Source organism: Anolis sagrei, chromosome 1, assembly GCF_037176765.1.
Source record: "Anolis sagrei isolate rAnoSag1 chromosome 1, rAnoSag1.mat, whole genome shotgun sequence".
Lineage (NCBI taxonomy): Eukaryota > Metazoa > Chordata > Lepidosauria > Squamata > Dactyloidae > Anolis > Anolis sagrei.
The window spans coordinates 129,343,259-129,487,437 of record NC_090021.1 but is presented as its reverse complement, the minus strand read 5'-3'; the positions used below and the strand labels follow the sequence as shown (position 1 = coordinate 129,487,437).

The window sequence follows — 144,179 nt, the reverse complement described above, 5'->3', positions numbered from 1 at the left end:
AGAGTAAGACTGTCAAAGCGCAAGCACAACAGAATAAAGCTGCCTGTAGTTGGGGCTTACCACAGGGTGTTGTGGTTGCCCATAGCCACATTGTGCTTGATTTGTGATGGGATCTTTTCTTTTTATTGATGGGGAGAAAAAAAGCAATTAATCCAATATTGCTGTTGTTCAATTAATTTTCCTTTTGCTGCAGTCCCAGTATTGTGAACAGGAGGGTGGTCTCATAAGAACACTGAAACTATGCAATTGCACAGTTGTAGGAAAATGGGGAGAAATAAAAGAAAAATTAAAAAAACATAGTGCACATGCACTGCATAGGGCAAGCACAAGTAGGAAGCAAGGTGCTGCAGAAGATCAATCATATCAATAAAGCACCAGCATCACACAAATATGCCAAGATTTGAAAGTGATTGCTCCAAAAATGGAATGTTCCCATTTGTTTTAGGCATCATGATTGTGATGAAAACACAATCATGTTTTCATGTGCTGTTGCATGATTTCAGTTAGACTAAAATTGTGGGTTCAGGGATCTTGGGGTGTCTAGCTAATCCAGAAAGCCAAATTAGACACAGATGGGTAAGACAGAAGCCGAAACCAGAGGTTTATTTTCAATGGCCAGAGAGGATGTCAGCAGAGAAAGCACTCTGAAGTACTAACATACCCCAGTTATGAACACATGGGTTTATTTATAGGACATTTGTCAGAAATAAGAAGCAGTACAGAACAACTCAAAAATGCCATGCTGGTTTCCCAATGGTTCTGGAGGGTGTCAGCTAGGATCCACAGCCTCATTGAAGGAGGCATAAGTCTGTTTTTTGCAACAATCAAAAGCAAGGCAGGAAATTCAGTAAACTGTCATTCATAGATTTGAAGTCTTGTGCCTGTTGTGAGTAGAGATGGGAAGGCCTGGGGGGGGGGGGCAGAAAAATTGGGGAAAGCCGGTTTTGTCCCCATTTTTCTGGGTTTTCCCAATTTTTCCATGTTTTTCCATTTCCCCCCAATTTTTCAGTTTTTTTCCAGGACTTCCCATCTCTAGCTGTGAGTCATTCCTAGAAACTGGGTGCGTCTGTGAGGGTTATGGTTTGATGGGTGGTTGATGAGTCCTGATAGTCCAATTCCAGCTAGTCAATGGAGATGCCGCCCACAGAGGGGTCTGGATAGGTGCTATAGATGAGGCAATGCTCCCAAGACTAGTCTAGATCATATCATGCCAGATAAAGGAAATTGGATTATGGTGATTTTCTCTCTGTGAGAGTGAGGTAAGGGCAAGAGGAACTCACATTCTGGGGAATTTCCAAGTAATTTCATAGAAAGGTTACTTTTTTAAGAGATTAGAAATTACCATGTGGCCAGTTATATTTTCTAATGGAACCACTTCTTATAATTTATATATTTTATATTTTATATAATTCAGATGACTGTGGGTCTGATTTCTCAATAAAAGTGTGACAAAGCCCATACACTGTATAGATTCTACACTTCCAAACAATTTGTAATGGATTGCAACACGAGGGCAGTATTTTTAGGACATGGGATTCCTGATTCCCATTTTGGCCTTAGAGGCTAAAAGTATAATTAGTTCTAGAAGTAAGGATCAAAGATGTACCCGTCGTAGAAGTAAGGATTAGACACAGACCTCTTCTGTCAGGAGAAAGGCTTTTCTTGCAGCAGAGCTACTGTTTTCTGTAGGCTGATAGTAGAGATCTCTCAACAGAGGAATCTGCCATTAAAACTATTCGACTTGCTAAACTTTACTAGGATAAGAGCCAAGGAAGAGCAAAGAAGAAAAACCAAAGTCAAGTTAGACCAGGCCCAAATGTCTTCAATGTCAATAAAAATTCACACCAGAGCCAGGGGAGTCCTAAGACATTTTCAGCATCCCTTGGTTGGGAGTCATTTAGATTCAATACAGGATCAGCCTTTTTTGCTTGTTAGGATTGTGCTCTAGGGCTTCATGCTGTGCTTGTGAGAGTGTCACAAAGACTGGTCCCTGTTCCTCTCTTTGGCCTATTTCTGCCTGATCTAGCATGACTGGACATGCCTGGCTCCACCTGAAAGGCAGCCGCTGTTGAATGTGCCAAGATGGGGGTTGATAAAGTTTTGCTGAATTTTGAATGAGATGTGTTATTTTGGTATTTGCATTTCTGCATCTTCTTTCCCTTTTCTTTTCCCCTTTTCCCCTTCACCTGGTATTTTATTGTTAGTAAACCTTAGTATGTATTATTATTAGTAGTAGTACATAGTTTAATCTTGATCTTTTACTATATTTAGAAAGATGTTTAACCAATCAGTATGATTTCAAAACATGAGCTATGGCAGGTGTGTATTTATTTTGGCAATCTTGCTAGATTTGATTATGTAAATTTTCTGATATTTCTACTAGCAGTTTTAAACATGGTTGTTATATTGTGGAAAGTGGTAGACGAAGAGCGCGAAGGAAATGATGAGGGTTTTTTTTTATTTTGAAGGAAAATATGAAGAAATACCAACTTTACTCATCCAACATATCATTTCCTCCAACTATCCCGATTTGGCAGATGGGGATTAATTCTCTGACGTCCCACTTTCCAGCTGCTTTAAAAATGTTCCAGTTTCTCTGTCCTCCACTCACGGCATCCTTTTGTACTCTGCTTACTTCAATTGCTGTTCAAAATGGAAAAGTGGTTTGCTTTCAATTAACTTAGCAAAAGGAAGAGGTTTGTAACTTTGAATAAGTTTAAATGGTTTTTAACAGTGATCTTTAAATACTGTTTATATTTAATTCTGTTTTAATGTTTGCATATTTGTATATTTTAAATTGTATGCTAATGATTTTATATGAAGCTGCATTGAGTCTCCTTCGGGAGAGATAAAGTAAATAGAAGGAGGAGGAGGTGGTGGTGGTGGTGGAGGAGGAGGAGGAAAAGGAGGAGGAGGGAAATTTTGTCTTTACCAGTTGGATCAATCAAATGTAAACTGCTGTACTCTCCTAATACATATGTGTGTTCTTCCTTGTTATTAACTTTTGCCATGTTACCACATTCTGATGTCGCTTGGCTACGGGTATCCCAGTTTTATCTGTGAAATGTTGGAGTGTGCGAGATATTTATAGGTGATTAAAAGTAGAATACATTATGTATTAACTTTATCCCAAAGATTTGCAAAGATATTTTTTTGACGATACGGCAACCAATGCTGAAATTCTTTGATGAATGATGGAAACAACCTGCTTCTTCATCACAACAAATATGTTACTTATAACATGGCACTATTTACAATAACTGCAAAAACTCTGTCAATGTTCTTTTGACTAGAGAGGATTTGAGTCCAGATATGGTAATTTGTTCAAATCATTACACTATATAACATGATTTTTGTTCCTGGATTATAAATGCCATTTCCTAATTGGGTCTGTCAGAAAAACACGGGAAAAATTTATTAAACTACAAAAACTTTGTTTTTCCTCACATCCTGCAGCACATTTTACGACAGTCCCCCCCCCTTTCCCCCCCCTCTTTGTTGTACTCTTCCATTTCTGTGTGTAAAGTAGTCTGGCTGCTGTGGTAATATATTGCCATAGTCTATCCTGGTTATTTTTATCAGTCAGCCCAAGTAGAAAAGTCTCTGGTTTTAGCTGAATGCTTCTCAAATTCAACACAGTTTGTGGCAGCCACAAAAATGAAGTTTCTGGAATACAACTACTTTCAAAGTAAGTACCACACAATTAAACAGGAATAACACTTTCAAACCAGGAACAAACAAATTTTGTTACATAGTGTTATTGTTGTGTACCTAAGGTGGTCTTGCTTTGAGATTGAGAGAATGCGAGTTCACCAAGATCACTCAAAGGGTTTCCATGGCTTAGCAGGAATTCGAACCCTGAGTCGTATGTCCAGTTCTCAAACAACTAATCCAAACTAGCTTTCCTAGGTCATTACAGTCAGCCTTCCAAATTTATGGTAATAAGATTAGTGGCACAGGATCCCTGTGTAAGTGAAGAATTACATATAAAGAAATTTCTATCTCTCTAGTAATTTTTAGGTATTTCAGGTATAGTTGTTTTCCACTAGAAGTCTCTCAAAATTCAGGGTCAATATTCCCTGGAAGCTGACCACAGAATTACACTGTAAGTCCTAGAGATTCTTATAGAGGTGTTGTCCCTAGAAATCTCTAGGTCCTTTAGCATGTCCAGAGGACACTGACTGTAGAGTCATGATGGAGTGCTTGAAGATTCCTTTAGAGAACATTGTAATCAAATCCATGAATAATCAAATAAGCAAGAGTCAAAACAGTAAATATGGAAGTTCAACTATAGTTCTAAAATTTTACTGTCTGGGTAGTTCCTTATCTTTTAAAATGATGACACTTTTGTGACGAACTAGATATTATATGCAATAAATGTTGCACAGTTTCAGTGTTCTCAAGAGACCTTTCTCCTCTGCAATAGGAGAACTGCAGCAGAAAGGAAGAATAATGGAAGAACAGCGATATCAGATTCATTGATTTTTTTCTGTCAATGAAAATAAAGGGTTCCATCATGAAAAATGCAATTACAGATACAATTACCTGGGAGAAAGTTCCATCAAAGTCAATAGGATTTACTTCTGAGTAGACATGTAAAATATACTGAAAGAGCCATGAGGACCTAAATATCCTAAAGGCATCAGATCCTTATTTTGGAAGTAAGCAAGTTAGTTCAGGTGCATAGGATGGATATATTTCAGAGGAAGAAACTGGCAAAACCATTTCTGAAGGTTCCTTACCTCAGAAAATCCAGTATATTGGGTGGCCATAAGTCAACAGATGGCTTGAAGGCACACACAGATACAAGAGAGTCACCATCATTTGGAATAAACAAGTTTAGAGGTAGAGATGGTGAGAGGTTAAAAAAGAGTTCTTCAATGGATACTGAAAGAACTTTGTATTAAAACTAAAGAAGCCAGACACTTTCTTATTTTATATCCTTGCACTAATTTCTCCTCTAAGAATAAGAAAAGGTGAAAGAATGAGCTGCCCTTGCTTTCAATGCCGGCCCACTGAATATAGCATTCGTCATGCATACTCTCAAACTGTCTTGATTTGACAAGGACTATCCTGATCAATCAAGAAGTTAGAATATTTTCAGTGACAGCTGTCATAACATAGAAACCACTCTGAGTTGCAAATTTGGAAGTCCCTGCCTTGAAACTTGCCTCTGCATACACTAGCTGTCGCAAATCACTCCCTTATCCTCATTTGCAAATCTTATGTCTACATTATGGAGAGCAATTCTGACTCATCTTACAGAGTTGTCATAAGAATTACTACAGCTAGACAATTCACATGGAGCAGTCTGAACCTTTGAAAGTGCCATATATGAATGTTAAGTAATGTAATTACAGGTTGAGCAGCGATAATCCAAAATGCTCAACAATCTGGAACTTTTTGCCACCAGTCACCTACTTATGCCTTTTAAGTTGGCAGCTGCAGCACTCTTATTTGTTCACAAGGCAGAAGCAGGTGGTGGTAGGCTTCCCAGAGATCTTCTATACAGTATTGTTTTCCTCCTGCAAATATCAAGTCCCTTACATCCTCAGTCTCACATACCCTTAAGTCTCTGCCCAGCCTCATCTCTCATATACAAGTTGTTTTTGAAAAACACACTTGGCTGGAGTGACACTAGAGGCTGAAGAGAGATGTGATGATGACATGATGGCCATGTATAAATATGTGAGGGGAAGTCATAGGGAGGAGGGAGCAAGCTTATTTTCTGCTGCCCTGGAGACTAGTAGTTGCATCATCACACTAGAGAAAAAAAAATCTACTTTATATCCAGTTGCTGCCTCCTGCAGAATTCTGGGGTTTGTCATTTAGGGAAAAGCCTTTAACACCCTCACTAAACTACAAACCCCAGAATTCTGCAGGAGGCAGAAACCAAATTTTAAGTGGAGGTTTTTTCCTACAGTGTGATGAAGTGGTAGGATATGAAACAATGGCTTCAAACTATTGGAAAGTTGATTCCACCTGAACTTGAGGAATAACTTCCCAACTGTGAGAGCTGTTCAGCAGTGGAACTCTCTGCCGCGGACTGTGGTGGAGGCTCCTTCTTTGGAGGCTTTTAAACAGAGGCTGGATGGCCATCTGTCGGGGGTGCCTTGAATGCGATTTTCCTGCTTCTTGGCAGGGGGTTGGACTGTATGGCCCACAAATTTTCTTCCAACTCTAGGATTCTGTGATTCCATTCTGTGAACCCTGTAAAATGGTAAGATGCATTGATTTGTTTCAAACACTAAACATGGATTCCCATTTCACAAATATTCCAAAATCCCCCCCCCCCCAAAAAAAATCTGATATTAACAACACTCCTGGTTCCAAGCCTTTTGGACAAGAGATATTCAATCTATATTATGACTCCCCATTTTGCATTAATAAGTATTAAGGCGAAGAGGAGTAGAAGAGTGAAGTAATAATAATAATAATAATAATAACAACAACAACAACAACAACAATCTTTATTTATACCCCACCACCATCTCCCCGAGGGGGACTCAAAGCGGCTAACATGAGGCCAAGCCCAAAGATACAATACAGCCAAATAAAATACAAAATACAAGCAACAAAAAGCAACAAAAATTACATCACAATAAAATACATACAGTAGCAGAATAGAGTAAACAAAGTAAAATAACATAATATAAAATCGAACACAATGGGCAGGCCACATGGTCAAGGTAAAGTGATAAACCCCTGGATGAAGTAGGAGTAGAAAAAGTGCATTTGAGAGGAGCCCAAAAGGATGAACAGTGGGTTTAAGCTTTCAGTTTAGACAGAAGAAAGTGCATCATAGGGGCAACACTGTAGGTGGAAGTAATGGTTATCCTTCAGAGTTACCATATCCCAGTATCATTTATACAGCCAGGAAAATAAACAGGGACTAGATAAACATAACTTGCTTAGTTTGCTGAATCAGAATAATTTCTTCTGATTTCCAGCGCCTGTAGGTTGGTCAAAAGGCTTGCATTTTTTCAAAGGAATCCCATAGCCTTCATTAAAAAGAAACATTTGAAGGATGAAATGTATCTCTCAGTGGTGAGAGGTGAATAATATGCTGAAAACGTATGTGAGATACATCTAGCTTTTGAATTCAACAGAAGGAGCTTCCATCTAGGCATTTGCCCAGTGGGATGAAAACCCATGATTACTCTGTAGATTAGAGCAGGGTGCAGATGTTTGCACTGGAGTGCCCTTTCCACTAGAAGAGCTTTATGTCAATACAGACATAATTAGGACTGAATTATTCACTCAGTTTTCTGAAACAGTCATCGTTCTCAGTGTTCCTGAGGATATACTCTGAAGTGCAAATAATTGTATTTCCATGAAACATGGGTAAAATACATTTAGGAGCAAACTCTGAGGGTGAATTGATGGTGTAAGGGATATGTTTTATGTTTTGTCCTAGCCTACACATTCCTTCACACACTCACCCATTCATTAACAAATAACAGGTAGGGTCAGATTACATCATACTCTTTCTGTTGTTGTTTATTCGTTCAGCCACTTCTGACTCTTCAAGACCTCATGGACCATGCAGATGAGCTCCCTCTATCAGCTCCAGCTCTCTATGTGGGGACATGAAAGAAGCCTCCCACAAGGATGGTAAAACAACAAAAACTTTGAGGTGTCCCCTAGACAATGTCCTTGCAGACGGCCAATTCTCAATGTCCTTGCAGACAGCAATTTCTTAAGTCGCTCCTGACACGAAAATAAAACGTTCACGTATTGTCGAAGGCTTTCCTGGCTGGAATCACTGGGTTGTTGTAGGTTTTTTCGGGCTATATGGCCATGTTCTAGAGGCATTCTCTCCTGACATTTCGCCTTCATTTATGTCAAGCATCCTCAGAGGTTGCCCACGCTTTGTGACCTCATGGATCAGCTTCCTGTCTGCCGTGGCCATCCCCAGCTCCCTCAAGGTCAAGCCAGGATAACATCTATCCATCTTGCCCTTGGTCGGCCCCTCTTCCTTTTTCCTTTCATTTCCCCCAGAATCATTGACTTCTCCAAGCTCTCCTGTCTTCTCATTATGTGGCCAAAGTACTTCATCTTTGCCTTTAATGTCCTTCCCTCCAGTGAGCAGTCAGGCTTTATTTCCTGAAGGATGGACTGGTTTGATCTTCTCGCAGTCCAAACAGACAAAAACATTTCTAACCATCTTTCTTGATTCAATAGGAAGCAATATTTTTCCACATACTCACCCATTAAGTGCAAGTATCCAAGATGACTTGCTGCTTAAACACTCACACAGACTTTGGCAGTCATTACGTTATATAGAGAGATGCCATTGCTTTCTCATTACTCCTAAATATAAATATTACATATAACTGTCATTAATGTTGAGAGCCAGCTTGGTATGAAAACAAGGCCAAGGAGCAACCACAAAGAACATGACACTATAACTCTGGAGACCAGCGTTTGAATCCAAGCTCAGCCATGGAAACCCACTTGGTGACCCTGCATGAGTCACACTTTCTCAGTCTCAGAAAAAGACAAAGGCAATCCCCCTTTGAACAAAATTTAACAAGAAAATTCAGTGATTGATTCACTTTAGGATCACCGCAAGTTGGAAATGACTGAAGGCATCCAACAAGATGTATTGCTTTTTGGATAGCGTGATTTTAATAAGTGTTTTTAAATTGTGTTGTTATTGGTGGGTTTTAATATAAACGTTATTGTATTGTCATTGTTTAATTTTTTTATGCTTAATGTCCAAATGTTATTTTATGTTTATGTTTTAATTTGGTTGGGTTAATTCATAGTTATATAGTTGCTTTGCTATATAGTTATATGGTTATATAGTTGCTTTGCTGTTATGTTTTGGTTTTCACATGTATGTATGGCATTGAATTTTGCCTTTATAATGTTGGAAACTGCTTTGAGTTCCCTTAGGGTGAGAAAAGCAGTATATAAATGTAGTTAATTAATTAATTAATTGATTAATAGGAAGTGTTTGTTTAAACTCCTGATAAGTGTTAATGCATACTTTACATGAAATATTTTTGTGAAGTGTGTTTTTGATCTTTTATTATATTTCAATTGGTTTTTTTCTAATTAACTCTTGTTTGCCAAATTGAATTTTATTTTTGACAGTAAGATGAAATGAACTCTGTTTTCAGGAATAAATGATGTAAACACAGCTTTTTAGTTTAGTTTGCAAGATTTATTAACTCAACATGTTTTAGTGCCTTCCCTCCTAGAATTGTTCTATGTCTTTTCTATCAATTTCATGTATATGTGTCCTAACAATGTTATCATATCTTATAATAGAGAACTATTATTCCCACAATTCCCAAACTGTTTTCTGTTGAACATGCACCTGAAAAGTCCAACTAGTAAAAAAGCACTTCTACAATACACAGTTGCAAGATGGGTTTTGAAATAATGTAGTGCACAGCGTTGAAGGAAATGGTATTTGATTACACTGAGCAAACCATAGAGTTAAGTCATGATTAACATAAGTTCATTGTTTACATGACTGCACTTTTAAGATTGAGGACTGTTTACATCTAACTCCATCTAAACAAATGTATACACAATATTACCACAGCCATTAACATTATAAGCAATATTAGCTCATCTCTTCTATATGATATGCAATTGCACTTTGTACCCTAATACCTTTGATGCTGCACTTCTCTATAGTAATCAAAATTACTTACTGTGAACTTTATTGAATTGCCTGGTAACAAAACCCTCGGGAGCACAAAGACTACCATAAAATATTTATCTCAGCTTCTGGGTGATACAGAATGTGTTTAGACAAGCGCTAGGATGCGTGTCCACCACTTCCAATGCCTCTGTTCCCCCGCAACTTCAGCCCATGATTTACAAGTCGTTAACTCATCAAAATATCTTTATCCAGTGCGTGGTGTCATGTTGAATGAAATTTTGGAAATAAGCTTGGCATTTGGCAAACATAATTACATCCATTCCCTGGCAATAGCTATGTTCCATGTACTTGATGTCATTTGTGGTGTCCAACAGAATTGGATTTAAACATAAAAAGAAGCTTGAAATTTAGGCTATGTATAGTTCTACCATACAAGATAAGAACAGGACATGTCTATAAACTATTGAGGTTTAATCCAGGGCATTTGTGAAGTCTTGGCTTTGCTCTTTTCTCCTCTGTTTCAGTTCCCTTTGTTTATATGCCTCCCCAATAGTGTAGTTGCCTTCCTCTGTATTAGTTTCTGGGTGGAGCTTAAAACACCCCTCAGAGGCCAGTCTCAGTTCATCTATTTCTTATCCCTGCACAGAGCTCTTTGCTGGACTCCTTCTTTCTGTAGTAGAGCCTTAGAGGCCTGGATATTATCTGGAATCTTAGGCCTAGCAGTCCAAACAGGCCTAGCAGTCCAAACAAATACTCCTGCTGCAGTATTTTATACCACTAGTCCAAAGGACAACAGAAGCTTTTGGCCAGCCAAGCTTCACAGGAAAGAATATGAAGGCAGTTTATAACAATCACTTTGGCGCCAGGGACAAAAGAAACTTTCAAAGAACCCAGAAAGATGCCTGCAACCAGCAAGTTCTCCTTTTGTAATGTATTGTTTTAAGTTATCCTATGATAGTCCTGGTTAGAGTTAACCTTTTATTCATCTTGTTGCAGTAAACCCATTTCGTTATCTTTTCACCTTGCCTCAAAGTGCCTCTGTCTGCTAAGGGTCCAAATCTTAACAGAAGGTATCAAATAGCCCCCGAGTAAAGCCAGACAATATAGTCTTCCCAAAGGCTCGGGCATACCGTCACAACATTGATCCTTGATATTTTGTGGCTTGAGGCACAGAAGAAAAGAACAACCCAGTTATTTTGGCACCAAAGGCAAGCCAAACTTCAAACCCATCTAAAACTAAACTAATAGTAGGGTTTCCTGGCTTATAGAGGGAGGCCATTGCTGGAAACAATGCCATTCTTGTTGGTCCAACAGACCCTCCCCTTTCCAGAAGCTCACTCCATTTTTGCAGAGAAGGTGGGAGGTCAGATGAAATTTATTGTATAGAAGGGTCTGGAAACCAAGGGTCTGGAAGCCCACCCACAGCAACTTGACAGCTGTGTCCCCGCCTCCTTTTCCTTTGTCATGATATAGTTTGGTAAGTGTAACCTTAAACCTGATTCTGTAAAGCTGACATTTTTTCCAGGAGTGATTTTATCAGAAGAACTGGATCCATTTGTGAAAGAGATGGGCTCTAGATGTCTCACAGGATCCATAAGAGGGATGTTTGTAGTGCAGGCTACAGGGTCGTACCCAGTGTGGTGGTGATGAGTGACTTTGCCCTTCTCACAAGTGGCAAGTGAACCACACAATGGCTTCTATGGGTACAGCTACATTATAGAATTAATGCAGTTTGACACTATTTTAACCACCATGGCTCAGTGGGATGAAATCATAGGAATTGTAGTTTCACAAAAAATTTAGCCTCCCCTGTATAAGATTGCTGGTGTTTGACTAAATTACAGTGCCCAGGGTTCCATAGCAATGGACCATGGCAGTTAAAGTGGTGTCAAACAGCATTAATTCAATAGCATAGATGCAGCTAAACTGTCATTCTGGCAGATACTCAGAAGGCAGCTTGGTAGAAATGGTGTCTGGCGGTCAGTGGGCAGGTCAACTGATGCCCGGATTTTAGATCCATGATGGGACCAAGCATTTTACAGTTGTGACCGATAAAGTTGGGGCCTGTTTCATTGGTAAGTTAAGCTACATTGCTCCAGAACTTACAACTATATCCCTGGCTTCAGCACTAAAACTACAACATTAAACTAGTGTAATGAGTTTTCATTTCATTTTCGTTGTGTCAGAAGCAACTTGAGATAACTGCAAGTCACTTCTGGTGTGAGAGAATTGGCCATCTGCAGAGACGTTGCCTAGGGAAGCCTGGATGTGTTACCATCCTGTGGGAGGCTTCTCTCATGTCTCTGCATGGGAAGCTAAGACTGACAGATGGGAGCTCACCCTGTCTCGCGGATTCAAACTGCTGAACTTCAGGTCAGCAATTCAGCCAGCACAAGGGTTTAACCCATTGTGCCACTGCGACTCCTTTTCATTTTATTTAAAACCTACTGTGTTGTAGCAAGCACACCTTGCCTAGCAGTAAGGCCAAGGGTGAATGTAATACTAATAAGCAGGCTGTGCTAGTGTGACACACACCATGAAAATCTTCTTCCTTTATACATGACATTAGAGCTCATATTACTGAATTAATTAGGGAGTGCATGCAAACTGACCTCAGAAATTTTAAAAGCTGAAATTGAATAGATAACTTGACCCAAGAGATGGGAAGAAAAGTCAGAGTACAGGCTGATGATATTTGCAGAGCTAAGAAAAACCAGTGAATTTCAAAAAAGGCCAATGCTCTTCAGAATCATCCTTATTAATTGCTCTTTTAAAACTTGTCCCTTTACATGGCTTATTTTTCTTACTTTGTCTTGCACCATCACAGACCTTATCATCATATTCCAGCAATACTTATATTAAGTAACTGATTAGCAAAATGTAGAAATTAATACATAGAGCAGAATGGGAGGTGTTGTAAATATACTGATTCTTAACTAATAGGGTGAGTCTTAGTCTCTAGTGTCTGTTCAATCTATATTTTTAACTAGAGTAACAAAACAACATTCTTGTGTGTGTGTGTAAACTAAGATTTTTAGTGGCCAATGTTAACGGTTAGTAGAGGCAATTATAATATTATGACTTATATGCTGTAAGGAAGTAATTGTGTCTGAATTTCCAATTATCTCACTGTCATGCCACCAATATCCCCTGGTTATTTTTGGTGAATCACACATTAACATTTTTACTTCTGGCACTGGAATAAATGCAATAAATGTAGTGGAAACAAGGTCTTTCCTCTATCAGTGTGGCAATTGACTAAGCCGTATAATGCAGAATTGCTGCTTTGTGTTTTTTGGTTTTGTTAACATTCTCTGTTCTGGTCTCACCTTCTTCACAGTACAATTCCCTTCCTTTGTCTAAAGTTAATGTGGGTTGCACTATTGCTAGCAAAAATGCAATGTATGAATGTCTTTCTCCTATTGTACTGCTTTCCAGCTATGCTGGTTACAGTTTCTTCCTCTTCTGCTTGAATTTGTTTCTCTCTCTTTCTTGTCTTCGTTCTTCAAAATTCCTAGCTAAGCAGTTTCTCCCCACTTTCATTCCTTGTCCCACGCTCATCTTTCCCCTCATTCCCCAGTTTCTCTATTTTTTGTGCCTTTTCCCTTTCCCCACACTTCCCATCAAAATGTGAAATAGAGGAGGAAGAGAGAGAAACACAACACAGAAATACTCATAATGTTGTATTTCCATATTAAAGATATATATTAGCTGTTAAAAATGTTTATGTATGGAATATCATCTTAACTGAAAAGTTTATATATATATAAATGTCAGGGGAAAACCTTTACCATATATATATATATATATATATATATATATATATATATATATAGGTTTTCCCCTGACATTTATATATATATAAACTTTTCATATATATATAAACTTTACCATATATATATGGTAAAGGTTTTCCCCTGACATTAAGTCCAGTTGTGTCCGACTCTGGGGATTGGTGCTCATCTCCATTTCTAAGCTGAAGAGCTGGCGTTGTCTGTAGACCATGGCCAGCATGACTGCATGGAGCACCGTTACCTTCCCGCCGGAGCGGTACCTATTATCTACTCACATTTGCAAGTTTTCGAACTGCTAGGTTGGCAGAAGCTGGGGCTGACAGCGGGAGCTCATGCCACTCCCCGGATTCAAACCTGCAATCTTTTAACCTACTGCACCACCAGGGGCTCCATATATATATATATATATATATATATATATATATATTCCACCCTATCTCCCCAAGGGGACTCAGGGCGGATTGCAGTACACATATACAGTAAACATTCAATGCCGTTGTACAACTAACTAAGATAGACAGTACATAAACAGAGGTAAAGGCTTCCCATCTTTTTCCATCTCCTGCATACGGAGGCTGTTCTCTACTCCGGCTATGGCTGTGTGTGTTGTTGCTCCATCTTCCATGCCAAGGGCCTCTTGCTGCTGGTGTCACAGGGTCTAAGTGGCGGCAAGAGGCCCAGGCGGTGACAAGGTGCCTCTCTCTCACTCATTCACACATTCACTCACTCTCACTCACACACTCAATTGGAGGGAAGGGAGGCGCCGAAGAGGAGGAAGGTAAAGAGGGCGAGGAGGCTGAGCCTACGCCACCACTGCCACCACCAGATCTGCATCCAGAGCGCATTGGCGGGCCTTTCTGCTCAGTGTTCCCCAACTACTTGTACTTGTATATTTTTCAATTCATTTTTTTTAAAATTGCGAAACAGCGAGTCCACGGAAAATGAACTGTGAAGTAATGAGGGAACACTGTATAAAGACCAATGATCACAGAAATTGGTGGATTTATACCATTAGAAGCATCTAAAGAAGTCTTGATGAATTCTCCAGATAGGGAATGTATATGGGTTCCTGAAGTAAAGCTTTATGTAAATACTGATCTTACTAATCATTCTTTTCTTCCACTGGGTGGAAGCATTTCCACAAGTACTCCCAAAAAATGGGAGTAGGGATGTGATCACATTAATAGAAGCATGTTCAATTTAGACAATGGCATCTAATTAAAAGAAAGGCAAGATTAAGCTGTGGTCAAGCTCATATCCCCCTTGACCCCAATATAAGTGTTTATCAGGTTTCTAGAGGAAACTGGGGTGAGGAGAGTATTATTCATCTTAGCAGAGTAAACACTTGTGTTATGGAACACCAGTCTTGTACAGAATTTAATTTCATAGCAATGTTGGTTGGCAATGTCCAATAATTCAGCCCTGACTCATCCTGGGTGTCCTCAGATGTGCTGCACTGAAACTCTCAACAATTTCAGCCATCATGCACAATAGTCAGGGACAGTGGATATTATAGTCCCCAAAACTATAATATCTATTGAAGGAGAGCACCATCTTGGAAAACACTGCAACACTGCATCAGGAGAGTAGCTAGACTTATCCAAAACCTCATAATATACACTGATGGAAGAGGAAATGTACTAAACATATGGTGCATTGTTCATTCTGACTTTATTGCCATGGAACCTATTAATTGGACTCAATAGTTCAGAAACTGTCCTATCATTGAATTTCTATCCTATTTGCATTATGCAGAGTTGTGTCGGCAGAAACTGAGAGACCTTTATTTTGTTTATTTTGCAAGTCCTTGAAATTTCATCTTTAGTTTTCTTTGATTGTTTAGGCTGCACTGAAATGAAAAGGACTTGTGCCAGTTTGTGGTTTTGATGTATAGAAGCAGAAGCTAGGAAAATGTCAGGTTTTTGGAAAATGATGAACCACCCCTCACCTCCAGAGCCAGATCAACAGGGGCAAATTTCTGTTTCAGGCCAAAATAATAATATTCCCAAGTTCTGAAAATGGCTACTGCATCAACATGATTCTGGCCAATGTTTTCGTTTGATGGATTCTAAATTGGTACCCAACCATCGTTCTCTGTATTTGCTATACAAAAAGGCTTTTGAACGTTTGCCTGCCAGGGAGTTGTTAAAAGCATTGAAGCTCTGCAAGGCAGCCCTATCACGTACCCATTTTTAAAAGTAGAATTGTGTGTTATGTTTACAGACTTACTGTTATGGAGTGAAATTGCCATGGCTTTTGTGAAGCTCTCTCCTCATGAAAAGAGTATTGTTGCCAAAGGGAAAGACAATTGTTTCCCATCCCACTTGACTTCTGGTACTCTACAGGCAGCAAAGAGATGATAAGATGTTGCTGAGACACTTTTTGACAAAGAATAGAATTACACAGTTTCTATTTGTGTGTGTGTATGTGTCAGGAACAACTTAAGAAACTAAAAGGAATTCTGGTGTGAGAGAATTGACCGTCTGCAAGGACGTTGCCCAGGGGATGCTCAGATGTTTTGATGTTTTACCATCTTTGTAGGAGGCTTCTCTCATGTCTCTGCATGGGGATCTGGAGCTGTCAGAGGGAGCTCATCCATGCTTTCCCCAGTTTCGAACCTCCGACCTCTCAGTCTTCAGTCCTGCTGGCACAAGGGGTTAACCCACTGCGCCACCGGGGGCTCCTACAGTTTCTATACTAGTATCCCTTATCCAAAATGTTTTGAATTTTGATTTATTTTATTTTATTTTGGGATTTGAATGTGCATATATGTAGATAAGGAGATGTCGGACCCAACATGACATTTACTTATGTTTCCTATAAGCCTTTTTACACAGAGCCTGAAGGTAATTTTATACTATATGCTAATAATTTTGTGCATGAAACTATGTTTGGTTACACTGAACCATTAGAAAGCAAAGGTGTCATTATCTCAGCCACTTATGTGGGCTATTTTGGAGCGCTCACATTGATGTCTGTTCCGAAGAACACTTAACAAGCTTTTTATTTTTATTTTCATTTTGAATGTGAACCAATCCTTGAGGAGTTTACCATACCTATGCTTGACACCAAAGACAGAACAACCACAGCGTAGTGGGTGGGTGGGTGAGTTTTTCTCGGCAGCCTCAGCATCTCTGTTGTCATGGTAATTGAAGGTAGAAGGAGGGATTCTCTCCCCTCAAACCTTCATTTTCCCATAGTATAACTCTCCTTCCAAGTGCTGTTAGTCCTGAGGGGAAATAATAGAACATGGTAATTCTCTTTTGCATGTATTGTATGGGAAACATTTCGATTTGCTATAAAAAATAAGAGAAAATGTGATATAGAAGTGAGAGCAAGGATGTGGGTGCCTTTGGAGGTTCAAGGATTCACATTTTGCCATTGTTGGAGGCTATATAACCTCTTTCCCATGAAACTGGTGAGACTACTGCATCAATCTATTGAAAATATAGGCCCGAGGGCCAGATATGCTTTTTTCATGCTTTTTTCAAATTATAATCTGGCCCTCCAACAGTTCAAGGGACTGTGACCTGGTCCTCTGTTTAAAAAGTTTGAGGACCCCTGATATAGGGAGCCGGGTAGGTGATTCTCTCATTTTGCTCCCAAAAGAAAGGATTTAGGGCCACAAAAATGAATATATTGTAGATGGCTGCAGATCTTGATCTTGTAAGGTTCCAGCATGGTGTAGTACCGGGGTTCCCAAACTTTGGTCCTCCAGGTGATTTGGACTTCAGCTCCCACAATCCCTAACAGCTGATAAGTTGGCTGCAATTTTAGGGAGTTGAAGTCCAAAACACTTGGAGGTCTAAAGGCTGGGAACTACCTGTGTAGGGTATTGGGCTGGATTCCTTAGTGAAGCCATGAAACACATTGGAAAAGCACTTCCAGTTACTCACTCTCTCAACCCAGTCTACCTCAAAAAGTTGTCATAAAAGTAAAGTTGGGGGGCATAGAACCTGTGTGTGATTCCTTTAGCTCACTGGAGTCAGAGTGGATATAAATAACAAGAAAAAAGAAAAGATAATAGCAAATTCTGCCTCTTAAAAGAATCAACCTCATCAGATGGGTAAAATTACCATTTGTATGCTGGTTCCATGTTTGCCACAGAGCCCACTGGCTCCCATCTCATGATGGACCTCTACTTCCGGTGGCGTTGGGTGGTACAAGTGAAGAGAAAATGGCATACATCACTGTGGCAGCAACACAGGAAACTTCCTGTCTTGCATTGCTGACAATGGGGGGAAGCTGGGCAACGGACGCTTCACCCTGCAGGATGGGCTAAGAGGGAAGCCAGGTCATGCGAGGTGTGGACCCTGACAGATTTGCCATGATCCGTGGTGAATCATTTACTTAATGTGATAAGGTTCACATAGAGCTTGAGGAAATCCTAGAAATAAAAAAAAAAAAACTACTTGCCGGTCTCATTCACTGGACTGGCGTTTCAATGCAATCACACATTTCATCACTCGAAGAAACAGTAACATCAATGGCCCAGCGATAACTGGAACACATAAGTCTCCCAACGTGTACAAACAAAGCCCTTCCCTTTCTTGGATTCACAAACACATCTGAGGTGGGAGAGGTCAGTACAACTATTCCACCCTGCCTTGAGTCTTTGGAGCATTCTCATTATCCTTTGTAACTAAAATGCTTAACAATATTTTTAGACCACACCTAATAGATTCACTTTATATATTTTTGATACCACTGGGCACAGTTCCTAAACCAACACCATAAAAATGAGTAAGCAAATGGAGTAATATATCACCAGGTGAAAGGGCCTCCCTCCCTGATCACTGGTTTTGTAAATACTTAAGCAGTATGCGTCAATCACCAGGAAAATCTCTAGGTGTTGTCAGACTGGGTGGGGTCCACCTAATACAAAATCTGTCTCTTTCCTTTCCTTGTGTTACCATGCCTCTATCATAGCAGTGGTTATAAATGTGGTTATAGTGGCCCCAGTTTAGTCACTGAAACTATGGCAACTGCCTGTGAGTAAAGGTAAAGGTTTTCCCCTGACATTAAGTCCAGTCATGTCCGACCCTGGGGGTTGGTGCTCGTTTCCATTTCTAAGCCGAAAAATCGGCGTTGCCTGTAGACACCTCCAAAGTCGTGTGACCAGTATGAGGCTATGGTGCAGCAAAACCGTGATACTTTTATTGTGCCAATTAAAAAAAGGAGAAATGCATCATGCATTCAAATTCCCACTTCTTCATCAGGCAATGCTATTAAAAATCATACAGGAGGGGGGAAATTACATGTACTGTGGCTTGACATAGTAAGAGTGAATCCATTCAGGGAAAAATATAGTTTATTCTTCTGTTGTTTTCTGCAGTATCTAGTGAAATCCACTACTTGAGGTGACAGCCAGTCTGTGACACCCTCTTTTCTCCCATCACATTTACTCATTAGCAGGAGCACAAAAATATGATGTGAATGTCATGTCAGAAATTGGCATCCTTGCTGCGAAAGCTAAAGGCAATTTGTTCCTCATTAGTAGCATGTTAAATGTTTCAAATATTTGAAAAAGCTCATTTCAATTTACAAAAAATATATTTCATACCCCATGGTTCATTATATATAGATATATACACACACACATGCATTTATATTCTGCCCTTCTCACCTAAAGGGGACTCGGGGCACAGCACAACATATATACAGCAAACATTCAATACCGGAACATACAATAAACTATAAACATACATACATTAAAACAGATCATTTCCATAATTATTTAAGCCATCTCGAATCAGCAGAGTAAAATTCTTATTGCTACCTTATTTCACTGTCCCAAAGGCTTGATCCCACAGCCAAGTTTTTACCATCTTTCTGATGGACAGGAGGGAGGGGGATGATCTAATCTTGCCATGGAGGGAGTTTCATAGCCAAGGGGCAGTCACTGAGAAGGCCCTGTCTCTTGTCCCCACCAATTGTGTCTGTGACGAGTGTGGGACTGAGAGCAGGGCCTCCCCGGAAGATTATTTATATAACACACACACACACACCCCATAAATATCTACGTAAATAACCATTACATTATTTCCACAGTACCATCTTTGTCCCCATTCCATCAAAAGCAAGGCATTACAAATAACATTACTTGTGACACACAACATCTGAGTTCAAACATCACAAATACAATCCATCTTAGCGACTTTTGATATTTTAGCCTTTTAGGGCAGTGTCTTACTGATCTTATGGTGCCTATCTCCATATGACCGCGCTACTTACTGGGCGTATAAGATGACCCTAACCTTTCCAGTTAGAATATAGAGTTTGGGATATACTCATTGTATAAGGCTACCCCTCTTCCATTTTTTTAAAAAACATCAGATTTGATTTCAATATGGTAATTTTCCTATTATCATACCTCCTTCTCTGCCTCTCAGATCTTGCACATGCGTGTCTGTGCCGCTTCGTTGCAGACCTTAAGAGCGAGATCTGAGAGGCAGAGAAGGAGGTGGGATAATAGGATACAAGGGCAGGCCAGACGGGTGAAAGATGCATCTTTTTCTGGGCACAGCACCACTTTATCTCTTTTTTCCATACCCTGGACAGCTTGCTCCACCCTTCACTTACACCTTCCAAGTGAGGTGCCCCCTCACCTCGTCATCGGAACCACATTAAGTCACTTCTTTCCATGAATTCTGATAAGTGGATTTTCTTCTACCATACTTGTACAGCGCCGCCCTTGCTGCTTTCATACGGTCACCGCATACCACGAGGATGTGGTCACAGCCATTTTTGAGTGGCCCCATCCCCGCCATATGCGGCCACCGTATGCAGTGACCATAGATTCTCCAGACCGGCACCCACCCTATAAGACAACATCTGCCGTATAAGACGACCCCTGACTTTTGAGAAGATTTCCCTGGGTTAAAAAGTAGTTTTATACTCCAGAAAATACAGTATATTTGTACATCAAGATAGCACTTCATTGCTGTGACAAAGTGGGTGATGGTCTGCGAAAGTAAATTTCGTAGTCTTTTGGCTGCCCAAACATCCTTTATTTGTGCCATGGCTACTTTTTATAAACGAAGCATCCTACAGATTGTGTTTGGCTGGTGACATATTGAGACAGCCTCATAACTGTCTTGGCAGCCGTGAAGTCCTGAGTGAGTCTTCCTAGAATGGCCTTGATATGGATTTGAAATCTTCTAGAACAAGTATGCAGGAGGAATTTTAACACATTATGCTAGAAAGAGAAACCACCTCAGCCAGGGAGACTTGTGGACAGAAGGATGGATGTTATAGTAACATAAATCCCAACCAATCTCTGTGACACTGAAATCTTGCACTTATGCGGACTAGTCTCTTGGTGTGGTTACTCAGATTTGACACGTAAATTGCATTTATACCAGTAGAGGCTCTTAATGGACTTTTCAAAATCACTTCTAAGAATTGAAGCTATATTTTCTTAATGGCGATGCACTGACTGATTGACATTGGTAGCATAAGAGTCTAAATAGGTGAATGATCACAAACATCTGAAAGTTTCAAAGAGATGAGGAAATATTCCCAGCTTTGAAAGTATCTGACTTTTTTTCATTTAGGAGAAAATCAGCATTGTAGCATCCTGATTTTTATTATCCTTATAAACAAGCCCTTGCTGTAAATCTGGTAAGAAAAGCTGTAGAACAAAACAAAAACAAAACCCATTATCATGTCTGTTGGCAACCATTCTTTTTAGGAGGCACGACTGTTTTGTTGCCCAGAGTGGTCAGCTGGTGAGAACTCTGCTGACAATTTGACAGAAGAACGCCCTGCTGAGAACTTGGCAAGTTCCCTTCTCCCATTTAATCTGACAGAAAGGAGACGAAATATAGTCCAATGTGGATCAACCAGATCTGCTATTCACAACAAAAGCAAACAGGGAGAGGCATGAGCTGTCTGAAGATGCCCGAGGGATGTGGGGCATCTCTCTGAGAAGAACAGGTTTAGGGCAACACATTTGCAGACTTGTAGGACTGCTCCTTTGCCTCTGTATATACTCCTGTTTGTATATTTGTAAATAACAAAAGCATATTTGTAAAAAACAAAAGCATCATAATTCTCCACTGTACTCTCTTATCCAAAATGAATACTATTATAGATCCTATAGGAAGTGAAATAGTTTTCTTGGAGTTCAGGACGTGAGAGAAGTACCCTGAAATGAAATATGAACAAAATACTGTCTCTATAGACTTCATATCATGGGATAATTAAAATGTTTGAGACTGTTGGTTTTCCCTTAATCTTCACAAGGTCTGGTTTGGAAATAAAACTGATTATTTTCCTGTCACCATCACACCTCCTCGTTTCCTCCACTTTCCATAACAACAACAACAACAACAACAACAACAACAACAAGTATGGTGTTCGGCCTAGACAAATGTGCCCCAGTGGCATTAAAGAAAGGGAAAATTACTCACAGCAAGGGCATAGAGATGTCAAACAGGCAAACCATAAAATGCAATCAGCCTGAAGCCTATACATATCTGGACATACTACAGTTGGGCAATATCAAGCATGGGCATGTGAAAAATGCGGTCAGCAAAGAATATATCCAAAGGGTCAGAAAGGTTTTGAATATGATCAAGGCTATCAACACCTGGGCCATCCCCGTCATCAGATACACTGCTGGAATTGTGAACTGGACATAAGCAGAGCTGGATGATCTGAACAGAAAAACAATAAATTGATGACTAGTCATTACAACTGCGTAGGGATGTCGACAGACTTTACCTGCCCAGAAAATCAAGAGGCAGAGGGCTTCTGCAAGTGTAACAAACATGGAAGAAGAGGAACATGCCCTGGCAGATTCTATAAAAGGCAGTCACGAACCAACATTGAGGGAAGTCAATAGTAGAAAACTGCTTCAAGTGCAAAATACAAAGAGGAAATACAATGCAGAGCAGAAGAGAAAACTGGCAAAAGAAGGCTCTCCATGAACAGTTCCTGGGAAAAATTGAGAGCCAAATTGACAAAGAAAAAACACAAATGGCTCACAAATGGAACTTTGAAGAAAGAGACGAAGAGCCTGATTCTGGCAGCCCAAGAACAAGCTACAAATACAATCTGCTTGAGACAAAGAACTGGTGGGATCACAAGCCTGAAAAAGTTACAGCAAATGAACACGTCAAACTACTTTGGGACTTCCAAATTCAGACTGACAAGAATTTTGGAGCACAATACTCCTGACTTCACAATCGTGTTAAAAAATCAAGTATAGATTGTCAATGTTGCAATCCCAGGCGACAATAGGATTGAAGCGAAACAACTGGAAAAACTGACACAATACGAGGATTTAAAGATTGAACTGCAAAGACTCTGGCACAAGCCAGTAAAGGTGGTCCCAGTGGTGATCAGCACACTGGGTGCACTGCGTAGAGACCTTGGCCTGCACTTAAACATAATCAGCACTGACAAAATTACCATCTGTCACCTGCAAAAGGCCACACTACTAGGATCTGCATGAATTATTCGCTGATACATCACACAGTCTTAGACACTTGGGAAGTGTCCAATATGTGATCCAATACAACAGCCAGCAGAGTGATCTTGTTTGCTGTGGACTCATCTTGTTGTGTTTCAAATAATAATAATAATAATAATAATAATAATAATAATAATAATGACGACGACGACGACAATATCATAGAGCTGGAAGAGGCCTCGTAAGCCATCCAGCCCTATCTTTTGCCAAGAAGCAGTAAAACTGCATTCAAGGCACCCCCGACAGATGGCCATCCAGCCTTTGTTTGAAAACCTCCAAAGAATTAGCCTCCACCACACTCCAGGGTAGAGAGTTCCACGGTTGAATAGCGCTCGCAGTTAGGAAGTTCTTCCTCATGTTCAAGTGGAATCTCTTTTCCTATAGTTTGAAGCCATTGTTCTGCATCCTAGTTTCCAGGGCAGCAGAAAACAAGCTTGCTCCCTCCTCCCTATGGCTTCCCCTCACATGCCCATCATGTCTCCTCTCATCCTTCTCCTCTGCAGGCTAACATGCCCAGCTCTTTAAGCCACTCCTCATAGGGCTTGTTCTCCAGACCATTGATCATTTTAGTTGCCCTCCTCTGGACACATTCCAGCTTGTCAACATCTCCTTTCAATTGCAGTGCCCAGAATTGGACACAGTGTGATTCCAGGTATGGTCTGACTAATAATAATAATAATAATAACTTTATTCTTGTATCCGGCCACCATCTCCCCAAAGGGACTCAGGGCGGCTTACACATGGCACAAGCGCCTAAAAACAAAACATGAAATAAAGCACAAGCATAAAATACAATTGAACAAAACATACAGGCATATAAAACAACAATTTAAAACTCAATTAAAACAGCACTCATAAAACAAATGGTGGTAAGCTACTGTAAGACATAGTCAGGCTGTAAGATTTATTCAGTTGCCATTTGCTCTCCCATAGAAAACAATGATAACCATAGCTAAGAAATGACAGCTGATTCGGTCTTTTCAATGTAATTTTCTGAATCAGTGCCTCAAACAACTACAGAAACTGACCTAAAAACCAAGAAGGTGTCTTCAAGAATTTCTTTTCATTGGACTATGAAATACGTAGTCTTTTTAGATTTCCAGTTGCTTTCTTTGCCTATCCTGGATTGCCAATTTTTTGGAAAGATGTTCTTGATGATAGTCTGATGCTTTGTTTGCTATTGAGGGCAACCAAGGGTTCAGGAGAGTTTCTGACATACCTTTTAATGACTGCAATGACAGATGAGGTCAAAGGTTGGACCGTAAGCCAGGTAACAATGGGAAGGAACAGGCAATTGGACAAACATGCTTTTCCTGGCTGTCTCTCTTCTTTAAAATCATTGTATCGCTTATACAACAACATGGTTTTTAGTTTTGCATATGTTTTTTATAGATTTTTACAGATTTTTTAAAATACTAATGATTGGGTTGTAGGTTTTTTCGGGCTATATGGCCATGGTCTAGAGGCATTGCTTATCAAAACAAAACTGGGTTGAGCTGCTGCTCTTAACTCAAAATGCTCTTAAGTTGAGGTGCTCTTAAATCAAGGTTCCACTGTATGTAGATTTTAAATTGTATTGCAATGATTTTAATGTAAACCGCTTTACATCTCCTTGTGGAGAGAGAAAGCAGGGTACAAATAAACATAATAAACATAAACATAATAATAATAATAATAATAATAATTGTTAGAAACAACGTCAGGTCCATTACACATACATACACACCTGTCTGTCTATCTGTCTGAATAATTGCTTGAGTGCCAACCCATTTGGTTAGGTTCAATTACGTCTTGTCATGAAATTACAAATTGCTTCCCACTCAAACTAATTTAAAATGTTTTCTTCAGATAATAAGCCGAAGGGTTTTATTGTTAGCTTCAAGCTATTGTGTCTGAGTGGTTTTCAAGCTGGAGGGAAAGTAAGCTTTTTCCTGGAGATTATTTTTGTGTGGGCTTGTGTTAAAGTGCTCTTTAACTTTGAATAAAATACGTGTAACATGTGGCCAGACACCCAATTCAATGGCTGGTCCCAGCTGGAGTAGATTTGTTGAATCAGATGCTGAATGGTGAGTCAGACCCCTTCCACACAGCTGAATAAAATCCCAATTACCTGTTTTGAACTAGTATATATGGCTGGGTGGACTCAGATAACCCAGTTCAAAATAGATATTGTGGATTATTCTGCCTTGATATTCTGAGTTATATGGTTGTGTGGAAGGGCCCTCTATCTCATTGATTCAGATAGTCTACCAAAATTGGGATTAGCAGTTAGATTTAGGTCACATTTATACAACATATTAAAAATCACATTTTACAGATTTAATAAATACTAAAATGATGTTTAAATTGGCTTTTCAGCTGTGGAACATGTTACCCAAGTGTGTATTATTAATATCCTACTTCTCCCTCTGCCTCTTTCTCTCCTCCCTCACCTTGCTTGCTTTTTCAGAAGGAGAAATTAAGTATTATAACACCACCCAGCTTGGAGCAACATTTAGTAACCAAACTTTAAATGGAATCCAGCAGAAAGTGTGCTTAGTTTTAATTAGGTCCCAGCTTGTTACTTTTCATTTTTAAATAATAGGCCCCAGAATTCATCCAGATGACTTTGATATTAGCCATATTGACTGGAGATTTTGAGAGCTATACCCCAAATCACTATTTTTTAAACTGTGGATCCTGACTCAAAATGCGGTTTACTTAGCAAAATGTTGGGGTCCTGAAAAATGCAGCAACAGTTAGTTTTGTGAATGCCACCTAGTGGCTGTTTTAGGATTTAGACATAAGCCCACATTTCTGCACACTTTATAAACAGTTTACAGACAGAGTCCCACAGAGCCAATCATACGACACAAAACTATTGCCAGTTGCCTGTGGGACTCCAGCTGTAAGCTATTTCAAAAATGTTTAGAAACTGGGGATTATGGAGTCTGGGTGCAATCATCCCAAGAGCTCCCAATTCATGCTGAAATGACTGAAAGCACTTAATTTAACATGAGATGGGATCCGTCAGATCGCTTTAGCGATGTTGAAGAGTGGGCGTTCCTGTGGGTAGTCTCCAAATATGCATCAGTGCTCCTTTTCTTGCCAGTAATCCTCTTGCATGATTCTTTTATGGTATTTTTTAATTAAGTTATTCATCAGGAATTTTGCGATTTTTTTTTAATAGCACCATTTTGCTGTTGCTACATTTCCCCCCTTTTAAGACCTAGATTTGGGAATTATGCAGTTCTGATATTTTCCTCTTGTTTAATTAAAAAAGAAAAAAAAGAAAGTGGTATGGGTGGGGATGGAAACTATCCTCTCCCATGTGATCATAGAATCATAGAGTTGGAAGAGACCTCGTGGGCCATCCAGTCCAACACCCTGTCAAGGAGCATGAAAATTGCATTCAAAGCACCCCGACAGATGGCCATCCAGACTCTGCTTAAAAGCCTCCAAAGAAGGAGCCTCCAGCACAGTCCAGGGCAGAGAGTTCCACTGATGAACAGCTCTCATAGTCAGGAAGCCCTTCAGGTGGATTCTTCTTCTTCTTCTTCTTTTTTTTTTTTTTGTAGTTTGAAGCCATTGTTTAGCGTCCTAGTCTCCAGGACAGCAGAAAACAAGCTTGCTCCCTATGACTTCCCCTCACATATTTATACATGGCTCTCATCATGTCTCCTCTCAGCCTTCTCTTCTGATAGCTCAGAATATATTAGGTGTGTTGGGGGTGAATATATTATATGTTTTCCTTATAAATGGAATAGAATGGAATTAAACTTTACAGGAAGAAGATGATTCCTCCCACTCTCTCCCCTCATGTGATGAGGTCATTAGACATTTACACAAATCTGTTATGCACTGTTTACAGTGGACTCTGCAGAAGATGCTCCGGCTATACTTCATAAAAAGGAAAATTAGCCTGCTGAGCAAGCCTTGTAAATGCCAATTTGTTATCCATAAATGTTTGATTTAAATACCTATTTTATATACCTACATACCCCGGGGTCATGTAAGAATTTCTCAGGCCAAAAGGGGCCTTGAGTGGAAAAGTTCAAGAAGCCCTGCCCAAAAGCAGCTTTACCAAGCCATGCTGAAAATATTAAGACCATTTCAAAGAAGAATGGCTGTTTTTTAAAAGCTCAAGTGGGAACACAACAGGATTTTATTTTCATTTAACACCCCCTTCAGAATGCATAACATGTTGGATTAACAGGTCATGAACAATTCGATCATTATGTTGACATTTTTCACCTCTAATGCACACGATGCACAATTTAATGCTATTGGCTCAGCTGGCTCTTTCTGAATATTTCATTCTGTCCAGCTCATTATTACTGGGGATGAGGAAGGCAGGAGAAGAAATAAAAATTAGACTCTTTTACAGCGAGCCCACAAATAGGACTGTTGTTGTTTTTATGACATAATTCTGATAATTGTGCATTTTTATCTAGAGGGCATAATATATTTAACACTTGATCTCTAGCAAAAATGGATTAGGCAGTGAAGTTGAAAGAAATACAAATAACATTAATTTAAAAACTGCCTTGCATATTATGCCAATTTTTCAAAAACACAAGATATATTTTATTTATGACATTTTAAAAAGTGTAGATGGATTTGTTGTGTTTTCTCATGGAAGAAAACTAGTCTTTTGAGAAGTATATGGTAAGAAAATATATATATTGCAGATTTCACCGACCTGGTGTCTAAATCCAGGACTACAAGTCCAGATAGATTACATCTCTCATCAGTCTTAGTTCTCAAAATGAATGGACTGCGATGATGGGAGATGTAGGTGAAAATGTTTGAAAGCCATCAAATTGTCCAAGAATTATAATAAAAGGTAAAAGTTTTCCCTTGACCTTAAGTCTAGTCAAGTCCAATTCTGGGGTTTGATGCTCATCTTCATTTCTAAGCTGAAGAGTCGGAGTTGTCCATAGACACGTTTAAGGTCACGTGGCTGGCATGACTGCATGGAGCACTGTTATCATCCCGCTGGAGCAGTACCTATTGATCTACTCACATTTGCATGTTTTTGAACTGCTAGGTTGGCAGAAGCTGGGGCTATCAGTGGGAGCTCACCCCGCTCCCTGGATTCGAACCTCTGACCTCAGTCAGCAAGTTCATCAGCTCAGTGGTATAACCTGCTGCGTCACCAGGGGCTAAGACTGATATTAAATACATTTTGCCTCAATTTTCTTTTTTAACTACTATACCTAATTTGAAATAAGGGAGATGGTTTCATTGATACAGTTGTTGAACAATTGGGAGTCAGAAACCCTTCTCAATGTACTTCAAATCATGAATAAAACATGCTTAGGCCCCTCGGGGAGATAGGTATGAGATATAAATAAAGTTTTATTGTTATACATTATGTGTGGACCATGCTTTCGAAGAGAGAAATGTGTCTGTTTCAGTACACAAAGTGGGATAATGAAAGCTCATACTCAAATAGTCTTCACTAGAAGGTTTCACTAGGTTCCTCCTCCTCTTCCCTTTTTAGACTGTATTATCTTCTGTGTACCCTTGTTATAATACAGATGAGATTTCCCAATCTCCAACCACATCAGATATTGTGGTTCCTAGGAGTGGCATAAAGGAATTCCTGCCCGAAAACCGCAGACATGCTTGGCTCTTGCTCACCTTTCAACATTTCACAAAGGAAAATCATGACACATAAGGCCAGGCAATTTCAGAATGACAATCAGAATGGCAAAAGTTATTAATTATGAAGACCTCTCAGATGATAAGAAGACACAGAAGTTTGCTTTGTCTTGCGCTTACTCTTCTCTGCACCTTGCAGTAAGCTCAGTGCAATTTTTTTTGCACGTTGAACTTGGTTTACAGCAATAGAAGTACGTTGCAGACAACATGGGAAGCAGAAGAGAAAAAGTAGCTGAGACAACAGGGCATCTAACTGGGACTGTCATTCCAACAGTTGGGAGTATGTTCTAGACCAGGCATAGGCAACTCCGGAAGTCAGTGCTCCCTTTTTCCCACCATCATGGACCTCATAGCATAACTGGAAGTGATGTTACATTCTTTCTGCTCTTGAGATTGAAAAACCTGTTTTCATTTGTTTGCTTTTTGTAGTGCATCAGAGGATGAGATGACCCAAGGATTACATGCCATTTATAATCTCCAGGTCACCTCATTCTCAGGCTGCATTTTCCTCATATTGCTCAAGAAGGCCCCTGGTCCTCCTTTATTCACTGATATATGTTCAGTTTATGCTGTTCGTTATAGCAGACATGGAAGAGAAAGGGAAGACTACTGCAATGCGCTCTACATGGGATTGCCTTTGAGGACTGTTCAGAAGCTTCAAATGGTCCCGCAAGCGGCAACCAAGCTGCTAACTGGAGCAGCGCTCAGGGAGCATTCAACTCTTCCATTGCACCAACTCCACTGGCTGCCAGTTTGCTACTAAGCACAATTCAAAGTGCTGCTTTTAGCCTATAAAGTCCTAAATGGTTCTGACCTAGCTTACTTGTCTCCCTATGGACCATCTAGGAATTTAAGATCGCCTGGGGAGCCCCTGCTCTCGATTCTGCCTTCTTCGCAGGCGCGTCTGGTAGGGACGAGAGACAGGACCTTCCCCTTGGCTGTGGAACTCCCTCCCTAGGGATATTAGATCAGCCCCCTCCCTCCTGACCTTCTGAAAAAAGGAAAAACCTGGCTCTTTGAACAAGCCTTTAGAAATGCAGTGCAAAAGACAAACACAGAATTATATGAGCTGAAACATGGAATGGCTTAGATGATGCTACTGGAAAATGAGATTAAGAGGAAGACATTGGTTATTATATGATTTTAATGGTTTTTGTATTGATTTTATAATGTTGTTTATAAACGTTTTAATTGTATATAATGGATTATGGCATCAAATGGCTGCCAATTTGTAAGCCGCCTTGAGCCACCTTCTGGCTTGAGAAAGGTGGGATAGAAATATTGCAAATAAATAAATAAATAAATAAATAAGACCTATGCAAACTAGTTGTCGTTTAGAGATCTGGCAGTCCTAGAAGGTTAAGGAACACCCAGTTCTGTCTACTTCTCCCCTGTGAGAACATTTCTACTTTTCTCATAGGTCTTCCTTTGCCCTGCTACAAACACCATACATGCTTCAGAGGTGGCCATTCTAACACGAACTGCTTCTGCTCTCCACCTGTTATACTGGACAATGAGAATCATGCAACAAAACTTTTAGCGTGAAATCAAGATGCAGTAGGTATTTAATGTGCACAGTGTTGGAAGGCAAAGATGAAAACAACATCCAAAGTTCAACGTAAGATTGGGAATACTGCTGCAGGACTTTTAAAAGGTATCAAGAGGCCAGGAACATAATGTTCATTGGAAGCTCTTTTTCTAGGACAGTGTGGTCCATTCCTCAGAGAGCTGGCCTGAGACTCAGGAAACCAAGCTTCCTGTCCATGTTTGGCCAGGAAGTTCACTAAGGCTCCATTACATGGCCATATAAGGCAGTTTGAAACTTCATTATAAGATAAATGCAAATTGATATAATACAGTTTAACTGCATTAAACTACATTATATGAGTCTAAGGTAAAGGTAAAGGTTTCACCTTGACATTAAGTTTAGTCGTGTTTGACCCTGGGGGGTGGTGCTCACCTCCATTTCCAAGCCAAAGAGTCGCCGTTGCCTGTAGACACCTCAAAAGTCATGTGACAGGCATAAGGACCAGGCTGTGGTGCAGCTAGTTAGTAGCCAGCTGTATTAAATCATTATTGACTGAGAGGTCATGAGTTTGAAGCCAGCCCGGTTCGTAGTGAGCTCCTGACCATTAATAGTCTAGCTATGCAGCCCAAAAGACAGTTGCATCTGTCAAGCAAGAAATTTAGGTAACGCTTTATGTGGGGAAGCTAATTTAATTAATTTACGACACCATAAAACCTTCCAGCAGTTTGCATAAGAATGAAGAAGTAGTCCATCAAGGACTCGGTGTCACAAGTGGACAGTGAAGTGGCAGTTCCCTCTGTGGCCGGAATCGAGCATACCCTCATGAAGCCAGAAAGCTGGAATATTAAAATGCCTCTGTGTCTGTCTATATATGTTGTATGTCTAATGGCATTGAATGTTTGCCATGTATATGTGCATTGTAATCCGCCCTGAGTCCCCTGTGGGGTGAGAAGGATGGAATATAAATACTACAATCTCGCAGTTTCCCTGGCATCCCTGGCAACAAGCGGCGATGCGGAAGGGCAAGGTGTGCGTGGCTACGCCCAGTTCTTCCTGATGGCCACGCCCCATCTCGCCCTTCCGCATCGCCAGGGAGGCCAGGGAAACTGCGAGATTGTAAAGTTTGCACCAGACATACGAAAATAATTCCGAAAAATGGGTAAATTGTTTCAATTCGTAATTACTCCTCACACTATTTCAGCATGGCTCAAAATTGTTTCTAAAATCATTTAAATACAAATTCATTCCGATTTTAGAAATTTCCGAACCAATAAATACTGTAAAATAAAATAAATAAATGATTGCATGGAGCACTGTTACCTTTTCCACTGGAGTAGTACCTATTGATCTACTCACATTTGCATATTTTCGAACTGCTAGGTTGGCAGAAATATGAGTATACACTGACCATATAATGCAGTTTCAGACTGCATTATATGGCAGTGTGGATGTGGCCGAAGTAACTTGGGCCATGTACTGATTCTCAACCTAACTTTCCCATAGTTCTTTAATTATGGAGAGGAAGAGAAATAACACATGGTGTAGTTGTTTCCTGGAGAGAACAAGTGTTGTATAATGCAGTGCATTCGAGCACTGGACTTGGGAGATCAGAGTTTGAATCCCTGTTCAGGCATGGAAACTCATTAGGTAACCTTGGCCAAGTCTCACTCTCCCAGCCTTAGATGAAAGCAAATAAAAGCACACAACAGGGTTGCTTGAGGGCTGTCATAAATCAGAAACCGCCAGAGGTAACACAGCAATGATAAATCATAACCAGAAAATGTCTGAGTATGGTTTGGGCAGGGTTGGTGCTATTAGCACTGCCTCTGGCAGCAACCATTTTATTCATGCCGTCATATGAAATGACATTGCCATTTTGTTTGGTAATTTTTATCCCATACATTTAATGGACTTCAGGTTGTTCTCCATCTATTTTTCTGACAGTGAAGCAATGCCAGCATCCATGCAGTGTCTTCTACATGTGGTCCACCGTCACAAGTGAGGCCCAAGGAACTTGCTTAGAGGCTTACTGCTTCAAAGGCATCCTGTTTTGAAGTCTTTGTGTCTGAAACGTGTATGAGTTTCAAATGTTTTTTATTTATTTACAGTGAAGTCATAGTATGAAACCTCCATCCTTGACCATCTTTTAAAGATTCCAGTCAGCTGTTCATAAGAAGTTCACATCATGTTCCAGACCCCATTGCACTTGCTTACAGGAATACAAATACCCTCTGGCATGTGATTAAGTGATGCATGAGTGAATTAAAGATAAACACAGAAAAGGTTTATCAGGCCCAGATCCAATCAAGATCAAGGCAAGGCAAGGCAAGGAGAGCAAGGCAGGGTGGGTTGGGGCGAAAAGGGCAAAGCCAAATACCAGAAGAAAAAACAGAGTCTTCAATGGCACAGAACAAGGATGGGTCTTTATTGTGATTAAAACAACACACATCTTAAACAATCAACATAATAAAAGATGTTATAATTAAATAGCCATTCTATTGAATATAGCACGGGTTTGAAACATGTTAAAAACAATGTAATAATAGGAATAGAGTATATATAGCCAATTAAAGGATTCTTCCAATGGAAAACATTCAATAGCTGGAAGTGTGTTCAAATAAAACAAGATCATTGGGTTTAGAGAGAGAATCAGCTTAACGTTTTGTGGAAGATAATTCTACAGGTTGGGAGCAACTCCCAAGAGGACCTTATTTACAGTTCTCGTTCTGTCCCCAAATGGGCATGTGATAGCAATAGGAAAGCCCTTCACAAAAGGCCCTTCCACACAGCCATGTACCCAGAATATCAAGGCAGAAAATCCCACAATATCTGCTTTGAACTGAGTTATATGAGTCCACACTGCTACATATTCCAGTTCAAAGCAGATAATATCGGATTTTATTCCACTATGTGGAAAGGCCTGAGTGTCTCAAAATTCAGGTAGGCTCATGATCTGGAAAATCTAATAGATATAAAGAAGTATCCCATTGTGAGTTTCATGCAGTTACTGTTAAGAGGCCATTCCACTTGATCTTTTCTACTCTAGGGCTCTTTCATCTTGCCAGCAGCATTGCTGGTTTGCTATTTGCTAGAACCATTATTACCATGGTTTAATTAGGCATCTAAGCCTCCTAGTCTTTCATCTCTCTTCATCACTTCAAGTGAACATGTCAGGTGCTCTGTTGTCATTTTGCAGGTCAAAAGCATCGCCACCATTTTGGTGTTGTTGAACTTATCTTTGGGTGGATCTACATCAGTGGTTCCCAACCTGTGGTCCATGGACCACCGTGGTCCGCGGCTTCACCATTACTACACCGTTGCAATGAGGTGATTAGTCTCGTGAAACCCTCTTATAGTGCCGAGGATTATTAAATATGGTTTTCTGTGGGTGAGCAGATGGCAACTACTGGATGGCATATTTTCTTTATCAGAAACTAGAGCTGATGTAGTCTATCCAATACAATTTTCCAAATCAGCACCCCAAATAACCAAACTGAATCTTGACTAAGTTGACTAAAAACCGATTTGTAACCCTTTTGTTATTAATATTGGAGAGTGGCCCCTGTTCAAAGTGGTCCCTGGTCAAGTGGTTCCTGGTCAAGTGGTCCATGGTCAAAAAGCAGTTGACAACCACTGATCTACACAGACCAATAATCCGGGGCCGATCCAGTTTGACATATACCAGGTCAGCCCTAGATATGGGTCAAACAGGGACTCCCCCAGCTGCTGAGGAGGTGGGATGATGGAGTCCCAACTGGTCAGTGGAGAGTAAGAGTGGTCACAGTGGACAGTGAGAGTGGTCATTGCAGTGGTTTCCTGCCGTGACATGGATCCTACCTGTCTGCTGTCTGTTTAAGGGTGGATAGACTTGACTATGCCAAAAAGAAACAATTGGTTTGTGAAAACATATGAATTATCTAAAATCCACACACTGACACTGCCAATTAAGGAGAAATCCTTGGTTAATTTTGAGAAGGACTGGGATATGTTTATTATTTTGATGAAAATAAGATAGGCGGTCTTGATATCCCTCCCTCTAATGTTTAGTGTTGCTTCATGTATAGTGTTACGTGTAATGTGTAGAGTAGGAGCCCCTGGTGGCCCAATGGGTTTACCCCTTATGCCGGCAGGACTGAAGACCAACAGGTCAGAGGTTCGAATCTGGGGAGAGTGCGGATGAGCTCACTCTATCAGCTCCAGCTCCCCATGCAGGGATGAGAGAAGCCTCCCACAAGGATGGTAAAACATCAAACATCTGGGCATCCTCTGGGCAAATCCTTGCAGACAGCCAATTCTCTCACACCAGAAGCGACTTGCAGTTTCTCAAGTTGCTACTGACACAAACAAAGTGTAGGGTTTATGTGTGTAGCTTTCTCTTAATGTTGTTTCATATTAATGTTGTTTTTGAGTTAATATTATTTTTAAAAATTAAGAAAGGCCAAAACAAACAAACAAAAAAGGGAGAAAGGCCAATATGCAATGAACAGTCATATTTTCTCAAAATATAATTTCCCCATCACTTTCCAAGTAAATATGACAATTTTAATTTTGCAATCTATTTTGTTAAACTAAGTAGTGCCTATTTGCTGATATTTTTGTAAAGGGAAAATCTCACTGTGTATCTTGTTCGGTTTTAATTATACTTTTTATGTAGCCGAATGTGGAATGAATCAAACATTCTTGTATCAAGGCCAAGCTCTCTAGCCTGTTATTATTTGGAGAACTTCTTTTAAGGCGGGATGTCTAATCTTTTTAAGCTGAGGGCCAGTTCATGGTCCCTCAGCCTGTTGGGTGGCCAGAATATAGTTTGAAAAAACATAAACCAATTCCTATGCACACTGTAGTGAAAAAATAAATAAATGAAAGAATAATATAATATATAAAATGAAGAACAATTTTAACCAATGTAAAACATTCAATGAGAAATGTAGGTCTGCTTTTGTCTGATGAGAGAGTCAAGTTAATTAGAATGGTATTTGTTGTGTGCCTTCAAGTTGTTTCAGACAGTGGCATATGCTGCCTTAGGGCACTTCTAGACTTTACATAAATGTGCGCCAAAGCAGGTTTTAAAAATCTGCTTTGGCATGCATTTCTGTTGTCATACTCCAGAGCAGAATCACCTCTGCCTTTAAACACCACACCAGCTGGGTAAAATCAGTAAGCAGTTTATTTAGGAATATATGTAGCCAAAGCAGTAAAATTTGATTATTTTTTTACTGTATATACCTAATACAGTAAAAAGTAATCCAATTGATGTAAAAGAAGTCAGGAACAAAGAGTCCAAGGAAATCCATGAAACTAGGCACTTGAATCCATGAACAATACAGAAGCATATTCCATATGCTAAACATGAACTAGGCAGATCTTGGTGCTGGGAACTTGGCATTAATCCGACGTTGCTTCAGCTAAATTAATTGTCCCTAACAAGTCATTTATAAACTCTTCCCTGACTCCAAAACTGCTAGGAACGGATTCTTTCTCAGTTTTGGTTTGCTATCTAACTTCAGTTGAAGTCTAGCTGAGCATCTTGATTGCTGCATGGACTGTCTCTATTTACTGAAACTTTACTATTCATGGTCTCACTCCCCTGGTACCTCAGAATCAATTTCATTCTTAGACCAGGAAACTGTGGCAAAAAGCCTTTCCCAAGCCTGGGGCCTTGAGAATCTTCTTGCAGCAGCTGAGGCCTCTCTGGTCTCTCTTTCAAACTCCATTCAGACCCTTGCAGGAACTCAGGCCTCTCTAGCCTCTCATCCCCAGACCCTGGCCCAAAAGCCAAATCAACATCCCCAATTCCCATCATGAATACCAGTATGAACATCAGACACAATCACAAGCTGAACAGGCTTACATACAACATCTGTCCTCACTCCTCCACCTAAAACCCAGGCTTTCCCAGGTGGCTGTCCCCATGCCATCATGATAAGTACTACGATGGTATGGGGCTACCCCTAAATGCCATTGAAATACAAGAAAACTCATGGGACCACCATGATGTCCATCCGGAGGTCTCCTGGCTCGTAGAAATTATTTGCCAGGAGGTGGATATTGGGAGGGGGGGGGGGGGTGAACGATTTGGCCACCTTGCCTCCTGGAATGTCTTTTCTATACACCAGGAGACCTCCGGAGAGATGTTGTGGCAGCAAGATAAGTGCTCGGACTTAGTAGCAGAGGCAAAAGCGAGTGCCTAGGGCAAGCAGGGCAATTGGGGATCCTTCCTTTGCAAAGAAATTAAGAAAAAGTTGCGGGGGGGGGGGGAGAGAAAGAGAAGGGGCCACTTGGTTGGGATGCCCGAGGCCAGAGCCACCCGGCCTCTGGGGCAAAGTGATGCACCACTGGGGCAAAGTGATGCAAGAGGTTGTCATCTCTTTCTCTTCTCCCAAGGAGTCCACCTTTTCCGGAGCCCTGATCCCCAAGAAGGAAGGAACTAACTAACTAATGAAGAGAGGAAGGAAGTCAAGAAAGGTAGGTAGGAAGGAAGGAAGTCAAGGGAGGAAGGAAAGAAGCAAGGGAGGGAGGCCTGGAGAGAGAGGGCCGGTGGAAATTTGAACAGGTGCCGCAATTGGCCCCTGGACCAGACTTTACACACGCCTGTTTTAAGATATAAAAAACAACAGGGATGGCTGAAATGCATTCAGATTACTTTTTGCTAAGCTGAAAATCCTGATCTGCTATGAAATGAGATCATTCAGGATCCTTACTGTTCATATTTAAAAATCATTTGCAAGAGGAATTATAGGAAATGCATACCAATAGCCAGATTTTAACATTGTCCTAATATATGTATGTGGGTGTATTGCTGGTATGAAAGCAATAACTCATCACATCACTAGGAACATTGTTCAGTGAATGCATATATTCCAAAATAGACTCTGAAGTCATGTTTTTTTGGCTACCTGTTGAAAGAGGCATTCATTTTCTACAGTAATACATTACCACCACTTTGAGGTCTAAGCGCACAGACGTAGATCGCTTTCTCCCCCTTTCACATTTAAACAAACAATGAAGCCACTTGTTAGTGAATGGGCAAAGGAAACATTTAATCTGTGTATAATGTATGAATGTTGTTAGATAGCCGCAGTTCCCCTAGCCAAAAGAATCAGTTTAGGCACATGACAGTTTGAGCCTGGAACAGATTGTGCGATGCATGTGAGATTTTTTTTTCTTACTGGTGGCATCAGTTCCTCTTGAAAGATTTACACTAGATAGCAGCATAGAAATGTCCTTATCCAAAAACTGTAGTCTAGCCAACTGCTTGGACAGTATGATGGTAGAGATTTATTGTCAATGATTACTTTTCTCTTCAATCCAGATCTAAAATAATAAATAAAAAAGAATATTCTATGGATTTACTTTCACAAAACCCAGAGAAGGCAAAATCTTACATCATCTTGTGTAAGGGCTATATCTGGAAAATGTGGGGAAAACGATATGGAATTTGGACAGTGAGAAAATCTCTTTTAAAACTGTGCTACAAACAGCCACATTATGAAAAGTTTCTTTGTAAAATGGTAGGATTGGATAGGGAAAGAATGAAGAAAGAAAGTACCAAATCTCACCACATGCAGAGAAGAATAAAGGTAAAGGTTTCCCATTGACATTACGTCTAGTTGTATCTAACTAGAGCGGGTGTTGTTCATAGACGCCTCCAAGGTCATGTGGTTGGCATGACTGCATGGGGTGCCGTTACCGTCCTACAGAAGTGGTACCTATTGATCTATTCACGTTTGCATGTTTTTGAACTGCTAGGTTGGCAGGAGCTGGAGCTAACAGCGGGAGCTTACCCTGCTCCCTGGATTTGAACCACCAACCTTTCAGTCAACAAGTTCAGCAGCTCAGTGGTTTAACCCGCTGTGCCACCGGGAGCTCCAAGAGAAAAATACATACTTAAATAATAATAATAATCTAACTTTATACTGTACTTGAGTTTTGGACCACACACAGAGCTCTTTGTGGAGTAGATGGTTTGAAAGAAAGCATATTTGGACACTTAGTTTGATGGCTCTAATAGATAAAATGCTGCACTTCCTTGAAATTGCATCTATTTATAGGAATGTGAGAACAGGGAAAACTGGCTCCTTAGTAGAAACAAACTATTGCTCAATGTGATGGCGAGAACGGAAATGGGCTTAACGTCCTTAGTGGACAATTAGAAATGTATTCCGATATTGTTTCTATCAATTTAATGATTCCTTAACTCAGAATTTTTTTAAGGATTATCCTCAGAAGTATACTGGAAATAAAAGATGGGATATCTGCTTTTTTGCAGAATTTCAGAAAGTCACAAAGGCTTTTGTGAAAACCGCCCGCCTGCTCAAAATATAGGGTTTGTCACACAATTTCAAATCACTCTGTTCTTATGTGTTTTTTTCAATGCTGTCTTTCTTCAAGAAGATAAGTCTAAAATCTGAAACACAAATTTGAAGAAACACTTATATCACCTTTTTGAAAAACTAACAAGAAGAAAAAACAGTGAATTTTTTTATCCTTGGTATAATTGGTTCTTAGGAATTCTGCAAAGTTAGAAGAATCCAACTTTTTGTTTCCATCCAGATGATTAGGAAGACTGGAAACAAGACAGAAGGTAATCATGACACGGGAAGGAAGGTATGATGTGTGAGTTGGAAAGGAAAGTCAGGGAGTGATCCAGTCCTAGGCGAACCTAGATATTGCAGGTAATTGCATTTGGCAGCATTTAACTACCCCTTTAAAACAAGAAAAGCCACTTTAAGCTGTACGGTCAAGACTGAACAAGTGGCAGGATTCAAAGTGCATTAGCCCATGTGCATTTACTCTCTGCGCTGGGGTGTGGACTTGCTCGGGGCGCTTTAATTTGAAGTGAGAAAATATTGAAGAAGAGGACTGCCTTGTTAAGTTGGCCGTTCTACTGCTCAACTGCCCTTCTGAAGCACAGTTTCAAAATGCATTTTCCTCCTTGTGGACTAGCGGCATTATTTTTTGTTTACTCCTGTGAACAACATTTAGTGAGCATGATGGTGATGTGTCTTTTCGTGGAAGCACTATTCCAAAACGTATATGCTGTTTTGAATAAAAGTGTAAAGACTTTGCTTTTGAAGACAACCTTTGTGTTGCTAATAATTTAGGATAATATTTGGTGATTGTTTTCATTGCTATGGGTACATCTACAGTTTAATGTAGTTTGACAGCATTTTACTGCTGTGGTTCAATGTTCTGGAAACATTTGAGTTGTAGTTTTTAAGGTATTTAGCTTTCTCTGCCTTACCAAACATCATTGAGCCATGGCAGCTATTTATTTATTTATTTATTTATTTATTTATTTATTTATTTATTGTATCAGGAGCAAACTAAGGATACAGTTGTAATCTATATAAATAAAAATGTAATGTTCGATTGTGGGATTAACAAAACTCAAAAACCACTGGACGAATTGACACCAAATTTGAACACAAGACACCTAACAACCCAATGTATATCCTTCACTCAAAAAAATTGATTTTGTCATTTGGGAGTTATAGTTGCTGGGATGTATAGTTCACCTACAATCAAACAGCATTCTGAACTCCACCAATGATGGAACTGAACCGAACTAGGCACACAGGACTCCCATGACCGACAGAAAACACTATAATAGTTTGGTGGGCATTGACCTTGAGTTTGGAAGTTGTAGTTCACCTACATCCAGAGAGCACTGTGGACTCAAACAAGGATGGATCTGGACCAAACTTGGCATGAATACTCCATATGCCCAAATGTGAACTCAGATGGAGTTTGGGTGAAATCGACCCTGACATTTGGGAGTTGTAGTTACTGGGATTTATAGTTCACCTACAATCAAAGAGCATTCTGAACCCCACCAATGACAGAATAGGGGCAAACTTCCCACACAGAACCCCCATACTTAAGGCCATCCAGTCCAACCCCCTTCACCAGGACAAGAAAACGTAACCAAAGCCTCCTGACAAAGAGCCATCAAGCCATAGATATAGATAGATTGATATGATTCACGCACACGGAGATATAGCATCATATATTTGAAAGGGACCCCTAAAGAAGGACAATTATATGTTGCAGAGTAGGCAAACCATACAATGTCCACATCAATATTGACAAAGAAACAGTAAGATGTGCTGTTTACCCACAAGCATAAAGAAATTGCATATATTAGAAACCCAACACTTTCTCATTACTTTATTTTCCAGATCACCAAATTGGGCCACAGCAATGCGTGGCAGGGCACGGCTAGTGTATTTTAAAAAACACAAAGTTAAAAACTTGGCATTATACTAAATGTCCTTTGACCAATAGCTGGCCACTTGGAATGCCTCTGGTGTTGCTATAAGAAGATCCTCCATTGTGCATGTGGCAGGGCTCAGGCTGCATTGTAGTAGGTGGCCTGTGGTTTGCTCTTTTCCACCCTCGCATGTCGCGGGTGTAGAAGGAGTGTGAAATGAACATGCAAAATACATCGATGTGGTGACAAGACAACAAATATCCTCTTAAAATGATCATGAGGAGCAATGAAAAGGACAGAGAAAGGAGGAAGGGGCTGAAACTCTCCCCCCCCCCTCCCCAAGACTTTTCAGGTCATTGTCTCCTGATCTGGCATGAGATCTCAACAAGGCCCTGAAATTAGCATCATTGTGAAAAGGTTCTTCACAGGTAACTCGTCCTGAATCATTGCTCCCTCTTTAAGCTAGTTCTTGTCAGCCACAAAGGACAATTGTTTCCACAACTGGCAGAAGTTTCTATCTGCTTTCTTCTGCTTTCCTTTATCATCAAGACGTTTTCCACTGTGAATTAGCAAGAAGTTTTCAGCCAAGCACAAGTTGTTCTGACAGTACTGGTTTTTTTGTGTCTGTCGAAAGCTTCTATTACATTTTCAAATGGTTTAGCAGCCAATGCACCAAGTTTCTGATGACCATAGAATCATAAAATCATAAGAGTTGGAAGAGACCTCATGGGCCATCCAGTCCAACCCCCTGCCAAGAAGAGGGAAAATTGTATTCAAAGCATCCCCGACAGATGGCCATCCAGCCTCTGTTTAAAAGCCTCCAAACAAGGAGGCTCCACCACAGTGCGGGGCAGAGAGTTCCACTGCTGAACAGCTCTCACAGTCAGAAAGTTCTTCCTCATGTTCAGATGGAATCTCCTTTTCTGTAGTTTGAAGCCATTGTTCTGCATCCTAGTCTCCAGAGCAGCAGAAAACAAGCTTGCTCCCTCCCCCCTATGACTTCCCTTCACATATTTCTACATGGCCATCATCATGTCTCCTCTCAGCCTTCTCTTCTTTAGGCTAAACATGCCCAGCTCTTTAAACTGCTCCTCATAAGGCTTGTTCTCCAGACCCTTGGTCATTTTAGTCGCCCTCCTCTGGACACATTCCAGCTTGTCAATATCTCTCTTCAATTGTGGTGCCCAGAATTGGACACAATATTCCAGGTGTGTTCTGACCAAGGCAGAATAGAGGGGTAGCATTACTTCCCTGGATCTAGACACTAGACTCCTATTGATGCAGGCCAAAATCCCACTGGCTTTTTTTGCTGCCACATCACATTGTTGGCTCATGTTTAACTTGTTGTCCACGAGGACCCCAAGATCTTTCTCACACATATTGCTCTCGAACCACGTGTCCCCCATTCTGTATCTCTGCACTTCATTTTTTCTGCCTAAGTGGAGTATCTTGCATTTGTCACTTTATGCTCAACTTCTCCTCCAAACGCCACATAGTCGTACTACTTACAGAGCACACCTTGTAGATGAAATGAGTAGGCTAGCCAGGGAAATCTGTTGAACCATTTAGGCTGAAATCTGATATGCCTCTTCTTCTCCGCAGGAAATACATATCCTGGCCACGGAGTCTGTGGATTTTGCACTGATTGAGCTTTCACTTCATCAGAAACAGCCTTGTTCTTATAAAGTCCAATGACATGGCTTCTTCTCTTTGCTCCTGTTTCACTGCTTCTTTGGCAGGGCTTGCCCCGTCGCACAGTGGTTCTCAACCTGTGGGTCCCCAGGTGTTTTGACCTACAACTCCCAGAGATCCCAGCCGGTTTACCAGCTGTTGGAAACTAGGCAAGTGGGGTTTATATATCTATGGAATAATGTCCAGGGAGGGAGAAAGAACTCTTGTCTGCTTGAGGCAGGTGTGAATGTTTCAACTGGCCACTTTGATTAGCATTGAATCATTTGTTGGGAGGTGTTACCTGGCCCTGATTTTTTCCTGTCTGGAATATATCGTGGAATAATGTCCAGGGTGGGAGAAAAAACTCTTGTGTGCTTGAGGCAAGTGTGAATGTTTCAACTGGCCACCTTGATTAGCATTGAATGGCCTTGCAGCTTCAAGGTCTTGCTACTTACTGCATGGGGGAATCCTTTGTTGGGAGGTGTAAGCTGTCTCTGATTGTTTCCTGTCTGGAAGATATGTGTGGAATAATGTCCAGGGTGGGACAAAGAACTCTATTCCGCTTGAGGCAGATGTGAATGGTTCAAATGGTCACCTTGATTAGTATTGAATAGCTTGCAGCTTCAAGACTTGGCTGCTTACTGCCCAGGGAATCCTTTGTTAGAAGGTGTTAGCTGGCCTTGATTGTTTCCTGTCTGGAATATATCTGTGGAATGATGTCCAGGGTGGGAGAAAGACCTCTTGCCTGTTTGAGGCAAGGGTGAATGTTTCAAATGGCCACCTTGATTAGCATTGAATGGCCTTGCAGCTTCAAGGTCTTGCTGCTTACTGCCTGGAGGATCCTTTGTTGGGAGGCATTAGATGGCCCTGGTTGTTTCCTGTCTGGAATATATCTGTGGCATAATGTCTAGGGTGGGAGAAAGAACTCTTTGTCTGCTTGAGGCAAGTGTGAATGTTTCAAATGGCCACCTTGATTAGCACTGAATGGCCTTGCAACTTCAAGGTCTGGCTGCTTACTGCCTGGGGGAGCCTTTGTTGGTAGGTGTTAGCTGACCCTGATTGTTTCCTGTCTGGAATATATCTGTGGCATAATGTCCAGGGTGGGAGAAAGAACTCTTGTCTGCTTGAGGCAGGTGGGAATGTTTCAAATGGCCGGCTTGATTAGCATTGAATGGCCTTGCAGCTTCAAGGTCTGGCTGCTTTCTGCCTGGAGATCCTTTGTTGGGAGGTGTTAGCTGGCCCTGATTGTTTCCTGCCTGGAATATATCTGTGGAATAATATCTAGGGTCGGGGAAAGAACTCTTGTCTGTTCGAGGCAGGTGTGAAGGTTGCAATGGCCTTGCTGCTTCCATGCTCGGCCGGTTGCTGCCTGGGGGGCACCCTTTTCGGGGGTGGCTTGACCCCCTAAATGGGTTTGGATGGATGAGAATGGATGGCAGCAAGCCAGGGAGGGAGGGAGGGGGTGGGCGTGGTGGCCCGCCACGCAAAGGCTGGCTCGGCCTGTGGTTTGTCCTGCCAGGAACCAATCCCGGCCCGATTCTTTGCAAGGGCTTTGGGGGCGCGCCCCACCTCCCTTTCCATTGTCCACGCGCCTTCCCTCCCTCCTTGCCACGAGCCTCCTCCTCCTCCCTCCTCCCGGGGGAGAACAGCAGGGCCCCATCTCCCTCATCACCATCATCAACGGGGGAGGGGGGGGCTCACTCCGTTAGCTCAAGAGGCGGGACGAGAGACCCTCAATCTCTGCACAGGCAAGCTATTGGGGGACGCCTCCGCCTCCCGCCTGTCACTCATCGCCGGGGTCGCCACGGGATTGCACGCCGCTTGGTCCCGCCCCCCCTTTTCTCGGCTGGGCAGAGCGCGTCGGCCCCGCCCCCTGTCTCTGCTGTCCCTCCAGCCCCGCTCCGGGATTGGGCCTCCCGGGTGTCACTTAGGCGCGAGTTGTGAGGGATTCTTCTCGCCGAGGAGCGATTGACTGGGACGTTTTCCCTCCGCGCTGAGGGGAGGATGCTCTGAGGGAGGAGAAGGGACGGCGGCGGCGGGCCCTCCTCCTTAGGCGCCGCATCCGCGACTGGGTGGGAGGGTGGGAGGGAGGGAGGGTCGGGGACGAAGAGGCTCCTCCGCCGCGCTGCTGCTGCTCCTCCGCTTTCCCCGCTTCGCCATGGCCACCACCGGCTCCACGCTACTGCAGCCCCTCAGCAGCGCCGTCCTGCTGCCCATAGACCAGGTGAGAGGCAGAGCCAGGCCTGGAGGAAGGAAAGGGAGGAAGCAAGGAGGGGAGGATGGGGAGGGCTGCAGAGACAGACAGGCAGGCTGAAGGAAGGATGCCATTCCCTCCGCACCCCATCCCCCTCTTCCCTTTCTCCCCTCAGCACTTCCCCAACAGCCCCACCTTCACGCAACAGAGAGTCACCCACATTATTACTATTATTATTATTACTGTTATTGTGTGTGGGGCTCTTCTGAAACATTTCTTTGCAGAGATGCTGCCTGGGATGGCCTAGAAATCCGTGCACAAGGCTCCCTTTTTGCAATCAAGAGATAAAAGCGGGATATAAATAATAATAATAATAATATCAGTAGGGGCAAAAGAGAAAAATATATTTGGATGGAAGATATAATAATAGTTTCAGTGAGGGCAAAAGAGAAGTATATTTGGATGGAATAAATAATAATAATAATAATAATTTCAGTGGAGGCAAAAGATAAGTATATTTGGATGGTAGGAAGATATAGTAATAATAGTTTCAAGTGAGGGCAAAAGAAGTATATTTGGGTGGAATAAATAATAATAATAATAATATCAGTGACAGCAAAAAGCAAATATATTTGGATGGAAGGAATAACTTATAATAATATCAGTGGGGGCAAAAGAGAAATATATTGGATGGAAGATATAATAATAGTTTCAGTGAGGGCAAAAGAGAAGAATATTTGGATGGAAGGAAGATATAATAATAATAATAATAATAATAATAATAATATCAGTGGGGGCAAAAGAGAAATATATTTGGATGGAAGGAACAACTAATAATAGTTACAGTGAGGGCAAAAGAGAAGTATATTTGGATGGAATAAATAATAATAATAATAATAATAATAATAATTTCAGTGGAAGCAAAAGAAGTATATTTGGATGGAAGGAAGATATAGTAATAATAGTTTCAAGTGAGGGCAAAAGAGAAGTATATTTGGGTGGAATAAATAATAATAATAATAGTTTCTTTGGAGGCAAAAGAGAAATATATTTGGATGGAAGGAATAACTAATAATAATATCAGTGGGGGCAAAAGAGAAATATATCTGGATGGAAGATATAATAATAATAATAATAATAATATAATAATAGTTCCAGTGAGGGCAAAAGAGAAATATATTTGGATGGAAGATATAATGATGATGATGATGATGATGATGATGATAGTTTCAGTGAGGGCAAAAGAGAAATATATTTGGATGGAAGGAAGATCTAATTGTCATCTTGCTATGCAAGAATGAAGAGAAGTATATTTGAATCAAAGGAATAACTAATAATAGTTTCAGTGAGGGCAAATATATTTGGATGGAAGGAAGATCTAATCACCATCTTGCTGTGCAAGAGTGAAGAGAAGGATATTTGGATGGAAGGAAGATCTAATAATAATAATAATAATAATAATAATTTCAGTGGGCAAAAGAGTAGCCTGGAAGGGTGTGTGTGGAAGAAAGAAAGAAAGATAAAAGCAGGATATAAATAAATGTCATATCATCATAATCTTTCTGGGCAAAAGAGAAGAGATGGAAGGAAGATATAATAATAATAACAATAACACAGTCCTAGACACCTGGGAAGTGTTCGACTTGCGATTTTGTGATACAAAATCCAGCATATATATCTCGTTTGCTGTGACATACTGTTTTTTGTGTCAGTAAAATTATAATTATAATAATTACAATAATAATAATATCATCAGTGGGTAAAAGAGAAGCCTCGAAGTGTGTGTGTGGATGGAAGGAAGATAAAAGCGGGATATAAATAAATATCATAATCATCTTTCTGGGCAAAAGAGATGGATATTTGAATGGAAGGAAGATATAATAATAATAATAATAATAATAATAATAATAATAATGGTCGTTTCAGTGGGCAAAAGAGAATCCTGGAAGGGTGTGTGTGAATGGAAGGAAAGATAAAAGCGGGATATAAATAAATATAATCTCCCCATCGTCGTCTTTCTGGGCAAAAGAGAAGGATATTTGGATGGAAGGAAGATATAATAATAGTAATAGTATTAATAATAGTAATAATAGTTTAAGTGGGCAAAAGAGAAACCTGGAAGGGTGCGTGTTAATGGAAGGAAGATAAAAGCGGGATATAAATAAATACCATCACCTCATCATCCTGGGCAAAAAGAGAAGGATATTTGGATGGAAGGAAGATCTAATAATAATAATAATAATAATAATAATAATAATAATAATCGTTTAAGTGGACAAAAGAGAAGCCTGGAAGGGTTTGTGTGGATGGAAGAAAGATAAAATCAGGATATAAGTAAATATCATTATCTTTCCGGGCAAAAGAGAAGGATATTTGGATGGAAGGAAGATCTAATAATAATAATACTAAAAATTACAGTAATAATAATAATAATAATAATTTAAGTGGGAGAAGAGAAGCCTTGGAAGGGTGTGTGTGGATGAAAGCAAGATAAAAGTAGGATATAAATAAATATATGTGGGCTGCGTGGGGGCAAAAGAGAAGGATCTTTGGATGGATGGAAGGAAGGGAAGCTACAATAATAATAGGCTGCACTGGGGGCAAAAGAAAAAGAGGCTGGCCGGAAGGAAGGGGAGATGTAATAACAATAATAGTCTGTAGGCTGCCCTGGGGAAAAATGAGAAGACTGTATGAATGAAAGGAAGGGAAAATCTAGTACTACTAATAATTGTTTCAGTGGGCTGTGTTGTGCCAAAAGAAAAGGATGGGTGGATGAAATGTAGGAAACAAAAATAATAATAATAGTTTTGGGTTGAGCTAAGGAAAAAGAGAAGGATGTGTGGATGGAAGGAAGGGGAGATATAATAGTAATAGTTTCAGTGGCATGTGCTGAGGGCAGGATGTGTGGATGGAAGGAGAGATAATGCCACAATAACAATAGTAGCAATAATGGTTTCACTGAGTTGTGCTGGAGGCAAAGGAGAAGGATGTGTGAATGAAAGGAAGAGGTGGCTTAATAATACTAATAATAATAGTGTCTGTGGGCTATGGTGGAAGCAAAAAAGACACTTGGAAGAAAGGGAAGGATGGGGAGATTTCTGGATTTGCACATCCATCCTATTGTATATTTACTATTGGTATGTATTGTGTTGTTATATTCCACATGTACACATCCTAAAGGATGGGCCATTCACCCTCCTTCTTTAAAACAAAAACCATTGGATAAGCAGATTCCCCGTACCAAAGGCAGTGCAATAAGAATAAATATTCCAGAGTGCCTCTCCTTACTATAATGTTTTTTTGCTTTTTGACTGTTTTTGGCTACAGGTGATGGAGGGAGAAAGGGTAAACAATTAAGTTGTATAACCTGCTCTTTTAAAACCACGACTGATGTATCATTGAGAAAGATTATTTTCTGAAAGCAACACAGAGAAATGTATAATTTGTGTACACAGCCTTAAATGAGAGACTTTAGAATAGTATACCTGGGAATCAGAAGTCCCCCTGAATAGTTTTATAGACGGAAAGGAACCTGTGGTGAAATTTCCTTTGACCTCCATGAGATCAGTGTGCTTGTTTGTTTATAATATCTTAGAATTTCATCTGTTCCAGCATGACCTTGATAGGGATATAACAATACTTCCTTTCTCTAGCTTGCCTTGAGGTAGGGATGGGGCTTGAACCATTTGTAATTCATGAGTGGAGTGTGTTGTACAAGTAGCAAGGATTTATTCTGCACCTCTAAGTAAATACAGTATGCCCCCCATAACCATATAATCAACATATGTGTGTTCATTTATCCACTGTTTACTTATGCACTTAGTGCCTCCTATGCAAGCTTCATCCTCTTCTTGATACCCCATAGCTCACCCCATTGAAAATAATAGGGTTTGCGATTATCTATACTTTCACATATCTACACAAAGTCTCTGAAGTTATCTCCTGAGGATATACTGTAAAACATATTATGGTATTTACACATTTGTCTCTTGTTGCGTCTTGCTAGAAAATACTACACGATTGTAAAGTTCATAGATGTTGCAAGCTACCTGTAGAGCAGAAAAGTGTTTGTTTCCAGTGGGGGAACTGAGGTATGCTCGGTACCTCAATTTAAAGAGCTTAAACGGAGAGCTTTGGTTTTTAATTTCAGTTTGTGGGCTACTAAGAATGCCTTCAATTATATTTATTGATTTTAAGGATTTTTTCAGGGTTATATATTTTGTCACACAGTGACAAGATGATGGATCTGCAAATAGTCCTTTAAAATCCTTTATGCACTCTGCAGATTTGAAAATATTGTTTGAAAATATTATTTCAGACAGGCTGGATGGACCTACTGTTGCTCAGGAGAACAAACTGGAAACTTAGCTCCATGCTGTGACTAAGCTAATAACAAGCTGCACCAGTATAAACAAAAGATCTCACTGTACACAAACCATCAGTAGTTCTTAGTGTAAAACAGTGTAACAGGTAATAGCTTAGGGATGCCAGACAGCTCTGTGTAACATCTTTAAAGCAAAGTTGAATAATTTCTGAATTCAGTGTCAAGGTATAGTCAGTGGGTCTGCAGGAAAAATGGACAAAAAGGGACATAATTGAAGTTGTCTGTATTTGTTTATATAGATACACATACAGCACTTCATTGTGTGATATTTTGTCAGGCATGGGTTTGGTGTATTCGAATATAGTACAATTTTGTTCTGTATGTAAAGCTGACTGAAGACATTCTGTTTCAGAGGAAAATAAAAAATGGATTCTTTTGTATGTACAAAAGTCTGTTGGAATGGCAGAATCTCTCTTGAAAACTGACAATAGAACAGTGACAATATACAAGCCAGCAGATTAGCTTCAGAACAAAGCTCAAACTGTGTGGCTCATAACAGTTTCCTCCAATAGCTTCCTTGGCATTTCCAGCATTGACTGACTGGGGTGACAGCCTCGTTCTGCCTAGTCTGTGCATAATTGGAATTTTGCTGCCCAGAGTGATAAACCAGTCAAAGTTATAGACTTCTAAATCCTATTGATTTCAGTGGAAAATGATCTTTTGAGGAAAATAACTTTTTTATTTTATTTTTTCCTGATATACTGTTCTGCTTAAATCAGTGGGAACAATGCCCTTAATTTTGACTAGGTATTTAAACATGTATTGGGGTACGTATACTACAACTTGAAGTCTTTGCATATCAGTTATACATACTTGATTATAATTGCCAAACCTGATGTGATAATAGGATCAAAACAAAATACTTTCATAATATTTTTGACATGATTCAGTGATTAACCCTGCACAAATATTTGAAAAATAGTTACGGTAGGCCTTCCCTCCACCAGACTGCCTCTGCTATGGCCCTAGAAAGAAAGCGGAAGAGGCAGTATCTGCTGGAAGTAAATTTTGCCCTCACTGATGTTTCCTTTTCTTTTGTGTCACGTCTTCACTAGATTAAAAGCCTGAGGGCAGGGAAATCTTTTGTTGTTCATTTACCAGTAAAGTGCTTATAATAATAATAATGGCTATGAAACAGGCTTGATTAAACTTGATATTCATATGTAGGTTGAAATTGTGAAAACTTTTGTGCAGGTTCTGGATTTAAAAAGCAAGCAAAAACTATCTTTTGATTGTTTTGCATGAAGTGTAGCACAAAACAAATTATAACGATTGTAGGTGTTGCCACATAGACTATTCAAATTATTTAGATCATAAGTAAATGTGGACAACAGCTAAAAAATTTCCCAATGTCGCCATGTTGACTATTCCTTATCTGAAATGCTTTGGACAAGAATTATTTCAGATTTTGGGATACATGTATTTGCATAATAATACATAACGAGATAACTTGGAAGTGGGATTTAAATCTAAACATGAAATTAATTTCATATACAGGCAGTCCTCGAGTTACAAACATCTGACTTATAAATTACTCATAGTTAAGAACGTGAGTGAGACAACAGGAAATGTGAGAAATCTGTTCCTCGGAAAGGAAATTCACTTTTGAAAGAGTGATCATGAGGAAAGGTGTCTTCATTGAAGCTTTCTCCCAATTCTTGTTTCTACAACAAGCCAAATTTTTCAAAATCCAATTCTCACAGGGACAGAAAGTGAGGTGAAATCTTTTGAACGGGGTCACAGAAAGCAAAACAAATGCCACAGGGATGTTAACACTTTCTTATGCTATCCAAAGCTAAAAAAGATGGGTTTTTGGCTGGAGTTACACCTTAAAATGTACCCGTTCCAACTTACATACAAATTCAACTTAAGAACAAACCTGCATAAAGTATCTGCACCAGGACTGTGGCATAGCTGGCTGAGAGTCAGCTGCCTAAAGGTCATGAGTTCGAAGCCAGCCTGGGTTGGAGTGAACTTCTGACCATTGTGTAGCTTGTTGTCGACTTTTGCAGCCCGAAATACAGTTGCATCTGTCAAGTAGGAAATTTAGATACCACTTATGTGGGAAGGCTAATTTAACTAATTTACGGTACCATAAAATCTCCAGCAAGCAAGTAAAAGAATAAGGAAGTACTCCATCAGTGTCACAAATGGACAGTGAAGCGACAGCTCCCCTGGTGGCCAGAATACCCTCATGAAAGCTGGAATGTTAAATAGCCTCTGTGTGTCTGTCTATATATGTTGTGTGTCTATAGCATTTAATGTTTGCCATGTATATGTACATTGTAATCCACCCTGAGTCCCTGCGAGGTAAGAATAGCAGAATATAAATACTGTAAATAAATAAATAAATAAATAATATCTTGTTCATAACTTGGGGACTGCTTTTATATCCCATACTCATAGCCTAAAGATAATTGTATGCACAATAGTTTTAATAATTTTGTACGTGAAAGGTTGTACATGAAACCCTGCTAGTATTTTAATGGAAGACTGTCAATGAATGCCCGGTATTATAGATTATATTTCAGAAGAAGGAAGTTTTATTTAACTAAAAAACCCCAGTGAAATCCATGGGATCACCTTCAAGACAACTTGAAGGCAAATACACACAGGCACTTAATATTCAGCTAGGTCAGTGGTTCTTAACCTATTAGCCGCAGACTACCAGTGGGCCAAGAGGATGAAAATCTGGTCTGCGAGCCTCCTTCCTTTATTTATTTAATTTCAGCTCCTTTTGAGCTGCCTGCCACTCCTTCGCTGTCACTGACCATGGCATATGTTCAGTATCAGAAACTAGAGCTGATGTGGTCTATCCCGTGTAATTTTCAGAATCAGCACTCCCAAACCGAGTCTAAAGTTGACCAGAAACTGATTTGTAACCCTTTTGCTACTAATTTTGGAGAGTAGTCCCTGGTCAAAGTGGTCCTTGGTCACTGGTCCCTGGTCAAAAAAAGGTTGGGAACCACTGAGCCAGGTGAATAAGCAATAGCATCCCATGCTTTGCTCTCCTGAAGGAAAAGGTGTTTCCAATGTTCTATGTGCAGCTGATTTATTTGTAGCAAAAAATATGTTTGAGCTATGATTTGAAGGGCAGGTTTTGATAGAAGATCAACATGTAACAAATTAAAAGCTTGTAATGTACAAGTAACATGTTTTATGTTATAGTTAGATAGAAATGCTCATTGATAATGTAACAACCCATTTTGTGATGAAAAACAAGAGATTAAGCTTTGTGTCTGCGATATAAAGGGAAGTATCTTTTCATTTTCTGATACATTTCAAATAAGGCAGACTCACTCCTTATTTTTCTTTTTTCCAAAAATTTCAATTTAATGCTAAGTTTAGTTCACTGTGACATCCAAAATGGAAAACCACGCCTGTGGCTTTTCCTTTAAAAAGGAGTCTGAAATCATTTTGTTTTCTTTTTCTGCTGGAGAGGACAAATGCTAATCTCATTTTTCCAGTTTGGTGGTGCCATGGCAAAATTTGCTTAGCATTAAGTACTGCATGAAACTGTGACTGCAGGAGAAATGAAAGAAGAAGGCAGCATACCTTTTCTGGGTTGTGTCAGAATTTCTGAAAGTAAAATCCAGCATGAAACTGAGGAGGAAGCGCATGGCCTGTGACTCATTTCTGAGTCAAGCTGTGTTTTGTGCAAAGTATTGAAACTAAACTCTGTCTATATGTGGTCTGACTGGGATTGTAGCTTGGGTGAAAGGTCATACTAATAGTTAGTTCTAAGATGCATATGCATTATACCATTTAAGATGTAAAACACTCCTGCTTTTCATTTTTCTAGATGGCGAATGTTCAAAAGACATTGAGATCACTCAGAAGCATTTAGCATTTATTTAAAAATAGTTATGATGGTTAATTTAACTCATTGAAGGTTTGTATTGAGTTATACTGCCTCCAAAGTGTACTCTTTGGTCCTCAACAGATTTTAGGGTTTACAATGCTGGAATGGGTGGAAACTGGAAAGCAGCAGAAATACTGGTAAGGCTATTTTATTGATAAGATGTATTCTGCTACTTTTTGAACTGAATTACAGGCAGTCCTCAAGTTACAAACAAGTTAGAAGAAGTTGCTACAGATCATAGCTTGAACTGCCCTGTACCCATAATTACCATTCAACATAGTTGCCATCAGTTTGTACACATTTCCGCCATTGTTTAACCCAGGCATCAAAACCATTTTGGAAAAATTCAGGGTTTTGCTTTGTGACCCATGATTTTAAAGCTGTTTTAATGTCATTCAGGTCATTCAATCTGAAACCACGTAGGTTTCAGAAGGAGCCAAATCATAAACATTCTTCAAGCAGTTACGGATTTCTTTAGGTGCACAACCTTCTTTTGCCAGAAATTCAATGACAACTCTTTCTTTTAGTTTCAGATTCAAGGTTCTAATCAGTCAATCAGAAAAAGAAAAGACTGTATCAGTGGAGTAAGGTTACCTCTGTCAAATCATGCATAGATAGTCCAGTAGCTGTGAAAGACAGAAAAGTTAGTGATGGCGCCATTATTTTTTGACCCACCCGTGTGTGTATTTATGCTTTGGATAGCATAGGGAAGGGTTAACACCCCAGCGGTGTTCGTTTTGCTTTCTCTGCCTCTGATCAGAAGATTTCACTTCACTTTCTGTCCCTGTAATAATTGGATTTTGGGGGGAAAATGAATTTCTCTTCTGAACAGTAGATTTTTCTCACTTCTTGTTGTCTCACCTCTGTTCTTAACTATGAGTCTTTTAAAGTCGTATGTTTGTAACTCGCCTGAACTGAATTGGGGTTGGACTGAGTCATTCATTATACTCCTCTTGTTTAGTGGACTTAAATAAATCTCATAAATGACAAAATAGTGTTCTTTTTCACTGAGATGCTTTCAGGAAGAATATAAAGATAAAAGGTATTTCATAATCTAAGAGTGTTATCAGAACGATTGATAATACAGTTAACTTTCTGGGCTTTTCCTATTGGTTATCAGTATGTTATTAGAAAGACAGTGTGAAACTGGTTATACAAAATACCTTTACTTTATTTTACTATGTTTGGATTTGGTTTGCTGAATTCGTTCCCCCTTAATTTTTATTGGTCAGTGTGAAAACAGGTCACATTGTGGAGCTGTTCTAGCAGATCATTTTACAAATGCCTTCAGTGGACTTATTTAGCATGTTAAAAAACAGAGAAACTTTCCACCTAGTCTTCAGGCACTGCCTTTTTCATTTGTTGTAATGCCTTTTTCCAGGGTAGATCACCCCAGCGTGCTCCAGGGGTCTGTAGGCCCCTTGTTTTGCTCTTGTTCGGTTTGACCCTGGTGACTGTAGAATACAGAAATCTCTGCTAGCATTGCTGCTTTTCTGTTGCCATAGAAATGGGCAGCTGTGATGGACAAAGTTGTAAAGCTTCTAGGCTGGTGGAGGGGAAAAGCTACTCTGGTAGATACAAAAGAGCAGGATAGAGTAGAGAACAAATTAAATTTTCTACTCTATCTTCTGGACAAATTGTTCTGGACAATGTGTGGGGTAAAAGTTCTATGCCAAAAGTTCCAGCAGTTGAGGAATTTGAGCATTTAAAAAAATCAGGTGTGGTTGAGGTGTTGGGTGTGCTACTCTTTGCGGGTAATTAATAGATTACATAGAAATGCAAAGCAGTAACTCCTTTTTAAAATAATAGATGTGGTTCCCCGCTCTCCCCCAGAACAAGTTTCATGCTGTAACTTCTGTGAGAGTGCCAGAACTCAACTTCTATGCAAAGTGAATGCTCGTATTGATTGCATTGAGCCCATCTGTACCTAATGATGATTTCATGTGCGCAAGTGAAAAATTTCAGAATGGAATGGTTGTATCCAGGCATGTAGCCGGGGGGGGGGGGGCGGCGGCTCGGGGGCCTTCAGCCCCCCCCCCCCCCAAATTCTCATGGTGGTTCGCGAAAAGGCCTTACTGGTGCATTATTTAAACTGTTATGTTTATTCATAAGGTTTGTTAGGCTAGGCCCTCTTTCACTCAGACTCACCCCCCCCCAAAATCTCAGCCCCTCCGAACCCCCCCTGAAAAAAATTCAGCCCCCCCCCCAAACGAAATTCTGGCTATGGCCTGGTTGTATCCAAATATTAAAATTATAGTACAGCTTAATTAGAGCATTACTATTAGCATATGCATTGTAGAAATAGGAACCAATGTTAAAAAAAGTTCTAACTGTGATGACTTTGCTATACTGGGGTTTTGTTCTGGGACCCTGCATGAATACCAAAATATGTGAATGCTCAATTCCCATTATATACAGTTGTATAATAAAATATATAGTGATTTACGTTAGAGTGTCCATAAGTCAGAAATGACCAGAAGGTCAGAAAAAGAATTTATACTTATAACATCTAGTATTGAATATTCCTAGTGTATATTTCTACAACAGCTCCTACTTTCTGTGGTCACTGTGGTCTAGTGTTTTGAGTGCTAGGCTAGTACTGCAGGAGTCCAGGGTTTGAATCCCGTTCAGCCTTGAAAACTCACTAAGTCTCACTTTGAGGAAGACAATGACAAACAAGAATAAACCTTGCCAAGAAAACTTTGTGATTGACTTGGTGAGTCTGCAGCACTCAATAGCTCAACAACAACCATTTTCTGGCTTCAATTATACTGTTAGAGTCCAAGGTCTGGAGTAATAGCATGCCTATTACCCCATGTATGTCCCCTGATCTGGTCTTTTTCATCTGGGCTTCATTCATACAGCTTGGGGTTTTAGTAAAAATCCTTCAAGGCTAGAATTTCTACTCTCCCTGTTTTATAGCATTGATACTTCAGGGTCAGTTGGTGATATCTTTGTTGACATTGTGGTAGCAATCTCAATTGCTTTCCTAAAGAACAATGGTGTAACTTTTATCTTTTTTCTGTAGTTTTTTTTAGTGTCGGGTACCGATTTCGTAGCAAATATGTCTAATGAGAAAAGTGTGTGTGCATGCATCTCCATATGTGCAATTGTTCCAGAACTGTAAAAACCTAGATATTTAAAATATGACATTCATAACATTGAGACTTTGGGGGTGTGGATCTCAAAGCTTCTGTGCTATATATGTGTGTGTCTGTGTGTGTGTGCTGTGATTTTTAAAACATTCATTAGTTGTTTTCAGTGTAAGTGTGCTTGTAGCCTGCAATTACTTAGTGACATATTGTAAGAGGACTTGCCCAGAGTAAGGGTGCCCTCCAGGAGTCATAAAGCTTTGTTCAAAGCCCTACTGTTGGATGGGGCTCTGAAGGATTGGATGGGTCTTATGGATGTGCCGCCTTCTGCAACAACATAGTCCTATCATTGTGTGCCTAAGTTGCTAAAAGGACCTGCCTCTTCCTGCCACCAAGCATGCATGTGTGTGTTTGTGTACAGAGAGATTGAGGGAGATAATGAGTATGAATGAATGTGATTTTCTGCCACCTTTAACATAGGGAGAGGCTGAATGAACAAAAGAGAGGGAAGGGAGAAAAAGAGTCAAAACCAGCAGGAAAGAAGAAATGCTGACACCTTGCTCAGTTGCCTGGATTTTACTCTGTATCCTAGAAAAGCCTAAACATTTGTCAAGGAGACGAGCTTATCACAGCCTCTTGTTTTCTCTTTTTTGGATGGGTGACTGCCTTGGTGTTTTAAAGCTGTATTTTGACTGCAGTTGGAGTGGAAATAGGGAGTTCAAAGAATATGTATGAGAGAAAGGAAGGATGGAGACAAGCACCCTTGGGTACCCTTCAGGAAAAAGGTGTAATATAAATTGAATGAATGAATGATGGATTGAATGAATGAATGAATGAATGAATGGATGTGTGTTTCTGGCCACAATTGATTGTATATCCAGTCAGTGGTATTTATAAAAAAAAAATTGACTTGTTAAAAAGGAATGGACTGTGTCATAGTGGTAATCCTTACATACTGATAACCATTTTATCCCACGTCCATTTTTGAAAGCAAAATGTTTATGCAAAGGATGAGACCTGTTTCTTAAAGTGGTGGCTGTCTCCCACATAGAACAGAAAGAATGCATACTTCTAGGAAGCATGTTGATGAGATGCTTTTTATTTCTCAAGTTATGAATTAACCAAGGCTATTCTAGTCCCTTTCAAGGTGTACTGCTATGAAAACCACATGCTTGTTGTCAGTAAATAAGCAACCTAGAGAAAATACTGTATCTTAACAGTTTTAGTCAGGGATTTTTTTTGAATCTTTACTTTTCTCTTGTAATGTGTCTCTGCAAAAGCCTTGTTATATCTCCTTCTATAAAGGCCAGAACATGGTTTTATGCAACTTCTTTCTTTAGGGTGATTTTGCAAGGAATGATAGACAAAAAAATCCTTTATCATGGAATAATTTAAATTTTTAAATGGTCCTTTAAAGTCTTTTAAAAATCATGGAAAGTGTGGGCACTTTTTCTGGACTAGGATAGTCAAGAGTCAGACATAAATAGAATAGGAACTTTGTGTGCACAGCACTGGAACCTGAAAGATTCAATCTTTTCTTTCCTTGTAGTAAAAAAAGGAGCTGCTTTTGAAAAGATCCTGGACTGGACTTTAATAGTTCCAGGGTTTTTTTAATGATCCCGTACTGTGTTGGGTAGATAGGAAAGAGTATGCGACTTTTGGTGTCTTTCAAAGGATATACTGTGGAATGATTGCAGCCACCACCATCTCCTTTACCTATTTTGCAGCTCCTTTTGACAGAGCTGTTTCTTGATGCTTTAGATCCCTTGATGCTACCTGCTACTGATTTGTTTCCATATCTGGCAGCACTTCTAGGTATTCTTTGACTGATCAAACACTGCAGATTATCCAGGTATCATAAACAGGCCACCTTACTTCTCATATGAGGCCTTGCCACAATTTTTGTATTGCATTATATTGGTTTTTATATTTGTATACATTGTTTTACAATTGTATTGTACTAGTGTTACATCTGTATTACTTTTTCTTTCTCATATTCCTTTACAAAAATAGATTGCAGACCTTGATTGGGTTTCTTCTTCTATTTTGTAAAATGTCACATGTAGTTAAATGGAACTATCTAAATAAGTGGTAGTAGTGATAAAGTTTATTATCATTGAAGACATGCCTCCATGTTGTATCAGTAGAATTGTGTGTTAGGGGTGTATATATAGGGGTATATTCTCATAGTATCTATGGTCACTGCATTGCTGTGCATTGCACCAGTAGAGGTCATTACTGAATTCTCAGATTTAAAATTTAATATGCATTTCTTGAGATGATAGTAAAGTTTCCCTTTATTAATATATTTTCAAGTAACAGCACTTAGCTTTTCTTTCTCCTACATGTATTTATATCAAGAGAGTCAGAGGTGGTTTATTGACAGGCCTTCTTGTATACAGCAGCTCAGCCACTGTGTGGACATAACATTGGGTAAGATATTTTGTTGTGATCCAACATGGGGTCTTCTTATATTCTTAAACCAAGTATTGTTGTAGTTGTAGTTGTATTCCTTGTTTCTGACTTAGGATCACCTGAGAGTCACCAGTGGGTTTCCATGACTGAGTAGGTATTTCAATCCACCACAGCTGGCTGGCTCTCAAACTCAATATTACCAGTGAGAAAAACAGGTTGAAATGTGCTGGCAAAGTCTTCATTTAGTGTGAAAAGGATATCAGTTTGGAAGACAGATTAGCCTACCTAGGACATTTAACATGCAAAGTGCAGTGACAAAGGCTCCTTTCTTTGATCATCTCTCATCTTACTCCCGAAAATGAAGGAAAAGAATCTCTAATGATGCAAGTATTCAGTCTGGTTTTTATGGTAGGTTTGAAGCCTTTCCGTGCATGAATGATTAGGCTGAGCAAGGATTTATTCCATTAGATGTATTTACTGTCTTTCTAAAAGTGATGTTGTTTAATTTTAAGTTCTTACTTCAGAATTAGTTCAAGCTCATAATTAGGGGCCAGGACCTGTTTGGATAAACTCCTTAAATACCACATTGTTGTGTGAGTAGCTTGACTTTCCTGATACTTGTGCGCACAGGTATCCAGTTCTTTACTGTGTTTCCAAATGGTGTTATCTGTTTCCACAATGTTGAATGCAGCAATCTAGTGGAGCTGCCCTTCTACTCTCCAGTTGGATCCTGGGCATTATGCTCTTCTATAGCAAAAATTGGTATGTCGTGGAAAGAGTACTTGATTGTACATTCTGCTTTTAATTTTTATTCCTCAAGACAAGAGCAATGTTTTGTCTTTTGTAGCCTGTAGACAAAAAAATCCTCTTGAGGAATAGAAAAGATTGTATTAAGGCGTACATTGTAAGTATGTATATAAATCCTACATTGAAATGGGGTGTTGCAGGAGAATCATACAGATTAAAAGGAATCTTCTTTGCTGGTTGCAGGATGAAGAAAAGGAATTGTGGTAACAATCATAAATCAGTTTCCTCCAGCATTGAAGGAGGTATTGTAGATCCATTTTACTCCCTTGGTCCTAGTTGGGTGAGAGATTCATTATTTCCCTTCTTTCAGTGGCATTTTCCCTGTGTGAGCCAATGAAGTCTAAGTAATTCAAGTGCAAGAGTCAGGTTAAACCCAGATTCCAATTCTCTTTCAGCCATTAAGATGACTCTACGGAGTTGCAGTACTGTAAATCCCACTATAATTGCTTTGGTTCGTTCCTAAGGAATCTTGGATTTGCAGTTTAGCAAGGGGAACTTATAGATTTTCAGCTGGAGAGCTCTCATACCTCACTAAACAACAAACGCCAGGATTCCATAGAATGGACAAATGAATGTTAGTTGAATCATTGCATTTTATTTGTGTAGTATGAATGGACTCAGCTTACCTAAACACCTTAAAAGTACCACATTCTGTTTGATCTTGGATGCTTATTGGGGGTCAGCTCTGGTTAATACTTGGACAGGACACCACCAACAATTACCAAGTGCTGTTGGCCATGTTTTATAGGAGGAAATTAGCAAAACTACCTCTGGATATTGCTTGCCTAAGAAAACACGATGAAATTGATGATGTTGAAAAGCAATATAAAGATGTGCAAGTACACACACAAACGGGTGAATTTGAGGCAGATAATGTCTCACATTGTTGTGAGGATTAAGGAAAGGTACATAAATTCTATTTTAAATATTTATCGTAGGCCTTAAACCAGCTATTTATGATTAAACTGGCTGATGCATCATATTGGTGAGTACTCAGTAGATAGTTTTATGTGAGCAGTGTTTTGGTCATAAATTTAAAGTGATTTATAGTTGACCAACAAGATGGAAGAAACTGGGATGAAACTTGAAACTGGGATGTATTCATGTGTTTTCCTCAGCATGGAGATGCTTGCTAGGACAAGTTTGCATATTTTGGGGAAAACAAAACTGCTCCAAAACTCAGAAATCTTGAATACTGTTTAAGTAATTTTATACACTTAAATGTCAATTAGAAAATTAAACATGAAATTAATAGGATGTAAGAGTGCTTTACCTGGCACCTGAATGAACTGTCTTCTTTCCCATGACTCTGCCTTCTCAGTGGCCTATCTCTGGTTCTCTGCCCTTAGACAAGTGGCAGGTAAGGAATGGGATTAGAGCCTGTTCTCTTCTTAAAGGCTTTCCTTGAGGTAGTACAGCTGGCTGAATGATTCTGGGGAGTATAGTCCAACACATCAGGAGTTCATGGGATGTATATGTGGGAAGGATACACTAGGGATTTTTCCATGGAAATAGACTTGAATTTTTTCTAGCCTGGGGTGCATTTTGTTTATCCAGGTTAACCTTTTTTCTGATATTCTGAGCATATTTCTTGTCTGGCTTTAGTATTTTGATCAGTTTTAGTATACAGATAGTCCCTGTATTACTAACACCCGACTTACAACTGACTCATAGTTAAGAATGGGAGTAAGAAACCAGGAAGTAAGAGAAATTTCGGAAAGGAAATTCACCCCTGAAAGAGTTATCATGGGGGAAAGCTTTCTCGCCAATTCATGTTTCCCACAACAAGCCAAATTTTTCAAAATCCAATTATCACAGGTATAGAAAGTGAGGTGGAATCACTTTGTGTACCTGTGAGGGGCACAGACAGCAAAACAAATGCCTGGAGGGTGGGGTGGATGGGGTGTTAATCCTTCCCTATGCTATCCAAAGCTATCTATCTATCTATCTATCTATCTATCTATCTATCTATCTATCTGTGGCTGAAGTTACATTTCAAAAGTACCTGTACATACACACTTAACTTAAGAACAAACTTACAGAACCTGTCTTGTTCATAATTTGATGACTGCATATAATAGCTATATTTGTATTTTGTGCCCTTTTGTAAGTTACCTCTGAAATTACATTAGGTGAAATTGGGATAGCAATAAAGCCACTATGAAAGCCACAAATTGCAAGATTCTATCAGGTATCAAATATTCTATTATGGTGACTGAAGTAATAAAATTGAATGAGAAAATAATATAATTCGGGCATTAGAACTGTCGAATAGCATGTATAGTGTGTGAGAGAGCAGCATATCTGGTTTCTAGTTCTACATTCATTCATTTTGTCTTGTTAGTTTTACATATATGTCTAATAGACTACATCCTGTTTCAGTTATTTGTTGAGTATTTCCTTTAGGTATGGTCTTGTTTAGCATGTGATGCTTTAGGCAATACCATGCTCTTTAGTACTATTGTATTAGCTTTAAGAATACATACATAAAATAACTACACAAAAATAAGAAAGATTAAAAAAAACAGTTTTGTCAGTTTTCATATCTGTTAGTTTAATCTGATTTAGTAATTTGTGAAATAGAGTAAAAAACCCTTTTCTATAGTAGAAAATCTTCTAAATATATATTTTTTACAATTGTGATATCACTCATGTCCTGTTGATACAAATGCTTACTACCTTGCTCATCAAGCAGAGAAGCTTTATTGATTTTTTTGTTACCTCAAGACTAGTTAGCATTCTGTTTCAATTATGCCTTTTATTATACTAGAAGGAGTTTGTTCTTCTGTTTTCTGGATAAGTTGGGGCTCTATAGCAGTGGTTCCAAACTTTTTTTTGACCAGGGACTACTTTGACCAGGGACCACTCTCCAACATTAATACCAAAAGGGTTACGAATCAGTTTTTGGTCAGCTTTAGATTCATTTTGGTTATTTGGAGTGATGATTCAGAAAACTGCATTGGGATAGGCCACATCAACTCTAGTTTCTGATGCAGAACATATGCCATGTATTAATCGCCATCTGCTCGTCCACAGAAAACCATATTTAATAATCTATATCTGATGTGGTAGTAGTAATCTTTTGTGGGTAGTCAGCCTCTCCCCTCCCAACATCCCTGTTGTCTTGGCACTACAAGAGGGTTTCGCAAGACCAGTCACTCTTCTTGCTGCATGGTTTCGAGGCAATGGTATAGTAATGGTGAGGCCACGGACCATATTTTCGTTCTTGCTGACCACTGGTGGTCCACGGACCACAGGTTGGGCAACCTACCATTTATACTCACGTATAACTCAACCTAAAGATAAGAGCACATTTTGAGATCAAAATTAGGGACTTTTTAGTTGACCTGTGGATAAGTCGGTCATTGTGTTGAGAGAGAAATACACCAAGAGCTGTCATTTTGGGTTGTTGTAGATTTTTTGGGCTGTATGGCCATGTTCTAGAAGCGTTTTCTCCTGATGTTTCACCTGCATCTGTGGCAAGCATCCTCAGAGGTTGGGAGGTTTGTTGGAAACTAGGAAAATGGGGTTTATATATCTGTGGAAGGTCCAGGGTGGAGGAAAGAACTCTCTTCTGTTGGAGTTAGGTGCCATTTTCCTTCCCAGGTGCTGAAAAAGGCCAGAGGTGTCACCATGGCAGAGAGAGTAAAGGGGGTTGTATATGGATAAACATTTAAAGGGGGTTAGCACTTCTTTTAGGTTCTCCCAGGATCAGCAAAGTTCTTTCTCATCACTCCTTTGTGATAAGAGTTAAGGTTCAGCTTTTGCATTCATCCATGGATAATGTGAGCTAGGTGTTTTGTTTTTGTTTGTTTGTTTGTTTTTGAGCTGGGGGTGGTTTGTGTAAAATGTCTAGACTTACATGTGAGGGCGTAGGGTACTGCTTACAACAATCTCCATTAACCCAAGATATGGTTATAATAATTGAAATGTTGTAGTCAAGCACATGGGGGGCTCCAGTAATAGTGTGGTCTGTGTCAGGTAGTTGTGAATCTCTATTGGTTTTAATCTGAATTTGAAAGGAGCTATACATGATGCTGAATCTATTGGGATGATAGGGTTTAGCACCTCGGATCCTACCATAAAATCCAACGCAGCTAAACCAGTGGATTCACTGCCTCACTAACATGAAAACAACCAGCCTTCACTAGGTACCAGAAACGAGTGCTCTGAAGTCGTAGATTCCAACATTATGTCCATTGATGCTGTTGGAGTATGTATCCCAGAATCCCTGAATATTGACTGTACTATATGGGTCTTCTGGGAGCTGAAGTCCAACAGCATCTGTTTATATAAGTTTCAAACCACTTTCCTAGAGTATCCTTAGGGAATGTATGCTCAGGAATTATATGGCATCTACAAATAAATTGCAAAGTTTGAGAACTGTTAACTTTCTTGTAGTAAATACGTTCACAAAGAAGAAAATGTTTGTTCTGAAAAAAAGTAATTTAAAATGCGAATTTAAGTTTATTACTCTCTTTCCCTTCTGTATATGGATAAACATTTATCAAAGCATGGTGCAGTGGTGATATTTTAAACAGCAGTATAATACAATGCACGCTTTCCTTTACAAATGGAGGATTTATGCTGAATGTTAAACACTGGAAGAATTTGGCTTGTTAATTTTAATACAGTGTTTATTTTAAGGATTTGCTAGGTCTTCGGCAAATTAACAGCGTCAAATAGTAGCTTATGTTCTGGATTCTAGTTGCAACAAGGCCAGCATCAAAAAGCTTTCAGACTTTGCCAGTACAGTTTTAATATATAGTAGCTCTCCAGGCTTGTAAAATTAGGCATTTGACTGTTTCCATGTGATAGCTGCTGAGTCAATTCAGTAGAAATGATTGGGTCTAAAATCACCTCTTAAGCAGTTTAGCTGCATCAAAATTCATATATATTATATATCCTTGATTGTTAAGCTATTGTGCTGGTTGATGATGCTATAAGGAATCAGTCCAATGAAATGGTATTGGTAAGCTAAATGTTTCTAGGCCAAATGAAATGAAAGCTTTGTGCTGGCTGATGATGCCATAAAGAATCAGCCAAATGAAATGACATTGGTAAGCTAAACGGGTTTTATCTGTTTCTAGGGCAAATGAGAGAAATGGTTTGTGTGGGGAGATTTCTTTTAGCAGAAGAATGTTACAATGCCTAACAAATACAGTGACCTTCTCCCTTGAGTCTCATGAGAAGTACAGTCTGTTTGATCTACTTAGTCTTTAACTGCTGAAAGCTGTTGAGAGGAAGGAAAAACCACAAATTACTTAGTATTTTCTTCTGAGATGGGCTTTTACCATTTGTCAGCAAGCACTGTCGTTATCTTGTGTAGGCTGGAATTGTATTGAATGTGTACCCACTCGTGCTTGGGGGGTTATTTGTTTATTTGCTATTATGTTGCGCCATGGCAAGGACACATTGTTGAGATGCTTGACCACAGAGGAATGTGCTCACATTAGCTACTTATTTGCCTCTCTCATTCTGAGCTCTTGAACAGTTGGCTTTTCTTGTTAATTTCCCTGAAGTCAGTTTGCTTCCCTACTAATAAGATGCATATAGATTTAGACAAAACACACATTTTGTATTAATCCACCTTTGTGGGTGTGTGTGTGCATGTGTGTACGGGCTACAAAAGTTTTCCATAACGTTTATTATATTTTTTTCTGGATAGAAATATGAGAGAAGATAACATTTGCTTTATAGAACTCCTTGAGGTGGATGAATACTTAATATCTTATCTTCATAATACATCCCCAGACCTATGTTTGCTGAGGTAACATAAAAGAGGGGATGTAGTGTGTTATTTTTTAGGGAAGAATCAATTAAAGGATTCTTCCTATCCTTGTATTGTCATTTCTTCCTGTGTTACCTTTCTCAGTGGGCAGTTTTTCTTCTTTGCTTGTTTTATTTCTAGATGTGAGACCTATTGAAGGGAAAAAATTGTGAGCAACAAAGGGGCATATGAAGTATTTGCTTCATAAATCCAGAATGTTTCTTTTTTGAGCTAACCATAGAGTTTGATGAGGGAAAGGTACATTAAGAAATACCTGTATTTACTCAAATATAGTGCACCATCAAATCTAATGCACACCTCAATTTTCAAATCCCTGAAACTAAAAAAAGTATTTGCTGGTGAATGCAATGTGCAGTGGCAAAAAGTGCACTCTTTGTAATTAATGTGTATATCACAGTTGCTGTGTGCTTAGAATTCTTTCTTCAAAAATGAAAAGTGTTAGATCACCAAACCTTCCAGCAATGGAAAGTAACACCAGAGAATCAGGTAACCCTTGATGACAAAATGGGAAGGGAAAGAAGACAAAGGTCAATTGGAAAGAGGGAAGATGGAAAGGGAAAAAAGTAGGATGAGAAGGAAGAAAGGAGAAGATGGATGGAGGATGGAAAGCGGAAGTAAGAAAAGGAAAGAGAGCAGAAGAGAAGGAGGAAGGAAGGAAAAGATGGGAAGGAAGAAAAGGAAGGAAGGAAGGAAAAGAAGAAGGAAGGAAGGAGGAAGAAAGAAAAGGATGAGAGGAAAAGAAAAAAAGGAGGTGACAGTGAAAGAAGATAGTAAGAGACAAAAGAAAAGGAAGGGAGAAGGAGGGATGGAACGAAGATATGAAAGAGATAGTTAAGAAAGAAAAAGGAAGAGAGAAATGGATGATAAGAGGTTAGAAGGGAGGAAGGGAAGAAAGAAAAGGAGGAGAGAGGGAAGGGTGGAAGGGAAAGAGAAAGAAGGAAAGAAAAAAAGAAAAGTAAGGAAAGGTGGAAAGAACAGGAAAGAAAGGGGAAAAAGGCAAGCGAGCACATGTGCACGCTCACAGGAGACTCATCAGGAGTGCGGTCCAGCCTCCCTGCTTGCCAGGAAGCAAAGAGATAAATTTCCTAACCCAAAGGGAGATGGATGGGGCAGAGCATTGGAGACTTCCACATTTCTCCTGCTTTAAATGTTTCTGGAAAGGGTTGGGGGACATGTGTTTTCAACTTGGTTGGAACAAGAGGACTGCCACTTCCCTCATGTCTCCCTTGCCTCCTGCCAACAAGACTGGTGCCCAGGGACTCAATGGTAGGGATGCTGCTCAAGATGGAACTTGGGATGCTAGCCCCTGGGTGGAGACAGGACCAGTGGCGCCATTGAAACCAGTGGCACCTAAGAAGGATGACTCCCTAATCAATGTCTGAAGGAAGGCCATTTTTAAAGAGAGTCAGTGAGGGACCCAAGGGTGCATTCTGGGGGGATTACATCGACTTTGTACCTGGACCAGAGACTCAGAAAGCCAGAGGCGAGAGAGAGGAGAGTCTATTGTCCATTTTGAAGCCCCCCACTGACTTTGTGGACAAAGGAGGCCTGGCAGGAGTTGCAGCAAAACATCTTTGACTTGGCCCAAGAAGCGGGGCTTGGGGAGGGGATGGCACAGCCTTGTGGCGCAGAGCTGATGGTATGGCCCTGACGAGTGGAGGAGAGGACCTCATCAGAGAAAAGGGGTGGCTGGGGCTGCATCCTTGGCTATGATGAGCAGAACATCAGAGAAGAGGAGCAAGAGGATAGGAAGAGGAAGCAGAAGAAGAGAAGAAGGAAAAAGAGGGGAGGAGGAGGAGAAGAAAAAGAGGAAGGAGAGAAGGAAGGGTGAGGGGGAGGGGAAGGGTTTCCTTCGTGGCTCCATTCTGCTGCCCCTGCTCCTGCTGTCCCCCATCCCCCTGCTGCCACTATTCCCCTCCCTCACCCTCCCTCCTGAAGAGCTCTGGCAGCAGCAGGCCTTCTCTCCTTACCAGCCAAGCCCCAAAAGTAGAGGAGGAGGCAACTTGAGACAGTCAGGTAGGCTGGATCGCCCGAAGTCCAAGCCTTCTACTAGCATTACAGTATTACGTGAATGTAATGTACATCACATTGTTGTCATGGTCATTTAGCCAAAAAAAGGTGTGCCTTAGATTTGCATAAATACGGTAAATAGTTCTGTTCTGAAACCTAACTGTAAGTATGATGCTCTTCAGTCATTTCCATAAGCTCTGTCATCTCCACGTTCTTGCCTCACCCTCTTGCAGTCAAACAGAATATATGACAAATAAAATGTCATACATGTTATTTTCAGACCTGCTTTCTGCAGTAAAGCACTATGATTGATTAAAGCAGCAGATCAAAGGAGAACATTGTCTCCCTTCATTGTTTCTTTTTAGAGTAAAAAGGAAATATTAAAAGGCTTTCTCCAATCACTTGGAGAACACAGATTCAATTCCAAAGACCAATTAACAGTGTCAAAAGTGTCATCTTGTGGTACTGCCCAATGAATTCAGAAATAAACTTTTTCAGTGTTTTTTTCAAGGGATTTCTGATCTTTAGACTTAGTAGGGCATACCTAAAGCTCTAATATGTCTGTTTCAGAGTTTCTAATGCATGATATCTGTCTTTAGATGGCAGGATATTACCAACAAAGATGTTCGTTATGCTCCATAAACTAATTTTTCAGCATTTTGTGATGTAATTTGATCTAAATATAAGGATTACATGTGATTTCTTACTGAGGGCTCACTGTAATGTGTACCTGGAATATATTGCCTTGAATTTAGTTTGGCAGAATTGAGCACAAAAAGATTGAGAGGGAGGAAGGCCTTAAGAAATCTATACTAATATAACAATATAAAAAGTTAAAGGCTTGTTCAGATTGAAAATCATGACAAAATCTCTAATCTGATAAAAAGCAGAAAGTGACATTTACTGTATTTCTTCGCCCCCCCCCCCCGCCCCCCAGTCTTTTATTCTCAGTCTACATTTTCTACAAGCAATGCTTGGCAAAAAAAGAGAAAAGAAATAGAGTAAAACATAAATTAAAATACTTTTAATCTTGCTCAATGATTAATTTTTGCATGTAAGGATGAAATAAACAAAAGTTTATAACCGATGGATTTTATATGATATATATTTGGCCTTTTCATTGGAATGCAAGTAGAATAAATTTACAGGTTACAGCACATATTGATATGAATAATAGTTTTCTTTTCTTTGCAGGTCAACTTCGTAGTGTGCCAACTTTTTGCCTTGCTTGCTGCTGTTTGGTTTAGAACTTATCTTCATTCAAGCAAAACTAGCCCGTTTATAAGGCACCTAGTTGCCACCCTTTTGGGCCTTTATCTTGCACTTTTTTGTTTTGGATGGTAAGTTTTTTTTTCTTTTTCATACTATACAAGCGTTCTTTCTAAACTCTGTCTGGATTACTGTTTTACTGCCCTCAATTATTCAAACTGCTTTAAAATCTTGATTTAAAGTGGCATAGAACTTTTATAATCCAATGTAGGTTGCCTCCATGTGAGTACTTCATTCAAATGTGAATCACATGGGTCTCCACCAATACTGTTCGAATATACATTAGCACAGATCCTCATTGATGGCAAATTGTTGTAATCCATAAACGTATTTGTAAGGGTCTCCTGAGAAATTGTGGTTGGTATCTCTTTGGTGGGTAAAGGTACCATATTTTCTGGTGTATAAGATGACTGGGCGTATAAGACGACCTCTAACTTTTCCAGTTAATATGTAGAGTTTGGAATATACTGTCCATATAAGACTACCCCTCTGCCAATGCACACCAGATAAAAAAATTAAAAACATCAGATTTGATTTCAATATGGTAATTTTCCTATTACCGTACCTCCTTCTCTGCCTCAGATCTTGCACATGCCTGCCTGCGCCGCTTCACTGCAGTTCTCAGGAGCAAGATCTGAGAAGCAGATAAGGAGGTACGGTACTAGGATAGAAGGGCAGGCCAGACGGCTGAAAGAGGTGTGTTTTTCTAGGCATACCGTCTCTCCATCTCTTTTTTCCATACCTTGGGCGTCTCAGATGCCAGCAGCTTGCTCTGCCCTTCACTTACACCTTCCTGGTGAAGTGCCCCTCACCTCGTCATTGGGACCGTGTTAAGTCATTTATTTCCACGAATCCTGGTGAGTGGATTTTCTTCTACCATACTTGTACAGTACTGCTCTTGCTGTTTTCATACAGTCACCGCATATAGCAGCAGATGTTTTTTTAGCTCCCCACACCATATGTGGCAACCATAGATTCTCCAGTCCTGCTCAAAAGTTTCAGCACCTGCCCTATAAGATGACACTTGGCATATAAGACATCTAGTGCACTAGCTTGCATGGTGCAGTTTTCTCCACAATGGTTGGACAGAGAAATGTGATGCGGTGATAAGTGTCCTTAACAGAGGCTGTCATGCAATATGACATTGCTGCTTCTTTAAGAATAATTTCTTTTTGCTCAGATAACCTTTTACATCCTAATATCTGTATCTCTGTACTGGACAGTAGAGCACAAAGTACAAATGTTGAGAAGCAACATAAAGTATGGTCTGCATCTTCTGGACACATGGCTGATTCTCCCCCACAAATACTTCTACTTGGCTAACTAGTATGCCGGGGTAGAAGACTGAACTAAAAACTTTCTCTTTCCTTTGGATTAGCATTTTCTGTGCTGCTGCTGTTTCAGGAATTTCACGACTGTGAAAAGTTTTTGTTGGGCATAGTGAAGCGCTAATTCAAAATGGAAAATTAAGCAACATCTAAAAGTATTCCTCCCTGGATCATGTCCATAATACCAGATTTTATAACCTGAAAACCCTGAATTCTTGAAATGTGTTTTCTAAACAAGGAACACCACAATAGATGAATTGGAAGTGTGTTATGAATATAACTCAGATGTCTTTCCATCCCATCTGGAACAAAGTACAGTTTACAAAAAAACAGAATATTATGTATGCAGTTATGCCAGCCACATGACCCAGGAGGTGTCTACAGACAATGCCGGCTGTTCAGCTTAGAAATGGAGATGAGCACCACCCACAAGAGTCAGACTCTTGTTGATGAAGAAAATAGACTCGACTAGACTTAATGTTAGGGGAAACATTTACCATGTATATTGATTAAAGATAAAGGTTTCCCCTGACATTAAGCCTAGCCATGTCTGACTCGGGGGGGGGGGGGGGGTGTGCTCATCTCCATTTCTAAGCTGAAGAGCTGGCATTGTCTGTAGACACCTCCAAGGCCAGGTGGCCATCATGACTGCATGGAGTGCCATTACCTTTCTGCTGAAATGGAACCTATTGATCTACTTACATTTGCATGTTTTTGAACTGCTAGTTTGGCAGAATCTGGGTCTAACAGCGGGAGCTCATCCGCTCGCAGGATTCGAACCACCAACCTTTTGGTCAGCAAGTTCAGCTCAGCGGTTTAACCTGCTGCACCACCAGGGATGTAAATTTATAGTGTTATGTTTTATTGTCTGTGATTGCATATATGTATATTCCACTCTTTGGAGAAAAGGCTGTTATAAATCATAAATATCATTTTAACATGTCTACGCCATTGAAACCAACTGGGTGACCTTGGGCACATGCTCTCAGCCTTAGAGAAGGTCAAAGGCAACTTCCCTATAAACCAGTCTTGCTAAGAAAGTTTTGTGATGGGGTCTCCATAAATAGGAAATATCTTAGGCACTCAAGAACCAATACACAGCATGGGGTAGTGATTTGAGCACAGCTAAAGTTCAAATCTCTTCTCGGCCATAAAAATCCACTGGATGACCTTAGGCAGTGGAGCTCTTGAGTGTTGGGAGGTGATATAAAAATGCCTTAAATAAATGAACAGTAAATAAGTCATGCTCTCTGAGCCCTAGCAAAGGCAAAGCTCTTGTGAACAGATCTTGCCAAGAAAACTCTGTGATGCATTCATCGGACGGTTTCCAAAAGTTGGGAACAACTTTAAGGCACACGACAATAATACATAGATTGTAGAGAAAGTGTTGATGGCCTTTTACTAGAATTGTCTTAACGTGTACAAATAGTGATTTTTTTATGCAGGGAAATGGGAGACGTTTCCTCTTTATTAGGTCTTGCTTTGATTCTTCGTTTGCGAGATGATAAATGTGTGAAGAAAATAGAGAAGAAATAGATAAACCTAATTTTCTTAGAGAGGAAGCCATTTCACTCTATTGTTATAATTTGTCCCCTACCTCCGTGCAAGGAGTGGCAAAACGGTTACAAGGAAAACAAAGAGCATATTGTCTAAACAATGTTAAGATTTTGTTTTAATTATTCTTTCAAAATGGACACAACTACACCCAGCAGTAGACACATGACAGGACAAAAATGGAAACATACACAAAATACATTCACTGGTGAAGCATAGATATTAGCCACAACTTGAACTAGTTGTTAGAATGTATTACATTCGTGCTGATTGTTTTTCAAGGCTTCTTTCAGTTTTTCTGTGATAGAGTGAAGCAGTGCAAAACAGGTATATCTGTCACCATGACAGGATGCACAATGAGTACAAATATTGTGGACAATGACAGCTCTCCAGTAACTTCAAAAGTGCTGAGAAATTAGTGCTTGTATACAGCCTTTGTTGACATGTGATGAATATAGACAATTGTGTCTTATGTTTGATGACTTCCACATTTCAAAACATAGATTCCTCCCTGCTGATTTTTTAAACAACCGTAATGTGTTCTTAGACTAACAAAATGCTTTTCTCCCTTAGGTATGCCTTACATTTTGTTATACAAAGTGGAATTTCCTACTATATCATGATCATTATAGGAGTGGAAAATATGCACAAGTGAGTACTCAGAAATGCATATATCTTTTGAGCAAAATATATGGGGCTGATAAAATCTGCAAGAGGATTAAACTTGAAGGCAGCAAATTGTATGTGGCCCATTTTACAACTTCTGTATTCAGCATAGTAAACCTTTTTGTTAGTGCTATTGGATCAATTTAGAATAGTTTTCAGTGTCTTGATTTCCCGAAGAGTCTCTGTTTAGAATTAGATAGAGAAACATTGCTCTTCTTGTCTACTTTTCAACATGCCAAAAGTTTGTTGCACCTGCTGTTTGTAGAAGAAAGTCCTTGGTGTGCTGTAAATTGAGGCATATAGCAGTTTCATTGGAAATTATCTGATTTTCCCATGTGTAATTTGTCTGCAAAGTGCTCTGTCATATGAGGGTATACAGTAATGGTATTCAATTGCACTTTTTTTTTTTACAAATATAAGAATTGTATGGCACTATTTTAACCCTGGATTAGCATAGACTACATTCTTTGAGTTAGTTGGATTCATACTATTTCATCTCTTTGTTGTGATCTGGGGGTGCTAGTCTCTCTAATTATCTTGTTCTTATGCACTGTAATACTTAGTGTTGTAAGCTATTCATATTTATCATGTACCTAATGAAATTGAAATACAGAGTCTTAATTCGCTGTAAGATAATTCTTGCTTATTTATGATGACATTGTATAGCTGCTTTGTATTTCGGGCTGGATAAATCTATTGGTTCACTTTCTCCCACATTTCTTAATTTTTAAAAAGTTTATTCCATCCTATTTATGGAACTATTTCCTTGTTGGTAAGTTTTTCTCAACAAAACACACCAACCAAAATTCTCAACCATTCATTCATTCCAGCTATTCCTAGTATAGAGAGGATGGTGTTTTCTCTGTCTATCATGTAACTGGTAGGCAGAGAAATAGAAGCAAAGCTTATTGGAGGTTGGCATGGTTGAGTACAGAGATTTGAACTCAGCCTTGTAAAACATTCAAAGACCACTGTCTGGATTGGTGTCTTTTGAAACACTCAGCATTGCAACTCTGTAGATCTCAAAATCCCAATATAGAATAACGGTACATTTTGCATTGTGTTAGTGTGTCTGTGATTGTTGTAAATTTATTTACAAATCTGTCATAAGAAGGCACAAAAACAGTTACTGGTGACCAAGAATAAGTGGATATGTACATGCATATATGTGTGCAATTGAAGGCAGATACTATTTTTGATTTCCGTTCTTTTTTTTAGGGCCTATACGATCTATTGGCTATTTCATAGATTATTAGCAAATATTTTGTAGAAGACATCAGAAAACATTTGCCAAAAGTAGCTTGTGTGTTGTGTGTTCTGTAACCTTTTTTTTCTGTGTAATGAGAAATATGAGCAGGTAAATCTGTGCAGTATACTAGGGGTGGGAATCACATATACTTTCAAGTGTAATTGGACAGCATATTTGAGCAGCACTAGGAGGGATACCAATATTGAGGATGCTAAAAGTTGCAGATCAACAACATTTGGAGGGCAGCATCCTTCCTACTGCTGGACTACATCTAATTTTCTCATATGTAGAGTAGACTTACTGAAATCCATTTGAATTATGGCTTAAAATACCATTAATTTCAGTGACTCTGTTGTAGTTAGGAATAGACTACTGTGTGATTTAGTCCCGTTGATAAACATTTAGATGCCTGCTCTAGTGTTTTATTATATTAGAGAAGAATTGAAAAACTGAAGCAGACAGCTGTAGTATTTCTTTCTTTGTTGCCAGAGAAATATATATACGTGCCTATATGAAAAGTAATACTTTGGCCTCTGGTTAGTCTGTTAACTTTTCATTTTTTCAGGATTTTAAAAGTAGAAGTACCTTCTGGTCTGGAACAAAATAAGGGAAGTGAAGGGCTGAAAAAACCTCTTTAAAATTCAGAGAAATCTAGTGTGGCCTCACTGGGAAAAATTGGGGGAGAAAAAGCCCTCTGAAGATTAAAGTTTGAATTATTCTATTTTAGAATTATGAATAAAATATTTAATACAAGGTGTTCATATATATAACAGGAAGACTTCTATGTAAGACAGTGTACAGTATCTGATCATTGTAATTCTGGGTTTTGATTTCCATTTGTCAGTTTTTATTGATTTTCATATGTTCCGCAGTGGCAAAATCAGCAGAATCAAATAAGTTTTTTAAAGTTCTATTTCTAACATATATAAAATAACAATTTAAAGAGGGAATTCACTTTTAAGTATTATCTAACTGAACTGTACTTGTATTATTATACTGAACACAATAACGTTATGCTAAACAAAATTGTATAATTGTATCATTATGTATATGACATGCCATGTTCTTGAATTAACAGAATGGTTTTCAGTTTGTAAAATGTGCTAATACTTTCAATTTTCTATACATTTCAGTTAAGCACCCTCCACAAAAAACCTTGTTCACTAGCCATAGCTTCAAAATGTATGCAATTTTTACATCTCAAAACAGAATTGTGGGCATTCTTCCCTTTTTTTGTGCAGATTTATCCCTTACTTTCTTCAATTTTTGAACTGGAGATGAGGTTTACATCAGAACAAACCCAAATAAGTTCTGTGAATTTAGGAAGCTGCCCCAGCAGTTTGTAATATGGTTAAACGTTAGAAGAAATAAAAAATTCAGCAAGCGCATCTTGTAGGATATAATTAAAGCAATTTGAACATTTGACTGACAAATTACACTATGGGTTCAATAATTCAAGCCATCAATATGGTGAAGTGCAAGTTGAATAGCTATGAAAGCATATTTAAGAATTTTATTAATAAGGAGCGGTCTTTCAAACAGTACTGTAGAACAAATGATGCATATTTTCCGCAGCACATTAGAATGTTTAGTAGACCCAGACATTATGTGAGAGATCCATTCCAAGGCCCCTTGAATAATATTATTTTTGTTTAATATCTGAATCCCCTCTGAAGACGAAAAAAACCTGTACAATACACCATCAAAATATTACCACCGCCCCTGCTCAACTGCTGCCCCATGGAGGAGAGTGTAACTGAAGGGAAGACTTACACGTTAGCACATAGTTTGTGCTGAGTTCCTAAAAGAAGCCATCTTCCAGAATGCCAGATCCTGAGGCAAGGCTGACTAACCACAGCCAACACCTCTCTTCCCAAAGAAAGGAGTCAGTCTCTTTCCTCTGCAGAAACAAAACTCACTTATTTTGTGGCAGTATGAAATAATAATAATAATAATAATAATAATAATAATAATAATAATAATAATCTTTTATTTATATTCTGCCACCATCTCCCAAAAGGGACTCAGGGTGGCTTACAAGACACTGTGGTGTAGTATAAACTATAAAGGAAAGATTTCCCTTGACATTAGGTCTAGTCATGTCCAACTCTGGGGGTAGTGCTCATCTCCAATTCTAAGCCAAAGAGCCGGCATTGTCCGTAGACACCTCCAAGGTCATGTGGCCAGCATGACTGCATGGAGCATTGTTACCTTCCCACGGAGGCAGTACCTATTGATCTACTCACATTTGCATGTTTTCAAAATGCTAGGTTGGCAGAAGCTGGGGCTAACAGCGAAAGCTAACCCAACTCCCCTTATTTTAACCGCCAACCTTTCGGTCAGCAAGTTCAACAGCTCAGCAGTTTAACCCGTTGCTCCACCAGAGGACCACATGAGTAAAAAAAAATTATCAGATAAAAATTACAAAACAACCACTATCAACACATAAAATAAAATAACACAATTTAAAATGCAAAACCATCAGTAGTTAAAGCTAGCTTCCATCAAATGACAGAAATCTCATTGATAAAGGAAATCGACACATTTTTCTGCACATAAAAGTAGTGGAAAACCGACTGTATTTCTATCTACCACAGATGAATCCCTGTCAGTTCTCTATAGGTAGAAGTGACTGAAGCCTGGCTGTATTTCTTTCTGAAAGGAAGAAAACCTGCTTTCTGTGGGAAAAGAAATGCAAGCCTACTACTCTCTAAACAGAAGCAGCAGACAGAAGCACACCCAGGGATCTGTTGCTTCTGACTGCAGGGAAAAGAAACATAATACTTTCTCAATAAAAAAAGGGGGTGTATGGCTCAATATAGTCAGTCTTTGCGCACACACACCAAGTATGACTAAATCTGATTCTTCTCACAGCTTCCCAACTTCTTATGTTTTACTTTTCTAATTTTGAATATTTATTATCAGAGAGATCTGTGAAGAAAATACTGATGCCAGATTTAAAACACAGAATTTTCAGTTTTATGTACAAAAACCTTAAATAATCTGCTGGAGAAGATAATTTGCAAATTTTTTCACAAAATATTTGGAACAATTTAAAACATGCTGATACTAAAAATCTTTTGATAAGCATCACTAACCTGGTAATTTACACTCTGCTGTAGTCACACATATTCTCTTTGTATAGTTGCCTTCAGCTGTCTTGTCAGTCTAGTTTCAGAGAAAAAATATTTGACATGGCTGAGCAGGTTCTCAGTTTCTATATTAAACCATTGTTCTTTTCGACCTTCACTCAGCACCAGCATGATTTAGGATAAACATTACTCTGAGCTTGCAATTGCTTATCTCTGGAAAATGTAGTAGAATATGCAAGTATCGCAATTCCTGTTCATCGTATAAGATGTTTTTTTTAAAAAAAGAACTCTGGAGAATCAATTTTGTACAAGTCCTTAAGTCATAATTAGAAATTGTATCTATAATTAAGGAAAGAAAAATGTTAGAATTAAAATGGTCATTTGACTGTGTGTAGAAAATCTTAGGAGGTTTGAAATTTGTGTTTCTCGTACACATGAGGCAATTCAGAGAGAGATGCTTCGTTATTTTTAGTTGATAATTCTTTCTAGAAGTCTCTCCTGGTTACATTCATAAGGAACATCCTCCAACCCATCTTCCACCTCAAGTCTGCTATCAGTTATTTAAAATAATACCTGTTTCTGAATGTAGTTACAGGTAAGGTAAATATTTCTGGGTTCAGTTTATGCACCACTCCTGCCTCTCCATTTCCCTTTTATTTCTGCTTTGAGATAACATGTAGTTTGGATCACAGGAAAGCGCTGTGGTGAGTTCTTTCCAACGTTGTGAGCTGCGGAAATGGCCCATGTCCTGAATGTTTCATAGACAAGATGTAGCAGGTTTATTTTAGTTTGAATATTTTACAATAGTAATATTGTAATATATATATAACCTAATAACTTTATTATGGTCACAGACCAGCTTCTATAATAAAAATAATAATAATAAACAAGTGCAAAATAAGCAGATGCAAAATTAGGGATCTAGGAAAGTTGCAAAACTTATACAGTGAAAAGTGGGGAGCCAACTTTTAAAGAGAGTTTAACTAGTTGGTCCTTGTAGACAAAACTGTATAGTGTCTAGATCAGTGGTTCTCAACCTTTTTTTTGACCAGGAACCACTTTGACCAGGGACCACTTTGACCAGGGACTACTTGACTAGAGATCACTTGACCAGGGATCACTCTCAAATTAGTACCAAAAGGGTTGCAAATCAGTTTTTGGTCAACTTTAGATTCAGTTTGAGGTGCTAATTCATAAAATTGCATTGTATACACCACTTCAGCTCTAGTTTCTGATGCAGAACATATGCCAGGGAAGGAGTGGCAGGCGGTGTGAAAGGAGCAGTAATAAAATAAACAACATAAAGTAAATAAATAAAGACCAGATTTTCATCCTCATGGCCCACTAGTGATCCACGGCCCACAGGTTAAGAACCACTGGTCTAGATCAAGGGAAGTAATGTTACTCCTGTATTCTGCTTTGGTTAGACCTCACCTGGAATATTGTGAGGGGTAAGGAGATCAAAGTGGGGCATCACTGGCCAACAGATCATGCTCCCCTCTTGTTAAAATTGGGGGAGTCAGCTAGGAAGTCTCCAAGGAAATGGAGATTCAACCCAAAAGTAACCTTTCATGAAAAGAATAAACAGGTCATTACACAACAGGTTCAAGAATTCTTTCTAATTAACAGACAACCACAAATAAAAAAAGAGATTTTATGGGACGCTTTTAAAGCAACCATAAGGGGAACATGTATGTCATTGAAAATAGGGATCAATAGAAAAGGAAAATTCAAATTCTAAAAAATGAGATCAGAGGTAGAGGATGCCTTTCAGCCTTTCCAGAAATATCCACTGGCTGAAAATAAGATAAGATGGAAAGAGAAAAATACAATAACTGGAGGCCTTATATAAAATCGAGACCACAAAAATATTTATGGGTTAAAAATGATTACCAAATTAACTTGATCAATAATTTGAAAAGACTAGCTAGAGTCCGAAAATCAAAACAATCTAGAAATAGAATTCTCAAACTAAAAGGTGATAGAGGACATCTGAGGTCATCAGATAATGAAAAAAGGAAAATTGTTACTTTTTTATGACAAACTCTACGAAGGCAAAGTATTGACAAGTTGGATTGTGTCCAGAGGAGGGTGTCTAAAAGGAGTAGCTTAAATAGCTGGGTATGTTTAGGCTGCTGAAGAGAAGGTTGAGAAGAGATGTGATAGCCATGTTTAAATACTTGAAAGTATGTCAAAAGAGTGAGCTTCAAAACTACGAAAAAATTTTTTAGATATGCATCTACATTATAAAAATAAAATAAAAAATTCTGATACATACAATGGGTTTTATTGTTTTGAAAAAATGAAGTTATGCTGCCTCACCCTGTAGTATGGACAGTAGAGAAACATGTGTTTTAACTGTTTCAGCTGTACCTGACCTAATTGACTGCAATAGTCAGATATATTGGAAATAAGATATTTTGCTGGAGAAGGTTGATGACAGAGTGTCAAAATGAGCCAAGATGGGCACTCTATAGTATTTATGGACATCTAGTGTATAACGAGAGAATCAGTGAAGTTGTTTGTGTGTTTGAATCCCCGCTCAGCCATGGAAACCCCCTGGATAACTTTGAGCAAGTCGTGTTCACTCATACTCAGAGGAAGGCAAGAGCAAATCTTCTATGAATCAATTCTGCCAAGAAAATATTGCCATAAGTTGGAAACAAGCATCAGCAACCATTATATGTTTACTCCATGCATTGAGAATTATTTCTTCTTTCCCTTTTGAACTTATAATGACATTTTTTTCTTTCTGTTGCTTTTTGTGCTGATTTCTGAGATTACATTGGTTTTTGCTTCAGTGGCTGTTATATAGACCGGCAAAAAATGCGAATTATATTCAGCATCTGTTAAAAACATTTCTTATAGTAGGAATTATTAAAAATCTGTTGTAAGCTTTATGTACGGTTGAGGTTGTATAAAGCATGACAGGTGCTGGAGGCGACCGAGAAAGGAATCCACAGAGTAGTGGGATGGTGGAAGTAGCACCTTTCAAGGGATGTAACTTCTTAAAAGTGCTGTCTTGTGTACCATATGTCTACAACATGACTTGCCAGCTGCTACTGTGAGTTTGCTGAGATTATTAATCAGTGCCAGTCAGAATGTGTTGCTGGCCCTGAAGACAACATTGCTTTAATGTTTGTGCATCAAGCTGTTTCCACATAGCATTCTTGCAAACTCCTGTAAAGTCCATGTGAAAGATTTGGGGATGCTGCTGTATGGCTGATGTGTAGAGCAGCTATGAAAAACAGCACGGCAGGAGTCAGAAAAAAGTAGGCTCATAAAGTTGGTTGCTGTTTAAAGATGGAGCCCATACTTCCTATAAAGGTGTAGCCATGAATAGATAGTGCAGCAAAATGTTTCAGATCATATATTTATGACAGGCACAGGTAAAGGAGATATAATAGTGAATAGCATACTTAACATTGATAATTATAACTGCTGAGGATCAATGGCACTTACTAATAAATAGGGCAATTCAGAATGTTCCTTCAGATGGCTTGGACAAAACTATTTTTTCTTCGTGTATTCCGTGAAATGCGCACCTATGGGTTTTCCCCTGCGCCTGCGCAGCAATCCGGAAGTTCTAAAGATTTAATGAATTTTTAAATGATTATTTTAAATGATTATTTGCGGACGCGGAAGCCCCGCCCATGTCCCCGCCCCCTTGGGCGCCCTCCACCGCGGCGCGCGGCTCCTGGGTAGTTCCTTTTTCCGCGCCAAACAGGCAGCATCTCCGGACTTCGCTCTTCGATTTACTACATCTCCCTGACTTTTGGACTGTTTTTTCGGCTACCTACCTTCTCCTCTCCTGAATACGGACCGGCACGACCATTCTTTCTCCTGAACAGGCTAGATGTCTTCCCTTTACTTTAAAAATTGTTCGGCCTGCGGAGTTAACCTCCCTGAGGCCGATAGGCATTCCAAATGCCTCCTCTGTCTTGGAGAAACACACAACCTCCAGACATGTGAAATTTGCTTGAGCTTCACCACCAGGGCTCGCAAAGGCAGAGATGCCAGATTAAAAGCTTTGTTATATGAACGGGCCCTAGCGCCCCAGATGCTCCCCGCCCCCTCTCAATCCTCCCCGATTCAAGAAGTTGTTCAGCCTCCCTCCCCACGCGCTGGGGATAGGCGTGATTCTACTCAGGCAAATGCTTCCCTTGAGGAGCAGCCGAGAAAAAAACCAAAGCTTTCTAAACAGGCCACGAAGCCTGCAAAAGCGAAAGAAAAACCAAGTAAACAGAAAAAGGGACGGCAACTCACTGGTGTTCAGCCCTTGAGTCCCCCTATACTTGAAACGGTGCCTCACCTTTCCGGTTCCACCCTGCAGTTGCAGGAACCGCTCCCAAACATGCTGGAAATGGAGGACCCCTCCCACCTCCCTCCGCTCGAGCTCCTAGCCCCCCACCTGGAACCGGAGCAGCCACCCGATCTCTCTCTCTCTCCCCCTCCTTTGCCTCCTTCTCAGGCCTCTCCTCCCCCCTCCCCAAACTCCCCTCAACCGGTACCAGGGGAAACTCCTTCCCCCATACAGCCCAGCACCTCGGCGCAACCCTCTAGACGCCGCCAGCGCTCTCCATCCCCTCATGCAAACCAACCCTCGACCCCCTCCCACCCTCCACCCAAGAAGGTGCGATCTCTTCCTCCAGAACATTATCAAACCTATGGGTACCAGGAGTACCCTTACCACCTTTATCCCCCCCCTCCACCTCCTTTCCCATACCCTTTCTACTACCCTCCCCCCCCGACCATTTTAGGGGGCCCCATGCCTATCAATACCCTGACCCTAGATACCCACAACCTCCTCGTGCACCACCTACGGCTACACTCTCTCAACCACCAGACCTCCACCCCGAAGTGGATCCCCAACCACTTCCTCATGACCCTCACATGCCTCTCCAACCAGAGACTGACACTATTGATTTGGAATCCACTGAGGATACTCCTGTTATCCAGGACCCGGTAACAGACTCTGACCCATCACCTCAGCACCTAGAGGATTTTAAAAAATTCTCAGCCCTTATGATCAGGCTGGCAAGGACCCTAAACCTTACCACTCCAGAGCCTTCTGATACAGTCACAGATCCATGTTTTACTTCTACTGAACAACAGGCACCTGCATCCACTGTGTTGCCCACGTTGCCTTATCTCTTGAAAATCCTTAAAAATACAGGGGTTGCCCCATCCCTGGTTCCAGCAACCCCTAAAAGGGCAGAAAATTTGTATCGTATTGACTTATCTTCATCCTCATGGCTATCCAAAATGCCCAAAGCAAACTCTGTAGTGACTGATGCTCAACCAAAACCAATCCAAATTAACCAGTCATCTCCCTCCGATAAAGAAGGGAGAAAATTGGACTCTATGGCTAAAAAATTTTACTCCTCAGCATGCCTCTTTGCCCGCATGGCACACTATGGGGTCTATATGAGTGTCTATCAGACCCTACTTTGGAATAAAATATCTCCATATTTAGACTTATTACCACCAGCTGATCAACCGCTGGCTAAGGCCTTTGCTCAAGAAGCACTGTTGTTAGCCAAATTACAAAAAGATCTAGCAAAAAATACGGCTGACACCTCAGGCAAATTGATCGCGGGCTCGGTTGCTCTCAGGCGCCACGCCTGGCTGAGAGCTGCAATTCTTTCTCAATCACAACGTGCCCTCATTGAGAACCTGCCTATGGATGAGGCGGGTCTCTTTAACCCTGAAACAGATTCACAACTTGAGCATTCTCACAAGATGAAACAAACTGTATACAAGTATGATCAACAGCCCTACACCTACCACCTACCAACGCCAAAGGTGGGGCTCCTACTACTACCGGCCCCAAGGGGCAGACAAAGACCATACGCCCCAGCTACAGCTGCAAGACGTCCGTCACTCCCCTCCAGAGGTCAGTACCGTGGTACCAGACCTTCCAATACCAATAAACGCCGTTTTTGACACACCTTTACCTATCACCACATCTCCCACCCCCCCACTTACATACTTAAACAGGCTTCATCAATTCCTTCCACAATGGCAATCCATAACTACAGGCACCTGGGTTCTCGACATAGTAAACAGGGGTTATGCAATAGAATTCAATACCTATCCACAGGTTGGCACTATTCTTCTCACTCAACCCTCTCAAGCCATTTGGGAGGAAATAAACTCTCTCCTTCATAAAGGAGCTATCTCTGTCACCCCTTCTCATACAACCGCCACTTGCTTCTACTCTCGATACTTCTTAGTAGATAAAAGAGATGGTGGCCTTCGGCCCATTCTAGATCTCCGTAGACTCAACACCTTCATTACACCACGCAAATTCCGCATGGTCACTCTACCTAACATTCTTCCTTTCATCCCTGAAAACTCGTGGCTAGCCACGATAGACTTACGAGACGCATACTTCCATATCTCAATCAGACCATCACATCGCAGGTTTCTGACCTTTGCAGTTCAGGACAAACATTTTTCCTTCAATTCCCTCCCATTTGGTTTGTCCACCGCACCCAGAGTATTCACTAAGTGCATGGCCGTCGTAGCCGCACATCTCCGCCAACAGGGCGTTACGGTTTTTCCGTACCTTGATGATTGGTTATTTTGCTCGTCCTCAAGGCCGCAGTTGTGTAAAGATATTCATTACACCTTATCTCTTTTACAGGTCCTCGGACTGGTTATCAACCAGGACAAATCCCATCTCCAACCGACGCAACGTATCCAATTCATCGGAGCTATCCTAGACACCACACGCCAGAAGGCGTACCTCCCGGAAGACCGATTCTCCAACCTCAAACAAGCCATTACTACCCTGCAACACTCCCAGCAGGCCTCTGCTTGGGCTATCCAGTCCATCCTGGGACACATGTCCTCCACCACAAACGTGACCCCATTCGCACGCCTCCGAATGCGGCCCCTTCAAAACTGGTTCATCAGAACCTTCGACCCTCTCCACGACCCACAGTCTCGGGTTCTTCATCCACCTCACTCTGTCCTCCACTCCCTTATATGGTGGACAAAAGCACACAATGTTCTCTTGGGGATTCCATTCAACCAACCCCGTCCCTCCGCGTCCCTCACGACGGACGCCTCCAACTCGGGTTGGGGAGCTCACCTCAAGGGGTTCCAGGTCAGCGGTCACTGGACCCGACAAGACCAGAAATTCCACATCAACGCCCTCGAAATGATGGCGGTGGAGAAAGCTCTTCGGGCCTTCGTCCGAATTGTATCCAACCGTATGGTCCAGATAGTGACAGACAACACTGCTGTCAAATACTACATAAACAAACAGGGAGGAACGAGGTCACAAACACTTCTCTCAGTCATCACACGCATCTGGGAATGGTGCATTCAACACAATGTCCTTCTCACAGCCATCCACCTCCCGGGACAGGACAACATTTTAGCAGACTCCCTGAGCAGAACAACGAAAAACAATCACGAATGGCATCTCCATCCAACACAATTCAAACTCATCACACGCAAATGGGGCACCCCCAGGATAGACCTCTTCGCCTCCCCTTTGAACACTCATTGCCCTCTCTACTGCGCAAGACTCCACCCTCGCGCATCCCCAGGTTGTCTCGGAGACGCCTTCCTATTCCACTGGACACCAGGCCTCCTATACATCTTCCCCCCGCTCCCCCTCCTATCTCCAGTCATAGCCAAGATAATCCAAGACAAATCAGACTGCATCCTAATCACCCCGTGGTGGCCACGCCAGCATTGGTTTGCCCCACTCCTCCTACTCTCCAACAGCCAGTTCCTCAAATTCAACCCCACCCCGGACCTCCTCACGGTGGAGAACGGGTTGGTACTTCACCCAGACCTCCAATCCCTCCGTCTTACAGCATGGAGGATCAAACCTCAATAAACCTGTCTGAGGCAGTATCCCGTATAATCCTTGCCGCTCACAAACCGAACACTACCAAATCATACAACTACAAATGGTCCCTCTTTACATCTTTCGCGAGATCAGCGGGACACAACCCCACTACAGCACCTACCCCGGTGGTGCTAGATTTTTTGGTACACCTCTCCAACAAATGCTCCTCCCTCTCATCTGTCAAATGTTATCTAGCGGCCATTTCATCTTTCCGAAGAAAAGCTGGCTTGCCGTCCCTTTTTCAAGACCATTTGGTTCAATTGTTTCTAAAAGGATACAAAAATGTCCACCCTCCTGCCTCCCCCCCGCCCCCCAATGGAGTTTGGAGTTAGTACTATCCCAGTTGTCAAAACCTCCCTTTGAACCCATGGCCTCCAATGAGATTTCTCACCTTTCCTGGAAGACAGCATTCCTAGTGGCCATTACATCCGCTAGAAGAAGCAGTGAACTCACGGCTCTCCGTTCAGACCCACCTTACATTAGGTTCCATGATGACAAGGTCGTTCTTCGAACCGACGTTACGTTTCTCCCCAAAGTTGTTTCCCAGTTCCACATGTCACAAGACATTATTTTACCAGCATTCTTTACAAACCCAACCTCCCCGTTGGAGGTGACCCTTCACTCCCTTGATGTTAAAAGAGCACTCTCGTTCTATTTACATAGGACGTCCTCTTACAGGAAGTCTCCCAAACTCTTTTTAAAGTATAGGAAAGACACTCTGGGCCACCCTGTGTCCTCACAGGGATTGGCTTCCTGGATCGTTTCGACGATTCGCCTAGCCTACCAATTGGCAGGAAAGGAACCACCATCTCACCTGGTGGCCCATTCCACTCGATCGGTCTCTACCTCCCAAGCCTTCTTGCGAGGGGTGCCGCTGGACCAGATCTGTAGAGCAGCTACGTGGTCTACACCTTCCACGTTTGCCTCTCACTACAAATTGGATATACAAGCCAAGAAGGACGCTGCTTTCGGCAGAGCAGTTCTCTTTTCCTGTGTGGCATGACCCACCTCCAGGTCAGTAGCTTGCTATCTCACCCATAGGTGCGCATTTCACGGAATACACGAAGAAAAAATAAAGGTTGCTTACCTGTAACCGTATTTCTTCGAGTGTTATTCCGTGAAATTCGCACAACCCGCCCTTCCTCCCCTCTGTCATGCCGTTGCCTAGCTGCTGTTTAGCGCTGGGGAACTACCCAGGAGCCGCGCGCCGCGGCGGAGGGCGCCCAAGGGGGCGGGGACATGGGCGGGGCTTCCGCGTCCGCAAATAATCATTTAAAATAATCATTTAAAAATTCATTAAATCTTTAGAACTTCCGGATTGCTGCGCAGGCGCAGGGGAAAACCCATAGGTGCGAATTTCACGGAATAACACTCGAAGAAATACGGTTACAGGTAAGCAACCTTTATTTATTTCCTATATTTATATGCCACCCTTCTCCTCCCGAAAAGGGACTCAGGGCAGCCACTTTGTTTGATCATGCCCATGCCATATCACAAACTGCTTTTGAGGTTCCCCTCTTTTTCAGGATCAATTTAGCATGATGTATCAGAGATTCATTTTGGGGAAACACAAATTTCAAGCCTTCTTGGATTTGGTGTTTTGGTGAAAGGAACCACCATGGTGTAGTGGTTTGGGTGTTGGACCATGGCCCCATCTACACTCATATAATGCAGTTTCATAATGAAGTTTAACTGCATTATATGGCATTGTAGACTCATATAATGCAGTTGGATACTAGAGTTCAAAATTTACTTTGTCGCCTTAGGTAAGTCACATTCTCTTCACTTTAAAGGACAGCAAAAGCAACCCCTTCCCCCAAAGAAAACTTGCCAAGAAAGGTTTGCCTTTGGAATGCCGCAAGTTCAAAATGACCTGAAGGCACACCAAAGCAGCAGCAACAGAAAGTTTTGCTAGGATCCATTTAGAGCTGTTCTTTGAAGTAGACGAACACATGGCCCAATTAGATTGCCCATATTAGAAGGTTGGTCTCATAAAAATTATATGGAGTGCTCTTGGTGCAGTACTTTGTGGTCATTCTCTTTCCTTCTCTCCCTAGCTGTACAGTTTTCGTTGAAAGCAGTGACTGTACCTTCTACTGATGCTTCTATGAGGTTTGTTATTCCACCTGTCGTGCTGCCAAGTGATTTGATGGGGAGCAAATGAGCTCTGAGTCATTGTAGTACTGCTACATGCATTATTACTTCAACATAACTATTCCTGTCAAATAGATCGGATATCACTACTAAACAGAGGCAGATGTATTTAGGAAGGAAAAATCAGCATCTTCATGGCACGAAGATTGCCTATAAAATGAGGTCTGGAGTTTGGAATAATTCACCATGTAACGTGATTTTTGTTCCTGCATTCTAAATATCATTTCCTAAATGGTTCTATCATTAAAACATGGAACAAATGATTAAACTGCAAAAACTGTTTTTGCAGAACATCCTGCAGCACATTTTGCTATAGTTTTTCAATGAATATCTCATAGAGTTTTAACCAATTCAACATAGTTTGTGGCAGCCACAAAAATGAAGTTTCTGGAGTGTAACAACTACTTTTAAAGTAAGTACTGCACAATTAAACAGGAAATCACACTTTCAAACCAGGAACATATTTTTTTCAAATTTTGTTACATAGTGATAGATTGGGTTCAGGGGCGGCTCAACCCATTATGAAAAGTAAGCATTTGTAGTATAGTTGATTTTGCCCAGGGGCACTCTTGAGGCGCTCTTGGTGGAAAATAGACCTTGACATATGCGAGTTGTAGTTTCTAGGATGCATAGTTCACCTACAATCAAAGAGCATTTTGAACTACACCAATGATGGAATTGTACCAAATATGGCACACAGAACTCCCATGACGAACAGAAAATATATATCAGTGATTGGTTTTGGGGGGGGGGGGGTGCCAAAATACTTACCGTTGAAAATTACCTAGGGCCGCCTCTGGTTGGGTTATTTTCACAAAGGTTAGTGCATAAAAGACTAAAACTCAGCATTTACTGTTTTAATTAATATTTGTTGAATTAAGTGTTTATGCATAGTTGTTAATATGTGCCATTTAGTTTTGGATTTAGCTTTTAATATGCCTGGCAGACCTGGAGTGAACTACACAGTAAATATAATAATAATAATAATAATAATAATAATAATAATAATAATATAATAAACCAACTTTATTTATATTCTGCCCTATCTCCCAGGAAGGACTCAGGGCGGATTCCAAACACACAAGGCAAACATACAATGCCCGAATGCAAAAACAATATATCCATAGAAACTAAATTTAACACCCCAACATATACAACAAATTATTACAAATATATCGGTGTAGTGTGAATATCCAGTGGGTGTAATGTGTAGAAGCAGAAATGCATAATTCAAGAAAGAATTATAGGTGATTCTGTAAAATATTGCTGTTCTAATGGGTGACATTTTACTTCTGTCATATGGGGTTGTTTTCTGTTTCAAGGTTAATATTTTACATTAATTCCTTGACAGATTAATGGCCTGTGTTCAAGGCTGTTAATTGGCTCGCCTTTTAATTAGCTGTCAGCACAAGACTTAACTTTTCACTACAGAGCATTGAGATGAACAGTGATTTCCTGGATTTGGCTGGAGGAGGTTCAAATAGCTAGCATCAGCTCTAGTTATCATAATTGATGCATTGGCTTTAGGGTGCTTACTGCTGTTGCCTTGGGTGCATTACAATATTGTATTTCAAGGACACCCGGGGCTTTGTGGTGGAACCAGTCACACAGAACAAGCACCTTTGAATTTTAAGTAATGTAAGTATTTTGTAGATTTTTAAAGAGAAAGTTTTCAGCAAGCATTGAGATTTCTTTTATATTTCTGAACTAATTCACACCATTAGTTGATGCAGCCACAGTGCATGCCATAGATCTTTCTGTATTGATTTTGTTTTCCAATTCAAATGATTTCTTTAAAAGCCCAATAGTAAACCTGTGTTACTTTTTATGTTGCATTGGTATTCTGTAAGCAAAATCAGATAAAAATATGTTCAATACATGAGGACTCCTTCTTGTAAAACATTGCATTTTAGTTTTGGAATACAAAAGGTACAAACATTTGCTCTGTGGTAAAACAGTACACATGTCTCACTCTTAGCTATTCCTTTTTGGATATTTGCAGATCGAGTCTAATAAAGCTTGTGGTTTGTAACTTGTTTGGGCGGGTCTTGTTTTTCAGTGGGGCTGCCTGCGTTCCTGGATTTGCAGTGTAAATTGAGACAGATGTAAATTGGGGGAGCCAATTTCATAGGTGATCATTGGAGACCAAGTGGATGGGTTCCCATGGAGACAAAGTTGGATATTTAACCTGCCACTAATTTTATAGAGTTTTAAGGAATAAAGTACCACAACTTATTTTTGCCAATCTAAACAAACGAATGCATTCTCTCCAGAGACACCAAAAGAGACACCAACTGCTGATTCCAAAGGGTGAGCTGGCCATTAGATAACAGTTCCTTTTCAAAGGAACACGCTGATAGTGAGTAACTGGTGAGCACTGTGTTTTTTTGCTGTGCTTTTTCCAGGAGCCCTCCCAGGTAAAGAGAGCACACCAAAAGAACTAGGGACACTCTCTCGGACTGTACCCTGTGCAGCAGGTTTGCCAAGTGAAGAAAGGAGACACTAGTTGCTTAGTTGCTAAGCAAGTAGAATAAACTTTTTCCGGCTGTAACCAAGATTTCAGTTTATGCCTCTCTCATGTTTCCTCTGCTAAGCAGGCAAAGAAAACCCATTATTCCAAATGATGGCAAGGTTTGAATTTCTTCCTGACCCTCACCCACTGTGGGCAGGTAATAGAAAACAAGCATAGCCAGCTTTTCTTACAAGTGAAAGCTCCATGCCAAAGCTCCAAACAGCTCCAATCTTTCTCTCACCATTCATGTTCTTTTGCCTTTCTCTCTCTGCTCTCCACAGGCATGCTTGGAAACTATGCATTGTTGTTTGAGGCTCTATGTGTTTAGTTTTGGAGAAAGATTGTCAATTTGAAATATTGAAAATATAGCCTGCATTTGAAATAAAAATGTTAAAGAACATAATTGATATATTGATCTTGGATTATTGCTCTCAGATATATAATGTGTATTAAGAATCTGGTTTGTGAGCTGTATGACCGATTAAATACATGGTGATTATCACTTGGGAGGGTGTGTTTTGGAGTTTGATGAAGACGTATTTGCAAAATATGTCAGTTCTTTACAGGATTTTTTGCATGAATGTAATACATTTGCTGTCTCTGATGGTGGTGCTGGTAATGGGGATTTTTTTGCTTGAGAAAATGTAATGCATTATGTTACTGTACAACGAAAATGTAATGCATTATGTTACCGTGCAACAGGGCACAGTAAGATGTTTAGCTGTAAGATTATTTGCTCAGCAGTGCTGTCTTACATTCTTTGATGTTGGTTTTTCATATCTGATTGTAGTAACGCTTTCTATGAAAAACCCTTTAACTTCAAAGAACTTAATTCAACCTTGCAACCGTTCTAATAGGAAGGTAAGGCATATTGTCAGGTGTGATAAAATGTTTGACAGTAAAAACAAATTGTTACATGATACTTCCAAACAATTATTGCTCTAGTAAGAATCTCCCCCACCCCAAGTAGCACTTTGCCAACATCTGTACACATTTGAAACTATGTCCTTCCATCCTGCCAGTCAGCCAATCAGCCAGCCAGCCATCCTTTTATTTATGACCCATTCTCTCAAGGCAGGATTCAAGATAGCTTACAAAAAGTCACAGAATGCCATAAAAACACATAAACACATATAGTGGAAAGCATACAAAATGAAATATTTGATAACAATACATATTCCACCTCTGGAACTCCCTTCCTAAGGAGTTAAAAATGGCCCCCTTCCTCCCCGCTTTCAAGAAGCAGCTGAAGATGTACCTTTGCTCATTAACTTATGAGGAGGAGGAGGAGTTGGAGGAGGAGGAGTTGGTAATACTACCATTATATCTCTGATTACAGCTACCATCTATATCTGTGCCCTGCTCACTCCACCAGCTCAATAGATATCTTGAGCAATGATCAATCTGTTTGCCCCAAGGAATTGGGAAATGGTTGCTTCTGTTCCATGTTTGATGTTTTGTCTTTTGTCTGTTATAACAGGCTGGGTTTTTTTTTTAATTTAATTTTAGTTGTTAAGTCATAATTTGTGTTTATATGTTGGGTTGCTAAATTTTGTTAGTATGGGTGTATTGTTGTTGTATTCAGGCATTGAATGTTTACCTTTTATGTTTGGAATCTGCCCTGAGTCCCTCCTGGGAGATAGGATGAAATATAAAGTTGTTGTTGTTGTTGTTAACAACAGAATTAAAACTTCTGAAATCTTTATTTTTGAACAAGGATTTTAAAAAGTATGTCTCTGTTCAAAACCCATAAATCAGTAGTGAAAGATTTGCTGGAAAAGAAAAACAATAAATATGTGTCATCATAGCTTTCTTTAGGAGAGAATTCCAGATTGTCAGAGCAACCACAGAAAAAGCAATTTCCCACATTTCTGACAATTGTGACTCAGTAGGTATTGGGTCAGAGAGAAGTGCCTACCCTGAAGATCTTAAAGCTTGGACAGACTCATATGAGAAAATATGGTTCTTCAAATATATGGCTGAGGCTTATAGGACACCACTACCTAGAAGCGTACTAGCAGTCTGTGGAGGTGCTGCAGTAATGGAGTTGTGTGCTCACTGTAAATAGCACCCTTTAGCAATCTGGCTGCAACTCTTGGACCAGTTGAAGTTTCTGACCATTATCGAAAGGCAACCCCACAAAGTCTACATTTCAGTATTCCAATCAAGTGATTTCAACTTTGAGCAGCTCTTCACCACAGCTGATGCAGTGGCATAGCAGCAAGGCAACTTCAATGTTAGTGCAGTTCTCAAAGGACTATACAATAGTGTTTTGGTGCCACACGCTTGTGTCAACATTGCAAGCGGCTGAGAGCTGAAATAGACTGGCTCGTTTTGATCCACGCTGGATTGAACTATGGACCCATCAGAATGCTTAAATTGTCATGTTGGACATTCTTGAAGCTGTAGTCAGCTTGGATCTGCACACAAATTGCTTCCTTTGTGTAGTAAATAAGATCAGGAGCAATCCTTGAGCCTGTTTGGCTCATAGTTTCCATGCAGGAGGGCTGTAAATCTGCTTTGCAATTATGTCTGAACTGTTCAAGATGGTGAACCTATTTTGTGGATAGCATTCAGTACCTCGGACAGCTCTATTAACATTAAGGATAAATCCAGAGCAAATTTATTATCTAAATGGGATGGAAATCACTAGCTGCCACTGCCTTGACCTCTGGCATTTTATTTACTTCTTGCCTCCTCAGCTCACATGAAAGATAATATCCAGTCTAGGGAACCTGGGCTTACCTAAACATTATTATTTCTCTTACACCTTGAGCCAATAAAATATGTAAGCCCATTTGGAGGTGAGAGGATGGAGAAGTAGAGTGCAAATATCCAAACATGTTGGCAAGTAAAAGCCTAGTGTTGGTTGATTTATTTGTACATGTTTTTGCAGTAGATTTTTCTTGAAGAGCTTGAATTGGTATTGCAAGAACAATTATCGATATTATTTCCATCTCCCTGCCTTATAAGGAATAGCTCTGTGGCTGCTTAAAATGGTTTATTTACGGCTTTTCTTCCTGTTGGCTTCTTATGCTTAATGAATGCAAGATGCGATTTATCTGCTTTGTTAGATAATCTGCCTTCTATCATGTTGTGTTTCTGGAAAGGCAAGATCATTGAAAAAGAATTCCTGGTGGCCTTTTGCATGCAAACACTTGAAAACATTGTAGCATACTTGAAATTTTATAGACAGCTTCCCTGCAAGAATTTATATGGCTTTAGCAAAGTTAGTTAATGACTTTGACAGTTCTGTTTTGCCTGAAACTCTTATGAGGATTACTTGTGTAATGCCTTGAAAGAGAAATATTTAATAGAGGTCATAACAATAAAGATAAAGCTTAGATGGTTTTGCCATCTGTAAATAGGAACCATTTGACCACAAAGTCTCTTATTGACCTCAGAACTGAGTTAAGATTCAGTGTTAGTGATGGGCAACATAGAGCCTTGGACTACCATTCCCTGTCTCCTTTATGCCGACTCAACTGCAAGGTGAAAGCATCTGTGTCTGTTTATACAGTAACTCTTAATTCAGTGTAAACTTAGTGCAAACTTTAAACTGTGGTTGGTTATGAATCCAGAAGTGTGAATCAATTTGATTATGACATGATGAATACCTCTGCAATGTATTGAATACATTCATAAGTGAAGTAAAACCTTTATTTCAATTAGTAGTCAGAGAAAATAAAGATAATGATTTCTTTCAATTCAAGTTCAATATCTTATATCTGTTTTAATACACTATATAGTACATCTTTCTTACGTCTTCCATCCAAACCTGCTGGGAGTAATGAAGGGAGAGAAAAGATCACCCCTGCTCACATTTTCTCTCTGCTCCTACACAAAGCTAGGGTGTGCCCACTATAGGTTCATTCCAAAACAGTGTGGTCCTTGAAACAAAAAGGTCTATTCTTGTTCTCGTTTTGGTCCATAGATCTTCACTGGTGGACCCAGAACCCAGAAGCTTAAGTCATAGAAGATTTTACTTTAATACTTTAGATGAAGGAAATACACAAAATGCTGAGTAGACATTATTGCTGAGAGTGGTGGGCCATGGATGTCTTTCAGTCTGCTAGTATTCTTCTGGAATATGGCGAGTTCCAAGTAAAAAAAGAAACATTTGTAGGCTGAGGCCATATACATTTGCAAATTAAAGAGAAGAAATGCCGATTCCTGGCTTCAGATAGCTCAAGGAGTACTGTTGTAGAAGATTATGGGATCATACTACCCCTCTGTTGTCTCAGCTCCACTGGCTGCCGATCCAGTTCCGAGCACAATTCAGAGTGCTGGTTTTGACCTACAAAACCCTATACGGCTCCGGCCCAGCGTATCTGTCTGAACGCATCTCCCTCTACGTTCCGCCTTGGAGTTTTAAGATCTTCTGGGGAGGCCCTGCTCTCGGCCCCACCTCTATCACAAGTGAGGTTGGTGGGGACGAGGAGCAGGGCCTTCTCGGTGGTGGCCCCTCACCTGTGGAATTCACTCCCCAGGGAAATTAGGTCATCGACATCCCTCCTCTCTTTTAGAAGGAAATTAAAAACATGGATATGGGACCAGGCTTTTGGGTAATCTGGCAGATAGACAAAGGACAATGACGACTAGAATTGATAGGATTTGACAATGTGGAATGAATTTACGGACTCTGAGCTGGCGAACATTGAGCATTAGATTGGTTTTATTTATTATGATGTATAATTGATTGTTTTAATTGTTTATAATTGCTGTTTATATATGTTTTATCTTATTGTTGTGTTGGCATCAAATTGTGCTTTTTGTAAGCCGCCCTGAGTCCCCCCTTGGGGGTTGAGAAGGGCGGGATAGAAATGCGCTAAATAAATAAATAAATAAGATTGGCTTTATTATTAGAAATATCTAGTATGTCTACTGAGTCTAGTATTTGTTGAAAATTTTGTATAGCTCTTTACCAAAAAACATTTTCTCCTTTTACATTTTTCCAAGGAAATTCCTTCTCTCTCTTCCCATCCCTGTTCAGCCACTTCTCCAGTTATTTTCCATGATGATAGGAAAGTGGAAACCTTCTCTCTGTGTGAAAAAACAATAATCCCAAAACAAAAGGCAGCTGTTTTTTGGGAAAGAGCTGTAAAGTTAAAACAAAATTCTTTCTCATATTTGTTGTGCAATTCTGTAAAAATTTTAATTTTTCTTGAAATCTTTCTGCTCACATATGTGCAAACAAGAAGTACATCCAAGCACCTGTGAGAGAAATGATTGGAGGTCCACAATGCTGCTTTATGTAGTCAATTTTGGTTTGAGTAAATAACTTTTCTTCTGAGGCAACTGAATGATTTACCTATTGTGAGCGGCAATTGTGTAAAAATCATATACAGTATGCAGAAAATAGGAGAAGTAACCAATTCTGGGCTCTGTATTTCCTGTATCTTGTTTTAAATATTGTACCAAGTTTTCATGAGTGAAAATTTTGGTCATCCCAAAATGTGTGTATTCTCCTGCACTTTTTTGTATGTGCCTCTTTTCCTATTCCCAAAATATTTTTTCGTTGTTTTTTCTCTCTTAATAAACTAGTGAAAAGAAATCTTGAGCTTCCTGTTGCTAGCTATGCAGTTCCAGCCAAACAAAAAGCACATAGCCAACATAATGACCTAAGTGAGGCCAAATGAGGCCTTTACATTATTCTTACTTTGAATGGAAAAAGAGGAGGGGGCAATCTGTTGTAAAGTCAACCATGCCATTTCTCGTAGCTTTCCACGATGTGCTGACAGGCAATGAATCTCTAAGGTGATCAGCATGAGAAGGAGGGTTCTGTGGAACAGGTCCTTACTTCCACATCCTAAATAGGTACACTTTTGAATGTAGTTCATAGCCATCTATCCTGCACAGCAACAATATAGAGAGAAGGTGAGTATCCAAGTAGCCGCTGTGAAAGCCCTTGTTGAAGTAGTAAGAGCACATAGATCTGTTCCTACACTGTGATAGTCCTAGTTGGATTAGAGCGTCTGTCTTACCACACTGGTTTCTTTTTATCACTCCTACTATGTTAAAAAAAAAGGAGCACTGGCCCATTCATTTTGGCAGTAGGCTCTGGTACCCCTCTTTCCCCCTTCTTTGTCAGAAAAGTCACTGAGAAGAGAGAGGCACATTTTGGGAATACAAATGCTTACAAGTTGTGTGCCCAGTTTTGTCTTGGTTCTAAGTCAGTGACAGCTAGACAGGCTGTGCTGCCTTTGGCTGAACAGGCCCAGTGTGACTGGGTTAGACAGACAGCAAGCAAAAGCTGAAGTATATTTCAAGATCTTACAGAAAAATGAAAAGGAGCCTGTTGTAGTGCTAAATCCTTGACTAAAAACATAGTATAGCTGGTTAGTCTCTGCCATAAGTGAAATTGTGATGTACTGGATGTGTAGCAGGAAAAAAAGAACTCAGAGAAAAATGATGGGGAGATAATTCTTTGTTTATTGAAATTGGACAGGCTTCTTCTGTTTCAGGCTGTAAGGATACAAAAAGAAACACAAAGAAATGAAAGAATCAAAACCAAATTGCTTGAAAGAGCATTTTGTTTGATGCCCTTGCTTTGTTATGTATAGAGAATCTGAGTGAAATGTCTGATGTTTTTTATGGTACCATTGATGATAAGTAGAAAAATAGTTCCTTGTTTTCCTTTTGCACACAGCAGTAGTGGCTGTGTATTGTCTTTTAAATACCTCATCAATGGTAGTTTATTTTACTAAATTTCATGAAAAAGAAATTGCAGGTAATCTGTGTAATTATGATGTGGGCAAGGCATATGGGGAGAGCAATCCCTGTCACATTTTCTGCATCAGAAATGTGTACATTCCCATATGTTTGTGGTGGGTTGTTAGGAGAACGGTATACTTAGAGAAGATAGCCCAGGGTGGGTTAACATGATGAGGGACTCTGTCTATATACCTTCCTCCTGACTGCAATAATTTGGTAGGCTGGTATGGGTACAGTACCATTTGAAGAGGGAAAGAGGCACAAGAAGGTGAGACATAACACTATGATTTCAATTCAGCATCCCCTCAGCATAGTGCAGTGGTTCTCAACCTGTGGGTTATCAGGTGTTTTGGCCTTCAATTCGCAGAAATCCCAGCCAGTTTACCAGCTGTTAGGATTTCTGGGAGTTGAAGGCCAAAACATCTGGGGACCCACAGGTTGAGAACCATTGGCATAATGTAAATACCTACACATGGGAATAAGTTGCGCTGGCCATGCACATTCTCCATGCAGAATAACAAATGTTACCCAACACATGCCAGTTACTGGATGCTGTTGTTCAGTCAGCAGTGAGTAGCTACAGTGTGCAGTGCATAAGCACAGTACACAACTTTACTGCATGTGCAGATCTACCTCTGCTACTGTCATGTTGAACTGTGGTGAAAAATTTGCCCTCTATACATAGCACCACTTACACATGCCTATCTTAGTAACAGGATGCCAAACCTCTCTCTGTGTGGCTCTGAGTGTGGTGGGTGGGTGGCTAGGTTGTCCTTTGTCTCATCTATCTGCCCTGTTCTCCTGGTCTGGAATTTGCCTCTGCCTTTGCCACCTTATGACCCTGCCTACCCTTACTTTAAATATAGCCTGGTGTTAAGAATTGTGTCCTACTGAATACTGAATCCTAGGTTGGATCAGAGGAGATGAAATTGCATTTTGTTCTTTACTCATTTTTTGGCAGGTTACCTTTTATTGTCCTTCTGTAAAGTGGCAATAAACGCAAAGCTTTTTTGCGAGCACAACAAAGCTTGTAAAGTACTTTGCGATTGCTGACCTTATATAAATAACAGGTAACACAGTAGTTCAACAATTGGAGCAGTGTCTTCCCAAAGGCAAACCAACAACCATCACTGTAAGCGTTGGAAAAAGTCTCCCATTCCCCTTTGTGTTTTATAGTGCCTTTTACATATACCAAGTCAAGCTATGCATATTCAAAGCTGGAGAATGTGCAGTGTTACATTTTATTGATGTCATTACTAATGCCATTAGCCAGTATGCTTTGCATTCTTTTAATTATAATGTTTTAATATTGAATACTGTATGCAGAAAACTGGGAAAAAACAGACCTAAAGTGATGTTAAACCAATTTGGTATTTCTGTTATAAAGTCCATATCTTTTGTGGTCTTTATTTATAGCAACTCCTAATGACTCCTCTAGTTTTCTAAAATGTTCAGAATCTTACATTCCCCCCCCCCCCCCTTACCCTCAAACCCCGACAAGTATATAAACAATACGCTTTTAATGAAAAAATAGAGCAACAAATCAGCGATAGCATTTTATGGAAATGGCATGCTGGCATTTCTTCAGTTAGGAACACTCTACAACCCTCACACCAGTCAAGTATTTCATTTAATCAGTCAATAGTATTTTGGTGTACCATGGCATGTCATTTCCCTTTACTATAACTGCTTTTCAGCAGTTTTTCAAACATGTTGTGTAGAAGGGTGCCAGAATGATAATGAATATGCCTATTAATGTGTGAAGAGAAGGTTTTTTTGGTTTTGTTTTTTTTAAGAATTAGCTGCTTAACAGTGTGATCTCCCACTGGTGCAGAGAAATGCTGTTTCATGCTTATTCATTAGCTGAGCACAATCACAGACAGAATAACAAATTTGCGACGCTTATGAATACACTTTTCTTCAACAGAATTAGGATAATATATTACTTTTCCTGCAGAAAGAATACAAGTAAATCCAAATATTATAATAGTACTAACTAGATACCTGAATGCTTATCTTATATTTACTGTAGATGGATTATATTGTTAAGAAATGTTTGTAAAATGGAATGTATTTGGAATCTGAATTTTCTAGAATTTCCCATTTGTTTAGAAACATCTGTGAATATGGGAAACAACTACATGTGTATTTTCTGGGACTTATTTTAAATACTTCTGTGGCTTAGTTTTAGTGTTAACTATTCTTATGTTTATAGCATTCACAGATAACTGTTAAGATTTAAATTGTAGTTTAATTACAGTTGTTTTGTGTATAGTATAGTACCTGCTATATTTGTTGGTACTACATTCTAGTAATGCCGTAGTAACTGTGTGCGGAGTAAATATACGGGCCGGTAATACTTTTGTTTTGTTATTGTAATAGGGAGAGAAATAGGAATTATTTGAATATTTGTATAATCATTTCACTTTTTTTAGTCATGCTCCCTATGTCAAAACTAAACCAATATACTGCAATTATCATCTGTTGTTGTTGTTGTTCATTCGTTCAGTTGTTTCCGACTCTTCATGACTTCATGGACCAGTCCACGCCAGAGCTCCCTATCTGTCGTCACCACCCCCAGCTCCTTCAAGGTCAGTCCAGTCACTTCAAGGATGCCATCCATTCATCTTGCCCTTGGTTGGCCCCTCTTCCTTTTTCCTTTCATTTTCCCCAACCTAATCGTCTCCTCTAAGCTTTCCTTTCTTCTCATGATGTGGCCAAAGTACTTCATCTTGGCCTCTACTATTCTTCCCTCCAATGAGCCGTCAGGCTTTATTTCTTGAAGTATGGACTGGTTGGATCTTCTGGCGGTCCAAGGCACTCTCAGCACTTTCCTCCAACACCACAGTTCAAAAGCATCTATATTCCTTCGCTCAGCCTTCCCTATGGTCCAACTCTCACATCCGTAGGTGACTATGAGGAATACAATTGCTTTAACTATGCTGATCTTTGTTGCCAGTGTGATGTCTCTACTCTTTAATATTTTATCTAACATGATGTAATCCTTGGGTGGTGGGTAGTTGGGAGAACTTCCATGGTATTTGACATTTGCATTACAATGCTTACATGTATAGACCAGATTTTTTTTAAAGATGAGTAATTCTGAAGATATAGACATAATTCTCCTTCATTAAATTTTGAAACTCATTCCAAAAATATTCTTGTTATTCTAAAGGGGGGAGGGGGAATATTCTACCTATTGTTTATTTGTTTTATTTATTTATTTTTATTCATAAATAAATAAATAAATAAATGTGCTTTAATTTAGATTTCATCTGTAATAATAATACCCAAAATAGTTTACAGAACTGATTAATATCAATACATCATATAAGATCACTTAAAAACAATATACCATGTCCTAAAACATTCTGGCCACATCCACACAACCAGGTAATTGTTCTTAAATATTGATTATTTATTAAATATTTCTATCCTGCTTTATTTCTGGGAATTACATGGCATCTTAATACTATACTCCCATCTGTGTATCTGAAGAAGTGGGCTGAAATCCAAGATAGCTTCTAAAATTGCAGGCAGTCCCTGAGTTACAAACATCTGACTTGCAAATGACTCATAGTTACAAATGGGGTGAGACAACAGGAAGTGAGAGAAATCTACCCCTGGTATGGGAAAATCACTTCTAAGAGTTATCTCAACTGAAGGTGTCTCAACTGAAGCTTTATCGCCAATCTTTGCTTCCACAACAAACTATTTTTTTCAAACTCCAATTATTACAGGGACAGAAAGTCCCTGTTTTTCTGAACAGGAGCACAGACAGCAAAACAAAAACCACAAGGATGTTAACCCTTCCCTATGCTATTCAAAGAAAAAAAGAAATATAGATAGAAAGATAGATGGCTAGAGTTACACTTCAAATGTCCCTGCATTGATTCACATACAAATTCAACTTAAGAACAAACAGAATTTATCTTGTTCGTAACTTGGGGACTGCCTGTAATCAGATTCAGAGATCTTCTAGATTCTTCTCCCTCCTCCTTTTTTCTCTCTCTAATTCCCCTGTTTAATGATGAAATAGTTAACATGGCTATTTATTTCAAAACCTTTAAGGAGAAAACCGACTATACTGTAGTCCTAATCTTGAATTAGCCATATTCACTAACCAACAGTAGCTGTTCATTCATTCATTCTTTTATTTATTATTATTATTATTATTACACTTTATTTATATACCGCTCTATCTCTCCTAGGGGATTCAGGGTTTTCATGTAGGCAAAATAACACAGAAAACATACAGAGTAACCATTTAAAACATAGGCATAAAATTATTAACACAAACATATACATCAAAACCAGTTCCAACACTGTTGTGCAAAATAAGCTACCAAGGCTCAGAATTTCAAAGTGGGCCTAGACAGTTTGTGAGGGCTGGGCCGAGACTAGTGCAGAGAAAACATAGGGCTGGGGGCATTAGTAAAGTGCAAGCTGCAGTCCCAACTAATGACCATAGTGGGGCCTGGGGCTACTCATTTCCAGGGCATGCTAAAGAACTGTAAACTATAAAAAAGGTCTGGGGCAGGGCAAGTCCCATGAGATGACAAAGGATCAGGGGAGTGGGTGAAGGTCAAAGCTAACTGATGGCCTGGGGCCTGGAGCTTGAGACTAGTCGTTTTCAAAGGCCTGGTGAAACCACCAAGTCTTCAGGTTCCTACAAAAAGAGGAGAGTGATGGGGTCTGTCTTATCTCTCTGGGGAGGATGCTCTAGAGGTGGGGAGCATTATACAGTAAATTCTAATTAAAAATGTTCAAAGCACGCAAAATGACAGGGAACAGAGAGCATTTCCAGCATTCACTTATAGAAAAGTTGTCAAAAATCATCTTATACATGAGTGTGTACAGCATGCATACCTTTGTTTATAATTTAATAAAAACAAGAATTTTAATTCACTCAGCTTATTCATAACTGTTATAAGCAAGCAGGTGTGGGTTTTACATAAAATGAAGAGTTCTGTATTAATTTTGCTTTGATTAAAGAATGCTAATGGTTGTGTGGAGTTTGTGTGTTAGGTTATTATGCATATGATTGCAATTGAATTCGTTTCCTATAATGCTAATTATGCAAAAATGTTGTCTTCCGTTCATAATTTCCAGTGTCTTGTATTAAATGTATTTCTGTTTATCAGAAGGCTGCTTCCTGTATTACTTGATGAAATAAACCAGGAATAGAGTAGGATATTGTAGTCAAAGCTGTGTGAAAGGGCTTCGGGAACTGATTACCTCACAGCACAGTTATCTCAAGTTGTTGCATATGCCCCAAATTCCACCTATATTTGTGAATCTTAGATATCATGAAGACCTAGGGAAGTAGTCACATTGATATAATTGTGGAAGAGGTATACAGTGTTGGGTAAACTGTCTTGTTTCACACTTCTTCTTAGCATCATTTTACAAAGTTTGCAGCACCAGTGCATTCACGTCCAAGATGTGTCCCCTATGGATATGGGGGTTGTAATGTACAGACAGAGAAATGGGCGAGAAAATGCTCCTCAATCACATAAAGAATTGGCTTTAAAAACACATACATCCCCATTAAACATCTGAAAGGTAGTCAAGATTATTCATGTGGTTTTGGTTTTTAAAACTAGAGTTTGCTTTAGAGACCTGTCTGTTTTCCTTCTCTTAGACTGCTTTTTAAAACTGTTCTGGAAGAATGTTTTTATCAATTTGTGCCTGTTGTTCAGAAATGCTGGTAAATTGAGGCACAATTAACAAATGCTAATGCTACTGCTGATAAATGCAGTGATTTTCTTTGAAGGCATTTCTTAAAAATATCCTAGCCCTCTTCTTGTTTCTTTCATAAATTGTTTCTAAGAACCCTTGAAAAAAAACACAAATAATAATTTATTTTAAATAAAGAGATGACGTGTTATTTCTAACTTAAAGAAAAAGAAATTATGTTGATCAAACAACCTTGATATGAAAGTATTGATTGTAGAACTTGTACTTTTTCTGCTTAGTAGTTTGTAACACATAAGTTAATCTCTCTACCATTTTTGGCTCTTGGGTAATTGACATTCTTCTATAATGGGCCCTAGGATGTCTGTAGATTACATCATGTGCTCATACCAAATGGTCAAACTTAGGTTTGTCCCAAAGCTGGCAACCACAGTACCTTGGCTTTGATAATTTTGGGGAATGGTTAATTAGAAGCTTCCTAGTTTGACTGACCATACTTTTAAAGGGACTACATATACAAACAAAACCTTCATCAATGTTGACATAGTAAGTGTAGATATTTAAAACTTTCTATGAATGCTTTTAATATATTGACAGTTCCATGCTGAAAATACGTTACAGAAGCTTTTAAAAAATTGTATTCTGACAATTTAAATAGAATTAAATTATCGCAGTAAAATCAAAGATATTAAAAATAACATGTCCACTTGCTTAAAATAAGGTTGGCATTCATGCAGAATTATCTTGTTGCACATGAAAAATGTTAAAACTTTGAAAACTCAGTTCTAACATTTGGAACACTTGGTCAAATCTGAGTGAATATAGAACAATCTCTCCATGTTTATTATAGCATATTTCCCTTCATTTTTCATGATCCTTGATGTGTTTTGCTATAAGTAAAGAAATGGGAATGATTCTGATTGTCCTAATGTGTGAATACTGCACACCCCTGAAAGTGGGGAGAAAGCCTTGAAATGTTCTGTGGATGTAGGGGGTATTCTTAGTCCCCAAGGGAAGAAGATATGTGTAGTGGTAGTAGATGATTTCCTGTTGCATGTAACAGAAGAAATTGTGTGTATGCCCAGTAAGATATTTTGAAATGGGTGACAAGACTCTTGAAGTCCACAATCTTTCCTCCTTCCTTCTGATCCACACTGGAACAAAGGATATGGCAAGATGTACTCTTCAACATATTGCAAGGGATATAAGGCTCTGAAGAGGAAGCTAAAGTATTTGGGACAGAGGTGGTTTATTTTTTGATCCTTCTTGTTGAAGGAGATGGCTCAGGAAGAGGGAGAATGCTAGAAGTGGACAACCATAACTTCAAGAGAATGGAAAGGCTGAATACAGTGTTTGTGATGATGGGCAACTGTCATTCTGGGTAGAGGAGACATACTGAAACAAGCAAACTGATGCACCGTGAGTCCGTGAAATGACATATTTTAATTTACTAAAGTTACACCAAATTTCTGTTTTGGTTTTGATGAAAGGAACTCTTAGTTAAAAATGCAGTAATGTATTGTATGACCTCTAGTCCAATAAAAGTGAAAAATCAGTATTACCAATGGAAAAAGAAGTTTCCACTACTTTTAAAGTATGCAAACAGTCAAAACATTAAAGATAAACTTTCATATATTACAGCAAAATAAGTAATCTATATAGCCCATGAAAGCTTTATATGTTCCATAAATCTATCCCAAAATAAGACTCAGCTGTTGAAATTGCACTCTGGTCACTCTGTAGGGGCTTTCTCAGACATGGGTTCACCATGCTGTGCCTCTTCTCACATTAGATAGATCTACCTCAAAATAACTCCTGAATCTTGTGAGAGAAGAAAGGAAGAAAGAATGGCACCTACAAGGGGTGTGGGCTGAGTCAAAAACAACTTGAAGCCTGTGAGAGAAATACAATTTTTCACCCGGGTCTGTAGAGTACTGTGATATGTTGGTATTGTTTTAGCTGGGAGCATTAAGTGAAGGTGGATTGTTCGATACTTCTGAGTTTAATATACGGAATCTTTACATATTGTACAGTGCTTAAACAGTGGGGCCCATAATATAGCTGCCCCTTGTAACAAAGAAATCCTTAGTGTGCTATATGGGTAATGCGCTTAGTTATATAAAGGCTTATACTGCTACGTTGGCACAGTAATCTTTGATAGCACCAACTTATTATGAATGAACACAGTGACAGTTGCTTCATTCATATCGCATACAGCTTCTTACCTCCCAGGATAATTGCAGAATCTCATTAAAGCAAGATATAGCAACCTAATTACAGCATGCAGTTCATATAAAGGCTTCTTTACTTTCTACATAGGTTAATAGAAGATTTAAATCTTAGTAGAAAGCCACAGTAAACAATTATTTTTGCAAAAATAGTAGACTTCTAAAAATTTAAAGCAGTTGGTTTTTCCGTTATAGTCAAGAAAAGGTTTAATTTCCAGGAGTTCACTGGGTGCCCTAAATGCAAGGCAGATACTTTAAGCTTCCTTTATATGTCCAAGCCAGCATGGTAGTTAGTAATGTTTACAATTTTTTTTAAAAAAATATGGTGTCCAGCTTCTCAAAAGGTACCTATGGAGTTTGACACCAAGTTTAGTGGTATCTACTGGCTAGAGGATTCTGGGTGTTGTGGTCTGTCTTAAGTATTAACTTCTTGAGTACTGGAGTATAGAGAAGAACGCCCCCCCCCCCCCATTTTTTGTGTAGCTGGTTGTAGGCTCCAGCCTCATTCAGGCAATTCAAGTCAAGCGGCTAATGTAAAGAGTATATGACATAAAATATTTTTGTAGGAAATGATTTGTCACTTGATCTCTATGTGGATATTGTTCATACACTATCACAACAGCATAGAAATACAGCAAAATAGGGAAAATTTTCAGTGGGAAAGAGCTTAGTTAAGAATGAAAGCTATGAAAAATGAAGGCATTTGTGATGGTAACTGCTGTAGTTATTCAGTCATATTGTTGTTGTGCTTATTGAGCACTGTGAATGCTTACAAGATACTGTTCTGATGTAAACGTTTCTCCCCTCCTCACCCTCTTTTTAGCTTAGAAAGGAATGAAGTACGGCTGTAGATAAAGTGATTTTGCTGCACAGCTTTTGTTGCAGACCTCCTTATTTGACATTAAACTCATAGACTAGAATCTAAGTGGTCATTTGGGTGGAAAGAAGGCACAAGTCCTTACTGGTCTTTATTGTGCACAGAAACTCAGTTAATTCTCTGAGGTTCCAAAAAATTGAGAACTGTTGCAGAAAATGCCCAGCATCAACTTCACTGTCATAAAGGCAGACAACAAGGCTATTTGATAAATATCAATGATTGGACTCATTTGGGGAAAGACTGTTCTTTGCATATGAGAAACTCAGCCTATGCAAGACTTACAAACAATTCATTTATCTGATGGTCCTGGGGAGTTAAAACTAAATATATTTTTTCTCTTTCAGATACTGTTTTGTTTTTGCTTTGGGATACCTCACTGTGTGCCAAATTTCTAGAGTCTATATCTTTGACTATGGACAATATTCTGCTGATTTTTCAGGGTAAGAACAACTATTTCCTCCACCTCATTATTCTTGTGCCCAAATATAATGCGGTCAAATAAATGCTGAGTAAAATATATGTTTTCTAGAGCTTTGTAGATGTCTCCATAATTCAGAAACTCTTATGATCAGCAAATACGACTTTTAAACAGAGTAGTCAAAGTGCTTTAATGCAACTCCACAATTAGGTGCACCCATTTTTCATTTTATTTTTATATTGAAAAGGCCACCCATATCTCATGATGCTGTGTCGGGCAATTCAGAGGTAATTCAGCAATCTTCTGTCCTTGATCCAGGTTAATCAGCTATTTAAATGTGTGTGTGCCTTCAGGTTGCTTGTTGACTTATGACAACCCCATGATTTTCATAGGATTTTCTTAGACAGGAGACACTCAGAGGTGTTTTAGTTCCTCCCTCTGAAATATAGCTCCTTCAAGGTCAGTCCAGTCACTTCAAGGATGCCATCCATCCATCTTGCCCTTGGTCAACCCCTCTTCGTTTTACCGTCCACTTTCCCAGCATAATTGTCTTCTCTAGGCTTTGCTGTCTCCTCATGATGTGGCCAAAGTACTTCAACTTTGTCTCTAGTATCCTTCCCTCCAATGAGCAGTCGGGCTTTATTTCCTGGAGGATGGACTGGTTGGATCTTCTCGCAGTCCAAGGCACTCTCAGAACTTTCCTCCAACACCACAGCTCAAAAGCATCTATCTTCCTTCGCTCAGCCTTCCCTAAGGTCCAGCTCTCACATCTGTAGGTTACTACAGGGAATACCATGGCTATGACTAGCCGGATCTTTGTTGCCAGTCTGATGTCTCTACTCTTTACTATTTTATCGAGATTGGACATTGCTCTCTTCCCAAGAAGTAAGCGTCTTCTGATTTCCTGGCCACAGTCTGCATCTGCAGTAATCTTTGCACCTAGAAATACAAAGTCTGTCACGGCCTCCACATTTTCTCCCTCTATTTTCCAGTTGTCAATCATTCTTGTTGCCATGATCTTGGGGTTTTTTTTATGTTTAGCTGCAATCCAGCTTTTGCGCTTTCTTCTTTCACCTTGATTAGAAGGCTCCTCAGCTCCTTCTCGCTTTCGGCCATCAGAGTAGTGTCATCTGCATATCTGAGGTTGTTAATGTTTCTTCCAGCAATTTTCACCCCAGCTTTGCATTCATCCAGCCCCGCATATCGCATGATGTGTTCTGCATACAAGTTAAAAAGGTTGGGTGAGAGGATGCAGCCTTGCCGTACGCCTTTCCCAATCTTGAACCAGTCTGTTGTTCCGTGGTCAGTTCTGACTGTTGCTACTTGGTCCTTGTACAGATTTCTCAGGAGAGAGACAAGGTGGCTTGGGATGCCCATCCCACCAAGAACTTGCCACAATTTATTATGATCCACACAGTCAAAGGCTTTAGAATAGTCAATGAAGCAGAAGTAGATGTTTTTCTGAAACTCCCTGCCTTTCTCCGTTATCCATTATTATTTTATTTGGTAGAACATCCCAAATCATGGTTTACTTTGTCCATATCCCAAGAATAAGGTAATTGATATGATCTTTTGGCAGCCATAGTGCGCCACCATCATCTATTTATTTGTATACCGACATGTCTGTACATGGTGCTTTACATGTAAAAGAACACTATGTTAAATATGTTAGGTTTAATATAGTATTAATTAAGAACTGTGTGTTAATATTGTTGGTTTTTGTTTCCAACTAATTTGCCTAAGCCTATCTATGGAAGGGAATTCTGGGGCTACATACTGTTGAATAAGTAGGTTAGTAGCAAAAGCTTAGTCTATCGATTTTTGTAAATTTTTCGGACTGTATGGCCATGTTCCAGAAGTATTATTTCCTTACATTTTGTCTGCATCTATGGCAGGCATCCTCAGAGGTTGTGAGGTCTGTTGGAGACTAGGAAAATGGGGTTTATATATCCGTGGAATGCGTCTGGAACGTAGCCATACAGCCCGAACTTACAACAATTATTAGGATATTAGTACTCTTTATGATCCCTGATTTCTTTGGTTTGAAGTCCTCTTTTCTATTCTCCTTTTGTTGCAGCCCAATGATGATAATTACACAGAAAATTACAAGTTTGGCATATGAAATTCATGATGGTAAGAGTGCCTGGACAATTTCTCATTTATTATTTTCTCTAAAAGTCTCAAATATTAACAGCGTGTCTATATTATTTTTTTACTTTCTTATCCCCCTATTAAACTAGGAACTGTATAGCTATGTCAACTTTACCTAAATGTTTTACCTGAGTGGAATATTTTGTAGAAGTTTACACTTCTTAATGACAGTCTGAACATAACTGAAAGAGACGGGTTATTCTCTGTATTTTAAGAATCATTCAAATTAGATGAAAATTCTCTGTATGCAAAAAAGAATTGAAACTATCAAGTTCAGGGCAGCCAACCTGTACTAATAAAATAGGCAATTGTGATCACTCATGAATTATGCATTGGCTTGATTTTACTTAGCTGTTCTGTGCCTTACTTAGCAATTCATAATTTTTATATAAATTCTGTTGCAGTTCTATGATGATACGTGACGCTTGTACATATGTAAGAGTAAAGCTATTCTGAGCAGTAGTTATTATTACTGATCGGTTTATAAAGCTAAATTTACACAAGGAAAGGCTCATTGAAATTAAAAATTTGGCTGGTTCAGTTGTAAATAAACAGGGAGCTGATGTTGTTTTAGGATGTAATGATAATGGTTTAGTGTTATTCAGAGAAACCTCAGCACTCCTCAGACTCAAGCACATCCTCATACCTTTCTAATTCATCTTGGGTGAATTTCAGTTTGGTGTTAGTTGAAAGGAATCTAATTTGTAAGTAGTAGCTTGAAGTTGTTTTGTTTCATTTCATCTTGTGCTGTGTTTTCCTTCAAATTGCCTGTAACTTATGGTGACCTTATAACTCATAATTCACAAATGAATTTCATATAGTTTTCTAAAGCTAGCCTACTACACCATTGGCAGTCTCCCAGCCAAATGCTAACCAAGGCTGACTCTGCTTAGCTTCCGAGACCTGACAGGATATGTCACCTTTAGGATATTTTAGGTGCCTTTCATTCTTCATAGTAAATGTTAAATCATAATTTCCATGAACTGGAATGCTCTCTTTCACAGCCACAGTTGAGGGACAGGGAGATATTTCTGAACCAAAAGATGGCTATGTCTTATTCCTATAATGCTAAACTGTTGCTTGGCTTTATATCCATATCAGCCCAGCGTGTTACATCCCATTTCTTTCCACCATACACAGGAATGTTTCGAAAGGATGACGAACTCACACCATCACAACAATGCTTAGCTGTAAGGTAAGCTCTTCTCTGAACTACCATTCAACTCTTCAGATTTTATTTCCAGTCTATCATATTGCATATCCTCAGCCAGGAGAGGGAGATTGGAAAACACTATGTACAGATCTCCTTTCCATCTATTTGTATACAATACATATACAGCCATTGTGAGCCATTTGGCCCCCAGAAGATCAGTGACATATACATAGTTTAAATATATGTCAGTTTGGATACAGTACTAAGACTGATATGTCACTTTTCATTGGACATCACCATATATTATTTAGGCAAATTTCTTGTCAAGGATTAGTGAGTTTGATCTTCAATTTCTCCTCTAAACTGGTACTCAGATCTCTTAATTGGTCTCTTGCTCGATATTTTAGTATAACTAGTATGTGTTGAAGAGATGGCAGCGTGACACTTTATACCTGTGTTTATGTGTGATCACGGAAATCACAATATCATATTATAAGAAACACTTAATGTCAGCTAGACCTTTAATTTCAACTAGAATATAATCACAGTGGGATATTAATATTATTCTTGTACTAGAGGTCTCTTTAAAAACCTAAGTGAAATCTCACCAGTTGCTTGTCTTTGAATTGCAGACGCATGCCAAGTCTACTGGAGTATTTAAGTTACAACTGTAATTTCATGGGTATCCTGGCAGGCCCATTATGCTCTTATAAAGACTATATTACTTTCATTGAAGGCAGATCATATCAACCGGCACAGTCTGAAGCAAATGGGAAAGAAGAGATAAAATATGAACAAACAGATCCTTCTCCAAATGTAAGACCTATGAGTTTTGCAGTGTTCCTATTCCTAATTGTCATTGCATGTGAGGCTTGGTATGCATTACTTGTTTCTTACAGGCATAACTCTCAAGCTATATGTGGACCATGAATAGTGAATATTCATGAATAGTATAGTTCTATTTTTATTTTAAAAAGTATCACCTCTGCTTAAAGGTAGATATTTCCCATAGATACTCATTTCTGGACCTTGTGAATCTGTGTGTTTGGGAATTGTCATCCCCATAATTCTACCTGGTGCTAAACAAGATAGCATGATAAGGAGGTGGAATAGAACATTTATGTCCTCAGTTTAACTTTTTGATGCCATTTAAATTCCTTAAAATAAACATACTATATTGGATGGTTTTAAATGAGAAGAACCTGAAATATTACAGTATTACAGCTCAAAGACAAACAGTTTAGGACACATATGTCAAAAGCAAGACCCGTGGGTCGAATCTGGCCTGCCATGTCATTTCATGTTGCTCTCCAGATGGTAAACTGCAACTCCTCTGTTCCTCCTCATTCAACATCATGACTGGAGCTGATGGAAGCTGTGATACAGTAACATCTGGGAGGCTGCAGATTGTTTCATTTAGTTTGGATCAGTGTCTCTCAACCTGTGGGTCCCCAGGTGTTTTGGCCTATAACTCCCAGAAATCCCAGTCAGTTTAACAGCTGTTAGGATTTCTGGGAGTTGAAGGTCAAAACATTTGGGGACCCACAGGTTGAGAACTACTTATCTGGTTAGTGGGGTTTAATTTTAGATACAGGGCTTGCGGATATGATATCTGACTTCAAAATGTCCTTTAACCTTTCCTCAATTCCCATCATTCCCAGTCCACATGGTGAATAATCAAAAGTGAAGGCTGTTGTTCTTTAACATCTGGGGATGTTAAAGAGAACCAACTACTATGTAAAACAATTATAGTTGGCCATAGATTCCCCATCCATGGATTCAATGGGCCTTTAAAGGCAACCATAAAGTCCACGTGACCCTTGATGAAAATGAGTTTGTTACCCCTCGTCTAGGGCATAGGTTTATTCATATGACAAAACTTTCTCTTCCCTTTTTACTGAAAGTTCATGTGAACTTTGGTACAACCCCTAGTTTTTGCCATATAGAGAAAATGCAAGATTTTGAAAGGTTATTAATAAATCTCATCAATAAAATATGCAACATTTTGTAGTTTTATAAAAGGTAAGATCTTTAAATCTCACTGCCATTATCAATCTTCGAAAGTAATTATGTAGACATTTATTCAAAAATAAATTTAATTATCTTGTATTGAATATTTTTCCAGATAAGTTTTATACAATTATAGCCTCACTAGAAAATCAAAAGTACATTTTATTTACTTCTGAGGATATAAGTCTCTGTCAATTTTTTACAGAATTGAAGCAGTGAAACCTTACATTTCTCTTTTAGTTTACCTGTTTGATGAATGGTTCCATCTTAGTCTATATACTTATATACCTAAACTATTTTGGTTAGCCTTTGATATTTCCATGAATATAAAAGAGTGTGCATTACATTTTTAGTCAGAAAACATGTTAGAGGATGACACCTAATTCATAATGCAACCAGGCATCGTGAGTTGGGCAATTAATATTCTTACGTGGATAATTTTGAGCTTCAGTATTCTTAGTATACTGACTGCACTTCATCATTGAGTAAAGGAAGTATTTTTGCAAAATTCTGTTTTTCAGTTTGGAAAATAGCTGTTAACAGACTTGCAGAACAAGTTTACTCAGAAAATAAGTCACACTGTATGAAGTTTGCTTTTTATTAAGTGTGTGTAAGATTGTGGTCTTAAAGCACTAATGCCCTTGATGTCTTGTTGCTTCATGTGTGGCTTAAAAAGTAAGAACCATATAGTTGGCACATTTTCAAGATTTAAATTCAGTTTAAATTCAGTTTAAATTCAGTTTAAATTGAGGTTTAAATTCAGTTTCCCCATGAACACAAAGCATATTTTTTTGGAAAAAAAATAAAGGAATGAACTGTTAATGTGATGGTCTTTGATCAGTGTGGCATTTGCTTCTTTATTGGCTAGTGCCTACTTCCCCACTTGGCTGATTGTGATTGTTTTGAGCATGGAAACAATTTCCCTTTCCTTCCTACCTTTAAGTATGAATATGCTCAATCAGCATGGTTATTAGGTTTCAACAGAGAGAGCACTTACAACTTAACTAATTGGGAGGGAAATGAATAGCTGATATCTACAAGCATTGAAGAGCTGCTGAAATGGCTCTTTTCATATGTTCTTTTTCCTATGTCTTTAGTACAAAGACTTATAATACTGGATTGGGCAGAGCATAACCTATGGGCTGTAAACAGCCTTTGGCATTTACTGGAAGTTATATGACCTATTCTCCCCACTCCCTCTTTTTTAAATCAAAAAAGCACACACACACCCAAGGTAGTTTTCCTGTAAAGTAAGTTTCATAGGTTCTGATTTTTGTGTGAAGCTCAGGGAGGATGATTATCCGGTAAACCTCCCCCTCCCCCAAAGGTAGTGGAGTTTGGATCTGAAAAATGGGAAAATCATGTTTTTCAAAGGGCCAGTGTCCGTTACATGCTGAGGGAAGGGGGGGGGGGGGAAGAGGCAGGATTTATCTGTGGACCCATAAAAGTTGCTCAGCCTTGTAAAAAGAGTGTGAAAGAAAAAGGGTGCTGCTTTAATTAACAAAATTTCATTCCTGCTTTTTCTTGCCTATAGTAAATGTATATATAGATTGATCCCAACCCAACCTAGTGAAGTGCCTCTGAGAATGTTCAATCCTTTCATGTGTTACTAGTATTTACTAGTAAACTGATTTCCAATTTGGCAGCTCTTTGAAAAGGAGAGTCCAAGAGAGATTCCAAAAGGAGATCCCCATTATTAACATTCCTTAATATTCTCTCCACCTCCCCCCCCCCCCCCCCAATTGCTTTCAGCTTTACTGGCCAGCATTTTGTTTTTGAATGAGTCATGTATTTTGAAGATATTTCTGAAGTATGATAACCTCCATTTAGTCAATTTGGCTTCTAGTGAGAAAGTAGAGAGGGATGAAAAAACATTGAATTGGTGACAAACTTTGCGAGTTCAACTCATAATAGCTGCAGAGTTTCCAAACCTCAGGATTTTATTTCCAGTATACATTTCCTGTTCTCCACTAGAAGTAATTCTCTATTCCTAATTTAGACCCATATAGTTGACAGACAGTTTAGTTCTTACTAAACATAATCTTGTTAGAAAGCCCTTGAATGGTCTCAAACCACAAGGTCTATAAATGAAGATCTGTGTGAAACACTACCTTCAAAATACCAACTCAGTTCTCCTCACAGGTAAGTGCTCTTTGCTCACATGCTCGGTACTTTTGTTGCATTAGCTTTGTGATATTATTTAAAAGACAATACGTGTAATGTTCTTGATACTTTACACTTCCCAACTGGTGTTAAGAGAAATATGGCTGCATTGTAGAACACCAGTTAATATTACATGCTTTATGGAAAATAATGTGAATGGTGTAACTTTTCTGCCCCTACCCGCATTTGCTGTATCAAATAGCAACCTCAACTTGCTTTCTTACAGAAAGAATGGCAACTTCTGCCTTGTCACCTTGCTGAAATGCTTCTTTAACAGGATGGGGTTTTATTTCTGGCTGGTTGGCATACTAATTTTTTTAAACAATACTGCATCATTATACTAAGCTTAACTTTCTTGGGTAATGAGTATCAGCAAATGTGAACCTCCACATGAAAGCACTCTGTTCTTCTTAATCTAATATTATTCTTTTCTTGTAAGAATTCAGTTTCTGTAACATAAAATTAATGAGAGCTCATTTTCCTTCTGTTAACTTCATTAGGCGCATGATATCAGCTTAATGTAACAGTTTTACTGTGCTAATTGCATGTTAACTGAATCTAGTCAACATTTTCAAGTGATTTATTTCATATCTCCCTCCTGTTATGCCTTTTTACAAGCTATCATTTGTTGGTGTTCAGTGGTGTCATCTGTCTGAAATTAATGTCTATCTTCGTAAGTTTATTTTTCTTCTAGCTTTCAGCTACCCTCATAGTCCCATGTTCCTATAGCACAAATCCCTCTGCTTCTGGCTTCTTAGAAATATTTTAGCTGTTGAACCCCTTGTTAGTTGTCCGCAGTATATGCATAACTCAGTATATGGCAAATCCAAATGTCCTCAGCTTTATTTCAGCAGGGAAGCTTTACTGACATTATTACGACTTACAAAGCTGTCAAGCAAATCTCAAAATAAATGTATTCCAGCAGGGGTCCTAAAATAAAGTTCTAATCATCTAAACTCGCTGTCCTATTTATTTTTAATCATCAGATATAATCCTAAGTTTATAATTTCTATAACAAGAAATGTTATAAATAAGAACATTGCATAGTCATGTAGAACCAGTGTAGCACAGAGAGTAGTATGGCTGTAGCTGTGTCGGCAGTGTTTCTGTATCCTGTGCCTTCAGACCATGACCTACGAACTAGAAATTTGGCAGAAGACCATGAGCTCTGCACCAACAATGTTACTCTAAATCTCAGCTCACCCATGATTTCAGTACAGGCATACTGTGATAGAGTAAAATTGAATATCTTATAAATATATTGTGATTACAGTACTGACCTTTCTTACAGGACTTTTTTTCCTGAAATAGTGTATGTAAAGTACTTTAGAAGAGAGAAGAGAGGGAGAACCCTCTTAGTAAGGAGAAAAAGGCCAGTTTGAAAAACTTGAAAGTGACATGTTATTGACCACTTCTGAACAAATGCTGCCAAGAAAACCTTCTGATAGGTTTGCCCTAAGGTTATCATGAGAAATGACTTGAATTCACACCACAGAAGAATATATATATATATATCACAGTAAATATACCATAGCCCACTGGAAATTGTTGTTAAGACATAAATAAAAGAATTAGTATACATACAGCTGTGAGAAGAGGCAGGTAACAAATAATAATATAATCAGTTATTATCAACAAAGATCTGTGTCAGTTTTCATGATGTGATATATGTCATTTTTATTTTCTATTACATAGTTAATATCTTACTAGAACAGATAATATATGCTTATACCAAATCATAGAATCTGCAAGTCTGGTGCCTACTCCAGACAACTACAATTAGTTAAAACTAATGTAGCCCCCGGTGGCGCAATGGGTCAAACCCTTCTGCTGATAGGACTGTTGACTGAGAGGTCAACGGTTCGAATCCAAGGAGAGCGGGTTGGGCTCCCTCTGTCAGCTCTAGCTCCCCATGCAGGGACATGAGAGAAGCCTCCCACAGGGATGGTAAAACATCAAGGACATTACCCCCTGGGCAACATCCTTAAAGATGGCCAATTCTCTCCACCACAAGCGACTTGCAGTATCTCAAGTTGCTCCTGACATGAAAAAAAGGTTAAAACTAATAATAAAATAACGGAAAATGCTAAAGGAGCAATGTAATGTATTACTGTAATAAAAATTCAGCAGGTAAATAAGCAGTTACCTAAGCAAAACAGTCTTTGCCATATGGCAAAATTATACCAAATTATACCAAAGTTGTAGCCTAGCCTCCCCAGGCAAAAAATTGCATAGCTTAGATTTAGAAAGTGGAGAGGGCCTTTTCTATTCTTCCTATCATATGGACTTTGCTGTAGTTAGGATACAGAGAAAGTCCTCTTGATGGGGTTGTAGGATGTGTTGTGGTTGATGCTGAAAGAAGAAATGCTGAAAGAATCTTGGACCTAATCATTTAGGACTTCAAAGTTCTTCATTAACAATTTGAATTGGCCCCCAAACAAATTGGCAACTAGGATGGCCCTTGCAGGATAGGTTGCCATACTACACGAAATGACATGATCCCTGAAAAGGGTTTTTTCCCTTTGTGTAATTAAAAATGTTTTCTGCATGTAATTAAAAATGTTTTCTTTGATTGTTTTATTGGTTTACACATAGATATAATTTGAATTTTATTGTCATTTCAATGGACCAGTGGTATAATGTGTAAAATCTCTACATGAATAGGTGAATTCATAATCTTGTAGTATAGATGTACATTATTTGGCTTTTTCTTATTATATATTACATCAGTTTGTACCCGCTCACAATACCTATGGCATCAGTTCTGGTCATTATTTGAAATATATTTTAATTATGAATAGGAAGGAAATAATAGGTATTCCTTATCAGCAGCTTGTACATCAGATATCAATGTGGGGAAAGGATTTCTACCTTTTCTTGCCAGGTTGGCACATACAAATATTTATTAAGTTAGTTATCCTCTTGTGCTGAAAATTCCTTACTTCTGCAAGGATAAGATAAAAAATGAATGACAAGAGAATTGCATATCAGAAGGCATGAATTTTGGAAAAAATGGCATTCATAACCTTTTTGAAAAGTAAAATGATGTCATATCCTTTTGGCAAATGTGAATCTCCATGAACATCTGTAGTCCACCTTTTGAAAACCACTAGTCAAGGAAAGGCATGGCCCTGATAGAAATCAACCAGTTGAAAAAGTAATGTTCACAAGCATTCATGTTATGGCACACAAGTAAATTAGCTGTTAAACCGATAAACCATGTCTTTGAACTGCCAGGGACAAAGACATGCCACTGCACAAAAAATATACTTAGCTAGCAGAGTTTTAAAATGTTTCTTTGAAGTTGAAGTTGGAATTGCGGTTGCCCAAAACATATACTCTCCCTTGAAACCTCTTACCATAAAATATGCACTCTGAGACAAAAAACAAAATCTTCTTTAAAAAGTAACATATCTTGTTTACTCATAAACATCTTGTATTAATTCAGTACCCAGGCATATTTCTTATTAAAATTTAGGTACAGATAGGATGTAGTTTCTCTTTGTTGAGAACACAGAGCATCATTCTTAAGCAATATTCCATAGTCCAAAGTCTTTAAGTATACATCTTATGAAAGTCCAAACTGTATAACTGTACTCCCTGCTTCTCAAAGCAAACATATAGTAAACTGTTTCTACATAAGTCCAAAAGACATCTGCTTCCATTGAGACAAATCATTCACTATTTTCAACTCCTCCTTCTCAATAAAAAATCAGTCTTTACTTGATAAAGACCATGATCCAAGACGACACAGAAGTTTGACAACTCCATAATTAATGACATTCTTTTAGCGTTTATGTGAACTAAAAAGATGTGCATTTGGGTTTATGCTTCTCAGATCAAAGCTTTAGTGATCACAGCAGCCTTCTCGAGTTTGATAAGCTCCATGCATAGGGTTAAAATGTAGCTTAATTGTGTTAAATGTGATTTAAAAGAGAACAAAGAAGAACATTTATATTAAGCATAACTTAACAAATCTAGTTTAATAATTCTCCTTAAAATGTAGATTTATCTCACTCTTTAGTGAACTGTATCAGAATTTTTATTTCAAACTCAAGCTACTAACTTTCATGAAGTACAGTTAGCAATGGCTTTTTTTGTATTCAGAATTCAGAGACAGGAGTTTAAATCAGACTTTGTAAAATAGAATCAAATATGGCTTTCCTTGGGCATCCCTTAGGGAGTAGGTTGTAGATCTGAATGTTAGACTCCGACAAGATGTCTACACGTTCTCTAGACAGCAGACTTTCTCTTTTTGATAATCTAGGTCAGATTTTCTCTGTCACAGTTACCTTTGCGAAGCAGGGCTTGGTGTGAAACACAGTAGGAATAGTGATGGACTAGGCATTTTGTGAACAGGTGGCTGTAATAAAGTTGTAACAATAAATCTTTGCTGACTGCTTTGAGCTCAGGTAAAATTAAAATTAAGCTCGGGTAAAATTGAAATGCCTGGCTAAGAATTTTGTTGCTGTTGTGTCTGTGTAAACTGGGGAACTGACGACACCATCCATGCAAAGAATACAGCTGAAAGATAAGATGAAACTGCAAAGCATCAGGAATAGAGCAGAATAGTAAAAATCAGTTCTCTCTTCGTGTAGTACAGTAGCTAAACATCCAGTATGATGGATCAATTCTTTTCTTGAATAGCTAATAGTACACTTATTGTAAGAAACAGGAAATTAAGAACATATAATAGTACACATAGTTCAGGTATATAAGCTTGCTGTTTTAGTTCTCTGTGTTGTATATAGGGCCACCTCCATGTTTTCAGGCTCCAGCAATAACATCAAACCATACCTGAAGCAAACCTAGTCCAGTCATCTTTTCCATGAAAGCAAACTGTAGCAGGACAAGGTCAGGAATGACAGAAATGTGGGTAGAAAATCTGAGGAAATGAGCGACACTTCAAATCAAAACAGTAGCAGATGTGTTAAAAGCATATGTAAAATACACTCCCTCAATCTGTCACGCAGTGCATAATTTTAGAAGGCAGAAAGAGAAAATTCCAGAAAAAAATCCACATAATCGGTAGATTGCAGTGAAAGCAGTACTTGTAATATGTGGGAAAGTCTGTTCACTACAAGTATGAATAGGGTGTTGCGTTTTAATGGACCAATAGCTGTTGTTAGTATTCTTTTTTTAGTAATGGCTCTGTTAAATTAGAAATCATTACCCATCATTCAACAAACTGCTATACCAAAATATTGTGTTTTGATTTTTATTGAATTTTCTTTGAAGGTTAATGCAGTCACATAGTGCTCTGAATACAAATGCATTAAAATGATTAACCCGTTGTAATTTGATTTACACACCACACACACACGTGTGTGTAAGTAGATAGATACAATATTGTGAGTGCAATTCATAATCTTATCAGACCTTTTTGAAGCTTATAGGTTGGTGATTGAGGAGTCAAATTAAAACTTCCTTGGCTGCATATCACACAGCCATGTGTTTCCTGTTAGGCTGTATTCTAAAAAGGATGGATGTTTAGGAGCAAAAGCAATTGGGGAAGGGGGGATATTGCTAAAATTGTTTTTGACTCTTGGCATGCCTTTGGGACAAGTCTATTCTAGTGGAAATATCATGGGCATATTTACATATGTCTCTATATGACAAGGCTCATCCAGATTAGAGTATTTTGCACAGTCAGCATTCGAACCCCTCACTCTCTGGCAGCAGGAAGGTATCCTCATTGCCCAGGGATGTCAAACCCATCCTCCTTTCCCCATCCCCTCTCCGACTGCACTGGCATTTTGTTCAGCATGAACACCAGCAATGACCGATGACCACAAGTAATTTTGTGCACCATGGTTGCTGCTGTAATAGGGCCAGGGTGGTTACAGTAACTAAGCTCTATTCCCAGGCTGCCTGAGCTCTGGGGAAAGAGTGATGGCTGTGCAAATATCAGCAGCTGGTTCCCGATTAGAACCGACACAACTTTTTACACACACATTCAAAAGTATGGATGAGCTCTGGAATTTCAGGAAAACTCTGGGGGATTCTCCAACTTTGGGTAATGCAGGATATGGTGAAGTCACCTTGTGAGGTGTGTAGGACAAATCGGTTCCATGCATCATGTGGATGCCACAAAGTCCATTCATCCCCATGCTGCCTTATTTGGTCCAATTAGGTGTGTCCTATAGCTCACAGAATGCAATTGGAGGCATTATAGAGCAAAATAAAACACCTTTATTGATATATATATATATATTTAAAAATAATGATCACTGGAGATCACAGATATAGCCAGGGTGGGTCCATGTAGCCCACTTTGCTCAGCCTCTTACAAATAAATTCCTTGTAGATTTACTTCTTATTTCCTACTCAGCTAGGGCTTGTAGGTTTGTACCTTGATTATAATACCTAATCCAGGAGAAATGCAGTAAAAAAGCCAAAGGACTACATAAAACTATGACACAGGTCAGTATTGTATCCAAGAGCAGAAGAAAGTAATAGGCTCATACAATTTTATGTCTTTTTTCCATTGACCTATCTGCAAAAGATGGGATACTTTTGGTTCTGTATTCAAATAAGAGCAGTTAACTTTTCTAAAACCTGAACAATTTAATTAAAATCTGTGGCTTAATGATCCTGGTTTGTTTCCCGTAATTGAAATGGGGAACAACTTTATTTAAAAAGCTGCATTTGAAGTTATTTTCAAGCTGTGGATACAAGGTGTATATTAATGATTTTTGTGCCTAGGCTTGGGACCTATCTCCAAGATATTGCATATGTATGTATTCCTACCCCACAAAAATCAAAATGTAAAAGACTTTATTGTTGAAGCCATATGATATGCCAAAATACTTACCATGTTCCCAACTCTCTAAAGTTTTAATTGCCACTAGAAAATGTTTACCATCTTCTTTTAAGCAAGCATAAGTGTTTACTCTCTCAAATCTAAACAGATTGTTGTACTGGGGGTAAAAAGTGTATGTCACCCTATTCACGACTTTTAAAAAATGCTCACAAAATTCTTGTATCTTCCCTGTTTCAGATAGCTGTGGCGCAGAAACTCATAGTATGTGGGCTCTCCTTATTGTTTCATATGACTGTTAGCAAATTATTGCCTGTAGAATACAACATTGATGATCAATTTAGAGCAACAGCATCACTGCCTACAAGGGTTATCTACTTGTACCTATCTCTTATGGCAGCCAGACCCAAATACTATTTTGCGTGGACTTTGGGTAAGTAGTCTTTTTGCACAAATGTCCCTTTTCAAACTGAGGGATCTTGCATAGCGTATCTAATATATTTGAGATAGTGACCTCTTGTGGAATGAGAAGGAATTGTATTGAAAGAAGATGCTGTATTTTGCAAAGCTCAGCAAAGATTGCCTTTAAAAATAAGGAAAAATATATACAAGGTAGTTGATTCATTTCAACTAGTTTTAAATATAAGTGAGAAGCACACCAGCTATATAATTTGATAATTATGTCATAGATTTTAATTAAAGAAGTTGCACTGCTGATCTATTTTTTTCCATTTTGGCAGTGCAACCGATAGGATTTGTGTTACACTCCTAGTATTGCCATGATCTTTTTCTAGTTCAAACCATCCTTTATGGAAGCTTTTGAATGGTCACAATTGTAGTTTTCTAATCTGTCTCATCCAGACAGATTAGAAAACTACAATTGAATGCCTCAATCTCAGACACTCTATGTTCCAGTATTTTATGAGGTATAAAATGCCCATGAGCAAAAAAAAAAAATGTTTGATGGTGTAAATAAGTGGTTCCCACCCTGTGGTCCGTGGACCACCAGGGGTCCACAAGAACTAAAATATGGTCCGCAGCCTCACCGTTGCTACTACGGATAATAACAGCCCAACCAAAAAAAATTTTTTCTTGGTGTCTTCGTTTTTAGGCCTGTTCCTGGGGTTATTTGGGGTGCTGATTCAGAAAATTTCAGTGGATAGCCTACATCAGTTCTAGGTTATTAAATATGGGTTTCTGTGGGTGAGCAGATGACAACTACTGGATGGCATATGTTCTTTATCGGAAACTAGAGCTGATGTGGTCTATCCGATGCAGTTTTCTGAATCAGCACTCCAAAGGTTGGGAACCACTGGTATAGATGAAATATAGCCCTCTGAATAAGTGCCCAAACATATGCTTTGAGTAGCTATCAGTTTTTTTGCACAATATATTTGTGCCTTAAATTATTATGATAGTTCATGCTTTTCCAAGATGTCTATACTTATTTTATGAAACAGGAGATGAAACTGGAGTAGCAAAGCAGTCTTTTCCAGCTTCTGAATTCAGAAAGTAGTCGTTCTCCCCCACTGTCACTTGAATGTTTCTTCTTTAATGTAACTTAAGAAATTATTTAGATGCCTTGTGTTGTATAATTGCTCAGAACCCTTGTCTGTTGGTGGGGAAAGTTGGAATGTTGGATTGATTTTATATTAACCTTTTTGCAGTTCATTAGGATCATGCCTGTACTCTGTTTCTTTTTTTTTAAGGTCTCAAAGCAGTTTACTAGCACAAGAAACTTATCAAAATGCAAATAAAATTACAATGACAAAACAGTAAAACATTTCATTAAAATCAGCATAGTGACTGTAAGCATTAACAGCGAGGGAAAGGATGGGGCAAATTATTCTTTACATGATTCTTCATGCACAGTGTTGTTGCTGTGTGCCTTCAAGTTGTTTTTGACTTGAGGCAACCCTATCACAGGGTTTTCTTGACAAGATGTGTTTGGGAGGCACTTGCTTTTGCTTTCCTCTGAGGTTGAGAGAGAATGACTTGCCCAAAGCCACTCAGTGGATTTCCATGGCTAAGTGAGGATTCAGTCCCTGTTCTTGACAGCTGTGCTTTCTCTCTATAGACTGATGGTGCTGTATAAATAAATGAAAATAGATAGTGGAAATACTCGACATTAGGACCTTAACCTGTCTCATTAGGGTGTCGGACCAACAGTAGGGAAGGCCTTGCTCTGCACCGGGACCCAGTGAATCCTCACCAAGCTGTGAGCCTCCTGTTCAGAATTTAAAGATCAGGGTAACTGATGCAAAAAAATTTACAGTGTCTTGGAAAATGTGACAGGCTTCAGTGGGGAAAAAAATCAAAATGCAACTTGGTTTGATATAATTTTATAAGGTGTCTTACAACCAATTATCATGTTTTGTTACAGCAGATGCAATTAATAATGCAGCTGGGTTTGGATTTAGAGGCTATGATAAAAATGGAGTCTCACACTGGGATTCAATTTCAAATCTACGAATTCTACATATAGAGGTTGGTCATCAGTCTCTTGAAAATATTCATGAAAATAAAAATAGTTGAGCTCTCCAGTGCTGTAAATGTGTCAGTTCTGTTTTGGTATAATGTCTGTATTAGGTATGGGATGCACATAATTCAGAGAGTGAGTTGCAGGATCTCAGTCACCACCAAGCATGGAGATTGGCATTCTGCTTAGTGCTACTTAACACAAAAAGGCCATTCTTTCTGGCTGCTCACTGGCTGTTGGCAGCCTCCTGTTCTCCATTTAGCCTAGTAATCTAGAACAAGTTTCTTGCATTGTCTGCTCAATACCAGAAGAAAAGGCATTGCTTCATCCCTTCACATGTACCCTGTGTAGAGAAAGAGCATTGTGCACATAGGAAATGTCTTCCTCTTTGATAGAGTGGATGTAGAAGTGTCTTTTCAAATTACTCTCAGGGACAAAAACAATAGTGCTGATCAGTAATGCTAGATTTTCAGTTAAAATCCTCGTACTAGAGCTTTAAAATGTATTTGTTTTTTCTAAAAAGGAAAAAAGGAACAGCAGTTTGGCAGCTTCTTGTTTCTCTCACGAAAAGCCATTTCTCGAAATTTTGAACAAACACAGTTGTTGCACTGCCCTCTAGTTTCTCACCTTATCTCATGCAACAAATCTAGGCATATCCACTATCACTCACATTGAATTTTTAAAAGTACAACATATCCCTTTCCACTGAACTGCAGAAACTTTAATCTTGTCCAGGATTCAAGAATTCGAAACTGACAAACTGGCAGTCTTGCCACAGCGGGAAGTAGTTAGTGTTAACCCAAATAAGCGGAAAAGAAAAGAGAATTTCTCTTGAAAACTCCTGGAGTTGGTAGTGATTGTAGTGTGTGCTTTTCCTTCTTTATCTCAAAAAATAATTCATCCTTTACATATGGCATATTGTAGTAATATATCTCTTTTAACCCAGGAAACTTTACAGATATTAAATAATAGTGTGTTATATTTTACAGTTCTCAACAAGTTTCAAGATGTTTCTTGATAACTGGAATATCCAGACAGCTTTGTGGCTCAAAAGGTACCCCTTTTCTTTCTTACTAACTATTATTGGAAGCATTGAGTGAATAGATTTGCTTGACAATAAGGTCTGTTTCTGCCCTGTGAGTCTATCTGGATGTGCATGTATGTAGTATGACTCCCATATCCATGGAATCGGGTGATATATTCCTGAACTTAGCTTGGAAACAGGAAGCCCTGGATAATAGTGATCACTGTGGAAATGGAACAGCTTATGTCAGTTGCTACCACAGAGTTACCTTAGAGCAGTGATTCCCAAAGTGGGTGTTACCACCCCCTGGTGGGTGCTGCAGCTGTTCGCGGGATGGGGGGTGGTAATGGCCACAGGTGCATTTGGGGGCGATGAGTAACTGTAAGGGGGCGGTGAAAGCATAAAAGAAAGAAGAGAAGATTTAGAAAAATTGATTTCCAAGGGGTAGGCCAAATAAGTTTGGGAACCACTGCCCTAGAGGATCTAGGCAGTTTGTAGAGAGGCATTCAATAGTTGTTTGCTCATATACATAGTTTCCTGTTTCTATGGTAAGTTCAGGAGCATATCACCTGCAGATGCAGGGATCATACAGAATATATGCCTTATTTCACCACGTCATTGTTACACTCTTCTGCTCCCCTGCCCTTTTGGCACTACAGGGCTTATTTAGTATTTCAGTATTCCTCGAATAATAGTTGTACCCTTAGTTCCCTCACTGAGAATAGTTCACATGAAGACTATAAGTCAAAATGTATCGGGGTTGTATTTGTATGAAGATAAGATAATATGTCAACTTCTTTTTTAATAAAAGATTTATGTTGTATGGACCTCCTCCCTTTTTGCACACTGAAATGGGCTCTGGGTTTGTTTTTGAACTGAAAATCAAAGCTGCCTCTTTCCGGAAGGAAGTCTCTGTACCTTCATCTGAGGGTCCTGGGTTTTGAAAGGGAAGTTTCCTTCAGGTTCAAGAGGCTCAAATTCTTCCTCCTTGGAGGACTCACCATGACATTCCCAAGCTTTGTGGAAAGAGGAAAACATGGAAGATGAGAGAATTGCCTCAGATCAGTATGATTTGTGTTCCACTTTTCTGGGTAACACTAATCTTCCTTCAGTAATCCCTACATATTGTCCAAGTAATTTTTCTGAGAGCCATTGCAGGGCTTATAAGAATCTGCATAGAAATGAGAAGATGGAAAATGTCATTTGGTAAATTAAAACCTCTAGCCATTGTATGGTAGAGATGGAGGAGAGTGATTCCTTAAGGTGAGGGGGAAAACTTGTTGTATATTATTTTGGGAATATAATTGAACACTTTGTTCATATTAGAGGACAAGATTGCTTCCCAACTGAGTCTCAAACTGGGGCTTCACCATATTCTGAGGATATTCTGAATCTGCCCATGTAACAGGTCAGCGGCCTGGATAATTTATACCCAAAATATGTGAAAGGAATTCAGTATCTCCAGTGACTATTGTTTTGTGAAAAAGTAATTATAGCTTTTTCCTGTAGTCAAAAATTATCTGAGATTGGGCAGTCTGTTTCTCAAAGGGTACATGTGTTCAGCACACAGTGGACTGACTCTTGTATGCTGTCTGTAATTCTGAGTGATGAAAATTTAATTATATTCACTATGCCTGTTTTGACCAGAAGATTACTTCTTCATGTCTCTTATACATGGTATATTTTCTCTTTGATTTTATAGAGTATGCTATGAACGTGCTTCCATTAGTCCAACGATACAAACCTTCATCTTGTCAGCAATTTGGCATGGAGTATATCCTGGATATTATTTAACATTCTTAACAGGGGTACTAATGACATTAGCAGCACGAACAGTAAGTATTGCTGATCCATGCTCTGCATTACGATGATTTTTTTGTGTGTGTGAGTGTGTGTGTGTGTCATGAGCAACTTGAGAAACTACAAATCGCTTCTAGTGTGAGAGAATTGGCAGTTTGCATGGACATTGCCCAGGGGATGCCCAGATGTTTTGACCATCCTGTGGGGGGCTTCTCCCATGTCCCTGCACGAGAAGCTGGAGCTTACAGACAGGAGCTCACCTTGCTTCCCGGATTCAAATTGCTGTCGTTTAGGTCAGCAGTCCTGCTGGCACAAGGGTTTAACCCATTGTGGCACTGGGGACTCTATGATGATGATGATGATGAGTCCCCCTTTTCCCCAGTAATTGGACTAAACAACTTATGAAAAACAATACAGTACAGATAAAAACTACAAATACTCTCTCTCACACACATATATATACCAATTAAAGACTCTGTAGAGTTAAACCCATTTAAAATGAATTAAAATGCCATATAAAAATAAACAAAACAAAAACAATTATAAATCATTTGCAGAGTCAATTTCGAAAAGCATGATGGAATAGAGAGGGTGTTCCAGAGTCCAGGAGCAGCCATCAGGAAGGCCTTCTTAGTGTTTCCCACAAAAGAGCCTGAGAAGTTAGTGGGAGAAGAGTCAGCTTCCGTTTGTATTGTGCCCAGAAATCCAGCCAGTGGAACTGTTGCAACAAGGGAGTTGGATTCTTTCAGCCAGCCCCATTTCATAGTCTGGTTTCAGTTCTGTGGGCCTCCTGACATTTCTGAATGCTCTGCAAAGTTAGCCCAACATAAATTCGAGTAATTCAGATGGGATGGAACTAAGGCTTATGTCACTATAGTCAGATCAGATATTTCAAGGAATAGATGCAGTTGTCACTATTGGTTCAAAGCTGTTAGACTTACGCCTTAAGCCCTCTATCTACTGAAATCCAAAAAAATTTAATTGTGCTTGGTCAGATGGTCTTCTTTTCTACAAAGGCTTTAAAAAGCACAAAATGTGCTCGTAAAAAAAATTAAGCGAAGATCCAGTTTCTCAGCATGCAGGTGGGACAACAGGCACGACTCCTCTAAATCAGAAGTAAAATATGGCTTTGGATCTCAGTGATATTATTTATTTATTAGACTTCTAGTCTCCCTTTCTCTCACCATGGGACCCAAGGTGACTTATAGACAGGTTAAAACAAGATAAAGACCAAGAACTGATATGGATATCAAAGGGAGTTTCCAAGAGGCCAAAAGGAAAGAATCCCTGGGATAGAATGCTGTCTATTCCTGTTACTTTGAGTATGTAGAGCTTATTTACAAAAATAGCAATATGTCTAAACCACAGATTTAGTGGTGACTTTAAGAATTCTGACCTTAGGCATATCCAATGTCAGAAGATCTGGGAACCTAATGAGGCCCACATCGCATGAGGGTTGACATGTCATTATTGTCTGGAGCCTCTCTTTTTGCTGATGCTGCTTTTCTAAATGAGCAAGCAGGAAGAGCGATGTCTCCACTTGTTTCATACTCACCATCTAAGCGTTATGAAATTTAGCTTTGGAGGGAAAGTGCAGGTGAATGTTAACCTAACTCCACTGGATGTGGAGTGTAGTAAGCCAATGAAAATGATAGTGGCTTCTGTGAAAACGATGGTAGAATTTAAAACTAGAAAGGAGAACAAAAATACCAAAAGGAGAAAGTGTGAAGATGTCTGTAGAGCAGAGTTCCTTACCAATGTGACATTAAAGTTAATAATGAAGAATTTCAGTTTGGTTGTATCTAAATGGTCTTTCTTGTTAAACATGTAAAGCTGCTATATGGTATATAAAGATGCTTAAGATTGATTTACTTAATAAGTATTTGATCCTTCTTTTTTTAGATTAGAAAAAATATTAGGCACTACTTCATGGACTCTCCAGCCATTAAATTATGTTATGATATCATGACGTGGATGATGACTCAAGTAGCAATAAGTTATACAGTTGTACCATTTGTACTTCTCTCTGTAAAATCATCGTACATGTTTTACAGGTAAGTTGACGCTTTACATCTTGTTGTTTGTTCTTGTTAGCTGACAACTGAACAAACCATGATATAAACTTTTTCACACACAAGGGTCCTTCCTATGTGCTTGTGCAGTAAAAATTCAGAAACTACCAAAGCTCCTATCATTTGTAGTAGCTCCCTCACATCACATTTTCTATATGCATGTCTGGTTCTGTTTGCACCTTCCACGTTCAGTTTGTTTTAATTGTCCAGTGTAAGCAGCAAGGTGAGGAATGTCTCCATTGTCCATTTGCCTACACACCTCAGACACTTAGTTAATGCTTTTTATCTCTTTTGCTCTGTTCTCAACTTTCCTAATGCCACAACCCCTTAATACAGTTCCTCATGTTGTGGTGACCCCCAACCATAAAATAATTTTCGTTGCTACTTCATAACTGGAATTTTGCTACTGTTATGAATTTTAATGTAAGCATCCAATATGCAGGATGTATTTTCATTCACTGGACCAAATTTGGCACAAATACCCGATATGCTCAAATTTAAATACTGGTGAGGGCTGATTTTGTCATTTGGGAGTTGTAGTTGCTGGGATTTATAGTTCACCTACCATCAAAGAGCATTCTGAACACCAACGATGGAATTGAACAAAGCTTGGTACACAGAACTCTCATGACGAACAGAAAATACTGGAAGGGTTTGATAGGCATTGACCTTGAGTTGTGGAGTTGTAGTTCACCTACATCCGGAGAACACCGTGGACTTAAACAATGATGGATCTGGACCAAACTTGGCAAGAATACTCAATATGCCAAAATGTGAACACTGGTGGACTTTGGGGAAAATTGACCTTGACATTTAGGAGTTTTCATTCCTGGGATTTATAGTTCATCTATGATCAAAGAGCATTCTGAACGCCACCAACTATAAAATTGGGCTAAACTTCCCACACAGAGCCCCCATGATCAACAGAAAATGCTGTGCTTTCTTGTGATCTTTGGCGATCCCTCATGACCCCCCTGGGGTCCACCCCCCAGGTTGAGAATGCTGGTCTAAAACAAAACATCTTTTCCTCACCATATTCTTCATCTTTGTGTTGCTTCTTCAGTGTTCATTAGTGTTCCTTCAGTCTCTTTTCCTGTCCTTTTAAATGTTTTGTTTCTTTTGATGTGTGTGATTGTGCCTTTTTATAGCATCAGGAGCCCTTTGGGAGATTTGACGGAATACAAATAAAGGTTTATTATTATTATATTATTTGTAAAAAGTGTGTTTCTCAGTCCCAGTTCTACACAAAACACCTGTGTAGACTTGAAATGCTGGTATTTCTGTTTATTCTAGTATTTAAAAGCAAACTCTCCCATCACCAGAATGTTTTTAGGACCCGGGTGGAAGGTTAAATGTCTTATATTCACTCTCTTTAAGACAAAAGAAATGGTTTGAACTTTCAGAACACAGCTCATAACTTGCATTTTGACCAATAAATTATACAGTATTATGAATATGTATCCAAAACACAATATGTAATACATATAGTAGGTTTACTGACTGAAAGGTAGATGTTTAACATGTTATAATGACCATGTTTTTTATTTTTCTTTCTTTGCTTAGCTCCTGTAATTTCTGCCTCCACATTGCCTGCATTTTAGTGTTGTTAATATTTCCAGTGAAAAGAACTCAAAAAGGAAATAAAGACCAAGAAAGCATCAGGCCCTCTCGGTCGAAAAAGCCAGAAGATAATGATGTAGAAGAAAAAACCAGTACGGGACATAACAGCCATTTATTGGCAAATAGTTTCAATCAAAAAACAGAATTCACCTACAGAAATACAGCAACAAAACAATGATTCAAGATGCTATGGTGGATATATTTTATATTTTCAAAACCCATTTATAGCACCTTTTAAAGGGGTTTGTATTTGTCTGAAAAGATGGTTAGTAAGAAAAGAATGCTATATCACTAGAGAATATTGAATACACTAGCAAGAATAAAAACAAAGCAGATTAACGTCTCCCGTGCCATGTTCCTGCGGATCATGCCTTATATGAAAATATTACCATTATTTCAATGGGCACTCAGGACTTGACAGCGTATGTCCATTGGGTCATTGGTGTGCCCTTTTGCCGAATGTACGTTGTGTATCCTAAGGCACTGATGGGGGTTGTGAACAATTGTGTCAATCCAGAGTAAAAGAAAGAAAATATCTTTAAAAATGAATGCCTTGCCTTAAGCCCTCTATCTACTTAAATAAAGTTTCTAATTTGTATTTTCATGCTTAATATAATGTGGGAAGCATAGTTTAAATATAAGCTTTAGTGTGCCGATGGACAAAATAGGGAAATGAGAAAAATGTTTGAAGTGTTAAGAAGGAATTTGCAATAAGCATCTCAGTTTTTCCAGAGTTTTCTTGGTATATCATATGTGAAGAGTACAGAACTGCAAACATTGAAAATTATAGTTAATTTTGACAGATAATTTTTTGCATTACAAGGGAGCCCTCTGAAAATTGTATTTTTTACCATAAAAGTCAATTTTCTCAGGGCTAAAAAACCTGGCGTATTTATTTTGTTGCTTCACTAAACACGACCTTTGTACTGAGAAACAAACTGGCAGCCAACATCTCATATCTTGTTAAAATGGTGACAGCACAGCAAAATTTCTTGTTACCATGTACAAAATATTTTACAAAAAGTGAAGTTCAGATGCAGTTACCTTGACATTTTGTCAGAGGCATAAAGACTTAGCGTGGGAAGGTGCTTATGATATAAGTATAGTCAAATTATTTCATGGTTCTAATTCAGTTTATATTAAACAAAGGGTGGAATGGTTAAATAGGCATTTTCTAGCTCATCCTTAACATTATGTATGTACCATATAATACTGGATACCTGTGATTTAGGAAATCAGGTTTTCATACATGGAGATCATACTGTACCTTTTGATAAAATGTTCCCAACCATTATGTTTTTGCGTTCTTATTTTTAAAAGTATAACATGGGATTGATAAGTATTAATCACTTTTTGGTGACATTAACAAAGAACTGCTAAAGGAGTGCTTAAAGGGCTATAATTTTTATTTGCTTATTTTCATACCATTTGCTGTCTTTTTTCATTTTTTAAAATATAAGAAATGTCATAGCAAAAGTAATGAAAATAGGGATTGGCCTAATATTAAAATAAAATGAAGTTTCTTCCTGATAATGTTGTAAAACAAAAACAGTTATGCAGTGCATGATTGAATATTTCAAATGAGCACAGAAGGGTAAATTTTCCCCTTTCAGTATACAAAAAGCAAATAATATAGAAACCTCACAGGATTTTAACTTTCACAGATCAGATCTGAATTAAAAGTAGGAAATCAAAAATATTTTTTGTTGAGTGTCCCACTTCTATATTCTGCCTCTGAAATATCTGTGGATACCTGGTGGCAGATGCCTTCTGTGTGAGGAAATGAAAGAATGGCAGTTGCAGAAAAATAGAATGAAATGTTAATTTGTATAAAAAGTAACTGCACTTTCAAAAAGTCATGGCATATACATTAACAGTGGAAATGCCAAAACGGTGTAAAACAATAACCTCTGTCCAGTCTTTATATAACGTTATTTCATTACAACAGTATGTGAATCGCTCAATCCTGGAATGTGATGTGCCCTGAGTAAACTGTACATGTAGAAGCTTTGGAGCAACCGTGAATTCTATGCTGCTCCATTGGTGCTTTTGTGTGTACAGCAGTGTGTGCAAACTGCTTCCCCATAGAGATATGCACTGTAGACATCGGTGGTGATGAGATGAACTGCTTAGCAACCATGACATAGGAGCAACTCTTACATATATTTGTGACCATTATCTGTATAATGAAGTAGGGCTACAAAATTATTTCATTGTCATTATATTAAAGAAATGAGGGGAATCAGTGCTAAACGGTAGCATACCCTACCATTGGTAGTGGTACATTCTGCACAGAGGGGTGTGTACATGGTGTGTGCACTTATCATAAGATCTCTGCCAGCAGAAATAGAACAGCCTAGTTCCAGGAATAGTGGTCTGGTTTCCTGATGAGTAACAGTGACCAAATGGAGTGCTCTGCCTTTTCTTTTAAGAGTAAGTGGCAGCAATTCCTCCAAAAAAAATAGCATTTAAACACCCATTCTGTTCTGGATTACCACAATTCATTCTCCAACTAGGTCTAAAATGGTTGTGTGTGTGTGTGTATCACTAAGAACTGGATTTGGCTTTTCTAGAAAGTCTATCACTTCTGTGTCTATCTAGTTAAAGGTTACACAAAGTCATAAAGAAATCCAGTGGTAACCTTAATTTTTTACTAGGAATAAGAAATTTGCAGCACATGGTCCACTTCATCAGATGCAAACTTTTGCTAGCTATTTGCTAGATATTTCTTCTTCCTAGTTAGTCTCAAAGGTGCTCTTAATTTAGTTGAAGCTAAATATCATGGCAAAGTAAAACTGCAGTCCTACTCTTGCTTGTTTGGGATTATGTCTCATGGAATTCAGAAAACTTCCTTCTGAGTAATATACAGTTTCTTCAGTTGAGTGAAATTCAGTCTTGACTGATTGCATGTGGGTAAAAAAAGAAGAGAAAGGGCAATATTGTAATTCCAGATTGCTTTATTTATAAATAATGGTTTCAGTCCTGTGGAAACCACTTCAAAATATCAGCACTCCCTATATATGTATATGTGTGTGAGAGTGTATGTATGTGTGTATAGACACACACATATATACATATATGTCAGGAGCGACCTGAGAAACTGCAAGTTGCTTCTGGTGTGAGAGAATTGGCCGTCTGCAAGGACGTTGCCCAGGGGACGCCCGGATATTAGGGTTTTACCATCCTTGTGGGAGGCTTCTCTCATGTCCCCGCATGGGGAGACGGAGCTGACAGAGGGAGCTCATCCACGCTCTTCCGGATTTGAACCTGCGACCTGTCGGTCTTCAGTCCTGTCAGCACAAGGGTTTAACCCATTGCGCCACCAGGGGCTCCATCAACCTATATGGTATTTTATTTCTGATTACCACCACAAATGAAATTACCATTTATTTTACTTTGGAATTCAGTGTAGCATTGTTGGCTAAACATAACTTATTGTTTCATGTGTCTCTCTCTTTTTGTTGTTGTTAATAAGGTGTGTGTACACATAATGCCTTTTGAACAGAATTCTGGTTGCTTGGTGCTAAGATGGACTTGATATGGCTCATTGTAACAACTGTCCTTGTCCTCATCTATCCTCCTATGGATAAATGTCGGTGGTCTTCCAGAGTATACTGGGCTACGCATCCCATTAGCCTTGCCTAGCATAGGGAGAGGTGATGAGGGCTGCAGTCTAATAACATTTGAAGGTGCATACATTATCTATTGTTGCCCCAGGTTATGCTCCTGAGCTTGACAGCTCTCTCATTCCAAAATAACATCGAAACAGATGAAGCTACTTTATATCAAGATAGACTGATAATTCATCTGTTGTGTACATCATTCACTTCTGGTAGCTTTCTGGGGCCTTGCACAGAAGTCTTTCATGCTATTTGATACTTTTAATGTGTGAGTATGAATTTGTACACTCTGCAGGTAAATGCATTCCCTTTAGAGAGTTCAGTGTGGCCCTTGAGACCTTGAAAACTTTCAAGAGGCCCTGATACACATACACAGAACGAATTTAAATAGGCTATAATATAGTTTATATTGGGAAATAGTTGAAAAGTGCTTTAAAAAGTACTTCCCTTGAAACAGATTTCCCACAATATGACTGGGTGTGGCACAATGTCATTTCTGATTACTTGAAATAGCAACCAAGGTGGCATAACATGACTCCCTGGAAGAAGTCGTGTGGCCCCCTAAACTTACTCCTGTTTTAACTGGAAGGATCTGGGGTTTAATCTGGACACTTCCAAATGTGATGAAAGTTCTCTGCAAGCACTCAGGGAGCTGTGGCAAAATAGGACAAATTGGAACACCGGTGTACCACGTGGTACATCACTCATTGCTTTTCTGAGAATCCCTAGGGCAGTGGTTTTCAACCTGTAGGTCCCCAGGTGTTTTGGCCTACAACTCCCAGAAATCCCAGCCAGTACCAGCTGTTAGGATGTCTGGGAGTTGAAGGCCAAAACATCTGGGGCCCCACAAGTTGAGAACCACTGCCCTAGGCCTTCTTGAATCCTGAGTTTTGTTTTTACAATGCTGCAGATCTCTTAGCTATTTTTGCTGCAGCAATACATGGTTAATTTTTTTTTTGGAGTCCTGTCTTACATACCCATGCATGTCATAGGACTCTCATTTATGAGGTGTTTGCAAGACTGCTTTTTGTGTTGTACGGTTCAAATTCCTCTCTCTTGGATTCAGCACCTGCATTTTTCTGAGGTCTTTTGGACTATGGCCGTGGTTCTCAACCTGTGAGTCCCCTGGCCTTCAAATCCCAGAAATCATAACAGCTGGTATGCTGGCTGGGATTTCTGGGACTTGTAGGCCAAAACACCTTGAGAAGCACTGGACTATGGGGTCCCACCAATCCCAGCCAACATAGTCAACAAATAGTTAAGGATTATGAGAGTTGCAATCCAGTAAATTTGAAGACTAACAGTTGTCTACCGATGTCTTATATGCTTCCAGGCTAAGTGGATTTTGGTTTTCTTGTGGACTGGAGTTAACATTATTGGCCAATTAATTACAAACATTAACTGCTGCCACACTCACATGCACTGTATCGGATTTTTAAGTACCAAATATACTCATTATTCATTGACTTTGTGTATATGTTGAAGGCAGGTTTGGGAATCAACATGATATATTTTTATATGACTTGAGAAAAAGCCGGTCATTCCACAGAGAAGGGGTCCAGCCATCATTTCCCCACCCGGGCATTCAAAAAGGCCAAAAGTGATGCCATAGCAGAGAGACTACAGGAAGTCAGTGCTTCTTTTGTGTTCTTCTGGGACAGACTAAGCTTTTGCCTTTCACTACTCTACTCATTGGAGGAGATAGTTCCTTTTTTGATGAAGAGTTAAGGTACAGTCCTCACATTGATCCATGAATAAGTCAACTCAGTTTTGTGGGTTGACTAAAATTTATATGTATACGTGACTATATAAGGTTACTTCAGGATACTTTGCAGGCTCCTAATGTGATGTCTTAAAGCAGTGCTAAAAAGAAGCTTTTAATTTCCAATGCATTTAATTGTGCTGGGCAGCTTCAGACAGCTACTGTCCTTGTTAGGTTTGTGAAAAATATTTCAGAGAATTTTCCCCCTCAAAACCAAATTTAATTCTGCATATGAATATTTGCCACATCATGTGTTCCTAACTTTGGATGAAATGAATAACTGAGTCCACAAGAAATAATTGTCCATGCGCTGTACTCCTCCGGCATTAGAACAACATCCTACATGGGTAGAAAAGTGACATCAAAATTGCTCTTGCAAGGTAATGAATTGCTGACTTGCTGTTCAGATATTTGTACTATTCAGTTAGCAACTGCTTTTCAGATGCTCAGTATGTTACATGAGCAGAAGTCACATAAAAGTCTAGGGGTTTTTTTTTTTGTCCTATCCTCTTATTGCAGCTCCCTGAAATGCCTTTCCCGAGGATTGGAATTAGGACAGTCAGAAAAGTCTTAGGGTGGAGGTTGTAGCTAGGAATGGATCATTTCCCCCTTCTAGAACTTTCCTCTGTCAGATTCCAGGACTTCCCATATGATACTTTGATCCTCAAGAGCAGCTTTTTGGCAGGCAGAGTTGGGAGGACTTGGAAAACCCTGTTGTATGCATAGATACACTACTATAGTAAGTGACTTCAAACCTGGACCCACTTGAAAATACTGAAAGCGTTTTACATCCCTTGTCTTCAACAGGTTTAAATCTCACTGATATGGCAAGCTTTAAAAATCTTTTTTTTAATTATTTTTGGCACTTACTCAGGTGAGCACCAGCTTTGCTATCTACAGCAGGCCTGAACAGCTTGAGGCCTACCAGGTGTTTTGGACTTCAGCTCCCAGAATTCCTTGTCATTGGGCAGGGCTTCTGGGAGTTGGAGTCCCAAACACCTGGAAGACTACATGTTACGCAGGTCTGATCTACAGGCACTTCAGGCTCATCTTGGCTATTTTCTTTCCACTGCAGTTACTTGTGAAACATACTGCTTCTCCCACAGCAGTTTTCAAAATATTCTTTAGCTGTTGCATATCAAAGGTACAACTGAGACCAGAAAGGTTTATAAAATAAGCATTTGCCTTTTATTTCCACCCCCTCCATTTTTGCCTTGTTGATGGCTTCTTAACTTGAATAAATCACACATTTCTTATTTTCTGTCATGAGCATTGATTATGCCTGTGTCTTTGGATGTGCATTACAGTGGCAAAAATGTCATACAAAACAGTAGTATCTAGATAATTATTTTCTAAACAGACCTCAAATGTGATCTTGCTCCAAGAGAAATTTCTGTACGTATTGAATAGAAACTAGGGAGAAAAACCCATTCACATGGGACACACACGATTATTAAAATAATATAAAATTTATTAATTATAAGAATATAAATACAGAGTTCATACATGGACACTCATTGAAGGAGTCTTTTCGTGGCTCGTTGCAGAAATAGTTACACTCCTCCTAAATATCCACCTTTTGATATGAGAAGATGCTTCAAAAGTGGATAGTTGCAGTATTTCCTCAACTTGCCTCCCCAGATCCAGAATATAAAGACATTATCCATGAATTTCATTTTTATTATTCCAATATAAATATATATAAATATATTTTTAAAAAATCGTTATTTTTCAACAGATCCATAAAATTAAGTCTTGGTGTATGGTAATTTAAAATACCACTGTTAGTTTACACTGTGATGTGATATTTTAATAATTACTTATTTCTAGTTCTGTCTCAGAGATGCTACACACAGGTAGCATACGGCTATGTTTTAAAAGTGTTTTTAACTGGCCTATAAATGTTTTTTCTAATTTGTGTCTTTCAAATCTGATTAAACAGTAGTTTAAAACAATTTGGAATGTTTTTTTCTTTGTCTCTTTCAGGGTTGCTAGACAATGTAGAGTACATTCAAAAAGCCGTGGTAATACTAAAATTATGAGTTGGAAAGGGAGGGGAATTGGGAAAGGAAAAAATATTTTATTTTCAATCCCAAATATTCTCTTCTTTTCTAAACTGTGGTGTAAGGGTGAATGCCTATTAGAGTAGCTCCAAATAGCCTGCAGGAGATAAATGTAAAGCTCAGTGAAATTGGGTTCTGACTCTATATGTTAGAAATAGCACCTGTGTTTTTATATCAACCTTTTGTTGCTCCTACTCCACCAGACTTCTATCTTCCTGATATCGATCGCATGTTACAATGGACGGCCAGACCACTGACCGCCCGCTGTATCATTGCCACCAATTTTACAACAGGCCGGCTGACCCTCTGACCATCCGCTGTATTGCTGCCACAAATCTACACCAGTTAGTTTGATCACTGAAGTTAGCTCTCAGAGCCATTTAAAATTGGAGGGGAAACTCTGATATAAAGAGAGTTGGCTGTGGTTCAATCAGACCCCCTTATTATATTTGTGCTCAGAAAGATACACTGACTGTAATGAAGTAAATAAAACTGATTTTTAAAGTTTATTTAAACTAGAACAATAAGGCTTCACAGATGTAATGAGAGGTATAAACACGTGTTGGTTACAGCAGGTGGTCAAGTTACTTCTTAACAGAAAATGGTTCCATCACAAAACAATATTCACTCACAGGGCTTTTCAGAACTATCTCAATTCTCCCTATTAGATGATCTCAAAACCAGCACTCTGTCTCTCAGAGGTTGTTTTTAAAACCCAGCACTTCTCCCCAAATACTGCTAAATCCTAACAATCCTCCCTCACAGAAACTTCTTTCTCCTGACTAAAAACCCTTCTCCGACAGACTCTTCCCTGACTCAAAACCCTTCCTTCTTCTACAACAGATTTTCCCTGACCGCTCGAGTTTGCTGCACTCTGCCCCCTCTGCCTCTTGTTGCTTTGCAAACTTCTCCACTCTCTCCACAATATAAGGAGTGTGTGCTTCCTCCTCCCTTCTGGCTTAGACAAAGCCTTTCCTTCTAGGTCTATGGATCCTAACACACCAGCCCTTCAAGGTCGGCCCAGTCCGTTACATATTTATTTATTTATTTGCAGTATTTATATTCTGCCCTATTCACCCCGCAGGGGACTCAGGGCGGATTACAATGTACATATACATGGCAAACATTCAATGCCATAGACACACAACATATATAGACAGACACACAGAGGCTATTTAACTTTCCAGCTTTCATGGGGGAATTCTGGCCACCAGGGGAGCTGTCACTTCACCGTCCATTTGAGACATGGGTGGAGTACTTCCTCTTTCTTTGCTTGCTTGCTTGAGATTTTATGGTGTCATAAATTAAGTTAAATTAGCCGCATAAGCGGTACCTAAATTTCCTACTTGACAGATGCAACTGTCTTTCGGGCTGCAAAGGTAGACAGCAAGCTACAAACAATGGTCACTCGGACCCGGGCTGGCTTCAAACTCATGACCTTTTGGTCAGTAGTGATCTTTTTTTAAAAAATAATCTTTATTAGCTTTTTCTTAAAATGTACAAATAACTTAAAAAAACAAAAAAAAATCCAAAAAGAAAGTAAAAGACAGGGAGAGGAATGAAGAGAGAGATATGGGGAAAGGGGATAGAAAAAAAGCAGAGGGAGGGAGGGAGAGAGGAAAAAAAACTAAAGAAAAAACAAGGTTTTGACCTCCTAGTGTCTTCTAAAAATCTTCTGTTTAATGTTGTCTGTGAATTTTCTTGGTTGCTTTAAGTTCTTCTTTTTCTCTCCCTAATTTTTTGAGTTTCAGTCTTTATTTATCTTTTTCAGATCAGTGTTTCTTTTTTCTTCTTAAGTATTCCGAGACTTCTCGCCAAGTTGTTTCTTTTCTTTCAGTTTCTTTGTTCTTCAGTATTAAGAAGGTAAGCCTGTCTAGATTACTAATTTCTAGTATTTTTATAATCCAGTCTTCTTCTTTCGGCGTTTCTTCTTGCCTCCATTTTTTTGCATAACAGATCCTCGCAGCTGTCAGTGCTAGAAACAAAATTTTGTCTTTATCTTTTTCCAAGTTCTTGTCGTACATTCCTAATAGAAAAATCTCCGGTTTCATTGGTATTTTTAATTTAAGCATACTTTGAATTTCATTTTGTATTTTTCTCCAATATTCCTTCGCTTTTTCACAGCTCCACCACATATGAAAGAAAGAACCTTCTTTCTTTCTACATTTCCAACATGTCGTGCTTGTGTTGTTATATATTTTGCCTAATTTTTGGGGGGTCAGGTACCACCTTTGAGACATTTTTACCCAATTTTCTCTTAGCTCTGAGGCATACCTTTTGGTCAGTAGTGATCTTAATGCAGCTGACTCCCAGCCAGCTGCGTCACAGTCCCAGTGCTTGTCATGCCTTTCTCTGACTAGCTGGAGTACAAAAAAGGATCTACATCTTATTTCAGTGGCTCTCTTCCAGTAGTCTCCAGTGACCAGCAGCTTATGTTTAAATATTTGAATTCCTCCTAATACCATTAAAAAAATTATTTTGAGTAGTACAAAAGCTCAAAGCTAAAACGACAGGTCTTAAGAAAATATATTCAAGTTTTGTGTCATTTGCATTCATCCTAGCACAAAGTCAAAGAAAGCCAATTATTAGTTTCCAGTGTTCTTCAGCCTCTTTTGGGACAAAAGCATTTGACATCAGTGTGTAAACTGACTTGTCTCTATGACAATTCAGCAACGCTGATTTGAAAAAGAAATTCATTTTGTAGAAAGCGGGAAGAGGGCACCTGATGTTGCCATGTATACACACACACTATTTTATTATACTTGGTTGAATAATAATAATAATAATAATAATAATAGTCTTTATACCCCACCACCATCTCCCCTAGGGGGACTCAAGGCGGCTAACATGAGGCCAAGCCCAAAATTTCAACAGATAGCATACAAATACAGCAAAATAAAACACAAAATAAGCAAAATACCATCAAAATAAATACATACATAACATAACGAAATAAACAGTTCCAGATTGACATGAAATAAAAATGGGAACACAGTGGGCAGGCCAAATGTACTAGAAAAAAAATTGATAGAAGTTAATAAAATCCTGGTTGAGATAGGTGGGATATGTTTCTAAGGGAGAATGTGTTTCTGAGTAGGGAACTCAGAAAAGGCCTAAAAGTGGGGGTAAGCCTTCATTAGAGAAAGAGGAAAGTGCATCATGAGGACAGAGCTGTAATAGGGACAGACTAAAAGTGGGATATATATTCATTCACCAAAGGCACATCGGAAGAACCAGGTTTTTAGATCTTTCTTAAAAGTTGCCAGGGTGGGGGCTTGCCTGATCTCACCAGGTAGCGAATTCCAGAGCCGGGGGACCACAGCAGAGAAGGCCCTCTCCCTTTTCCCCACAAATCGTTTTTGTGATAAAGAGGGCCTCCCCAGAGGATCGGAGAGCTCAAGCAGGTTTATGGAGGAAGATGTGTTCACGAAGGTAGGTGGGTCCCAAACTGTTTAGGGCTTTATAGGTGATAACCTGGACCTTGAATTGGGACTGGAAAATGAACGGCAGCCAATTGAGCTCCTTAAACAGAGGGGTAGACCACTCCCTGTAATTTGCTCCAGTTAGCAGTCTAGCTGTTTACTAAATTATCACAATTCTGGCTTGGTGTTACCCCAAGTGTCCTCTTTTGTTCAAACCAAACTTGAAATTACAATTCTGTTTTTACAGAGGAAATCTGCTTTCTGAAGGGCAAGTAGAATTAGAAAAACCCGTATGTCTCTTCAGCAGTGCCAAAGTATTTTTCTTATATTGGAGTTTAAATTTAATTACTGTGTACATGTTACTACGTAAGATGTTAAATAGTTCCAAGAGGTATATATGCAATGCATATACAGCTAGCATTTTACATGACTCACAGCTACTGTTTTTAGACTCTCATTTCAGTCCCGCAAGTACTGATGCTAGCAATTACCCATAACCTGCTTTTAACATGTTTATAGAGAGAAGGCACTCCCTTTTGTACCTGTGTTGGCAGTGCTAGAGTGTGGATCACTAACTCTGAATGACAGCAATATGTGAGGAGGCCAGGGTATTTTGTGTGTGTTTTAAATAAAGGAAACATAACTGATTTTGCAATAAAAACTATGTCATGTGGCTTATATCGATTAAATAATGGTTCTAATAATTCTGCATATGCTGAAATCCAGCTTAAGGGTTTATGAACTCCTAAGGTTAATGCAATTCATTGACAGTGCTGGAAGCAAATTCTATTGAATTCTGCAGGATGTAACTCAAATCTGCATAGAATTATGGTTTTATTTGTACTTTAACAATGGATACATCTACACTGTAGAATTAACGTGGTTTGATGCTACTTGAACTGCTATGGAATCCTGGGATTTGTAGTTTGGTGTGGTGCCAACACTCTTTGGCAGAGAGAATGCCAAAAATCTTGTAAAATTACAATTCCTGTGATTCCATAGTGTTGACCATGACATTTAGAGTGAAGTCAAACTGCATTTATTCAACAGTTCAGATGCACCCTCAGTTGCTAGATAAAGTTCAAAGGGCAAGAAGGACTTCAGGGAACTAACCTAGAAATGCAACTATAAAAGTACAATAAATGACATAGTGAGGCACAGAGTAAAAGCTTCCACTGTTTAAAAGGTAAATATGAAAGGCAGTTAAAAGCCTTGGAGAAGAGAAGCTTTGCCTGTTACCTAAAAGCTGCTTTGAGGAGAGAAATCATAACACGAGCTGAAAAAAACGGCAAAACTGCAGACATCACCTATTTGTACTTTGGTTCCTAAAACTAAGGGCAAAGTACCTTGGTGGAAGTCAGAAGGTCATAGAACCAACAAATGAATTTTACTGAACACTACTGGGAGTAGAACAGCGTGTTCTTCTGTAACTGAAAGAAGTGGACTAGCACACTAAATAACCAATGCAGTTTGGCACCAGTTTAATTGCCATGGCTCTATGATATTGGGACCTTGGTAGTTTGGTGAGACACCAGCACTCTGACAGAAACCTACAGACCTTGTCAAACTACAACCCCCATGCGTCCATAGCACTGATCTATAACATTTAAGGTGGCGTCAAATTGCATTAATTCTATTGTGTAGATCTACCCTTAGACGGCAAATTGCCCTTCAAGTTCCTAGATTAAGTTCAGTGACAGGACCACTTATAGGTCAATACAATACTTGGAATTTGAGCTTCATAAGAGCAAGGATTGTTGAAACAAAGTAGCTCCTGACTAAGACTGTTTCCAGATCGAAAGTTCCCAGTGTTTCATTCCAGTCCAGAGGAATAGGCTGTGGGAAAACATAGTAGGGTTTGATTATAAGAGAAATATGGGTATTGTTCTCCAGCAAAGGATCACCGCCTTGTCGGGGCGCTGGAGCTTGAGCACCTCAATGATGTCATGAGCGAAACCGTGAAGGGACACCCAAGACGGGACGGTTGTGGCAGAGAGGTCAGACCAAGCGTGATCCCTGGGGAAGGCAATGGCAAACCACTCCAGTATCCTTGCCAAGAAAACTAAATGGACCAGTACAACCAGAGATATGTCGGTATGCCATTGGAAGATGGGACTCCCAGGTCGGAAGATGGCCAAAATGCTACTAGGGAGGAGCAGAGGATAAGTTCAACTAGCCCCAGATGTGATGACGCAGCTAGCTCAAAGCCCAAAGGAAGGCTAGCGGCCGACGGTACTGGAGGTGAACGACGAATCCGATGCTCTAAAGATCAACACACCATAGGAACCTGGAATGTAAGATCTATGAGCCAAGGCAAATTGGATGTTGTTATTGGTGAGATGTCAAGACTAAAGATAGACATTCTGGGGGTCAGCGAACTGAAATGGACTGGAATGGGCCACTTCACATCAGAAGACCACCAGATCTACTACTGCGGACAAGAGGAACATCGAAGAAATGGAGTAGCCTTCATAATTAATAAGAAATTCGCTAAAGCGGTGCTTGGATACAACCCAAAAAATGACAGAATGATCTCAATTCAAGTGCAAGGAAAGCCTTTCAACATTACAGTGATCCAAATATACGCCCCAACCACAGCTGCTGAAGAAGCAGAAGTAGATCAGTTCTATGAGGATCTGCAGGACCTACTGGATAATACACCAAAAAGAGACATTATTTTCATTACAGGAGACTGGAATGCCAAGGTGGGAAGTCAAATGACAACAGGGATCACAGGCAAGCATGGTCTGGGAGAACAAAATGAAGCGGGATGCAGGCTGATAGAATTTTGCCAGGAAAACTCGCTGTGTATAACGAATACTCTCTTCCAACAACCTAAAAGGCGGCTTTACACATGGACCTCACCAGACGGTCAACACCGAAATCAGATTGACTACATCCTTTGCAGCCAAAGGTGGCGGACATCCATCCAGTCGGTGAAAACAAGACCTGGGGCTGACTGTAGCTCAGATCACGAACTTCTTATTGCCCAATTTAGAATAAAACTAAAGAGATCAGGGAAAATACACAGACCAGTTAGATATGATCTCACTAACATTCCTAGCGAATATACAGTGGAAGTGAAGAACAGATTTGAAGGACTAGATTTAGTAAACAGAGTCCCAGAAGAACTATGGACAGAAGTCCGAGACATTGTTCAGGAGGCGGCAACAAAGTACGTCCCAAAGAAAAAGGAAACCAAGAAGGCAAAATGGTTGTCTGCTGAGACACTGGAAGTAGCCCAAGAAAGGAGGAAAGCAAAAGGAAACAGGGATAAGGGGAGATATGCCCAGTTAAATGCGCAATTCCAGAGGTTAGCCAGAAGAGACAAGGAACTATTTTTAAACAAGCAATGCATGGAAGTGGAAGAAGACAACAGAATAGGAAGAACACGAGACCTCTTCCAGAAAATTAGGAACATTGGAGGTAAATTTCAGGCAAAAATTGGTGTGATAAGAAACAAAGATGGCAGGGACCTAACAGAAGCTGAAGAGATCAAGAGAAGGTGGCGAGACTATACAGAAGATCTGTATAGGAAGGATAATAATATCGAGGATAGTTTTGACGGTGTGGTGAATGAATTAGAACCAGACATCCTGAGGAGTGAGGTTGAATGGGCCTTAAGAAGCATTGCTAACAACAAGGCAGCAGGAGACGACGGGATCCCAGCTGAACTGTTTAAAATCTTAAAAGATGATGCTGTCAAGACGATGCATGCCATTTGCCAGCAAATATGGAAAACACAAGAATGGCCATCAGACTGGAAAAAATCAACTTATATCCCCATACCAAAAAAGGGAAATGCGAAAGACTGCTCCAACTTCCGTACAGTGGCCCTTATTTCTCATGCCAGTAAGGTAATGCTCAAGATCCTGCAAGGAAGACTCCAGCAATACATGGAGCAAGAGTTGCCAGATGTTCAAGCTGGGTTTAGAAAAGGTAGAGGAACGAGAGACCAAATTGCCAATATCCGCTGGATAATGGAGAAAGGCAGGGAGTTTCAGAAAAACATCTACTTCTGCTTCATTGACTATTCTAAAGCCTTTGACTGTGTGGATCATAATAAATTGTGGCAAGTTCTTAGTGGGATGGGCATCCCAAGCCACCTTGTCTCTCTCCTGAGGAATCTGTACAAGGACCAAGTAGCAACAGTAAGAACTGACCATGGAACAACAGACTGGTTCAAGATTGGGAAAGGTGTAAGGCAAGGCTGCATCCTCTCACCCAACCTTTTTAACTTGTATGCAGAACACATCATGCGATGTGCGGGGCTGGATGAATGCAAAGCTGGGGTGAAAATTGCTGGAAGAAACATTAACAACCTCAGATATGCAGATGACACCACTCTGATGGCCGAAAGCGAGGAGGAGCTGAGGAGCCTTTTAATCAAGGTGAAAGAAGAAAGCGCAAAAGCCGGGTTGCAGCTAAACGTCAAAAACACCAAGATTATGGCAACAAGAATGATTGACAACTGGAAAATAGAGGGAGAAACCGTGGAGGCCGTGACAGACTTTGTATTTCTAGGTGCAAAGATTACTGCAGATGCAGATTGTGGCCAGGAAATCAGAAGACGCTTACTTCTTGGGAGGAGAGCAATGTCCAGTCTCGATAAAATAGTGAAGAGTAGAGACATTAGACTGGCAACAAAGATCCGCCTAGTCAAAGCCATGGTATTCCCTGTAGTCACCTACGGATGTGAGAGCTGGACCTTAGGGAAGGCTGAGCGAAGGAAGATCGATGCTTTTGAGCTGTGGTGCTGGAGGAAAGTGCTGAGAGTGCCTTGGACTGCGAGAAGATCCAACCAGTCCATCCTCCAGGAAATAAAGCCCGACTGCTCACTGGAGGGAAAGATACTAGAGACAAAGTTGAAGTACTTTGGCCACATCATGAGGAGACAGGAAAGCCTAGAGAAGACAATTATGCTGGGGAAAGTGGAAGGCAAAAGGAAGAGGGGCCGACCAAGGGCAAGATGGATGGATGGCATCCTTGAAGTGACTGGACTGACCTTGAGGGAGCTGGGGGTGGTAACGGCCGACAGGGAGCTCTGGCGTGGGCTGGTCCATGAGGTCACAAAGAGTCGGAGACGACTGAACGAATGAACAACAACATGGGTATTGTTCCATTATCTGGGTGGAGGCCACTAGGGGAGTGCTAGAGAGAGAAGGATAGTTCATTTTACTGGGGAAGGGGGTTGAAGGAGTTAAATCATTTTATCCTGATTTCTTGTTATTCCTTGCCACCATGTCATGGTTGTAAAAAATATAAGGGAAAAGGGGGGGGGGGGGAGAATAATGGGGAAAATGGTTTTCCCCCTTCAACTCCCCTCTCCCCCATAAAATGAACATCCTTTCTTTGTCTAGGCCCCTTTTGGAGTCCTCCTGGATAATGGAACACTACCGAAAAATGTTTCCTGGATCTGGAGTGAAATTTCATGAATGAATCTGGGAGGATACAAGCTTTGTTTTGAATCAGCCCTGGCAATGTCATATCTTATGTACCAACCTCAGCCATGCCACTGAAGATAACTCAGCTTCCAAAAACAAACCTTGGAAGAATTATTTCCAAATTATGGCAGGAGTGTACATGTATCCTTTACAGGTTGAATATTTGCTCCACAATAAGCTTGCATTAGAGCCCAATATTGATTTGTCAAGGGACATTTTGATGCACCTTTTTTCTTTGGAGAAAGGGTCAATGAACATTACCTCCTTCTTCTGAGGAATTGGCAACCAAATCCTATGCCTCTTTAAAATCTAGCAAATTGAGACCCCTCCCCTTCCCATTTAGTAACAGGGCCTTCTCAGTTGTGGCCCCTCTGCTGTGAAACTCCCTCCGTAGGGATATTAGATCAGCCCCTGCCTTCCTGACCTTCCACAGAAAAGTGAAAACATGGCTTTTTGAACAAGCCTTTGGGAACCTAGTGCAATAGATATAAACACAGAACT

At 39.4% G+C, this 144,179-nt stretch overlaps 2 protein-coding genes across 4 annotated transcripts; both read left to right on the top strand.

Annotated features, from left to right (window-relative positions):
* Positions 1-44,056: 44,056 nt before the first annotated feature.
* Positions 44,057-128,661, top strand: MBOAT2 (membrane bound O-acyltransferase domain containing 2). 3 transcript variants are annotated; one of them, XM_060787871.2, is made up of 13 exons: positions 44,057-44,176; positions 67,702-67,847; positions 71,232-71,309; positions 104,062-104,157; positions 106,213-106,268; positions 107,427-107,481; positions 108,072-108,255; positions 118,613-118,805; positions 120,756-120,859; positions 121,841-121,905; positions 123,578-123,710; positions 125,578-125,729; positions 127,311-128,661. In XM_060787871.2, the coding sequence occupies exons 1-13, from the start codon at positions 44,111-44,113 to the stop codon at positions 127,543-127,545; spliced, it is 1,563 nt and encodes a 520-aa protein (XP_060643854.2). In that variant the 5' UTR covers positions 44,057-44,110; the 3' UTR covers positions 127,546-128,661. The 3 variants fall into 3 exon arrangements, with proteins under 3 accessions (XP_060643854.2, XP_060643865.2, XP_067324631.1); XM_060787882.2 differs by lacking the exons at positions 44,057-44,176; positions 67,702-67,847 and adding an exon at positions 85,593-85,647 and having other exon boundaries at positions 71,231-71,309; XM_067468530.1 differs by lacking the exons at positions 44,057-44,176; positions 67,702-67,847; positions 71,232-71,309 and adding an exon at positions 101,892-102,031.
* Positions 81,430-83,523, top strand: LOC137095855 (uncharacterized). Its single transcript, XM_067463179.1, has 2 exons — positions 81,430-81,561; positions 82,315-83,523. Exons 1-2 carry the CDS (start codon positions 81,430-81,432, stop codon positions 83,521-83,523), a joined length of 1,341 nt encoding a protein of 446 aa, XP_067319280.1.
* Positions 128,662-144,179: the final 15,518 nt, after the last annotated feature.

Coding starts and splice junctions, on each gene's coding strand:
- LOC137095855 (XM_067463179.1), top strand. CDS start 81,430: ATGATCAACAGCCCTACACCTACCACCTACCAACGCCAAAGGTGGGGC. Junction 81,562..82,314: donor TCCGTCACTCCCCTCCAGAG/GTCAGTACCGTG, acceptor TCTCTTTTACAG/GTCCTCGGACTGGTTATCAA.
- MBOAT2 (XM_060787871.2), top strand. CDS start 44,111: ATGGCCACCACCGGCTCCACGCTACTGCAGCCCCTCAGCAGCGCCGTC. Junction 108,256..118,612: donor AAACAGATCCTTCTCCAAAT/GTAAGACCTATG, acceptor TCCCTGTTTCAG/ATAGCTGTGGCGCAGAAACT. Junction 123,711..125,577: donor TGACATTAGCAGCACGAACA/GTAAGTATTGCT, acceptor TTCTTTTTTTAG/ATTAGAAAAAATATTAGGCA.